The sequence below is a fragment of the Gorilla gorilla genome, chromosome 3 (genome assembly GCF_029281585.2).
Source record: "Gorilla gorilla gorilla isolate KB3781 chromosome 3, NHGRI_mGorGor1-v2.1_pri, whole genome shotgun sequence".
Classification (NCBI taxonomy): domain Eukaryota; kingdom Metazoa; phylum Chordata; class Mammalia; order Primates; family Hominidae; genus Gorilla; species Gorilla gorilla.
The window spans coordinates 71024604-71168782 of record NC_073227.2 but is presented as its reverse complement, the minus strand read 5'-3'; the positions used below and the strand labels follow the sequence as shown (position 1 = coordinate 71168782).

At 39.7% G+C, this 144179-nt stretch overlaps 1 non-coding gene across 1 annotated transcript; it reads left to right on the top strand.

Moving 5' to 3' along the window:
* The first annotated feature begins 122201 nt into the window (after window positions 1-122201).
* LOC115934390 (U6 spliceosomal RNA) lies at window positions 122202-122310 on the top strand. Its single transcript, XR_004070202.1, has one exon. It is a non-coding gene; the product is annotated as a U6 spliceosomal RNA (small nuclear RNA).
* Window positions 122311-144179: the final 21869 nt, after the last annotated feature.

Genomic DNA, 144179 nt, shown 5'->3' with positions numbered 1-144179 from the left:
TTGGCTCAGGCTAATCAGAAACTATCTTTAGAGAGGAGGTATCTTCCAAGGTCACATGTTTTAATATAATTAGCGTGAGATCAAATGGATGATAAGGAGTTGGCATCCAAAATCTCCACCACACTACTGGCCTTGTGACCAAAAAAATCCAAATTCCAAAACACTTGGTCCGAACACTTTCAGATAAGGGATACTCAGCCCTTAGTAACTCAGGAAATAACCCATGATAATAATATTACTATACTACTACTTACCAATAACAATGACAACATAAACAGAAGAAGTCTTAAATCAGAGGATAACAGTAATAGTAATAGCCTAGTTTTTGTTTCTAGGCCCAGGATTATGGTTTAAAATGGACATAAGTAGTACCATTAAGTGGTTTTATTTCATAGAATCTCTAAATGCAGTTGAATCACAGGGATGACAGAAGCCTTAGAGACCACTTCCCCAACTCCCCACGAAACATTCATATGTCCTGACAGCAGTAACAAGCTCTTCTCCAAACTCTGCTTGAATATCTCCACAGAAGAGAAGCTCACCACTCCCACAGGTGATTTTTTTTCTTCTGAGTTCTGATGGTTCTAATTCTCTTCCTTACATTACATATTACTTTCTTTCATTATAACTTTTTCCCATTTATTCATTTTTTTAAAAGTTGTTCATGACTAATCAAACACGGCAGTTTGTAAAGCATTACAAAGGTTTATAAAGTAAAAATTAAGGTTCCCCCACTACGTCCCACCAGATTCTATTCCCCAGAGGTGATCAGATTCTTTATACAATTCATTTTTTGTTTTTTTGTTTTTTGTTTTTTGTTTTTTTGAGACAGAGTCTCGCGCTTTCGCCCAGGCTGGAGTGCAGTGGTGTAATCTCGGCTCACTGCAACCTCCACCTCCTGGGTTCAAGTGAGCATGTCCGGCTAATTTTTGTATTTTTAGTAGAGATGGAGTTTCACCATGTTGGCCAGGCTGGTCTCGAGCTCCTGACCTCAAGTGATCCACCCACTTCAGCCTCTCAAAGTGCTGAGATTACAGACATGAGCCACCGCGCCCAGCCAGATACTTTATATACTTCTGACAACAGGGCTTGTTTCCTTTAGTATTGCATGGTAGACATAGTTCCATATCCTAGATTGATAGCTCTGAACGGACAGGCTACAATTCATCTAACACATTCCCCATAAGTAGGTCTCCAACTGGCCCCAATTTGGCCTTCTAGTGTCACTTGGAAGAGTCTTAGTTTTTAAAACATGTAAAGTTAGCTATCATGTCGTCACTGAACTTTCTCCAGGCCAAACATCCTGCGTTCCTAACATCATTTCTCATATGATGTGGTTCTAGATTCCTCCATATATGCTGCACCTTTTCTGGGTCCCCAGACCCCAACAGCAGGCTCCAAGGCAGCAGCTTTGGCCATTGCAGAATGAGAGAGGCCGTGCCTCAGTTTCTGCCGGAGGACCTAAGGGACTGCTCATTTGCCAGGCAGCTGGGTTCCCTCATCATTTGCAGTTGGGTGACCAAATCATTTCTTTTCTAAACCTCAACACTTTTGAGAGTGGGAGGTGTACAAGTTGGGTGGGACATGGAGAACCCAGGACCTTCCAGGGTGAAATAGCCATTTTTCATGCAAAAGTTGAAGTCAGTTAAAACTTGAAGGAGTTTCTTTTTGACACCAACTGCTTTTAAACTAAGCTCTCAGGTTAGTTTAGCAGCATACTCAATAGAGGCAAAAATGGCCTAATTTGAAGGCAGATTTGGTTTTTGAAAACAGTCAATCTTTATCACATAGAGGAAACATGAGAGACCAACTGCTCTAGCTTCCTTTACGGTGAAGAACAAGACCCAGAGAGGTAAAGGGTCATGGTTTAAGGTAATTCCATTGATTAGTGACATCTTTATTTAAGAGGGGAAAAAACGTATTGAAGATGTAGAACCAAAATTCAAACCAGCACCTATGATGTGCCTGTCACAATGCTAGGGTTTTTAAACATATTTTTATTAAATCAGTATTAATTGAGCACTTACTATATGCAAGCCACTGTGTAATATGCTTGGGAGGAAATCCCTGTCCTCAAACAGTTCACCAATTTATTCACTCATGTAACCTATCAATAAACCAGCAGGGTCAATATTCACATTTCATTTTGGGATATATGTGAATGGATAGGAGGAAGGCACATGCATAAGAAGAAATGGAGACTCAGAAAAATAAACTTATTTGCCGAAAGTCACAAAACAAGTAAGTGGGAGAGCAGAATTCTGACTCCCTGCCTTACACCAGAAATCGCGCCACAGTCTGCTCCATGCTAGCATCGAGTTTGGCCTTGGGAAACCTGGTGGAGCCTCAGGATTGCACCTTGATCGGTGCATGGGGTCTGTGAGTCACAGCAGAGGGGGTGGTGACCTCTACAAACTCTTGCTACCAATGACTACACCCCTTACAGAGGGATTGTCTACTAGTGAGAAAAACCATAGTCTACTTTAGATTCCTGATGTTATTGTAAGTAGGGAAGACCATTACACACTGTACAAAGACATATTTAACATAACAACAGCCAGCATTTGTAAAGGATCTTTGAAGATTTCTAAGTGTTTTCACATGCCTCATCGCGTTGAATCTTTACTACCCTAACAGATGGGCAGCCATCATTTTCCCCTACAAACCAGCCAGCGAGGCTGGAGGGTAAGGCAACCTGCCCAAAATTCCAGAAGTCGTGGACAAGAGCCAGTATACCAACCCAGACCTTTTTCTCTATTGTAATTAATTAACTATCTCCAGCTATTTCATTAGCAACACAGTATGGAAGGTCCTTATAGAGGGACAGCATGGAATACCCTCATGTTATTGGTTGATTGTGGTTTATGGAAGTAATGCTATTCCTTCTTAAGATGCCTTCAGGATCGTTTCAACTGTAAGGGCATATTCAATCCTCCCATCCCAGGCTGAGTCGTCATCAGAGCGAACAAGCAGCCTGGCTCAAGTTTCCTTCCTTGGTGTTTTCTTATCTGTCTCCCACCAATGGCTTAGCCTGTATGGGTGAGTGGGGTCAGGAAGTGGCATACAGTCTCTGTTTTTATTCTCTGTTTGGAAATTTTCTAATTATAGGTCACACCAAGAGTTTCCATTCCTCCCCCAACAACCCCCCATGACACTTCACCTTGTTTATGTAACTTAATAAGCAAAGACCCAAGGCTTTTTTTTTTTAAGACTTAAACCATGAAGCTTTTAATGAGGAATCAAACTCATTCCCTTATCTTTCTGGCTAGTAAATAGCTGCCTGTTATCTGCTTAGTGTGTAGCTGAACTTACCATCTCCTTTCTGGTCAGGGGTTTTATAGTCTGATTACGCCTTAGGCTTCCTGTGCAAGCCATCAGAAGAAGGACCATTCACACACACACACTACAAAAAAAGGAGATTTAAGGTAAAGTCCTTTAAAACTCCAGCCTTCATAGAATAAAGAGATGATATATCACAGAATCAAGAAACAAGAGTCACAGATTCAAGATAGATCTATCATGGCATCTGACATAATGAAGTTGCCTATTTAGGGTGTAAATGAGAGCGAGATTTTAGTCAATTGTCATGCTTTGGAGACTGCAAGCTAAGGGCCAACACTTAAATAATTTTATTCCAAGTCTATCAAGATTTTTTCCCTAACTTAACTGACTAAAAAAATTATTAAAGTTATGTCACCTTAGCCTAGGATCCTTTGGAAATACATTCAGTAACAGTAACTTTTAGACAAAATTTGACCAGTAGCCATAAACCAAATCCATAGAACAAAATGAAAAATATCCTACCTTTAAGAGGCAAAAACACATTCTTAAGCCAAATGTTATTAAAGCAAAAAACAACTATGTAGGAAATATTCTGTGCTTTTCCCTACCAGCAGTGTTCAAGCAGAAATCACTTCTGCAGAACTACTGAACAATGAAGGCTGGAAAGGAAATATAAAAGAAGTGGTATTTTGGTAAAAAGATCCTGACCCTGAGGATTTGTACTAGTATTAAGTGTTATAAAATTAACCTTTCAACTATCCTCTGGGGTCTGAAGAACACAGCTAAATGAAGGAAAACTAATTCATGAAACAGGCTGCCAAGGAGGATCAAGGAAGGGGCTTGCTATTCAGGAAGCTCAAGAAACAGCACCCAAGCAGGGATGCAGGGCCCAGAAAGAAAAGATTTAACTGATTCCAGAAAAGTCATTGAGCTTTGCTAAAGAAGGAGTCGTGGCAGCCTCACTACCAAACATTTGTACCTACCTCCTCCTCCATGTGGTGAGGAGGATTTGAGGCCTGGCACAAAAGCAAGGCCATCACCACCACCATTATTGCTATTATCAGGGAATCCCCAAGCAATGTCCATTCAAGAGATGTTTGAAGCCTTACGCAGATATTTTCCAGCCTTTGAGTTTTTTGACCCCTTTTTTCTTTAACCTTTGTTCCATTTTGATACATGGAAAAATCTTACTCCACTGTCTCAGCTAGATTTCAGTAGGTTTTTCTGTGTGGGAATGTCTGTACATATCTCTGAGCAGTCTATCTTCTGTGTAGGTGCACCAGCAGGAAGAATTTGTTGATCTTTACTATTGTAAAATAAATATATATTTTTATTATTCAGTATAATACAGAATATTTTATGTATATAATATTATGTTGCTTTATATTTCATTGCTTAATATATTATTGTATTGAGTACATTATTTCCCAAGCATACACAACTTTCTCCTCTCCCCAAAATCCTTTACCACGCCCTTTATAAAAATCACTACTTTAGGACTTAGCCTAGGAGAATTATCTCATTTGTGATGTACATTGCAGGGTGATTTTCTAAAGGAAGCAGGACTTTGTGAGCTTGCTGAATTCCTGTGAAAAGAAGTAAAATAGGAACATAAGGCTAATGTAGAGAAAAGTTGGAGGAAGGGCTAATGAGATTAATTAGATAGACAGATAGATAGATAGATTTATTTTAAACATAAATAAACATCACGCTCTTTAGTCCCTCAATACATAAAAGTGGTCACTGGAGCCACCAGAGCTACAATGAATGAATCCAATACACTTTAATGTAATCGCCATGTCCACCTCACAGTGCTTTTAGACAAATTAGCAAAGGGCACCCCTTCCTCAAGGCACCTTACTTTCATCTTCTGGAAATCTTTCTAATATACTGATATTTTTTAAGAACAAGAAACTCCCATCTGCTTTAAAACTTGCATGTAAATTTGTACAAATCTATAATATTTATGATGCGAATCATACTCTGTAGAAAGTCCTCTGTTCAGTCTACAACTTGCTCAGGGACACCCAGCTCCCCTGACATCGCTTGTGTAATGCCCTTCACCACAACCATGAGGAGCTGTGTTTGTTTTATGCAAGGCTTCATCTAACTCAGTTCCTGGTACACAGTATGTTCTCCAGATAGCAATTGAATGATGGAATGAATGTGTGAAGAAAAAAATGAATGAATGAATGGCCCCTCTTTAACACAAAAATCTATTGCAAAAGTGAAAAATCAGTACAACTAATGTTTACTGAGCACCTACTATGCATCAGGCCCTGTGCTAAGCATATATGTGCATTCTCATTAAAATCCTGTGAGGTACAGATTTTTACTCTTCACAGAAGTTAAGTAACTTGCTACAGTCATTCAGCTGGTGACTCACAAACCACGGGACCAGATAATCACATTCCTAACCACTACGCTGGCAAGTCGGCCTGTATCCTGTCGTGCTCCAAGGGGGAGCTACACCTTTTGGAAACACAGAGTTCCCTTGTGTGGCCAGGCCAAGGAAAAGAAGGCATCCGAGACCCCATGGCCATGATGATTTCCTTTTCTGTCTGTAAAAACAAAGTTACTCTCTTCATGCAACTTAACCAGTAATGAGGTCAGATCACACAATATTCCTAGTCCTGGCCTGCATACCCAGCACTCACCTTTGAAATCAGTTAGCAGCGAATCATTAAGCTACAGAATAAGAGCCCTCGCATCACCTGTGGGTGCAACACCTGGGCTAATAGCACCCTCTGAAATGTCCTGGCCACTAGATGGCACTGAAGCTCAAATGTCACAGAACTATACGACACACGTCCCGCCATGTTTTAGGTAAGACAATAGCAACAATAACCAGAACAGCAACATTATTAAATACTTATGATAAGCTAGGTACTCTTCCAAGGTCTCTATTTGCATTATCACATTGAATCCTCACAACTCTATGGGGTGAATTCATTATTATCGCCATTTTGCAGACAGACAGATTTAGAAAGTCAAGTATCTTGGCCAAGGTCACACCGCTAGTAAGAGGCAGAGCAGAGATTTTAGCTCAGGCAACCTGACTCCAAAGCTCAACATTCCTAACACTCCACTGCCATTTCCTGCTACACTATCATTGTCCTTTCACTTAGCTGCTGAGCACATGTTCAGTATCCACCACAGATTATTTTTGAAACTCCTTTTGGAAAATCCTCTCTCATGAGGGAAAAAGAAAACCTGCATTCAGGCCACATAAGCACATCAGGCACAAGCCAAGATTCAGATGTACCGGAGCTATTTGCTCAAGGGCGCAACCTCAAAAGAATATCATCCTGGTGGTGAAGAAATGGGTCACAGCCTGTGGTGCAGCAAAGCAAAGTCAGCTGGATCCAGCTGCAAGGTCTCACATGTTAGAAAGAGCCCCTAGGAAGACGGCCAAGGGCAAGCCCTGGCTCCTCCTTACTCTTCATGATATCTAGAGCACGACACTTAAGCATCTGGAGCCTCTGGTATTGTATCTGTTAAAAGGGGGGAAAATGCATGCCTTGTCTTCTCTACTGGGTAAAAATAAAATGTATAAAGTGTTCACTGTGGTCATTTCAGAGTTAAGTATAATATCATTAAAAGCCTTCATTCCCCCTTTTCACCTAGGCAACATCCTTTGCCTTCTTGCCCCATAATTCCTTTTATAACCCAAGTCTGTTTCCAGAGAACTGTTCTCAAAGCATAGATCTTACCAGATCTGCTCCCCCCAGCCCTGCCAATGACTCTATCTTCAATTCCAAACATAGCAGCTAAGGCCTTCCATCACCCACTTGCAACCTGCCTCTTCTTCCTCAACTCTCCCAACTTCGCCCTTCCCTCACCTTATGCACAACTGGACCAGATGCTTTGCTGTTCCCAAACATTCTTATTTCTCTGCCTCTGCATCTCTGCTCAGATATTCCTTCCACCTGTCCATGGTTTGTGCTGCCCAACGTCAGAGCTATTGGGCTTTTAATTAGAGCTTATGCTCGTCCTTTAAGGAATGACTCCCCTGGCATTGCATTGGCCAAGAGATGGGTATATGACCCAGGTAAGACCTCTCAGTCTCTCTTCCCTTGAAATTTGTACCTTAAGAGAAGTGACCCAACCCAAAAGCACTGGAGTTGACTCATCCTTATAGGCCATACTCTGAAAAAAAAATTGCCATCAATCCCTAGTACATCAATCTATAACATGTTTCCTTAAAGGTACAGCTTTTTACTTCAATTCAGGAGCTATCTCCACAATCCCCAACAGATTCCCCCTGGTGGTGGTGGTGTTTTTTTAATTTTTTTTTCTCTTCAATTAGCCAGAGTTCATATCTGCTTCTTGCAGCCACTAAATAATCCTTCAAGGTTCAGTTCAAATGGCAATTCCTTCATAAAGCCTCATTTAGGCACATTTTATAGCAGTTATTTGTATACACTTCTGTTTTCCCTCTGCATTATTAGCTCCTTAAAGAAAGGGATCAGGACTTGTTCATCTTCATACCCCAAATGCCCCCAGTAGACCAGAAACGTGGTCATTTTTTGGTAAATATTTATTGACTTGAATGGCAAGCCAGTTAAGAAGGAGAATTTAAAGTACTTTGTAGGATTCAGTGGTATTTTAATTCTGTGTTTTGTAGTGTTCATGCATGCTGTTATCTAATAAAATTTGTTTTTCTAGAGAAATCATCTATCCAAATTCTACAACCATTATCACATTTTCAAGACAGCCTGAGGCTTACAGTGAATTTGAGAGTTCTCCTCAGATCCAGAGTCTTCTAACTTTTGCCCTGCTTCCCCTCTCTGCTGAAATGTCAGGGCTCTGGCAGCTGCCACTATCAGATCCCAAACAAGCGTGTGAATAACAATGGGAAGTGTGACAATTCCCTAGGTTGTTTTTTTTTCTTTAAGCCTTCACAGGAAGAGCTTGACTATGGCGAATTCTATGTTTAGACTGTAGTCTTTTGTATTTAGTTTAGCAAACTGCATTTCAAGGCCCCTAGGATGCAAGTTATACTCATTATAATGCACGAATAATTTCCCCTTCAACATGATTTTCACATCAGAATGATAAAGGACAACCAAAAGATGAGAATGAACTGTTGCAGTATGAAACTGACCCACAGCTTACATAAAACTGTAAATGAGCACAATTGAATTGTTTATTGAAGCATATTTATAAATACTATCAAACCAAACATGATTCCTGTTATCTCTAATGAAAAAATTATACTTTTCCTTTTTCCTGACAAGGAATGAGGGGAAGGGATAGGGAGAAGGGAAGCTGACAGCAAGGTTTCTTACCCCACTGCTCCCTCTCCGTCTAATTAAGAAGTCTGCTGATTGGGGCAGTCCCCACGGCAGCAGCCACCTAGCAGAAGTGCAGGGAAAGCCTTAGATCTGCTTACTGTCCACTATATTAGGCACCCCTGCTTTACATTCTATGAGTTGTCCACTCCCAATAATTACTTCTTTCTGAACACCCATCTTGACAAGAATGAAAAGCCATCACAAAAGGCTATTTTCCAAAAGAAAAAGTTCAAGTATCTTCTCTTTTCACATCCATACTTCCAAACATTGTCCTTTAACACAGCAAATGATAAGGTTAAACTTGGCCTATGCTCCAAGTATAAAAGCCAAGGACATTACCTACCCATAAAAATAAAATGAACTGTCTGGGAAAATGAAGTAGACGTACTTTTCCCTATTCCTCCCACTAGCTACAACTAAAAACCCCAGACATTATGCATAAAGCAAATATAAAAAGACTGAAAGGTGGAGAGAAGAAGGCAGACTGGCTGGGGATCTTAGGACCCAAGGAAAGACATGGTGATAAGTTGCCTTATGGATCCCAGACAAGAAGCTAAAGAGTTCAGCAATCCAGAAATGCAAATGAGTTCTGACTTTTTAAAATGCCTCAACAAAAGCCTGTTCTCACTAACCAAAAGACCAGGAAAGGGACAACCTAGCAAAACAGAAAACCTTTAGACAATAACCATTCTACTTCAACCAAACACCACAAACAAAACCTTACTCCCACACATACCAGCAAAGGCTGAGAGGGGAGCCTAGACTTCACCCTCAAGAGGCTATAACACAGTGGCTGCTATGGTTTGAATATTTGTGTCCCCTCCAAAATTCATATTGAAACAATCCCCATGGCAAAGTATTAAAAGATGGGACTTTTGAAAGGTAATTAAGCCCTAAGGGCTCTACTTTTTTTATCCCTTATAAAAGGGCCAGAGAGAGGTAGGTAGGCCCTTTTTGCTCTTCCATCTTTCTGCCATGTGAGGACACAGCATTTGTCCCTTCCATAGATGCAGCAATAAGATGCCATCTTGGAAGCACAGACGGACCTCTCTCTCGTGAGACATCAAACCTGCCAGCACCTTGATCTTGGACTTTCAGCCTCCAGAACTGTGAAAAATAAATTTCTGTTCTCTACAAATTAGCCTGTTTGTGTTATTTTGTTATAGCTGCACAAGTGGACTAAGACATTGGCCCAATACCCACCAGGGTAGTATCACAAAAAGCCAATCAGGAAGCCAGATTTCTATCCCTGCTGACTGACAGCAAGCCTCTGCCCCAACAGGGTCAGTGGAGGCCATGTGGGAGCTTGGATTTCCACCTCAATCCAACAGTAATGAGAAAACCCGCTTCCTCTTTGCTGTGTGGTATCAGAGAATGCCGAAAAAGGGGTCAAGACTTCAACCATCACCAAACAGCAATAAGCCAGTTGCACTGCATTGTCAGTGGAGACCATGTACAAAGGCAAGATTTCTACCCCTACTACTCAGCAGTAATGAGGAGTCTCCACCTCAGGTGTCAAAAGAGGCCAAGTGGGAAACTTAGATTTGTACCTTCACCTGACAGTAACAAAGCAGCTCCTCTCCTTCCCCTGCTGGACTTGTACCAGAAAAATCCAGGTAAAGCAGAAAACTTAAATAAGATCCAGAGTCTCATAACACAATATAAAAATATCTAAGTAACCCATGCCAATGCACATTATAATTAAACTTCTAAAAACTAAAGACAAAGAAAAAACATGAAAGCAGTCAGAGAAAAACCATACCCATAGTGAAAAAAAAATTAGATTGACAGTAAATTTCTCATCAGAAACTATAGAGGCCAAAAGTAATTGGCACAATATTTTTCATGTGCTGAAAGAAAAGAACAGTCGACTCAGAATTGTATACTCAGAAAAAATATCTTAGGGAATGAAAAAGAAATGAAGACATTCTCAGAGTCTCAAATGAAAGAAACCAAGAGAATTTGTCACCAGCAGGCCCATTCTAAAAGATTAGCTAAAGGAAGTTCTTCTAAATAGAAAGGAAACAATGAAAAAAGAAACTTTGGAGCATCAGACAGGAATAAAGAACATGATAAGGGAAAACATGGGTAAATACAGTGGGTCTTTCTTCCTCTCTTGAGTTCTCTAAATTATGCTTGTTAAATTAGCTCAAGATGGATTAAAGACTTAAAAGTAAAACCCCAAACCATAAAAGCCCTGGAGGACAACTTAGGCAATACCTAAGTTTTCATAGGCATGGGCAGAAATTTCATGGACATAGGCATGGGCAAAGATTTCATGATGAAGAAGCCAAAAGCAATTTCAACAAAAACAAAAATTGACAAATGGGATCTAATTACACTAAAGAGCTTCTGCAGAGCAAAAAACAAACAAACAAATTATCAAAAGCTAAACAGACAACCTACATAATGGGAGAAAATATCTGCAAACTATGCATCTAACAAATGTCTAATATTCCATATCTACAAGGAACTTAAACAAATTTACAAGCAGAAAACAAACAACCCTATTAAAGTGGGCAAGGGACATGAACAAACACTTTTCAAAAGAGGACATAAATGCAGCCAACAAGCATATGGAAAAAAACTCAACATCATTGATCATTAGAAAAATTCAAATCAAAACCACAATGAGATACCATCTCATACCAGTCAGAATGGCTTTTACTAAAAAGTCAAAAAATAACAGATGCTGGTGAGTTTACAGAGAAAAAGAGCACTTACACACTATTAGTGGGTGTATAAATTAGTTCAACCATTGTGGAAAACAGTGTAGCAATTCCTCAAAGACCTAAAAACAGCACTACCATTCTACTCAGCAATCCCACTACTGGGTATATACCCAACAGAATATAAGTCATCCTATCATAAAGACAAATCCATGTGTATGTTCATTGCAGCACTGTTCACAATAACAAAGACATGGAATCAACTGTAATGCCCATCAATGGTAGACTGAATAAAGAAAATGTAGTATATATGCACCATGGAACACTATGCAGCCATAAAAAATAATGAGATAATGTCCTTTGCAGGAACATGGATGGAGCTGGAGGCCATTTTTCTTAGCAAACTAACACAGAAACAGAAAACCAAATACCTCATGTTTTCACTTATAAGTGGGGGCTAAATAATGAGAACACATGGACACATAGAGGACAACAACAGACACTGGGGCCTACCAGAGGGTGGAAAGTGGAAGGAAGGAGAAGATCAGGAAAAATAACTAATGAGTACTAGACCTAATACCTGGGTGATGAAATAATCTGTACAACAACCCCCCATGACATGAGTATACCTGTATAACAAATCTGCACATGTACCCCTGAACTTAAAATAAAAGTTAAAAAGGAATTTAAGGAATAAATTAGCTGGTTCTATTGTCAATAAAAAAATTTTTCATAAATAAATTATGTTTGTTGAAGCAAAAAATTATAAAACTACCTGATATTGTTCTCAATGTATATAGAGAAAATATTTAAGACAATAATATTATAAATAGGGGAGGATAAAAGCAGATAATATTTCTGTACTAGAATTGATAAAATGATAATACCAGTAAACCTTGGTAAGTCTTGTATAAATAATGTAATACCTAGAGAAACCACTTAAAGAAAAAAGAATGAAAAGGAACAAACAAAGCCTCCAAGAAATATGGGACTACGTGAAAAGACCAAAGCTACAACTAACTGGTGTACCTGAAAGTGACAGGGAGAATGGAACCAAGTTGGAAAACACACTTCAGGATATTATCCAGGAGAACTTCCCCAACTGAGCAAGACATGCCAACATTCAAATTCAGGAAATACAGAGAACACCACTAAGATACTCCTCAAGAAGAGCAACCCCAAGACACATAATTGTCAGATTCTCCAAGGTTGAAACAAAGGAAACAATGTTAAGGGCAGCCAGAGAGAAAGGTCAGGTTACCTAAAAGGGAAGCCCATCAGACTAACAGTAGAGATCTCTGCAGAAACCCTACAAGCCAGAAGAGAGTGGGGGCCAGTATTCCACATTCTTAAAGAAAATAATTTTCAACCCAGAATTTCATATCCACCCAAACCAAGCTTCACAAGCAAAGGAAAAATAAAATCCTTTCCAGACAAGCAAATGCTAAGGGATTTTTCACCACTAGGCCTGCCTTACAGGAGCTCCTGAAGGAAGCACTAAATATGGAAAGGAAAAACTGGTACCAGCCACTGCAAAAACACACCAAAATATAAAGACCAATGACACTATGAAGAAACTGCAACAACTAATGTGCAAAATAACCAGCTAGCGTCAAGACGTCAGGATCAAATTCACACATACCAATATTAACCTTAAATGTAAAAGGGATACATGCCCCAATTAAAAGATACAGACTGGCAAATTGGATAAAGAGTCAAGACTCATTGGTGTGTTGTATTCAGGAGGCCCATCTCACTTGCAAAGACACACATAGGCTCAAAATAAAGGAATGGAAGAATATTTACCAAGCAAATGGAAAGCAAAAAAAAGCAGGGGTTGCAATCCACATCTGTGATAAAACAGACTTTAAACCAACAAAGATCAAAAAAGACAAAGAAGGGCATTACATAATGGTAAAGGGATCAATGCAATAAGAAGAGCTAACTATCCTAAATATATATGCAACCAATAAGGAGCACTCAGAGACTACAAAGAGACTTAGACTCCCACACAATAATAGTGGGAGACCTTAACACTCCACTGACAATATTAGACAGATGAATGAGACAGAAAATTAACAAGGATATTCAGGACTTGAACTCAGCTCTGGACCAAGTGGACCTAATAAACATCTACAAAACTCTCCACCCCAAATCAACAGAATCACATTCTTCTCAGCACCAAATAGCACGTATTCTAAAATCAGCCACATAATTAGAAGTAAAACACTCCTCAGCAAATGCAAAAGAATGGAAATAATAACAGTCTCTCAGACCACAGTGCAATCAAATTAGAACTCAGGATTAAGAAACTCATTCAAATGCACACAACTACATGGAAATTGAACAACCTGCTCCTGAATGACTACTGGGTAAATAACAAAATTAAGACAGAAATAAAGAAGTTCTTTGAAAGCAATGAGAACAAACAGACAACATACCAGAATCTCGGGGACACAGCTAAAGTGGGGCATGAGGGAAATTTATAGCACTAAATGCCCACAACAGACAAATGGAAAGATCTCAAATTGATACCCTAACCTCACAATTAAAAGAACTAGATAAGCAAGAGCAAATAAATTCAAAAGCTAGCAGAAAACAAGAAATAACTAAGATCAGAGCAGAACTAAAGGGGATATAGACACAAAAAACCCTTCAAAAAAATCAATGAGCTCTCCCTCTCCCTCTCCCTCTCCCCACGGTCTCCCTCTCCCTCTCTTTCCACAGTCTCCCTCTCCCTCTCTTTCCACGGTCTCCCTCTCCCTCTCTTTCCATGGTCTCCCTCTCCCTCTCTTTCCATGGTCTCCCTCTGATGCCAAGCCAAAGCTGGACTGTGCTGCTGCCATCTCGGCTCACTGCAACCTCCCTGCCTGATTCTCCTGCCTCAGCCTGCCCAGTGCCTGCGATTACAGGCACGCACCACCACGCCTGACTGGCTTTCGTATTTTTTTGGTGGAGACGGGGTTTCGCTGTGTTGGCTGGGCTGGTCTCCAGCTCCTAACCGCGAGCGATCCGCCAGCCTCGGCCTCCCGAGGTGCCGGGATTGCAGATGGAGTCTCGTTAACTCAGTGCTCAATGGTGCCCAGGCTGGAGTGCAGTGGCGAGATCTTGGCTCGCTACAACCTCCACCTCCCAGCCGCCTGCCTTGGCCCCCCAAAGTGCCGAGATTGCAGCCACTGCCCGACCGCCACCCCGTCTGGGAAGTGAGGAGTCTCTGCCTGGCCGCCCATCGTCTGGGATGTGAGGAGCCCCTCTGCCTGGCTGCCCAGTCTGGAAAGTGAGGAGCATCTCTGCCCGGCTGCCATCCCACCTAGGAAGTGAGGAGCGCCTCTTCCCGGCCGCCATCCCATCTAGGAAGTGAGGAGCATCTCTGCCCAGCCGCCCATCGTCTGAGATGTGGGGAGCGCCTCTGCCCCGCTGCCCCGTCTGGGATGTGAGGAGCACCTCTACCCGGCCGCAACCCCGTCTGGGAGCTGAGGAGCGTCTCTGTCTGGCCACCCCATCTGAGAAGTGAGGAGACCGTCCGCCTGGCAACCGCCCCATCTGAGAAGTGAGGAGCCCCTCCGCCCGGCAGCCACCCCGTCTGGGAAGTGAGGAGCGTCTCCGCCCAGCAGCCCCCCCGTCCGGGAGGGAGGTGGGGGTCAGCCCCCGCCCGGCCAGCCGCCCCATCCGGGAGGGACGTGGGGGGGTCAGCCCCCCGCCCGGCCGGCCGCCCAGTCTGGGAGGGAGGTGGTGGGGTCAACCCCCTGCCCGGCCAGCCACCCCGTCCGGGAGGTGAGGGGCGCCTCTGCCCGGCCGCCCCTACTGGGAAGTGAGGAGCGCCTCTGCCCAGCCACCACCCCATCTGGGAGGTGTACCCAACAGCTCATTGAGAACAGGCCATGATGACAATGGCGGTTTTGTGGAATAGAAAAGGGGGAAAGGTGGGGAAAACATTGAGAAATCGGATGGTTGCTGTGTCTGTGTAGAAAGAAGTAGACATTGGAGACTTTTCATTTTGTTCTGTACTAAGAAAAATTCTTCTGCCTTGGGATCCTGTTGATCTATGACCTTACCCCCAACCCTGTGCTCTCTGAAACATGTGCTGTGTCCACTCAGGGTTAAATGGATTAAGGGTGGTGTAAGATGTGCTTTGTTAAACAGAGGCTTGAAGGCAGCATGCTCATTAAGAGTCATCACCACTCCCTAATCTCAAGTACTCAGGGACAAACACTGCGGAAGGCCACAGGGTCCTCTGCCTAGGAAAACCAGAGACCTTTGCTCACTTGTTTATCTGCTGACCTTCCCTCCACTATTGTCCTGTGACCCTGCCAAATCCCCCTCTGCGAGAAACACCCAAGAATGATCAATAAAAAAATAAAATAAATTAAAAAAAAAATCAATGAATCCAGGAGCTGGTTTTTTGAAAAGATTAACAAAATAGATAGACTGCTAGCCAGACTAATAAAGAAGACAAGAGAGAAGAATCAAGTAGACATAATAAAAAATGATGAAGGGGATATTACCACCAATCCCACAGAAGTACAAACTACCATCAGAGAATAGTATAAACATCTCTATGCAAATAAACTAAAAAATCTAGAAGAAATGGATAAATTCCTGGACACATGCACCCTCCCAAGACTAAACCAGGAATAAGTGGAATCCCTGAATAGACCAATAACAAGTTCTGAAATTGAGGCAGTAATTAACAGCATACCAATCAAAAAAAGTCCACGACCAGACGGATTCACAGCCGAATTCTACCAGAGGTACAAAGAGGAGCTGGTACCATTCCTTCTGAAACTATTCCAAACAATAGAAAAAGAGAGACTCCTCCCTAACTCATTTTATGAGGCCAGCATCATCCTGATACAAAAACCTGGCAGAGACACACACACAAAAAAATTTCGGGCCAATATCCCTGATGAACTTTAATGTGAAAATCCTCAATAAAATACTGGCAAGCAGCACATCAAAAAGCTTATCCACCACGATCAAGTTGGCTTCATCCCTGGGATGCAAGGCTGGTTCAACATATGCAAATCAATAAATGTAATCCACCACATAAACTGAACCAGTGACAAAAACCACGATTATCTCAATAGATGCAGAAAAGGCCTTTGATAAATTCTAACACCTCTTCATGCTAAAAACCTCAATAAACTAGGTATTGATGGAAGATATCTCAAAATACTAAGAGCTATCCATGACAAACCCATAGCCAATATCACACTGAATGGGCAAAAGCTGGAAGTATTCCCTTTGAAAACCAGCACAGGACAAGGATACCCTCTCTCACCACTCCTATTCAACATAGTACTGGAAGTTCTGGCCAGGGCAATCAGGCAAGGGAAAGAAACAAAGGGTATTCAAATAGGAATAGAGGAAGTCAAATTGTCTCTGTTTGCAAATGACATGAATGTATATTTAGAAAGCCCCATCACCTCAGCCCCAAAACTCCTTAAGCTGGTAAGCAACTTCAGCAAAGTCTCAAGATTTTGCACAAAATCAATGTGCAAAAATCAAAAGCATTTCTATACACAAATAATAGACAAGCAGAGAGCCAAATCATGAGTGAACTCCCATTCACAATTGCTAAAAAGAGAATAGAATACCTAGGAATACAACTTACGAGGGACGTGAAGGACCTCTTCAAGGAGAACTACAAACCACTGCTCGAGGAAATAAGAGAGGACAAAAACAAATGGAAAAACATTCCGTGCTCCTGGATAGGAAGAATCAATATCATGAAAATGGACATATTGCCCAAAGTAATTTATAGATTCAATGCTATTCCCATCAAGCTACCACTGACTTCACAGAATTAGAAAAAAAACTACTTTGAATTTCATATGGAACAAAAAAGACCCTGTATAACCAAGACAATCCTAGGCAAAAAGAACAAAGGTGGAGGCATCATGCTACCTGACTTCAAACTATACTGCAAGGCTACAGTAACCAAAACAGCATGGTACTGGTACCAAAACAGATATACAGACCAATGGAACAGAACATAGACCACAAAAATAACACCACACATCTACAAACATCTGATTTTTGACAAACCTGACAAAAACAAGCAATGGGGAAAGGATTCCCTATTCAATAAATGGTGCTGCGAAAACTAGCTAGCCATATGTGGAAAACAGAAACTGGACCACTTCCTTACACCTTATACAAAAATTAACTCAAGATGGATTAAAGACTTAAATGTAAAACCCAAAACCATAAAAACTCTAGAAGAAAACCTAGGCAACACCATTCAGAACATAGGCATGGGCAAAGATTTCATGACTAAAACACCGAAAGCAATGGCAGCAAAAGCCAAAATTGACAAATGGGATCTAATGAAACTAAAGAGCTTCTATATACTAAAAGAAACTATCATCAGAGTGAAAAGGCAACCTACAGAATGGGAGAAAATTTTTGCAATCTACCCATCTGACAAAGGTCAAATATCCAGAATCCACAAAGAATTTAAACGAATTTACAAGAAAAAGCAAACAACCCCATCAAAAAGTGGGCAAAGGATATGAACAAACACTTCTCAAAGAAGACATTTATGTGGCCAACAAACATGAAAAAAAGCTCATCATCACTGGTCATTAGAGAAATGCAAATCAAAACCACAATGAGATACCATCTCACGCCAGTTAGAATGGTGATTTTTTTATGTTATTATCATACTTTCAGTTTTACGGTACATGTACACAATGTGCAGGTTTGTTACATAGGTATACATGTGCCATGTTGGTTTTCTGCACCCATCAACTTGTCATTTACATTAGGTATTTCTCCTAATGCTATCCCTCCCCCAGGCCCCCACCCCCCGACAGGCCCCAGTGTGTGATGTTCCCTGCCATGTGTCCACGTGTTTCTCATTGTTCAACTCCCACCTGTGAGTGAGAACATGCAATGTTTGGTTTTCTGTCCTTGTGATATTTTGCTGAGAATGATGGTTTCCAGCTTCATCCATGTCCCTGCAAAGGACATGAACTCATCCTTTTTTATGGCTGCATAGTATTCCATGGTGTATATGTGCCACATTTTCTTAATCCAGTCTATCATTGATGGACATTTAGGTTGGTTCCAAGTCTTTGCTATTGTGAATAGTGCCACAATAAACATACATGTGCATGTGTCTTTATAGTAGTATGATTTATAATCCTTTTGGTATATACCCAGTAATGAGATGGCTGGGTCAAATGGTATTACTGGTTCTAGATCCTTGAGGAATCACCGCACTGTCTTCCACAATGGTTCAATGTGGAAGAGAGTGTGGCAATTTCTCAAGGATCTAGAACTGGAAATACCATTTGACTCAGCAATCTCATTACTGGGTATATACCCAAAGGATTATGAATCATTCTACTATAAAGACACATGCACATGTATGTTTATTGTGGCACTATTCACAATAGCAAACACTTGGAACCAACCCAAAAGCCCATCAATGATAGACAAGATAAAGAAAATGTGGCACAAAATGGGATAGCATGCAGCCATAAAAGGAATGAGTTCATGTCCTTTGCAGGGACACGGATGAAGCTGGAAGCCATCATTCTCAGCAAACTAACACAGGAACAGAAAATCAAACATTGCATGTTCTCACCCATCAGTGTGAATTTAACAACAAGAACACATGGACTCAGGGAGGGGAATACCATATACCGAGGCCTGTCGGGGGTGGGGGCAAGGGGAGGGAGAGCATTAGGACAAATACCTAATGCCTGCGAGGCTTAAAACCTAGATGATGGGTTGACAGGTGCAGCAAAGCACCATGGCACATGTATACCTATGTAACAAACCTGCACCTTCTGCACATGTATTCCAGAACTTAAAGTAAAACAAACAAACAAAGCTATAGGAACAGACATACTCTAAAACATCATAGATAAATGAAAATGGAACTCGAAAACCTTTAAGTAACCCTTAAGAACATGAGAAAAAAAATACAGAGGAACAAAAAATATTTTTAAAAACACAGAAACAAAAACTAAAATGGAAGACTGAGCCGTGTCAGATCAATAGTTACATTAAATGTAAATGATCTGAATACACCAATTAAAAGTGATAGCAGAATGGATTAATAAACATGTTTCAACTATATGTTGTTGACCAGAAATTCACTTCAAATATAATGATATAGGCAGGTTAAAAGTAGAAAGATGGAAAAAGTTATATTATGAATGGTGACTAAAGGAAATCAGGAGTGTCTATATTAATATCAGATAAAATAGATTTCAGAACATAAGCAGACAAGGACATTATATAATGATAAAAGGGTCAATTCACCAAGAAGATATAGCAATTGTAAATGTGTTTGAACAAAGCAATAAAGTTGCAAAATATATGAAGCAAAACCTAATAGAAATGAAAACAGCAACTGACAAATTCACAATTACAGTTTGAGAATTCAACACTCTCTCAACAACTAATACAACAACTGCACAGCAAATCATCAAGAATATAGAAGAAATCAACACCATCAGCCAACAAGATGTACTCAACATTTATAGAACACTCTAACAGTAGCAGGATGCATATTCTTCACAAATGTCCGCAAAACATCACTAAGATAGGCCATATATTTGACCATTTTTTTAAAATGCAACAAATTAAAAGAAATGAAATCATATAGTATATGTTATCTTACCACAATAGAATCAAACTGGAAGCCAATAACATAAAGATAACAGGAAAACCTCCAAACACTTGGAAACTTAGCACCATACATCTAAATAGTCCATGGGTCAAAGAGGTAGTCTCAGAGGAAATCAAAACTGAACTGAATGGAAATGAAAACACAGCATATCAAAATTTGTGAGACAAAAACTAAAGCAGTGCTAAGAGGGAAATATATAGCACTAAACGCACATATTAGAATAAAGAAAATGTCTCACGTCAATATACTAAGCTTCTACCTTTAAAAAACTAGAAATAGTAGAGCAAAAATAAATCCAAAGCAAGAAGGAAAAATATAATAAAGATAAGATTAGAAATCAAGGAAATTGAATATAGAAAAATTATAAAGAAAATCAGCAAAACAAAGAGCTGGTGCTTTGAAAAGATCAATAAAATTAACAAACTTCTAGCAAGACTGACAAACAAAAAAGATGGAGGACACAAATTGCCAATATAAGTATTAGAAATGATAAAGGAATACTATCACTACAGACCCTGCAGATGTTAAAGAAATAATAAAAGAATACTACTAAAAACGCTACACATGTTTAATAACTTAAACAAAATGTATCAATTCCTTGTAAAACACAAACTATCACAATTCACCCAATATGAAAGAGATAATTTGAATAGCCATATAATTATTTAAGAAAATTGAGTTCACAAATCCTAGAAATCCCAACACTCCCACCTCTCCAGGCACAGATGGTTTCACTGGAGAATTCTACAAGACATTTAAAGAATTAAGAGCAATTCCACACAATCTCTTCCAGCAAAATAAAAGAAGGGAATATTTTCTAATTCATTTTATAAAGCTCTGATACCTGACATCAAAATGAGAAAAAGACAGTACATTAAAAGAAAACCATAGGCCAGCAGCTTTCATGGATAAATGTAAAAATTCTCAACAAAATATTAGCAAATAGAATTCAGAAATATATTTAAAAATTTGTACATCATGACCAAGTGAGGTTTATTCCAATGATATAATCTGGTTCAATATTTGAAAATTCATCAGTGTAATCTACCATATTACAAGCTAAGGAAAAAAGGTTACATGATCATATCAATCAACAGAGAAAAAGCATTTGACAAAATTCAACACATTTGTGTTAAACACTTTCCGAAAAAAATAAGCATAGAGAGAGACTTTCTCAGCTTGATAACAAAACTTATGCACAAAACTTATGTGATGAAAACTACACAATACTGATGAAAGAAATCAAGGAAAATGTAAATAAAAGGATAGAAATAACATGCTCATGGATCAGAAGACTGAATATGGTAAAAATGCCAATTTTCCCAAATTGACATAATGGCTTAAAGAAATTCCTAGCAAAACCCCACAAGATTGTTTTGTAGATACAAGACTATTTTAAAATTTATATCGAGAGACAAAAAGAATTAGAATAACCAGGCCGGGCGCAGTGGCTCACGCCTATAATCCCAGCACTTTGGGACGCCGAGGCGGGCGGATCACGAGGTCAGGAGATCGAGACCATCCTGGCTAACACAGTGAAACCCCGTCTCTACTAAAAAATACAAAAAATTAGCCGGGCGTGGTGGCGGGCGCCTGTAGTCCCAGCTACGCGGGAGGCTGAGGCAGGAGAATGGCGTGAACCCGGGAGGCGGAGTTTGCAGTGAGCCGAGATCGCGCCACTGCACTCCAGCCTGGGCGACAGAGCGAGACTCTGTCTCAAAAAAAAAAAAAAAAAGAGAATAACGAAAATAATTTTTCAAAAGAAGAATAAAGTAGAAGGCTCAGTCTACCCAATTTCAAGGCATTATATAGCTACAATAATAAAGATTGAGAGGTATTGGATAGGGATAGACACATAAATCAAGGGAACAGAACAGCAAACCCAGAAACAGACCCACAAATATGTCCAATTTGTTTTTGACAAAAGTGCAAAACAATTCAATGAAGGATAGACAGCCTTTTCAAGAAATAATGTTTGATAAATTGGATATACAGAGACAAAAAAAAAAAGAAGAAAATCCTTCACTGAAGTCTAATAGGTTACATAAAAATTAACTCAAAATGGATCACAGACTTACACATAAAATATAACACTATAAAACTTAAAAAAAAAAAAGTTAGGGGGAATCTTTGGGATCTACAGTTACTCCAAGACGGGCTTGGGCCATAATACCTAAAGATTCAATCCAGAATGCCATGATCCTGAATGTTGAAATCTCTGAAGCTTAAAATTTATAAAGTCTGAAATCCCCAAAATCACAATTCTGAAAGATCAAAATTTTAAAAATATAATTCTGGAAAAAATAATTTTTTAAAATTCTTTAAAAGATATTTATTTACACTTTTAAAAGGGGATTTGTTTGAGAAATATTTAAAAACACAACAGAACACTTCATAGGCCACTTTACACAAGAAAAAAGGCAATAATGCATTTTTTGCAAACATATACACTCAGAATACTAAAAAGACAGTTGCACATGTATAACAGTTATGAGCAGATAGACCATATTCATAAAGGAATCACTTATATAACTGTGGTCATGTGAAATACTGTGACAGACAAAAAAACAGAAGAAAGGTCTCTCCCAGCTCTCAGAGAGAGATCAATTCACCTTCTGTATTTGTTATCTTCAGCCCCCTTGCTGATTGAGTAGTGCTTGCCGAGATGGAGGGCAGATCTTCCTCACCTAGTCCACTGAGATTCACACTAATCTCTTCTGGAAACACACCCAAAATTTGCTTTACCAAGTGTATAGGTGACTCTTAGTCCAGTTAAGTTGGCAACTAAAATTAAGGCCATAAATTCACCCTTTGTCAGTTTGGCACTAACTGCATCTCCTTAAACCATAACTTCCAAATAAAGACAATAACAAAGTAATCGTTCTGCATAACATAATGCAACTAAAATGATACAACTATCCTGCAGACAATCTAAAATGCACTAACTGCGATTTTCACAATTTAAAATTTTAGGGATTTTAGACGTTAGAGGTTTCAACTTTTGGAATTTTGATCTTTAAAGATTTCAACTTTCAGGATTATGGCATTCAAGACTGAGTTTTTTGGGATTACAATCGGCATCTCTCAAAGAGTTCTTAGACTTAACACAAAAAGCATGAGCCATGAAAGAAAAAAGTGATAAATCAGACTTTATAAAAATTAAAAACTTTTGCTCTATGAAAAGATCCTGTTAAGAGGATGAAAAGAGTAGCTACAGACCAGGAAAAAATGTTTGCAAACCACAAATTCATTAAAAAAAAAAAAAAAAAAAACTGGAATCTAGACTATATAAAGAACCCTCTAAACTCAACAGTAAACAAAAAAATTTTTAATCCACTATTCAAGAGACACTTCGCTGAAAAATATACATAGATGGCACTAAATACATGAAAAGATGTTCACCATAGAAAATTATGCTGAGTGGAAAAAGCCAATTCCAAAATGTTACATACTATATAGTTCCATTTATATAACATTCTTGAAATGACAAAATTTTAGAAATGTAGAACAGATTAGTGACTGCCAAGAGTTAACGAGGAAATGGAGGCAGGAGGGAATCAGTTGTAGCTCTACAAAGGCAACATGAGGAATCCTTGTGGTGATGGAAATCTTCTATATCTCGACTATTATGTCAATATCCTGATAATAATATTGAGCTATGGTTTTGCAAGATATTACCATTGGGAGAAACTGGGTAAAGCATACACAGAATCATTAATAATATTGTTACTATTATTATTATTATTTTGAGACAGAGTCTCACTCTGTCTCCCAGGCTGGAGTGCAGTCACATGATCTTGGCTCAATGCAACCTCTGCCTTCCAGGTTCAAACAATTCTCCTGCCTCAGCCTCCCGAGTAGCTGGGACTACAGGCACCCGCCACCCCACTGGGCTAATTTTTGTATTTTTAGTAGAGACAGGGTTTCACCATATTGGCCAGGCTAGTCTCGAACTCCTGACCTTGTGATCTGCCTGCCTGGGCCTCCCAAAGTGCTGGGATTACAGGCATGAGCCACCACGCCTGGCCCAGAATCATTCTATATTATTTCTTACAACTGTATGTGAATCTACAAGATCACAATTTCAAGATCTCGAAATAAGAAGTTCAGTTAAAAATGTTTTTAAGTAAATAAATAAAATAAAGAGAATTGAAGAAAAACAAAAGAAGCTATCACAGATTAAATGTAGTTCCTGCTAACTATACTATATGGTTCCTACTCTATTTTCAAACTACTTAAACTTTTTTCTTTAGGATAACACTACAAAGCACAGTAAAAGGAAGATTTTTGAAGAGAGTTTCAGACTAATTGGTTAATTGTAACATGAAGAAGGTTGAAAGTTATAGTAGGATAGGATATAGACAAAGGTGAGAAAAAATGTTCCACAAAGTCAGTGGAAGCGGGGACATCTCACTTAGCCAGTTACATTTGGCCAGTGAGCCTACAAGGCCTGTGAGGGATAGTTATCACAGACAAAAGAACAGAAAACAAATATTTTCAATTAAGAGATTAAAATGGAGATAGAACAGAGAAGCCAAATTTCAGATTGGCATTTTCAATTAAGAGATTAAAATGGAGATAGAACGAGAAACCAAATTTCAGATTGGCATTTGATTTTCAAAGTCTTTTCTATTCTTGGCCTTTACACTTTGTTGAGGATTATGATTTTGTGATTTGAACATCCCAGTTAATTCTCAAGATTATGGCAGACAAAAGTAACTGGCTCCAACTTCAGAAAACTTGTTGCTTTCAAATAAATATTTAAAAATTTTTACAGTCAGCCTGGGAGAAAAAAATACTTTTGGTCTATGAGATGCTGTGATACTGTGTGTCAACTTGATTGGAATGAAGTATGCAAAGTACTGATCCTGGATGTGTCTGTGAGGGTGTTGCCAAAGGAGATCAACATTTGAGTCAGTGGGCTGGGAAAGGCGGACCCACCTTAAATCTGGGTGGGCACCATCTAGTCAGCTGCCAGTGCAGCTAGAATATAAAGCAGACAGAAAAATGTGAAAAGACTAGACTGGCCTACCTCCCAGCCTACATCTTTCTGTCATGCTGGATGCTTCCTGCCTTTGAACATCGGACTCCAAGTTCTTCAGTTTTGGGACTGGGACTGGCTCTCCTTGCTCCTCAGCTTGCAGATGGCCTATTGTGGGACCTTGTGATCGTGTGCGTTAATACTTAATAAACTCCCCTTTATATATAGATCTATTCTATTAGTTCTGTCCCTCTAGAGAACCCTAACTAATACAGTCTGTTTTATAAAAACATCACCAACTCTTTCCCAGTAATCCCATTTCAAATGTGATACATCTGGAAAAGTTTAGCTTAAACAGTTTATTAATCATTCATCACAAAGCAAGGTGACTAATTTATTCATTTGTGAGTTTTGGTAGTTTAACATGATTTCTCTTAGGCCATTGGTCCAGTATTCATTCACATCACAATTCATGTAGTGGGATTTTCTCTGGGAATCCAAACAAAAGCTGTTAACAACAGCATCTACAAATTGCTTCCAACAAACTTCATGAAAAATTATTAATAAAAGAAAAGCAAATATTTTCCTTAAAAGTAATAAAAATGTTCCCTGTCATAAATAGTACAATTAAGAACTCAGCCATAGTAGGAAGACAAGATAAATGGAAAAAGAAAAAGAATATTCAGTGATGTTATTTTCGGTTTATAGAGATGAGACAGCCTAGCATACAACAGTTTAATTTCTAACCTTAATGTAAGCTCTGAATAAAGCAAATAATTTTAATCAATCTTTGTTTGCTTTAAGCTTCATCAGAATTGTATTTCTGTTTCATTTTATGATGTTCAACTACTTCAATTTTTCTATTTCAAATGAATTTAAAAATAAATACCTGAGTCTTAGTCTTAAAATAATTGTTCTATAAATGCAATCTATGATATTTTATGTGTTTTTAATACTTTACTTCATTTGTCATATATGTGAATAAGGTTAGATTTCTTACATGAATAAAGCATTCAATATCAATGAGGAGAAATTTCTCTTCATGTGGTAGTACCAGATAAACCTGAAAGATTCTGTTGGCCTGATTCATGGTCATTGATTATTAGTAACAGATACTAGAGAACCCAGAGTTCCATGTCCCTTCACACATTTTAAAATAAATAGAGACTAATGAACAGGTGAAGAAAATGGAATCCACTTGGTCTTCTGCAGTGCATGGCTATTGTATGAAAAAAAAAAGTCAGCCATGATTCAGGTAATTTTTTAAATGTCATTTTCTCAGTTAGTGTTATTTGGGACTGTATGTAACAAAAAATCTAGTGAAAACTTATAAAAAAGTACAAATCTTCTTGTCTCCCACATAAAAAAAGGACAAAGGTAAGCAGTTTAAAGCTGGTGTGGAAGTACCACAGATATCAGAGATCCTGCTTTCTTAGAACTTTCTGCTCCACTGTCCTTTGCACATGACTTTCACGGCTGTATTAATCAGAGATCTCCAGAGAAACTGAACCAATAAGATGTGTATCACACACAGTGGGCAAGGAGCATGGGGGAGAGGACAGCCTGATTTATTTTGAGAAATTGGATCTGATGATTCCAAAAGATGGTAAGTCCAAAATCTGCGGGTAGGCCAGTGGGCTGGAGACCCAGGGAAGAGCTGACATTGCAGCTCAAGTGCAAAGGCAGACTGCTGGCAGAATTCTCTCTTCCTCAAGGGACATGAGTCTTTTTTTCTCACAAGACTTTCAACTGATTTGATGAGGCCAAATCACAACCAAAGCAGACTGTAGAGGGTAATCTGCTTTACTCAAAGTCTACTGATTAAAATGTTAATCTCAGATTTAAAAAATACCTTCACAGTAACATCTATACTAGTGTTTAACCAAATATCTGGGTAATGTGACTTAGCCAAGTTGACACATAGAATTGACTATCACAATGGCCTAATACACCAATATAGCTGCTGAAACTCAGCCATCATGCCTATTTCAAGAAGCAAGAAGAAGGTAGTGGGCAAAGATAAAGGGTGTACGACAGTGTCTATTTCTCTCCTGAAGAATTTTCCTGAAAATCCTAATTGACAACTTCTGCTTACATCTCAGTGGACACCTCTTATTGTCAAATAGCCTGAACATTGTAATATTTAGTTAGATAAACTAACTGTCTGCCAAAGTAACTAATTCTGATAAACCAAGCCCCAGAGAAAATCTTTATATTTATCCTGCTTGGGGTCCATAGCACTTTTTGTATATGTGGCTTCATATATTTTCATCAGTTTCAGAATTCCTGGTCATTATTTAAATGTTGCATTGCCTTATTCTTTCTTTCCTCTCCTTATCTAATCACACACATTAGATCTTTTCATTATGTCCCTGTGTCTCTTATATTCTCTTTTATATTTTCCATAATTTCCTCTCAATGCTTCAGTTTGGATATTTTCTTTTGATCTATATTCCAGTTTCTTAATCTTATTTTTGGCTCTGTCTAATGTGCTCTTAAATCATCTATGGAGTTCTTCATTTCAATAATGTAATATTTGGTTGTAAAACTACTATTTAGCTTTCTTTCATAGTGTTCAGTTCTCTGCTCAAATTCTCCACCTTGCCATCTAATCTCTTGAACATATTGTTTTAAAGCCTGTGTCTGCTACCTCAAATACCAGAATATTTTGTTAGTCTGTATCTATTTGTTTTTTCTTGATTTTTGATCACTGGTTTTGTTTGCTGGCATGTCTGGTACATTTTTATTACATGCCATAAATTGAGGATAAAAAGCTATGGAAATAACTTGAGGCTCTGCATAGTGCTATAGTCTTTCTGAGATGATTGACTTTTGCTTCTGGCAAGTATTGAGTAAACAGATCACCTTAATCCAATCAAAGATGGAGCTGGCAGGAAAAAAAGACTTTTTTTTTGGTAAGGGCTGTCTACATGTGTTTCATCTTTGCTCCTAAAATGCAGTATTTTGCAGATCCCAAATGAAAGCCCAAGATGTTTTCCAGAGTCCCTCCTTTTGGTAGACCCTAAATTCCAATATGTTCCTTCAGCTATATAATATTAGTAAAAACTAAACTTAGATTTTAAGCCTGTCAGACACCCTTTTCTATTCAGCTTTTTTACATTTTATTCTCCATTTGTCAATCACCCAATGCCTCTAGAGAGAAAATGGAAACAAAGATTGGGTTCATTTTTGTGCTTCTGATTTCTCCAGGATTTCAGCCCCTCAACCACTCTCTGCTTTGATAACTCACAGATGCATTCAAAGACATATTTTTTAAGTTTAGCCATCATTTCTTGTTGTTGTCAGTTGAAGAATTAACACATGACTCAGCATAACCAGAAATATCTTGATTGATGATTTTTGAAGAATTGTCCTAGACTGAATTATAATCTCTCATAACCCTCACTTGTCAAATTGGCCTACTGATTGCCAGATCTTCACTTCATTGTGTGTTACTTGAATACCTGTCCCTGATGTTGTAAGGTGCTTAGGACATTCAGACTTTTTTTAAGTTAATACAGAACAAAAGGTGCTACCTATACACTGTTGTTACAGCACATTAACCCACCTAAATTCACTTGCAAGTAAATAATTTTATCTTGATTTTGAAATTTTATTTTGCTTTGTGTCTAAGAACTCCATTTTGCTCCAGAAACAGAAATACTTACATGTTAGCAATGTATGGAATATAAAACAGCTTGATACTTCCAAAATAACACTTGGATTGCTTTATTTATTTACGAGTTCCTCTCTTGTGTAAGGCATATGTGCTTCGGGTTGTAAGAGATACAAAGATTATATAAACATAGACTTCCAGATCTGAAAGAACCTTAGAGACAATCAAACTAGATTCACTCATTTTACAGAAGAATTATTTGCTCCAAAACAAGAATTTTGGCTTCTTAACTCCTATTCAATGCTCTTTTCATGATGAAGTGTTGGTTCCAAGAAAAAGACTCTTGATGGGCAGTTCCAAGATGGCCAAATAGGAACAGCTACAGTCTACAGCTCCCAGCATGAGCGATGCAGAAGACAGGTCATTTCTGCATTTCCAACTGAGGTACCAGGTTCATCTCACTGGGGCTTGTTATACAGTGGGTGCAGCCCACAGAGTGTGAGTGGAAGCAGGGCGGGGCATCGCCTCACCCAGGAAGTACAAGGGATTGGGGAATTCCCTTTCCTAGCCAAGGGAAGCCATGACAGACAGTACCTGGAAAATTTGGACAATCCCACCCTAATACTGCACTTTTACAATGGTCTTAGCAAATGGCACACCAGGGGATTATATCCTGTGCCTGGCTCAGAGGGTCGTAAGCCCACGGAGCCTTGCTCACTGCTTCTGAGATCGAACTGCAAGGTGGCAGCGAGGCTGGGGGAGGGGTGTCTGCCATTGCTGAGGCTTGAGTAGGTAAACAAAGCAGCCTGGAAGCTCGAACTGGGTAGAGCCCACCACACCTCAGGGAGGCCTTCCTGCCTCTGTAGACTCCACCTCTGGGAGCAGGGCATAGCTGAACAAAAGGCAGCAGAAACTTCTGCAGACTTAAATGTCCTTGTCTGACAGCTTTGAAGAGTGTAGTGGTTCTCTCAGCATGGAGTTTCAGATCTGAGAATGGACAGGCTGCCTCTTCAAGTGGGTCCCTGACCCCCGAGTAGTCTAGCTGGGAGACATCTCCCAGTAGGAGCCTACTGAAACCTCATACAACCAGGTGCCCCTCTGAGATGAAGCTTCCAGAGGAAGGATCAGGCAGCAACATTTGCTGTTCTGCAATATTTGCGGTTCTGCAGCCTCTGCTGGTGATATCCAGGCAAACAGCAAACACCAAAAGACATGCGGCTGAGGGTCCTGACTGTTAGAAGGAAAACTAACAAACAGAAAGGACATCCATACCAAAACCCCATCTGTAGGTCACCATCATCAAACACTAAAGGTAGATAAAACCACAAAGATGGGGAGAAACCAGAGCAGAAAAGCTGAAAATTCTAAAAATCAGAGTGCCTCTTCTCCTGCAAAGGAACAAAGCTCCTTGCCAGCAATGGAACAAAGCTGGATGGAGAATGACTTTGACGAGCTGACAAAAGTAGGCTTCAGATGATCAGTAATAAGAAACTTCTCCAAGCTAAAGGAGAATGTTTGAACCCATCACAAAGAAGCTAAAAACCTTGAAAAAAGACTAGATGAATGGCTAACTAGAATAAACAGCACAGAGAAGACCTTAAATCACCTGATGGAGCTGAAAACCATGGCACAAGAACTACGTGATGCATGCACAAACTTCAGTAGCCGATTCGATCAACTGGAAGAAAGGGTATCAGTGACTGAAGATCAAATGAATGAAATGAAGCTAGAAAAGAAGTTTAGAGAAAAAAGAGTAAAAAGAAATGAACAAAGTCTCCAAGAAATGTGGGACTATGTGAAAAGACCACATCTATGTCTGATTGGTGTACCTGAAAGTGACAGGGAGAATGGAACCAAGTTAGAAAAGACTCTTCAGGATATTATCCAGGAGAACTTCCCCAACCTAGCAAGGCGGGCCAACATTCAAATTCAGGAAATACAGAGAACGCCACAAAGATACTCCTCAAAAGAGCAACTCCAAGACACATGATTGTCAGATTTGCCAGAGAGAAAAATCAGGTTACCCACAAAGGGAAGCCTATCAGACTAACAGTGGATCTCTTGGCAGAAACTCTACAAGTCAGAAGAGAGTGGGGCCAATATTCAACATACTTAAAGGAAAGAACTTTCAATCCAGTATTGCATATTGAGCCAAACTAAGCTTTATAAGTGAAGGAGAAATAAAATCCTTTACAGACAAGCAAATGCTGAGAGATTTTGTCACCACCAGGCCTGCCTTACAAGAGCTCCTGAAAGAAGCACTAAACATGGAAAGGAACAACCAGTACCAGCTACTGCAAAAACATGCCAAATTGTGAAGACCTTGATGCTAGGAAGAAACTGCATCAACTACGGAGCAAAATAACGAGCTAACATCATAAAGACATGATCAAATTCATACACAACAAATTAACCTTAAATGTAAATGGACTAAATGCTCCATTTAAAAGACACAGACTGGGCCAGGCGCGGTGGCTCATGCCTGTAATCCCAGCACTCTGAGAGGCCGAGATGGGTGGATCACGAGGTCAGGAGATTGAGACCATCCTGGTTAACATGGTGAAACCCCATCTCTACTAAAAAATACAAAAAATTATCTGGGCATGGTCGTGGGTGCCTATAGTCCCAGCTACTTGGGAGGCTGGGGCAGGAGAATGGCATGACCCCGGGAGGTGGAGCTTGCAGTGAGCCGAGATCACACCTCCGCACTCCAGCCTGGGCAACGGAGCGAGAATCTGTCTCAAAAAAAAAAAAAAAAAAAAGACACAGACTGGCAAATTGGATGAAGAGTCAAGACCCATCAGTGTGCTGTGTTCAGGAAACCCATCTCATGTGCAGAGACACACATAGGCTCAAAATAAAGGGATGGAGGAAGATCTACCAAGCAAATGGAAAACAACAAAATGCAGGGGTTGCAATTCTAGTCTCTGATAAAACAGACTGTAAACCAACAAAGATCAGAAGAGACAAAAAAGGCCATTACATAATGGTAAAGGGATCAATTCAACAAGAAGAGCTAACTATTCTAAATATATATGCACCCACTACAGGAGCACCCAGATTCATAAAGCAAGTCCTTAGAGACCTAAAAACAGACGTAGACTCCCACTCAATAATAATGGGAGACTTTAACACCCCACTGTCAATATTAAACAGATCAACAAGACAGAAGGTTAACAAGGATATCCAGGACACTATATCCAGGGCACTAAATGCCCACAAGAGAAAGCAGGAAAGATCTAAAATTGACACCCTAACATCACAATTAAAGGAACTAGAGAAGCAAGGGCAAACACATTCAAAAGCTAGCAGAAGGCAAGAAATAACTAAGATCAGAGCAGAGCTGAAGGAGATAGAGACACAAAAAACCCTTCAAAAAATTAATGAATCCAGGAGCAGGTTTTTTGAAAAGAGCAACAAAATTGATAGACCGCTAGCAAGATTAATAAAGAAGAAAAGAGAGAAGAATCAAATAGACGCAATAAAAAATGATAAAGGGGATATCACCACTGATCCCACAGAAATACAAACTACCATCAGAGAATATTATAAACACCTCTATGCAAATAAACTAGAAAATCTAGAAGAAATGGATAAATTCCTTGACACATACACACTCCCAAGACTAAACCAGGAAGAAGTTGAATCTCTGAATAGACCAATAACAGGCTCTGAAATTGAGGCAATAATTAAGAGTCTACCAACCATAAAAAGTCCAGGACTAGATGGAGTCACAGCCGAATTCTACCAGAGGTACAAGGAGGAGCTGGTACCATTCCTTCCGAAACTATTCCAATCAATAGAAAAAGAGAGACTCCTCCTTAACTCATTTTATGAGGCCAGGATCATCCTGATAGCAAAGCCTGGCAGAGACACAACAAAAAAAGAGAATTTTAGACCAATATCCCTGATGAACATCGATGTGAAAATCCTCAATAAAATAGGGCAAACCGAATCCAGTAGCACATCAAAAAGCTTATCCACCATGATCTGGTCGGCTTCATTCCTGGGATGCAAGGTTGGCTCAATATATGCAAATCAATAAATGTAATCCATCCTATAAACAGAACCAAAGACAAAAACCACATGATTATCTCAATAGATGTAGAAAAGGCCTCTGACAAAATTCAACAGCCCTTCCTGCTAAAAACTCTCAATAAACTAGGTATTGAAGGGAGATATCTCAAAATAATAAGAGCTATTTAAGACAAACCCACAGCCAATATCATACTGAATGGGCAAAATCTGGAAGCATTCCCTTTGAAAACTGGCACAAGAGAAGGATGCCCTCTCTCACCACTCCTATTAAACATAGTGTTGGAAGTTCTGGCTAGGGCAATCAGGCAAAGGAAAAAAATAAAGGGTATTCAATTAGGAAAAGAGGAAGTCAAATTGTCCCTGTTTGCAGATGACATGATTGTATATTTAGAAAACACCATTGTCTCAGCCCAAAATCTCCTTAAGCTGATAAGCAACTTCAGCAAAGTCTCAGGATACAAAATCAATGTGCAAAAATCATAAGCATTCCTATAAACCAATAACAGACAAATAGAGAGCCAAATCATGAGTGAACTCCCATTCACAATTGCTTCAAAGAGAATAAAATACCTAGGAATCCAACTTACAAGGGATGTGAAGGACCTCTTCAAGGAGAACTACAAACCACTGCTCAACGAAATAAAAGAGGACACAAACTAATGGAAGAACATTCCATGCTCTTGGATACGAAGAATCAATATCATGAAAATGGCCATACTGCCCAAGGTAATTTACAGATTCAATGCCATCCCCATTGAGCTACCAATGACTTTCTTCACAGAATTGGAAAAACCTACTTTAAATTTCATATGGAACCAAAAAAAGCCTGCAATTGCCAAGACAATCCTAAGCCAAAAGAACAAAGCTGGAAGCATCACGCTACCTGACTTCAAACTATACTACAAGGATACAGTAAACAAAACAGCATGGTACTGGTACCAAAACAGAGATATAGACCAATGGAACAGAACAGAGCCCTCAGAAATAATACCACACATCTACAACCATCTGATCTTTGACAAACCTGACAAAAACAAGAAATGGGGAAAGAATTCCCTATTTAATAAATGGTGCTGGGAAAACTGGCTAGCCATATGTAGAAAGCTGAAACCGGATCCCTTCCTTACACCTTATACAAAAATTAATTCAAGATAGATTAAAGACTTAAATGTCAGACTTAAATCCATAAAAACCCTAGAAGAAAACCTAGGCAATACCATTCAGGACATAGGCATGGGCAGGAACTTCATGAGTAAAACACCAAAAACTATGGCAACAAAAGCCAAAATAGACAAATGGGATCTAATTAAACTAAAGAGCTTCTGCACAGCAAAGGAAACTACCACCAGAGTGAACAGGCAACCTACAGAATGGGAGAAAACTTTCACAATCTACCCATCTGACAAAGGGCTAATATCCAGAATCTACAAAGAACTTAAACAAATTTACAAGAAAAAATCAAACAACCCCATCAAAAAGCGGGCAAAGGATATGAACAGATACTTCTCAAAAGAAGACATTTATGCAGCCAACAGACCCATGAAAAAATGCTCATCATCACTGGTCATCAGAGAAATGCAAATCAAAACCACAATGAGATACCATCTCACACCAGTTAGAATGGCGATCATTAAAAAGTCAGGAAACAACAGGTGCCAGAGAGGATGTGGAGAAATAGGAACACTTTTACACTGTTGGTGGGACTGTAAACCAGTTCAACCATTGTGGCAGACAGTGTGGCAATTCCTCAAGGATCTAGAACTAGAAATACCATTTGACCCAGCCATCCCATTACTGGGTATATACCCAAAGGATTATAAATCATGCTACTATAAAGATACATGCACATGTATGTTTATTGTGGCACTATTCGCAACAGCAAAGACTTGGAACCAACCCAAATGTCCATGAATTATAGACTGGATTAAGAAAATGTGGCATATATACACCAGAGAATACCATGCAGCCATAAAAAGGGATGAGTTCATGTCCTTTGTCGGGACATGGATGAAGCTGGAAACCATCATTCTGAGCAAACTATCGCAAGGACAGAAAACCAAACACCACATGTTCTCACTCATAGGTGGGAATTGAACAATGAGAACACTTGGACACAGGGTGGGGAACATCACACACAGGGGCCTATCATAGAGTGTGGGGAGATAGGAGGGATAGCATTAGGATATATACTTAATGTAAATGACGAGTTAATGGGTGCAGCACACCAACATGACACATGTATACAAATGTAACAAACCTGAATGTTGTGCACATGTACCCTAGAACTTAAAGTATAATAAAAAAATAAAAATAAAAAAATTTTTAAAAACAACTTAAAAAAAAAAGGAGATCTTTATCTTTTCTCTCTGCTGTCTTCCACTATGGACCCAAAGTTTTGAACAACTTTATTAAATAAAATGTACTTGTGAAATGATAGTTTATGTGATCCTAACATAAGAAAAGTATATTTTTTCTACCACCCTTTTAAAAATAATTAACATAACTCAAAAGAAGACACATTACTATTTTCAAGAAACTAGTAGTATTAGAAATTATCCCTCCTAACCAGAAGTTTACAATCTCTTTGTAGAAAAACATAAATGAATGATCATACTCTAAGGTAGTATATATTAGGTATATGATATATGATACACATAAACCACATGTAGTTTTTTGACATATTCATGTATATGATATATATTATTAAGTTTGTCCTGTATATCTGCCTCCCCTGATGAATTAGAAGCTCTTCATGAGCAAAAATTATAGCTTTTCATCATTAGTCTCAGCTTGGGGTTTTCAATATTAACAAACCATTAAATGAATGAGATTCTTTGAATCTACATAACTGGTCAAGATAATAAATGCATTAGGAATTCCCAGAGGATAGGCAGTTTGGGACTGAGATCACTGTGTAAACATGAAGATGCAGGTTGAAGTAGACTTTTATTAAAATTTGAGCTAAAGTGGATAAGGTTCAGATAGACTACAGTATGGGGTGGACACTGTATTAGTTTCCTGTGGTTGCTCTAACAAACTACCACACATTTATCAGCTTAAAAAAAAAACAGAAATTTATTATCTTATAGCTCTGGAGGTCAGAAACTGAAATCAATCTCATGGTGCTAAAATCAATGTGTTGGTAGAACTGTGCTCTTTTTGGAGGCTCCCAGGGAGAATTCATTTCTTTATCTTTTCCATCTTCTCAAGACTGCCTGAATTTCTTGGTTTACGAGCCCTTCCTTCATCTTCAAAGTGCATCGCTCCAACCTCTGCTACTGTCATCACATCTCCTTTTCCTGCCTTTGAGCCACAGATTTCTCTCTCATAAGGACTCTTGTGATTATACTGGGCCTATCCATATAATCCAGAGTAATCTCCCCATCTCAAGATCCTTCACTTAATCACATCTGCAAAGTCCCTTTTCCCATGTTAGATAACATATACACATGTTCTGGGGATTGAGATGTGGGCAAATCGGGAGGGCCATTATTCTGCTTACCACAAATATTTCAAGCAAAGGCCTCATGCAGTGATCCTTAAAGTATGGTCCCTGGACCAGCTGAATCTGCATCCCTTGGTCATTCCTTAGAAATGGAAATTCTCAGACCTCATCCCAGATCTACTGAATCAGAAGCTGTGGTGAGGCCCAGCAATCTGCAGTGTAACAAGCCCTCCACGTGATTCTGATACACACTAAAGTTTGAGAATCACTGCCCCACAGTTTGGAAAAATGGCAGAGCAAGGTCAGAGGTCTGTGAGTCTATGGATTTCACAGGGACAGAGAGTTTCAAAGAGCATCAGAACACAGAACACAGAAAACACACAGAGTCAGAGCATAGAGAGTCTGGAATCTCAGGTTAAGTGTCACGTAAGAGTTAAATGTCTGGCTCCAAATGTGAATTTGGTAATCTTCTTACACATTTCACAAAATCAATGCTTAACTGAAAATCCTCACTGATTTTATGAGGCATAAAATTAATCTGTTCAAATTCACAAATTTAACAGATTGACCTAGAAAAATAATTTCTCTTGCTTTTAAAACTGTAAATCAAAAATTTATTATAAGAATTTCCAGATTAAAGACATGATCTTTTACATACTCAAAATATTCATTAATATTTTAATTTCTAAAAGTCTTCCTCAAAATAGCTACAGCAATAGCTGTAATTCATCAGCAATTTTACTATTTTCATTTTTTCCTCTAACAAGCAGCACAGCAAGGAATTCTTAACTAAGTGTTATCTCTAGAAGGCGAGGCATTATGAAGAAAAGAATTGCAGGTGACTTCCCATGAGGGTTGATTTAGAGCAGAGGACAATTGCCTTTCCAAGGCAGAAAAGTGGGGTCATTTAGAATTGTGCTCTCCTAGAGGCAAACAGGAAACAGGAAGCTCTCTGTCAGCCATTCTTACCCTGCCCCCGGGGCAGGAAAGGCAGGAGGATGAGCCATATCAGTTACTTTGACCCAGCCTAGGAAATAAGATGGCTTATTCAGCCTGTAGACCTGGGCTGATGGGGAGGGCACAGACGGCATCCACAACCCCACAACCCACCGTAACTCTCCCTGACAACCAGATAACATCCAGTCAGCTTAACACTGAACACTGAGGAAATGAAAAGGAATGTATACCCAAAACACATTAATTAAGTTTTAAACAAAAGGGAGATAACAGTTTTGTCAGGAAGCAGTAAACAAGCAGAGGACAAGCTACCTTCCACCTCTAAGAGGCTTTTATTGGGCCCAAAACTCCTCTGGATGAACATCACCCTAAGTTACCATAGCACTCAACTACAATAACTCAAAATGGGCATAAACAGTCAGATGAATTAGAGCAACCCCCAGCAAATTTAAGCAGATGATAAGAGCTAACCTATGCCCCTATACATACCATTGTACTTAGCCTCCTGAATTTGATAGAAGACTGTAATCACAGCTCAGAAATTCACGTTAGCATTTCTTCACAAAATTAACAATACTCCAGAATAAATCTGAGTTTGTGAAAGAAGATTCAAGTGCAGAATGTGCCAAAATATATAAATGTATAAATATCATCACAATTAAACATTTTGAAACTTCTCTTCGGGGCACTGAAAAGGATCTACATAGGATCTACATCAAACAGACATAGTATAAGGGCTTTATGCTATAAGACCGTATTTGTAGAACAAAATGAACCAGAATTGAAGTCATGTATGAAGTGCTGTTAGTTAATGTAAATGCTAGTTCTGACTGCTGCCAGGTCAAGCCAACTGATCATGTGATTTAAGAAGGCTCCAAATGTGTTCTTCCTTCAACCTTCTCTATTAGCAACATCAGCAACCCAGTCACACAAAGAACACATAGAGCCATTGTCTTTTTCCTCAGCGTTTCCCTCTACCCCAACCTCCACACACACACATTTTCAATCACTTGAGACTCTTACTCATTCTACCTCTGAAAAGCCCTTACTTCTGTCTCTCTCCATTCCCACTGTCCTACTTTTGGCCGCAAACAACTCTTTAGACTACAAACACTGCCTCTTGACTCATGTCCAAATCCTCCAAATCTTGACCAGATGGCTCAAACCCCTTCAGCACACTAGGTCAGATGTCCCTCGTGTATGTATCTCATTCTCCCAGAAAAAATCTATGGTTACCTCACCAGAGTTACCATATCACTATTTTATTTTATCTTATTTTATTTTACTTATTTTTTTTTAGAGATGGGGTCTTGCTATATTGCCCAGTCTGTAGTACAGTGGCTATTCACATGCTCAATCTCACTACTGATGAGCACAAGAGTTTTGACCTGCTCCATTTCTGACCTGGGCCGGTTCACCTCTCCTTAGGCAACTTGGTGATCCCCCGCTCCCCAGAGGTCACCATATCAATGCCAAACTTAGTGTGGACACCCAATCAGCATAGTGCACTGCATCCCAGAACTCCTCGACTCAAGCCATCCTCCCACCTCAGCCTCCCAAGTAGCTGGGATTATAGACACCCACGGCACTGAGCTAGTTTATTTCATTTTTAATGTAATCATTGTATACAATTATTTTATGAAAATATGGCTTACATATTGCAAAAGGTACAAATTTTAAGTGTACAGCTTAATTTTCACATGTGCACACCTGTAACCACCACCCAAATCAAGATATCAAACACTCCCAGCATCTCACCAGACTTGTAATCAATACTTGGGCACCTAAAGGTAACCACTATTATAGCTTCCATCATGATAGATTAATTTGCCTGTTTTTAAGCTTCATATAGATTGAATTGTACAGTATGTGCTCTTTTGTGTAGTATTCCATTTTATGAATATGCCACAATTTATTTCTCTATTCTCCTGTGAATAGACATTTGGATTGTTCCCATTTGAAGATTATTATGAATAAAGCTGCTATGCACATTCTTGTAAATATCTTTTTTGTGAACATGTGCACTCAGTTCTGTTGGGGATATGTCCAGAACTGCTGGGTCGCAGGATAGATGTATGTTTTATGTTAGCATGTACTGCTAAACATTTTTCCAAAGTGGTTTTACCACTTTCTAAATATCTGAATTATTTTAATAGTATGCTTTTCTTTTTTTTGATATGATATCTCATTCTTTCGCCTAGGCTGGAGTACAGTGGCACCATCATAGCTCACTGCAGCTGCAAACTACTGGGCTCAAGCAATCCTCCTGCCTCAGCTTTCTGATTAGCTGGGACTACAGGCGCATGCAGCCATGCCTGGCGTTTTTTTTTTGGGGGGGGGAAACATGGAGTTCTCACTATGATTCCCAGGCTGGTCTTGAAGTCCTGGTGTCAAGCAGTTCTCCCACCTTGGCCTCCCAAAGTGCTGGAATTACAAGCATGAACCACCGCACGCAGTCAGTTATGCTATTTTATTGTGCATTTTTGTATGTGCCCATTCCACAACCACGCTTGGGCTCCTGAAACACAGGTCCCTATGTTGTCTTACCCCACACACCCAGTATATAGATTATAATTACAATTAAATATTGATATTACATACAAGTAAAAGAGTAAATGCATTCATAGAGCATGGTGGGACAGGGGCTTAGGAATGTGGTGTTTACTCAAAGGAAAATCTATCACCTCTCTTCTGGACCAAGTCCAGGCATGACACATGCCTACCCCAGCCCTGCCTACACTTCAGTAGTCATCCAAAGTGTGGTGGAATATTCACATCAGCTGCCTACATTCCCCAGTCCCCACTGAGTTGCTCAAAAGCCCAATTAGGTCTATCTGCCCAGTGTTCCTGGGTTTTAAACTTGCTAATATGTATTTAGTCAATCATTAAACTGCTGGAAAATATAATAAGCCAGAAAACCTTCAAAGCTCCACACTTTTTTTTTCCTGTAATCTTGTGCAGATTCATTTGAAATGCACTAAGGAAACTGCACTCGTTAACTATCCCATTCAGCCTTCTAAGGTGGAATCAATTAGTGACAGTCATCCACTCAACCCGGAGATACAAACTGTCTCCCAGAGAAACACCCCAAAGATGCGTGTCCCTTGATCTGTTTGCGCAGATGGTGGGGATTAGTTACACAAATACAGGGAGAGAAGATAGGATTACGGAGGAAGTCCTCCAAAGTCCTCCAGCTCTCCCTGAAAGTGAATTTCTTGTCCTTCCTGTTTTTGCTTCTGAGTATTAAATTTTTCACTGCTCTTATATTTCTGCAAGTGCCACAGCATGAACTACTTTCTACTCCTTTTGCAGGGACTATTTTCTGCTTTTAATGTCGATTTTAATAAAACATAGGCTCCAGACAGTTTCAGCAAGTACATCCAACAGAAGCCCTCTGCAACCCTGAAACCATAACCCTCCCTAGGGTGGAAGTAAAATAAAACTCCCAGAGATAAAGTTTTATAAAAACTGTGTGAAAAGGAAAATATATATTGCTACTATTTTCTTTTACCCAAGAGGTAAAATTAAATTAAAATGTCCTTTTGGTTTTAAATAAGGGTTTCCTTTTAATTGAGAAAAGCTCCATCTGTCCAAGTGACTTGCTATTGCTACCCTCCTCAACGAGAGAGGTCTTATGGGGAAAATTCTAATCTGGCAGCAGGCAGTCATTCTGTGAAATAGAGGCACCTCATCCTTCCGTTTTAAGAGATGCTTCTGAAATGAGTCCAACAAATAAGTGTTTCTGAACAACTTAAGGCTTTTCGCCAGCCTGTACCTCCGGTCTCCCTCCTCAAAATCAGGTAGTGAAATTACTGCTATTGGAATTCATTGAAACCTGGCAAATATTGCTACTCATCTGGGCCAGGGTCAAGTTACCATTGGCAGGGCAGGATGCATAGCGTAATAATCTGGCTGCTTCATTAGGAAAACCTCCGGCAGTTTAAATGTTTATTTGTCCTGTGACGTTTTCACAGGTTTTACAAATGTCCTCCTCAATCTCCCCTGCCAAGTCACTATGCCTCTCACCCCTCAGGATTGCCAGTAGAGATGGCATGTAATCTCCAACTGAAATACTCCTTTTTATGTAAATATCAAGAAATGGTGGCAAAGGAAATATAGATATTTGTAGAGATGATACATTATCATTTAAAACAGTATATGCAATTCACAGCTGTCTAAATGTTTGCTACAGCTTATGGTTCAAGGAAACTTGCCCTCCTGAACTTCTCTTGTCTTAGACCGTGCATCCTCCACCTCTTCCTTTTGATGCTACCTGTATCTTTTCCTCTTCCTCCTTCCCCTCAACACACACTCAACCCTTTCCTGACAATGGAATGCTAGTCCCAGGGTGCCACGACACCACATCTGACTGATGTTGCTGAACTGAACAACCTCAGGATATGTACCACCATGGCTCCATTTGCTCAAACTAACCCAACACTAAGCTTGTGAGTACGAGGCTGTACCAAGTGCATAGCACCTTTGCAGTTCTTTACATCTTCCTTCCAGGCCCATGGTATGCGGGGATAGCAGAGTTCACACTGTCATCAGCCATGGAACAATTACAATTCAACTGGGCACCACATTTTTAAAAATAAATTTGACATAGGAAGGTTAAAGTAACAATAACAACATTAATAATAAGGCTAATAATGATAATTATAATAAATTATACACAATCCTACCCTGCTAATAGTAACTTTATTTTGCACATTTAATTTTACATAATTGTATACATAGCATACACATGTTAATTTTACATTCTGCCTTTTTCACTTAACACTATCTTAAACATTTTTCCATGTTTCCAGTCTGAATATGTCATTTTTATGATTGCCAAATATTTTTACCTAAATTTGTCAACTGCATATCTTATCAATTCTCAGACTACACTACTAAGTTGCATAACTTAAGATATACAATTATTAAACCAGTATAAATGTGAAAACAGTTTCAGCCCCAGCAAAGGTGTACTGTTAAACCCTGTGAGCCCACACTTTTTAAAAAAGTGAAGAAATTAAGGCTTAAAGGCCTACAGTGTCAGCTGCAATAAGTGGATGGATTCAAATAGCCGGGCTACTTCTAGAATAGTACCCAGCCAGCGTGTATATTTAAGCCTGTGTTCTCTATATAATCCACTACACATGGGATGACATTGAAATTAAAGTGGTTGCAGATCTAGAACATGGTGGTAGAGTGCTTAGCATCCAAGCTACAATGGTAGCAGCAGGGTTGTGGTTGTATTGGACATAGATGAAGATGCACTGAAAATATTTAATAGGAATGTGGAAGAGTTTGACTTAGCAAATGTTGTCATGGTTTACTGTGATATGTGCTCATAATTTAAGAGAATGTCCAAGTCATTAGATACAGTAATCATGAATCCTCACTTTGGGACCAAAAATAATAAAGTTATATTCAAAGATATAACTTCTCTGAAGACTGCTTCAGAAATGGCAAGGACAGTCATACATATTTTGCACAAATCCTCAACTACAAAACATGCTCAAAAGAAAGTTGCAGAATAGAAAATCGAGATAAATATTATTACAGAGTTGAGATATGACCTGCCAGCATCATGAAATTGTCATAAAAAGAGATCAGTGGATGTTGAAGTGAACTAATTCAGTTTTCTTTTCCTCCAAAGACAAAAGCAGCTTAAAACATAATTTAAATGAATTTTTAAAATTATTTATTTTAAAAGCTGTGAAAACAATAAAAGTAAATATGTCAAAATATTAACAAGTGGTTGCTCTGGAAGATGGAACACTGAGTGATATTCTTTTTTCTGTTTTTGTACTTCCTAATTTTTCTATAATGAGCATGTATCTTTTTATTTTAAAACTTTATTTAATAATAAGAATAATAGCTCCATTTATCAACTATTTACTGTGTAGCAGAAAGTCTTCTAAGTCCATTATATAACTGCCAGCCATTTAGTCTGTATAACAGCCCTTAAAAGTAGATACTATTACTGTCTCCATTTTACAGATGAGGAAACTGAGGCATGGAGCAATTAAGGTACTTGCACAAGGTTTTAGAATTAGTAAGTGGAATAGAAAAATTTTTAACTTAGGCACTCCAGCTCCAGATTCTCTACACTCTTACCCTATTGGCTTAAAAAGATACAAGCTACATTTAAGCTATAACCATTTTTAAATAGTCCACTGCCTGGCTTCACAGTGCAATGGATGCCATTATGTTTTTGGTAATCTGAAACTGCTACGTGGCCCAGTGTAGCACCATCACTATCATTCATCACCACCATCACCATTATTCATCACCACCATCACCATCACCATCAATCCTAACACCACCATCATTTAAAAACTTCCATTAAGTTTTTAGTGTGGCCGGGCGTGGTGGCTCACTCCTGTAATCCCAGCACTCTTGGAGGCCGAGGCGGGCGGATCACCTGAGGTCAGGAGTTGGATATCAGCCTGGTGAAACCTCATCTCTACTAAAAAAAAATACAAAAATTAGTCGGGCATGGTGGCCCACACCTATAATCCCAGCTACTCGGGAGGCTGAGGCAGGAGAATCACTTGAACCCAGGAGGTGGAGGTTGCAGTGAGCCGAGATCGTGTCACTGCACTCCAGCCTGGGCGACAGAGGGAGACTCCACCACAAAAAAAAAAAAAAAAAAACTTTTTATTGTGTACAGAACACTGTACCAGGCACTTGAAGAGATACAAAGTATGTACAACACATCCTCTTTACTCTTGAGAATACCAGAGCTAGTCTGAGAACACCTTCAAAAGGAAAAGGCTGTAAGCATCCATGGGAATTGAGAATTTACATAACTATCTAGAAAGTATGGGCAAAAAAGAAAACTACTTCTAGCTGAACTACAAAGAAAATGGAAGGTAATGCATAATGGAGAGCTTTGATTTATGTAGGATAATAGCTTCAGATTCCCTTTCCACCCTAAATATGTAGACATAAAGTTTTACAGAGGAAAAAAAGTGAATATTGAAGTCAGCTGTATATTCTATGCTGTTTTCTTTATGATATTTTCAGCATGGGTCACATAATCCCCTAGTTCTTATGTCAAATTTAATATAACTATTCTCATATGTAATATATAATTGTGCTCAATGACTTTAGTGAAATAAGATTCTGATGTTTTATCTTTCAAAATATTCTGAACTATATTAGCAAAAGGAAGTTTCTAGTTCTAATCAGCAGATACTAATTGCAAATAAATGAAGCAGGTGGCAAGTCTAAAAATCAAGTAATGACTGACAATTTATTCATATGAATGTCCTTTGCTCTTATAACCTTTTTTCATCTTTGAAATGTATCTAATTTACTTGGTATAATATACTAAAATACACATATATATTTGAAGTTTATATACACATATATAAAAATCTACAACTTTGTTACTGAGAATATTTTGAAAGATTTCATATATGTAAATTTACCTTAAAATGTATACTAAAACCAAATTAATAAAATGAGGCTTCATAGATATCCTTAGGAAAGTTTTAGCAGATAATAAAAATCATCTGTAGGCCGGACACGGAGACTCACACTTATAATCCCAGCATTTTGGGAGGCCGAGGCAGACGGATCACTTGAGGCCAGGAGTTCGAGACCAGCCTGACCAACATGGCAAGACCCCGTCTTTACTAAACATTAGCTGGGCATGGTTGTGCACGCCTGTAATCCCAACTACTTGGAGGCTGAGGCACGAGAATCTCTTGAACCCGGTAGGTAGAGGTTGCAGTGAGCCGAGATCAAGCCACTGCACTCCAGCCTGGGCAACAGAGCGAGACTCTGTCTCGAAAAAAAAAAAGAGTCATCTGTAGAGAGTATATAAATTATATATAAGGTGTTTTTCTGAAACACTTGGAGGCACTCAATTATGATTTGTGCTCCCAAGCACTTTAAATATCTTCACAACATCTTTTTTAGACTATTAAATTATTTGGTAGTCTTTTTTTCATAGATAATCAAAAGTAAAATTCTGGGAATGTGAAACTCACAGTGTCCAAATCAGTGAAAATGACTTGAGATTAAAGTAAAATCCCAATTATATAAGGCTTTTCCATCATTTACAGCTATGACTTTGTAGATATTCTTGACCTTGGTTCTAGTGAATCCTCCCTAAGGGGGGGCCCTTCTTTGGAGCTGATATATTTTCCTTTTATATTGAGTCAGTATTTGAGTCAAAAACTAGCATTGTAGTTTTTGCTGTGACTGTAATTATCACAAATCCATATAGCCAGCTTCTCATTTATTTGACTGATAAATCTTACCAAAATATTGTTTTTTTGTTTTTTTATTATTTAAATATAGTGATGCCTTTAAGAAGTTTTCCTTATGTCAAAAACTGAAAACATTTTCACATATTCACTTATTTGTATAATAACCTAAGCTGCTTTTGTCTGAGGAGTATGATTTCTCCTGGAAAATAAAAACAAGAGCCTATGGGGTTTACAATGACCTCTCAGATACAGTCTATACTCCTTCATTTAGTATTCAAGTCTTTCCATAAGCTGATCTTCATTCTGCCTTCCTAATCTTACCTTCCACTCCTTCTCAAAACTATTCTCTTCAGTACTTAAGCTCAAGCCCATATTCCAGGGTCCTCATCTGTAAAATGGGTTAATAATCTTTATTTCTACTGTTGGTAAATTAAGCATGAACATGCCTAGCACAGAGGCTAGCACACAGTAGTTGTTCAAAAATGGGAGAAGGAATAAAAGTCATGAGAAGCTGGGCTTGAATCTGAGAAAACTGCTCATGGGAACATCATCACCCTCTCTGAACCTGTTTCCTCATCTGTAAAATTGTGTTGTGCTACCAGGCACAGTGTTCAACATAGAGTACCTAGCACAGATCCTGGCACAAAGAAGCTCAAAGTAGATACATGGTATGAATGAAAAAATGAATGCTATTATTTTCCATGTAAAGAAAAACAAATAGATGAGAGGTTCCCAGAGATTCACTGTAAATCCCACTGAGATCAGTTCACCACTCCAAACCAGAGAACATGTGCTCTTGAAGGGCAGAAATGAAACACCTTCATTGGAATTGCCTTCCAACATTTATTCCAGAGCTCGGTTTTTTTGCTCAGAATAGCAGATCTGAAATCTGGCCACCTGTGAGTACTGGGTGTGAGCACAGTGGAAAAAATGGACAGGGAGGTACCGTGGCAAAAGCTAGCCTGGCCAATTATCCTGTAACAATAATCAAACACAGATTAATCCATTTATAAAGTTGACTACGGCAATTTTTATCTCCAGCAGACACAGGGATGGACCTTTCTTCACTAGATCACCTCTCCAGGAAGAATGGGAGATGACAAGGCTAAATAAAATAAAAGATACCACCACGTTTCTGAAATTAATATGAAACATTGCATTCACCTGTCATTTAGAATTGGAAAACTAACAATTTATATGATAAACAGAACGGTGTTAACATGGAAACGTCAGTTCCCTATTTGAATCAAAACAGACAGACATTTAGTAACAGGAAGCGGAGGAAAGGATAAACCAGAAGTCAGCTGTGGAAGGTAAAAAGGGAAGAGAAACCATCAACAGGGAAGAGAAAAAAGACCAAAGGAAACAGAAAAAAAGGCCGGGCGCAGTGGCTCACGCCAGTAATCCCAGCACTTTGGGAGGCCAAGGCGGGTGGATCACGAGGTTAGGAGATCGAGACCATCCTGGCTAACAAGGTGAAACCCCGTCTCTACTGAAAAAAAAAATACACAAATTAGCTGGGCGTGGTGGCAGACGCCTGTAGTCCCAGCTACTCGGGAGGCTGAGGCAGGAGAATGGCATGAACCCGGGAGGCGGAGCTTGTAGTGAGCCAAGATTGCACCACTGCACTCCAGCCTGGGCAACAGAGCAAGACTCTGTCTTTAAAAAAAAAAAAAAAAAAAAAAAAAAAAGGAATAGTGCCATGGGACATCAAAAGAAATAATAAACTCATTTGAGAATGTTGTGATGCTAAAGAATCTGATCCACTAAGAGAGAAAATAAACCTAATTTATTGAGTCCCAGGGGCTCTGGGCTGGGCACATTCACATTTGTAGTTATTACCCCCATATTTCAGATGAGAAAAATAAACTTTACAGAGTGATCATAACAAAAGTTCAGCCAAGTCTCTGACAGCAAAATAGAAAAATAATAATACAAATAAAATAACTCACTACCATTATTTCATTTCACATCCTCCCTCCATGATTTTTATTTCATCAGCAGTAGGACAATGAGAAGGTTTCTAATCAAATACAGATGTGGACGTAAATACCTCTGCTCTCCCATTTATAGGAAAAAGCCAAGATAACTTCTTGCTCATCTTTTTACTCTAGAACAGTGGCTTGCACATAATAGATACACCACAAAAAAATAGTTGAATTTAATTGAATAAGATACACATTACTAAAGAATGGTCATATTCAATTTTATATGACAACAAAGACTTAAATCCTTGGATATGACCACTGTGAACTTCCAAACCAGTCCTCTGAAAATATTCAACCTCCTCTCCTGCCTTTGGCTTCCTGCCTTGAGTTTTTGAAGCCATCAGGGTTAATAAAGCTAACATAATTCTTCTTATTTAAAAGAAAAAAAAAAGGATTGAGGAAAACAACTCTCCTGGAGGATTTTCTTATCAAACCCCCTTATCATGTGTAGGGCGTGGTATACTTGGTTGTTTTCTTATGAGACTATGTCTGGTTCTTCAAACTTAACTGGGGCTTGTGAGGTCTTTTTTCTTCCACATAGGCCTCGCAAACTCTAGCTGTGCCATAAATGCCTCGTTGATACTAACAGTCTAACAGAGTTTAGAAATGCCCTTCTTATGTCTGCTTTTTAAAAACTAAATTGCTGCCCTCATTCTTTAAGTATTTCTGGAAATCATCCGTTTCTAAATTAAAGGAAAGGGGAGGCGGGTGAGAGTGGGGTGAGGGATGAAAAATTATTTAATGGGTATTATGTGCATTATTCAGGTGATGTTACACTAAAAGCCCAGACTGAACCACTAAGCAATATATCCATGTAACCAAACTGCACTTGTGCCCCTTAAATTTATACAAATAAAAAAAAGAAAGAATCAAGTTGATTAGGTTGTTAGAATCGTTTTTTTTTTCTCTTCTATAACATGCATGTTTCTTATGCTTGCTCCTATCTATACAGACAGTGAATCTTCATGGCCACATGTTTTAAAGAGTAGAGAAGGGCTTACCCTGCAATTGGACTCTCCCTAAATTTAGCAGAAAAAAAATTATAAGTGGCTCAGGATTTGATAAAATAGTCTTGAGTCTCCTTTTCCTTATCTCTTGTTTGGATAAGCTTCTTACTGGGTTTGTCTGCCCACAAATTCACCCATTCTTTACAGTGAAGCCAGAATGATGTTTGTAAAACATAATTCATTCAGGAGACTGCCCTCCTCAGAAAACTTCAATGGCTCTCCCTTGTGTCGAGAATTATGTTTCAATGCCCTTGGAATTAAACGCCTTCCAAAGTCCAACACCAGCCTACCTTTCCTATCTCAGCACCTTAAATCTATGTATATGCCCCATGTTCCAACCTCAACTGACCATAGCAGAAGATGCCATGCATTTTCAAGCCTCCGTATTATGTTCATTCTATTTCTGAAATCTAGATGTCCCTTCTCCCCATTCTTCAACTATCAAAATACAACTCATCTTCTAAGACCCGAATTAAGTTCTACCTCATTATGAAACCATCTCAGAGGTTCTCCAGGTAGAATTGATTATTCCCTTTCTGGGTTCCCATGTACTATATATTGCTAATAAATACCTATTTTCTATGTATTTCTATAATGCTTGGTTGTTTCAATGTATGTTTTTGCTACTGGCCCAGAAGCTTCTTGAAAGTGAGGATCAGAAACGTACTATTTATATTTGTTTTCTTCACAGTAGTGAGCCCAGGATCTTGCACTGAATGGGAGATCAATAAATAATGGATGAATGAATGAATGGCATAAAGTAGGCAATGAACCATCAGCAGCTTCTTAAATGGAGTGAAACACTTAGAAGTTTAAGAATTGGAAAACTTATCTCAGCCCCTTCAAAGCCAAGAGAGCAAATAGATGAGCTTAGGTGACAATAGACATTTTAAGGGAAAAGCTTCTCCTGGTAAAGATAATGGCTCATCCTTATGACCGGGCCCCTCAAATATTTTTTCCTCTTTTTTTAAAGTTTAATTTTATTTTTAATTTACCAATAATAATTGTATCTATTTCTGGGGTAAAATGTGATGTTTTCATACATGTGTACATTAAGGAATGATCAAATCAGGCTAAATAACATAGCCATCAACCTCAAATATTTATCATTTCTTTATGGTTAGAATATTTAAAATCCATTCTTTTACACACAATACACAATACAGTATTGTTAACTATAGTCACCATGCTGTGTAATAGATCACTAAAACCTATGCGTCCTGTCTAACTGAAACTTGGTACCCTTTGACCAACATCTCTCATTTCCCTGTCCATGCCACCTGTCACCCCCACCCCCAGCCTCTGGTAACCACCATTCTAATCTCTACTTCTGTAAGTTCAACTTTCTTGGATTCCACATATAAGTGAGATCATGCAGTATTTGTTTCTCTGTGCCTGGCTTATTTCACTCAGCATAACGTCCATCCGTGTTGTTGCTAATGGCAGAATTTCCTACATTTTAAAGGCTGGATAGTATCCCACATTGTATATAAACCACATTTTTAAAATCTATTCATCTGTTGATGGGTACTTTGGTTGTTTCCATATCTTGGCTACTGTGAACAATGCTGCAATGAACACAGGAGTACAGACATCTGTTCAAAATACTGATTTCAATTCCTTTGGAAATATATTCAGAAGTGGAATTGCTAGGTCATATGATAGTTCTGTTTTTAGTTTCTTGAAGACGCTCCACACTGTTTTACAAAATAACTATACTGCTTTACAATACCACCAACAGTGTATAAAGGTTCCCTTTCTCCACTTCCTTGCCAACATTTGTTAGCTTTCATCCTTTTTATAATAGCCAATCTAACATGTATGAGGTGATATCTCATTGTGGTTTTAATTTGCATTTTTCCAGTGACTGGAGATATTTAGCATTTTTTCATATATTTGATGCCCATTTGTGTGTATGTACGCCTCCTTTTGAGAAATGTCTACTCAGGTCCTTTGCTCTTTTCTTTTTGTTTTTCTTTTTTTTCTTTTTTCTTTTTTTTTTTTTTTTGTGATATGGGGTCTTGCTCTGTCACCCAGGCTGGAGTGCAGTGGTGTAATCATAGCTCACTGTAGCCTCAAACTCCTAGGCTAAAGCCATCCTCCTGCCACAGCCTCCCAAGTAGCTGGGACTACAGGCATGTGCCACGACTTCTGGCTAATTTTTGTGTTTTTTGGTAGTGACAAGGTCTCATTATGTTGACCAGCTGGTCTCGAACCCCTGGCCTCAAGCAATCCTCCCACCTCAGCCTCCCAAAGTGCTGGGATTACAGACATGAACCACCTTGCCTGGACTTTTGCCCATTTTTTTAATAGGGTTTTTTTTCCTTGCTATTAATTAGTTTGAGTTCCTTATATATTTTGAATATTAGCCCCTTATACAACATGCAATTTGTAAATATTTTCCCCAAATCTGTGGGTTGTCTCTTCACTATGTTAATTGCTTGCTTTGCTGTGCAGAGGCTTTTTAGTTTGATGCAATCCCATTTGTCTATTTTTTGCTTTGATTTTCTATGTTTTGGGGGTCATATCCAAGAAATCTCTGCCCATACCAATGTCATGGAGCTTTTCTCCTATGTTTTCTTCTAGTACTTTTACAGTTTCAGGTCTTACATTTAAGTATTTGATCCATTTTGAGTTGATTCTTGTATAAGGGATGAAACAAGGGTCCATTTTTATTCTTTTGCACGTGAATATCCAATTTTCCCCATACCATTTATTGGAGAGACCGTCCTTTCCCCATTGTGCATTCTTAGCGTCTTTGTCATAAATCAATTGACCATAGGTGTGAGGGTTGATTTCTGTGAACTCTATCCCATTTCATTTGTTGGTGTGTCTGTTTTTATACCAGTACCATGCTGTTTTGATTACTATGGCTTTCTAACATATTTTAAAATCCAGTAGTGTGATGTCTCCAGGTTTGTTCTTTTTGCTCAAGGTTGCTTTGGATATTTGAGGTCTTTTATGGTTCCATACAAATTTTAAGATAGTTTTTTCTATTTCTATAAATAATGACATTGGAATTTTGGGAGGGAAGGTATTTAATCTGCAGATTACTTTGAATAGTATGGATATTTTAACAATATTAATTTTTTAAGCCATGAAGATTGTGTCATTTATTTGTGTCATCTTCAATTTCTTTCATCAATGCTTTGTAGTTTTCACTATAAAGATTTGTCACCTCCTGTTTAAATTTACTCAAGTATTTTATTTTACTTTTATGCTATTGTAAATGGGAATGCTATCTTAATTTCTTTTTTTTTATTATACTTTAAGTTCTGGGGTACATGTGCACAACGTGCAGGTTTGTTACATATGTATACATGTGCCATGTTGGTGTGCTGCACCCATTAACTCATTATTTACATTAGGTATATGTCCTAATGCTATCCCTCCCACCTCCCCGCACCCCACGACAGGCCCCAGTGTCTGGTGTTCCCCACCCTGTGTCCAAGTGTTCTCATTGTTCAATTCCCACCTATGAGTGAGCACGTACAGTCTTTGGTTTTCTGTCCTTCTAATAGTTTGCTCAGAATGATGGTTTCCAGCTTCATCCATGTCCCTATAAAGGACATGAACTCATCCTTTTTTATGGTTGCATAGTATTCCATGGTGTATATGTGCCACATTTTCTTTTTTTTTTTTTGGCAATACAAATTCAGCAACATAAATCATATTTTATTTTTTCAAATAAGTAGTTTTCTCTGAAGTTTCATAATAATTCAGGTAATAGTTATTTTGTGTTTGGTTGGTTTTATTTTTGTTTTCCTCCCTCCAAGCCCAGAAAATCCACCAATTGGAAGGGGAGGACTCTTTTCTTCCCATCCCACTCATGAGAACAGTGAAGGTAATGTCCGCAGGACATGTTCCTTACAGTCCCACCTCGTTGGACCCCACTCAGTAATTTGGAGTCTTGTGATCGTGATCTGGGAGAGAGGACAACAGCTTTGCAGGTGAAGGCACAGGGAAGAGTTGTCTCCTTGGAGTCCATGATGGGAGCCTGCTGCTTGCTGGGAATCTCAGCTGGTGAAAAGGATGCAGGGCAGGTAGTGGTTAAGCATGGTCATTTGAGCATCAAGGTGAAAAGCTGCTTCTAAATTATAGCGACCAGATCCACACAGCGATCTCTCCAACATGGGTGGAAAAGGATGTTCTTGGCCACATTGATCACACCTATCTCCAGAAATCCAGGCACCAGGAATTAAGCCAAACACCAGATGAGGGCTCCCCATGTGCTGTTGAGAGCTGCAGCCTTCCTGCAGGAGCACCAGTAGACCCAAAAGGCCAGAAAACATCTTCCTGCAGTCCAAGCTACTTGACAGGCTGAGATAGGACAACAGCTTGAGCCCAGGAGTTGGAGGCTGCAGAGGGCCATGATTGCACCACTGCACTCTACCCTGGTGATAGAGCGGTACTCTCTCTCTCCTGTTGTGTCCACACAGAAGCCCAGGGAGTGATCTGAGGAAAGCTGGTCAGCTGATAGCTACTGGCTGGGCCCTGTAAAGGAAGTTTAATCCTCTGGACTCTACCCAGGAGTCACTCGATTGACCAGGAAGGCACTTCCCTCCCTGGCCGATCTGATAGGAACAGGGTGAGGTCTCCTGCTGCCTCCATCTCAGGCCATGAGGAATCCTTACTATGAATGATGACCAGGCTGAGCACATGCTGGGCCCATCCTCAACACATCACCTTTGTTGTAACATTCCAAGAACTCTGAGAGGAAATTGTTCCTTAACAATTTCCATGTTAAGGAAGCCATTTTACTGGAGAGAATCTTGGGGCCCAATAAAGGAGTACAACTGACTCTGGGTGACCCAGCCTGAAAGTTTGACAGCCCAGTGCAAATGTCAGTAGGTCCCACCCCACAGTGTACTCATTAAGAACAGCTTCCTTGCCAACCCTAACCCTTTCCTCTAATCAGAAATACTTCAGCCACTGCCCAAGGTCCTGTGACTGCTCAGCCTGGTCCATCAAACTATAAGAAAGGAGCCTCAAGACCTGGGAGCCTAGCAACTTCTTCTTATCCCAAAGGTGAAGTTTCTCTACTGTCTTCCCAGTTCCTGTAATCATTCCTGAGGACGAGGTTGATCTGCCTCACATGAGTATGTAGGCACCACTAAATCACATCACATGTTGTCACCTGGCTTCCAGACACCTAGGTGTTCAAATGACAAGTCTCAGCACATGGAGCCTGAGACAGCATTGTGAAGTGGAGGTGCCGCTGGGGCAGGCCCACCAAGCCAGAAGAAGAGCCTGGTGGCCCTAAGGGTCTGGTCCCCCTTGTAAGAAAGGCAAAGCTGAGGAATCACAGCCAGAGCTAACGACCTGCGGCTTTCACAGCCGAGCCTCATCCAGCCCTATTCAGGACCCTGAAAACCGAGCATCCAGGGCACCAGACCTGCATGGGATCAGAGTTCTCTGGGCCCTCTAGAGTCATCACTACACACGCTTCTCCCTCTAGTGAATCCTAAAAGTTCATTTTCTTAATCCAGTCTATCATTGATGGACACTTGGCTTGGTTCCAAGTCTTTGCTATTGTGAATAGTGCTGCAATAGACATACATATGCATGTGTCTTTATAGCAGCATGATTTATAATCCTTTCGGTATGTACCCAGTAATAGGATGGCTGGGTCAAATGGTATTTCTAGTTCTAGATCCTTGAGGAATCACCACACTGTCTTCCACAATGGTTGAACTAGTTTACAGTCCCACCAACAGTGAAAAGTGTTCCTATTTCTCCACATCTTCTCCAGCACCTGTTGTTTCCTCACTTTTTAATGATCACCGTTCTAACTGGTGTGAGATGGTATCTCATAGTGGTTTTGATTTGCATTTCTCTGATGACCAGTGATGATGAGCATTTTTTCATGGGTCTGTTGGCTGCATAAATGTCTTCTTTTGAGAGGTGTCTGTTCATATCCTTTGCCCACTTTTTGATAAGGTTGTTTGATTTTTTCTTGTAAATTTGTTTAAGTTCTTTGCAGATTCTGGATATTAGCCCTTCGTCAGACGGGTAGATTGTGAAAGTTTTCTCCCATTCTGTAGGTTGCCTGTTCACTCTGATGGTAGTTTCTTTTGCTGTGCAGAAGCTCTTTAGTTTAATTAGATCCCGTTTGTCAATTTTGGCTTTTGTTGCCATTGCTTTTGGTGTTTTAGACAAGAAGTCCGTGCCCATGCCTATGTCCTAAATGGTATTGCCTAGGTTTTCTTCTAGGGTTTTTATGGTTTTAGGTGTAACATTTAAGTCTTTAATCCATCTTGAATTAATTTCTGTATAAGGTGTAAGGAAGGGATCCACTTTCAGCTTTCTACATATGGCTAGCCAGTTTTCCCAGCACCATTTATTAAATAGGGAATCCTTTCCCCATTTCTTGTTTTTGTCAGGTTTGTCAAAGATCAGATAGTTGTAGATATCTGGCATTATTTCTGCAGGTTCTGTTCTGTTCCATTGGTCTATATCTCTGTTTTGGTACCAGTACCATGCTGTTTTGGTTACTGTATCCTGGTAGTATAGTTTGAAGTCAGGTAGCGTGATGCCTCCAGCTTTGTTCTTTTGGCTTAGGATTGTCTTGGCAATGTGGGCTCTTTTTTGGTTCCATATGAAATTTAAAGTAGGTTTTTCCAATTCTGTGAAGAAAGTCATTGGTAGCTTGATGGGGATGGCATTGAATCTATAAATTACCTTGGGTAGTATGGCCATTTTCACAATATTGATTCCTCCTACCCATGAGCATGGAATGTTCTTCCTTTAGTTTGTATCCTCTTTTATTTCATTGAGCAGTGGTTTGTAGTTCTCTTGGAAGAGGTCCTTCACATCCCTTGTAAGTTGGATTCCTAGGTATTTTATTCTCTTTGAAGCAATTGTGAATGGAGTTTACTCATGATTTGGCTCTCTATTTGTCTGTTATTGGTTTATAGGAATGCTTATGATTTTTGCAATTGATTTTGTATCCTGAGACTTTGCTGAAGTTGCTTATCAGCTTAAGGAGACTTTGGGCTGAGCCGATGGGGTTTTCTAAATATAACGTCATGTCATCTGCAAACAGGGACAATTTGACTTCCTCTTTCCCTAATTGAAAACCCTTTATTTCTTTCTCCTGCCTGAGTTCCCTGGCCAGAACTTCCAACACTATGTTGAATAGGTGTGGTGAGAGAGGGCATCCCTGTCTTGTGCCAGTTTTCAAAGGGAGTGCTTCCAGTTTTTGCCCATTCAATATGATATTTGCTGTCGGTGTGTCATAAATAGCTCTTATTATTTTGAGATATGTCCCATCAATACCTAATTTATTGAGAGTGTTTAGCATGAAGGGCTGCTGAATTTTGTAGAAGGCCTTTTCTGTATCTATTGAGATAATCATGTGGTTTTTGTCTTTGGTTCTATTTATAGGATGGATTACATTTAGTGATTTCTGTATGTTGAACCAGCCTTGCATCCCAGGGATGAAGCCAACTTGATCGTGGTGGCTTTTGATGTGCTGCTGGATTCAGTTTGCCAGTATTTTATTAAGGATTTTCACATCGATGTTCATCAGGGATATTGGTCTAAAATTCTCTTTTTTTGTTGTGTCTCTGCCAGGCTTTGGTATCAGGATGATGCTGACCTCATAAAACAAGTTAGGGAGGATTCCCTCTTTTTCTATTGATTGGAATAGTTTCAGAAGGAATGGTACCAGCTCCTCTTTGTACCTCTGGTGGAATTCGGCTGTGACTCCATCTGGTCCTGGACTTTTTTTGCTTGGTAGGCTCTTAATTATTGCCTCAATTTCAGAGCCCGTTATTGGCCTATTCGGGGATTCAACTTCTTCCTGGTTTAGTCTTGGGAGGGAGTATGTGTCCAGGAATTTATCCATTTCTTCCAGATTTTCTAGTTTATTTGCATAGAAGTGTTTATAGTATTCTCTGATGGTAGTTTGTATCTCTGTGGGATCAGTGGTGATATCCCCTTTATCATTTTTTATTGCATCTATTTGACCCTTCTTTCTTTTCTTCTTTATTAATCTTCTAGCAGTCTATCCATTTTGTTGCTCTTTTCAAAAAACCTGCTCCTGGATTCATTGATTTTTTGAAGGGTTTTTTGTGTCTCTATTTCCTTCAGTTCTGCTCTGATCTTAGTTATTTCTTGCCTTCTGCTAGCTTTTGAATGTGTTTGCTCTTGCTTCTCTAGTTCCTTTAATTGTGATGTTAGGGTGTCAATTTTAGATCCTTCCTGCTTTCTCTTGTGGGCATTTAGTGCTATGAATTTCCCTCTACACACTGCTTTGAATGTGTCCCAGGGATTCTGATATGTTGTGTCTTTGTTCTCATTGGTTTCAAAGAGCATCTTTATTTATGCCTTCATTTCGTTATCTACCCAGTAGTCATTCAGGAGCAGGTTGTTCAGTTTCCATGTAGTTGAGCAGTTTTGAGTGAGTTTCTTAATCCTGAGTTCTAATTTGATTACACTGTGGTCTGACAGACAGTTTGTTATAATTTCTGTTCTTTTACATTTGCTGAGGAGTGCTTTACTTCCAACTATGTGGTTGATTTTGGAATAAGTGTGGTGTGGTGCTGAGAAGAATGTATATTCTGTTGATTTGGGGTGGAGAGTTCTGTAGATGTCTATTAGGTCTGCTTGGTGCAGAGCTGAGTTCAATTCTTGGATATCCTTGTTAACTTTCTATCTAGTGGATCTGTCTAATGTTGAGAGTGGGGTGTTAAAGTCTCCCATTATTATTGAGTGGGAGTCTAAGTCTCTTTGTAGGTCTCTAAGGACTTGCTTTATGAATCTGGGTGCTCCTGTATTGGGTGCATATATATTTAGGATACTTAGCTCTTCTTGTTGAATTGATCCCTTTACCATTATGTAATGGCCTTCTTTGTCTCTTCTGATCTTTGTTGGTTTAAAGTCTGTTTTATCTGAGACTAGGATTGCAACCCTTGCTTTTTTTTTTTCCATTTGCTTGGTAGATCTTCCTCCATCACTTTATTTTGAGCCTATGTGTGTCTCTGCACATGAGATGGGTTTCCTGAATACAACACACTGATGGGTCTTAACTCTTTATCCAATTTTCCAGTCTGTGTCTTTTAATTGGAGAATTTAGCCCATTCATATTTAAGGTTAATATTGTTATGTGTGAATTTCATCCTGTCATTATGATGTTAGCTGGTTATTTTGCTCATTAGTTGATGCAGTATCTTCCTAGCCTCGATGGTCTTTACAGTTTGGCATGTTTTTGCAGTGGCTGGTACTGGTTGTTCCTTTCCATATTTAGTGCTGCCTTCAGGAACTCTTGTAAGGCAGACCTGGTGGTGACAAAATCTCTCAGCATTTGCTTGTCTGTAAAGGATTTTAGTTCTCCTTCACTTATGAAGCTTGCTTTGGCTGGATATAAAATTCTGGGTTGAAAGTTCTTTTCTTTAAGATTGTTGATGGGGGCATATCCAAGATGGCCAAACAGGAACAGCTCCAGTCTACAGCTCCCAGCGTGAGTGATGCAGAAGATGAATGATTTCTGCGTTTCCAACTGAGGTACCACTTTCGTCTCATTGGGGATTGTCAGACAGTGGGTGCAGTGCACCAAGTGTGAGCAGAAGCGGAGTGAGGCATCTTCTCACCCAGGAAGCACAAGGGGTTAGGGAATTACCTTTCCTAACCAAGGAAAGGGGTGACAGACAGCATCTGGAAAATCAGGTCACTCCCACCCTAATACGGTGCTTTTACAATGATCTTAGCAAATGTCACACCAGGAGGTTATGTCCTCCACCTGACTTGGAGGGTCCTACACCCATGGAGCCTCACTCATTGCTAGCACAGCAGTCTGAGATCAAACTGCAAGGTGGCAGCAAGGCTGGGGGAGGGGCCCCTGCCATTGCTGAGGCCTGAGTAGGTAAACAAAGCAGCCTCGAAGCTTGAACAGGGTGGAGCCCATGGCAGCTCAAGGAGGCCTGCCTGCCTCTGTAGACTCCAACTCTGGGGGCAGGGCATAGCCAAACAGAAGGTAGCAGAAACCTCTGTAGACTTAAATGTCCCTGTCTGACAGCTTTGAAGACAGTAGTGGTTCTCCCAGCACGCAGCTTGAGATCTGAGAATGGACAGACCGCCTCCTCAAGTAGGTCCCTGAACCCTGAGTATCCTAACTGGGAGGCACCCCCCAGTAGGGGCAGACTGACACCTCACACAGGCAGGTACTCCTCTGAGACAAAACTTCCAGAGGAACGGTCAGGCAGCAACATTTGCTGTTCACCAATATTCACTGTTCTGCAGGCTCCGCTGCTGATATCCAGGCAAACAGGGTCTGGAGTGGACTTCTGGCAAACTCCAACAGACCTGCAGCTGAGGGTCCTGACTGTTAGAAGGAAAGCTATCAAGCAGAAAGGACATCCACACTAAAACCCCATCTGTACGTCACCATCATCAAAGACCAAGCGTACATAAAACCACAAAGATGGGGAAAAAACAGAGCAGAAAAACTTAAAATTCTAAAAATCAGAGTGCCTCTCCTCCTCCAAAGGAATGCAGCTCCTCACCAGCAACTGAACAAAGCTGGACAGAGAATGATTTTGACGAGTTGAGAGAAGAAGGCTTCAGATGATCAAACTTCTGTGAGCTAAAGGAGGAAGTTCGAACCCATGGCAAATAAGTTTAAAACCTTGAAAAAAGATTAGACGAATGGCTAACTAGAATAACCAATACAGATAAGTCCTTAAATGACCTGATGGAGCTGAAAACCATGGCATGAGAACTACGTGATGAATGCACAAGCTTCAGTACTCGATTTGATCAACTGGAAGACAGATTATCAGTGATGGAAGATCAAATGAATGAAATGAAGTGAGAAGAGAAGTTTAGAGAAAAAAGAATAAAAAGAAATTAACAAAGCCTCCAAGAAATATGGGACTAGGTGAAAAGACCAAATCTACTTCTGATTGGTGTACCTGAAAGTGAGGGGGAGAATGGAACCAAGTTGGAAAACACTCTGCAGGATACTCTCCAGGACAACTTCCCCAATCTAGCAAGGCAGGCCAACATTCAAATTCAGGAAATACAGAGAACGCCACAAAGATACTCCTCGAGAAGTGCAACTCCAAGACACATAATTGTCAGATTCACCAAAGTTGAAATGAAAGAAAAAATGTTAAGGGCAACCAGAGAGAAAGGTAGGGTTACCCACAAAGGGAAGTCCATCAGACTAACAGCTGATCTCTCAGCAGAAACTACAAGCCAGAAGAGAGTGGGGGCCAATATTCAACGTTCTTAAAGAAAAGAATTTTCAACCCAGAACTTCATATCCAGCCAAACCAAGCTTCATACTAGAAGGAGAAATAAAATACTTTACAGACAAGCAAATGCTGAGAGATTTTGTCACCACCAGGCCTGCCCTAAAAGAGCTCCTGAAGGAAGCACTAAACATGGAAAGGAACAACCAGTACCAGCCATTGCAAAAACATGTGAAACTGTAAAGACCATCAAGGCTAGGAAGAAACTTCATCAACTAAGGAGCAAAATAACCAGCTAACATCATAATGACAGGATGAAATTCACACATAACAATATTAACCTTAAATGTAAATGGGTTAAATCCTCCAATTAAAAGACACAGACTGGCAAACTGGATAAAGAGCCAAGACCTATCAGTGTGCTGTATTCAGGAAACCCATTTCATGTGCAGAGACACACATAGGCTCAAAATAAAGTGATGGAGGAAGATCTACCAAGCAAATGGAAAAAAAAAAAAAGCAGGGATTGCAATCCTTCTGTCTGATAAAACAGACTTTAAACCAACAAAGATCAGAAGAGACAAAGAAGGCCATTACATAATGGTAAAGGGATCAATTCAACAAGAAGAGCTAAGTATCCTAAATATATATGCACCCAATACAGGAGCACCCAGATTCATAAAGCAAGTCCTTAGAGACCTACAAAGAGACTTAGACTTCCACACAATAATAATGGGAGACTTTAACACCCCACTCTCAACATTAGACAGATCAACGAGACAGAAAGTTAACAAGGATACCCAGGAATTGAACTCAGCTCTGCACCAAGCAGACCTAATAGACATCTACAGAACTCTCCACCCCAAATCAACAGAATATACATTCTTCTCAGCACCACACCACACTTATTCCAAAATCGACCACATAGTTGGATGTAAAGCACTCCTCAGCAAATGTAAAAGAACAGAAATTATAACAAACTGTCTGTCAGACCACAGTGCAATCAAACTAGAACTCAGGATTAAGAAACTCACTCAAAACTGCTCAACTACATGGAAACTGAACAACCTGCTTCTGAATGACTACTAGGTACATAACAAAATGAAGGAAGAAATAAAGATGCTCTTTGAAACCAACAAGAACAAAGATACAACATACCAGAATCTCTGGGACACATTCAAAGCAGTGTGTAGAGGGAAATTTATAGCACTAAATGCCCACAAGAGAAAGCAGGAAGGATCTAAAATTGACACCCTAACATCACAATTAAAAGAACTAGAGAAGCAAGAGCAATCACATTCAAAAGCTAACAGAAGTCAAGAAATAACTAAGATCAGAGCAGAACTGAAGGAAATAGAGACACAAAAAACCCTTCAAAAAATCAATGAATCCAGGAGCAGGCTTTTTGAAAAGATCAACAAAATTGATAGACTGCTAGCAAGGTTAATAAAGAAGAAAAGAGAGAAGAATCAAACAGATGCAATAAAAAATGATAAAGGGGATATCACCACTGATCCCACAGAAATACAAACTACCATTAGAGAATACTATAAACACCTCTATGCAAATAAACTAGAAAATCTAGAAGAAATGGATGAATTCCTCAACACATACACCCTCCCAAGACTAAACCAGGAAAAAGTTGAATCTCTGAATAGACCAATAACAGGCTCTGAAATGGAGGCAATAATTAATAGCTTACCAACCAAAAAAAGTCCAGGACCAGGCAGATTCACGGCTGAATTCTACCAGAGGTACAAGGAGGAGTTGGTATCATTCCTTCTGAAACTATTCCAACCAATAGAAAAAGAGGGAATCCTCCCTAACTTATTTTATGAGGCCAGCATCATCCTGATATCAAAGCCTGGCAGAGACACAACAAAAAAAGAGAATTTTAGACCAATATTCCTGATGAACATCAATGCAAAAATACTCAGTAAAATACTGGCAAACCAAATCCAGCAGCATGTAAAAAAGCTTATCCACCATGATCAAGTAGGCTTCATCCCTGGGATGCAAGGCTGGTTCAATATACACAAATCAATAAACATAAACCAGCATATAAACAGAACCCATAATAAAAACCACATGATTATCTCAATAGATGCAGAAAAGCCTTTGACAAAATTCAACAACGCTTCATGCTAAAAACTCTCAATAAATTAGGTATTGATGGGACGTATCTCCAAATAATAAGAGCTATCTATGACAGAACCACAGCCAATATCATATTGAATGGGCAAAAACTGGAAGCACTCTTTGAAAACTGGCACAAGACAGGGATGCCCTCTCTCACCACTCCTATTCAACATAGTGTTGGAAGTTCTGGCCACGGCAATCTTGCAGGAGAAAGAAATAAAGGGTATTCAATTAGGGAAAGAGGAAGTCAAATTGTCCCTGTTTGCAGATGACATGATTGTATATTTAGAAAACCCCATTGTCTTAGCCCAAAATCTCCTTAAGCTGATAAGCAACTTCAGCAAAGTCTCAGGATACAAAATCAATGTGCAAAAATCACAAGCATTCTTATACACCAATAACAAACAAACAGAGCCAAATCATGAGTGAACTCCCATTCACAATTGCTTCAAAGAGAATAAAATACCTAGGAATCCAACTTACAAGGGATGTGAAGGACCTTTTCAAGGAGAACTACAAACCACTGCTCAATGAAATAAAAGAGGATACAAACAAATGGAAGAACATTCCATGCTCATGGGTAGGAAGAATCAATATTGTGAAAATGGCCATACTACCCAAGGTAATTTATAGATTCAATGCCATCCCCATCAAGCTACCAATGACTTTCTTCACAGAATTGGAAAAACCTACTTTAAAGTTCATATGGAACCAAAAAAGATTCTGCATTGCCAAGTCAATCCTAAGCCAAAAGAACAAATGGAACAAAGCTTTGTTCCATTGCTGGCAAGGAGCTGTGTTCCTTTGGAGCAGAAGAAGTGCTCTGATTTTTAGAATTTTCAACTTTTCTGCTCTGGTTACTCCCTATCTTTGTGGTTTTATCTACCTTTAGTCTTTGATGATAGTGATGTACAGATGGGGTATTGGTGTGGGTGTCCTTTCTGTTTGTGAGTTTTCCTTCTAACAGTCAGGACCCTCAGCTGCAGGCCTGTTGGAGTTTGTTGGACGTCCACTCCAGACCCTGTTTGCCTGGGTATCACCAGCAGAAGCTGCAGAACTGCAAATATTGAGAACGGCAAATGTTGCTGTCTGATCCTTCCTCTGGAAGCTTTGTTCCAGCTGCGCAGCCAGCTGTATGAGGTGTCAGTCGGCCCCTACTGGGAGGTGCCTCCCAGTTAGGCTACTCAGGGGTCAGGGACCCACTTGAGGAGGGAGTCTGTCTGTTCTCAGATCTCAAACTCCACCCTGGGAGAGCCACTACTCTCTTCAAAACTGTCAGACAGTGACATTTAAGTCTGCAGAAGTTTCTGCTGCCTTTTGTTCAGCTATGCCCTGTCCCCAGAGGTGGAGTCTACAGAGGCAGGCAGGCCTCCTTGAGCTGCCATGGGCTCCACCCTGTTCAAGCTTCGAGGCTGCTTTGTTTACCTACTCAAGCCTCAGCAATGGCAGGGGCCCCTCCCCCAGCCTTGCTGCCACCTTGCAGTTTGATCTCAGACTGCTGTGCTAGCAGTGAGCAATGCTCCGTGGGCATGGGACCCTCTGAGCCACATGTGGGATATAATCTCCTGGTGTGCCATTTGCTAAGATGGTTGGAAAAGTGCAGTGTTAGGGTGGGAATTACCTGATTTTCCACGTGCCATCTGTCACGGCTTCCCTTGACTAGGAAAGGGAATTCCCCCACCCCTTGTGCTTCCTGGGTGAGGCAATGCCTCACCCTGCTTCAGCTCATGGTCTGTGGGCTGCACCCACTGTCCTGTACCCACTGTCTGACAAGCCCCAGTGAGATGAACCCGGTACCTCAGTTGGAAATGCAGAAATCACCCATCTTCTACGTTGCTCATGCTGGGAGCTGTAGCCTGGAGCTGTTCCTATTCAGCCATCTTGCAATCTCCCCAATTTCTTTTTTAGATAGTACGTCATTAGTACATAAAAATGCTACTGATTTTTATAAGTTGATTTTATATCCTGCAATTTTACTAAATTTATCTGTTCTAACAGTTTTTTTTGGTGAAGTTTATAGGGTCTTTCATTTATAAAATTAGGTCATCAGCAAAGAGAGATAATTTCACATTTTCCTTTCCTATTTGGATGCAGTTTATTTCTTTTTCTTACCTAATTCCCCTATCTAAGACTTTCACTCATATATTTAACAGAAGTAGTGACAGTGGGCATCAATATCTTGTTCCTTCCTGATATTAGAGGAAAACTCTTCAATTTTTCACCATTAAATATGATGGCAGCTGTGAGCTTGTTGTATACGGCTTTATTGTTTTAAGGAATATTCTTTCTATACCAAATTTGTTGAAAATTTTTATCATGAAAGGATGTTGAATTTTGTCAAATGCTTTTTCTGTGTCTATTGAGATGATCATACAGTTTTTGTCTTTCATTCTGTTAATAAGGTCAATCACATTTATTGATTTACATGTGTTGAACCATCCTTGCATCCCAAGGATAAATCCAACTTGATCATAGTGAATGATCCTTCTAAGGTACAATAGCATATGGCTTACTAGTATTTTGTTGAAGATTTTTGGATCTATGTTCATCAGTAATATTGGCCTGTAGTTTTCTTTTCTGGTAGTGTCTTTTTCTGGCTTTTATATCAAGGTAATACTAGCCTCATAAAATCAGTTTGGATGTATCCCTTCCTCCTCAATTTTTTGAAACAGTTTGAGAACTATTGGTATTAGTTCTTTTTTAAATGCTTGGTAGAGTTTAGCCATGAAACCATCTAGTCCTGGCCTTTTTCTTGATGGGAGACATATGATTCCTAATTCAATCTCCTTGATTGTTATCCATCTGTTCAGATTTCTGATTTCTTTGTGATTCAATCTTGGTAGGTTATATGTTTCAAGGAATTCATCCATTCCTTCTGGATTGTCAAATTTATTTGTGTTAATAGTAGTCTCTTATGATCCTTTGCATTTCTGTGGTATCAGTTGTAATGTCTCCTCTTTTATTTCTGATTTTGTTTATTTGAGTCTTTTCTCATTTTAAGTTTAGCCTAGCTAAGACTTTGTCTATTTTGTTTAGCTTTTCAAAATACCAGTCTTATCAAAAACCAATCTTTTTGAAAAACCAACTCAGTTTCATTGATCTTTTGTATTATTTTTCTAGTCTCTATTTCATTTGTTTCTGCTCACTTTGTTATTCCCTTTCTTCTGCTAACTTTGGGCTTAGTTTGTTCTTCTTTTATGAGTTCCTTAAGGTATAACGTTAGGGTGTTTATTCAAGATCTTTCTTTTTTCTTGATGGAAGTATTTAGTGCTGAGTTTTCCTCTCAGAACTGCTTTTGCCTGTATCCCATAGGTTTTGGTATATTGTTTCCATTTTTATTTAGCTCAGTATATTTTTTTAATTTCCCTTTTCATTTCTTCTTTGACCCAATAGTTGTTCAGAAGTATAATGTTTAATTTCCACTTTTTTTTATTTTTCTGATTCCTCCTATTATTGATTTCTAGTTTCATATTATTGTGGTTAGAAGAAGCATTTAATATGATTTCAACATTCTTAAATTTGTTAAGACTTTTTTGTGGCCTAACATAAGGTCTATCCTGGAGAATGTTCCAGATGCACTCGAGAAGAATGTGTATTCTATTGCTGTTGGATAAAATATTCCATATATGTCTGTTAAGTCCATTTAGTCTAAAATGTAGTTCAGGTCCAGTATTTCATCATTTCTGTCTTGATAATCTGTCTATAATTGAAAGTGGAGTATTAAATTCACTATTATTGTGTTGAAGTCTGTCTACTTTCAGATCTCTTAATGTTTGCTTTATATATTTAGGTGCTTAGATATGAATTGGCTCCTTTATGACAATATAATGACTTTCTTTGTCTCTTTTTGCTGTTTTTGACCAAAAGTTTATCTTGTCTGAAAGAAGTATAGCTATCACTGCTCTTTTTTGGTTTCCATTAGCATGGAATGTCTTTTTCCAACCCTTCACTTTCAAACTGTGAGTGTCCTCAAAAGTAAGGTGAGTTTCTTGTAGGCGGCATTTAGTTGAGTCTTGTTTTTAGTTTTTTTTTTAATCCATTCAGGTGCTTTATGCCCTTTGATTAGATAATCAAATCATTTATATTCAAAATGTATTACATTATATTCAAAGTAATTGTTGACAGGTAAGGATTTGCTAGTGCCACTTTGTTAATTTTTTTTCCTGGTTATTTTGTAGATACTTTGTTCTGTTCTTCCTCTCTTGCATTCTTCCTTTGTGGTTTCATGGTTTTCCATAATGGTATGCTTTGGATCTTATCTTTTTAGTGTTTGTGTATCTATTATAGGTGTTTGCTTTGTGGTTACCCTGGGGTTTTCATAAAACATCTTATACTTAAAAGAGGCTATTTTAAGTTGATAACAACTTATTTTTGATTGCATAAACAAACTCTACACTTTTACTCCCTCTCATCTTATACTTTATGTTTTTATATCACACTTTACATCTTTTTATAATTTGTAGTTTTAGTTGCTTTTAGTAGTTTTACCTTTTAACCTTTATGCTAAAGATGTAATTGATTTACTCACTGCCCTTATAGTATTGCAGTGTTTTGGATTTAACAACATTCTTACTTTTACCAGTGAGTTTTATACTTACATATGTTCATATGTTATTAATTAGTGTCCTTTTTCTTCAGCCTGAAGGACTCCCTTTGGTATTTCTTGTAAGGCAGGTCTAATGATGATAAACTCTTTCAGCTTTTGTCTCAGGTCTTTATCACTTCTTTTTTTGAAAGATGGGATTGCTGGGTATAGTATTCTTGGTTGACTATTTTCTTTTCTTTTCGAAAATATCTCAAACAATGGAATGAATATGTCATTCCATTCTTTTCTAGCCTGCAACATTACTGCTGAGAAAGCTGCTGATATTCTTATGAAAGTTCTCTTTTATGTGACAATTTGCTTTTCCCTTGCAGCTTTCAATATTCTTCCTCTCTTTAACTTTTGATATTTGTTATGATGTGTCTTGGTATGGGTCTTTTCGGACTCATCTTATTGTGTGTCCTTTGGGTTTTCTGGATTTGACTTTCTATTTCTTTATCTAAGCCTGTGAAGTTTTCTGATATTATTTCTTTAAACATGTTTTCTGATCTTTGCTCTCTCTTCCCCTTCTGGAACACCAACAATGTGCCAGTTGTTCTGCTTTATGGTGTCTTATAAGTATTTTAAGTTATCTTCACTTTTTGCATTCTTTGTTTCTTTTTGCTCCTCAGATTTGATGATCTCCAGTGACCTGTCTTCAAGTTCTCTGATCCTTTCTTCTGCTTGATCTAGTCTGCTGCTGAACTCCTCTATTGAATTTGCTTAGTTTAGTTATAGCATTATTCAGCTCTGTGATTCCTGTTTGGTACTCTTTTATACTTTTATCTCTTTGTTGAAGTTCTCAGTTTGTTCTCACATTGTTCTTTTGACCTCAGTACGCATGTTTATGACCACTATTTTGAATTCCCTGTCAGGTAAATCACATATCTCTAATTCACTCAGGTTGGTTTCTATAGATTTATATCTTGTCCTTTTATTTGGAATATATTTTCCTGCTTCTTCATTTTACTTGTCTCTGTGTTGGTTCTGTTCATTAAAGAAAACAACTGCCTCTTCCAGAATGGTCTTGTGAAGGAGAAGGATTTTACAAATTAAGTTAGAGATTTTAAGGTGCCTTTCAAATCTTTGCCCATACTACTGTCTCTGTTTTTGGTAGGCCCCTAGAGATTAGGATGTGCCATGTCCTGCAAGTACCCTATAATCATTAAAGTAGAAGCCAGATCCTCTAGATGTAATTGGGAAAGTTGAGGTTTGAATGCATGCTCCAGTTTCTTCTATCTCAATGTTGAAGTTGAGTATAGGTGTTTTTCTCCCACTTGCTCTGCAGTAAGTTTGAGAGTCTCTGTGGCAAATGCCTGTGCTTGCTTTCAGTCTGCACCCTCTGATACTGGAGAAATAGCTACTGGAAATCAGCCCATTATATGTCTATGTCTTTGTTTTCTGTGGCCTAGAAAGTTTCAGGAATGCAAAGTCTCATTGATTCCCAGAGCTAGATAATAAAGGATACAATCCCTTGGGTAAGAGATATAGAAGTTGTGACATTTAGTGCATGGACAAACTCCTTCCAGGAAGAATGGGTAATCCTGGATTTATCACTGAATTGAGCCAGAGGAAAGGCTAAGGATGTGTTAACTTTCTGCTCAGACTGCCTGAACACTACTGTTTTTCTGCCCAATTAGCTCCCTAACACAAGTTAGTTAGAGGCCAGATCATCAAGTAGCCACTAGAAGAATATGCAGCAAAGTCCTTCTGGAAAGAAAATAGAAGATGAACATTCCAGCCCCTTTTCTTCACTGTTCCCATGAAATGTAGCCCCAGAAATGTCTGTGAACCTGTTATAACTACCTGTTTCTTCTGTAATCTAAGAAGACTCACATATGCTTAGTCCTTTCTGCTCCAAGAGTTAGGAGGTTTGGGATGCAATCCCAAACTGGATGGGTGAACGCTGTAAAAGCTGGGATACTCAATGTATAGACAAACTCCTTCCAGGAGAAATTAGTAGACCTGGAGTTATTGCTGAAGTGAGTCACAGGAAAAGGTTCAAGAAGTGCTGAGCTGCTGCCCAGGCTGCCAGAGTGTTACTTCTTGACTGCCCCTTTTAAGTTCCAGTGCAAGTTAGTTAGAAACCGACTGTCTGTAGCCATTAAAAGAGTGTGCCATAAACTACTTCTGGGGAAACACAGAAAGCTTCATTTTTTAAGCACCTTCTTCACACCATTCCCAAAAGGTATAGCCCCTGAAAGTATTTGCATGCCCATTTAAAACCTCCTCTTCGTTTAGTAATCTAGGAAGAGTTACACATGTCCATTCCCCTTTGCTGTCGAAGCTAGAAGATTTAAGATGCAGTCTTTTGGGTGGAAGATGTAAAAGTTGGGGTGCTTAATATGTGAACAAACTCATTCCAGGAGGGCTTAATAGACCTGGAGTTATCATTGAGGTGAGTAAGGGAGGAGGTTTGGCAAGTACTGATCTGCTTCTCAAGCTGCTAGATTATAACCAACAGTTGTCTACCCCTTTAACTCCCTGGTGCAAGTTAGTTAGAATCCCAGCCGTCAAGTAGCCATTGGAAGACTGTGTCATAAACCCTTCATGGGAGAAACAGTAAGCTGTATTTTCAAGCCCTTTCTCTACTCCAGGGGCCTAAAGCCCATGGAAGTGCTTGTGCACCTATATAAAACTGCTGCTTTTTTCCTGTGGTCTAGAGAGACTTGTGGATGCCTCATCCCCTCTGCTCCCAGAACTGGTGAATTAAGAGCCGAACCATGGGGCACCTTAGAGCTAGAATGTTATACGTGAGGTCCAAACCCTTTTCTCCACAGGGAGAAGCTGGATATTGGGAATTCATTTTTCAATTGTATAGCAAGGTACCCGGGACAGAGTCCATGCCCAAATGTGCCTCAGCTTTTCCTATTCATTCTATACAGATGTTTTCTCAATTGCCTGGCGGGTAGAAGTCTCTCACCTGGCCTCTGACTTTCTCTCAGAACGAATTAATTCAGAAATAGATGCTCATTCTGAGAGGTGACAGCATGCTGGCAGCCCTCACAGCCCTTGCTCGCTCTTGGTGCTTCCTCAGCCTCAGCACCCACTCTGGCTGTGCTTGAGGAGCCCTTCAGCCCATGCTGCACTGTGGGAGCCCCTTCCTGGGATGGCAGAGACCAGAGCCAGCTCCCTCAGCTTGCAAGGAGGTGTGGAGGGACAGGCACGGGCAGGAACCAGGGCTGTGCCCCGCACTTGCTGCCCAGCACAAGTTCCGGGTGAGCATGGGCTCCGCAGGCCCTGCGCTCAGAGGGCAGTGAGGGGCTTAGCCCCCGGGGCCAGCAGCTGCGGAGGGTGCGCCGGGTCCCTCAGCAGTGCTGGCCCACCGGCACTGTGCTCAATTTCTCATGGGGCCTTAGCAGCCACCCTCCCCCTCACTCCCGCTGCCCCCCTGCCCCCGCCATGGGCTCCTGCACCACCGGAGCCTCCCCAACGAGCACCGCCCCCTGCTCCACAGCGCCCGGTCCCATCCACCACCCAGGGGCTGAGGCGTACCGGGGCAAGGCACAGGACTGGCAGGCAGCTCCACCTGCGACCCAGTGTGGGATCCACTGGATGAAGCCAGCTGGGCTCCTGAGTCTAGTGGGGACTTGGAGAAACTTTATGTCTAGCTAAGGGATGGTAAACACCAATCAGCACCCTGTGTCTAGCTCAGGGTTTGTGGATGCACCAATCGGTACTCTGTATCTAGCTAATCTGGTGGGGACTTGGAGAACCTTTATGTCTAGCTAAAGGATTGTGAATATACCAATCGGCACTCTGTATCTAGCTCAAGGTTTGTAAATGCACCAATCAGCACTCTGTGTCTAGCTCAGGGTTTGTAAATACACCAGTCAGCACTCTGTATCTAGCTAATCTAGTGGGGAGTGGAGAACTTTTGTGTCTAGCTCAGGGATTGTAAACACACCAATCAGCACCCTGTCAAAATGGACCAATCAGCTCTCTGTAAAACAGACCAATCGGCTCTCTGTAAAATGGACCAATCAGCAGGATGTGGGTGGGGCCAGATAAGAGGATAAAAGCAGCAGGCTGCCCAAGCCTGCAGTGGCAACCCGCTGGGGTCCCCTTCCACACTGTGGAAGCTTTGTTCTTTTGCTCTTTGCAATAAATCTTGGTGCTGCTCACTCTTTGGGTCCACACTGCCTTCATGAGCTGTAACACTCACTGCGAAGGTCTGCAGCTTCACTCCTGAAGCCAGTGGACCATGAACCCACCAGAAAGAAGAAACTCTGAACACATCCAGACATCAGAAGCAACAAACTCCGGACATGCCGCCTTTAAGAACTGTAATACTCACTGTGAGGGTCTGCGGCTTCATTCTTGAAGTCAGTGAGACCAAGAACACACCAAGTCCGGACACAATTCAATGGAGGAAGTCAAGAGCCTCCTCTTCTGACATGTGGCTGGCATCACTTTGAGCCCCTTAAATATTTACAGAAGTGAGGCTGCTATTCCCTCTGGTGAGTCCTGGCAAGCTGAGGAGCTTGGAGCTCAGCTTCAATTAAGCCTTCCCTCCCTAGAGCCAAACACAGCTAAAGCCATGAAGGAAGAGAAGCTTGTTTTCAATGTTGCACCATACCTTCCTGGTAAGAACCCTGGTGAGCCAAAAAAGGAAGTTTAGGGAAAGGTTGGAGAAATAGAATGCCTTTATCTTCCTTATTGTGTCAACATATTGTAACGCTTTTAATAGCATTAATTTTAGCAATTTTTAAATTGGCATGACACAAGAGAAGATTTCCAAGAGGACAATGCCAAGTATAATCGTGATCTTGTTACGATTGGGATGGCAAGGTATTCTAAACTGTATAGTGCCACGGATTAGAAGCTTAGCCTCCCTGTCCAGTTAACCTAAGCTGAGTGTAAAAGGGCAAGTGTAATTCCTGTTCTACGTTGTAGAATTTTGAGTATAAATAATTAAATTCACAATAAACACCCGTAAAACAGCCCAGGACTCCCTGATTATGTAGGGAGTGGCCACTTCTGCTTCCTCAAAATAGGCCTGGAAAATCAATCCTCTGGGGCAGCAGAAAGGAAGACCCTTAACATAACTAATGATCAAAGTATCTGGCTGCCTGTGTGGGGAAGCTCTCCAGGCTGTGTTTACCAATGACCTGCCTTTCTTCCTCCTAAACACAGAAGAAAAGGTGGAATCTTGAAGTGCATTTTAGAAAACCCCATGTAAATTTCAGGATTAAAATCAGGAACAATCAGGGCTATAGAAGCAATGGTTACAAAGTTAAGATGGATGCTAATATATAAGCACAGGAAATGTCAGAGACAAGATGCACAATGTGAGGAAAAGAAAAACAGGTATTTTAAATGTTAGTATTTTTTACTGAGTTTTCCCCAAACCTCTCAGAATTATAGTTACATATTTAGATGAGTGTTCTCCTTCTCATTAAGGAAGACAAGTCATTTATAAACATAACCATAGGAGACAACATGGGGAGAAGATAAGTTCTCTAAGATTTATATGCAATGCGTGTTTGATGCATCTAAGAGGGAGAGACTTTCCTGGCTGGGGGAGTGGGGACGACTTCATCGAGGGGAAGACATATGGACTGTGTCTTCAGGGGTTTTGACAAGCAGAGATGAGGATGAAGGGCATTCAAAGAGGAAGAGAGCAATATTAACAAAGGCGTAGAGGCAGTTCAGTTTGATTAATGGGTAAGATTCACGAATTATGAGAGTAATACAAAATTGGAATGAAAGAGTGAGCTGGGAACAAATTATGAAAGGCCTTGAACACAGTAACCAAGAAGCTCAGACTGTATTCAGTAAGCAATGTGGCATCATTGAAGGTTTACAGGTGGCAATGTGATCCACGCTATGATTTTTTTGATTGGTTGATTATTTTCCAGGTGAAAGGCCAAGAAATAGATTAGCTCAGAGAGGAGAGTAAGGAAGAAAGACCATTTGGGAAACTTTTGCAATAATCTGCTGAAAGGAGATAATGATTTAAACTAGTGAAATAGAGACTTCTAATGATGCTGCTACTGACATTGATGGTCCAGAATAAGCAAAAAGACCTTTAAAGCTGATTGAATGAAGCAGAACTGCCAGTATTAGCATCTCAAGCAGGTATGATAGTAAGACACAAAATGTTTTTGTAGTTCAGGGACCTAAAAGGCAAAGTATGCAATGCTTGGTTTTCTGAAAGACTGACAAAGCTATTAATGAAAGAGCCAAGTGCCTACTCACAACCAGAAAAAGTTACTCTGGAAGCCACAGGGCTGGGGCAGCATCTTCAAATATAAACAAATATAAACATCAAATGTACTTAGAAACAGATGATTAAATAAAGAACTGTTCTAGAGGCCAGGAGCAGCGGCTCATGCCTGTAATCCCAGCACTTTGGGAGTCCAAGGCAGACAGATCACTTGAGGTCAGGAGTTTGAGACCAGCCTGGACAACCATGAAACCCTGTCTCTACCAAAAATACAAAAATTAGCCAGGCGTGATGGTGGGTGCCTGTAATCCCAGCTACTTGGGAGGCTGAAGCAAGAGAATTGCTTGAACCCAGAGGCAGAGGTTGCCATGAGCCAGGATCACTCCACTACACTCCAGCTGGGGTGACAGAGGGAGACTCTGTCTAAAAAAAAAAAAAAAAAAAAACTTCTCTGGAATTCATAAAAGAAGAAATAACAATGACTCATATTACTTTTTTAAAATCTTCATTCTCACGAACAACAAAGAAAAACAAATGAAAATGTAAAAGTTTTTACCTATTAATTTTACGAAGATTTTTTAAACTTTTAATATTCAAGTTGGTGAGAAAACAAAGCCATCTGGCAATATGTATCAAAATTCTTAAAACTGTTTATACTCTTTGGCCCAATAATCCCACTTCTAGAAAATTATTCTAAGGAAATAATCACTAATATTTGTAAACACTGATTTTGTTTATATCATTGAAAATTAGAGGTAACCCAAATAGTCTGTAATTGGGGATTTCTTGAAAAATTTTTGGTTCCTCCACTATGAAACAGTAGGTAGCCATTTAAAAGTATTAATTTTACAACTGATGTATAATGAAACAATTTTGAAATCACTGCAAACATAAAGTAGTGATTTCAAAATTGGTTTATTATTTATTAAGTAAAATATTAGTGATCAAAAGAATATATAAGATACAATCTCATTTTAAAACATATATGTGATATGTGAAAACTATACCATTCACTAAAGTTAACCATGCTTATCTCTGAAGGGTAAGGTAATAAGTGATAGTTATTTTTTTCTTGTTTATCTTTTTTTGTAAAGTTTATATAGCAAACATTTACTACCATATAAGAAAAATGGATATCCTTAAAACAGCTGGTCAATGGGCCTCATTAGTATAATTATTGTAATAAACATTTCTTGAGCACATACTGTGGGCCAGGCACTGATCTAGGTGCTGTGACAGCAGGCACTATTCCTCCTCTCATAAGACTTACCATTCAGAAGATTTACTTCTCTTGTTCAGTCACTTAAAATGGGAAATATACGTGCCTTTGTATCTGGACTCCTTTCATTGCAAATGACAACATCCAATTCAAAACAGCTTCTGCAAAAAAATAGAAAACAGAATATTTGGGAATTCATGAAACTGAAGTCCATGAGTAACTGACTTCACACATGGCTAGATCATTTGGAATCTTCAGAACTTGGCATCTCACAAAATTTCACCCTACTTGTCTTTGTGTTTGCTCCATTTTCAGGATCTCCTGATAATGTCAAGACGACTGTCAACAGCTCCAGACTTATATGCAATGTCCTCAACAGACAGCAAAAATACAGATACTTTCTTCCCAATTGTTTAAAAAAAAATGCTCAGATGGTTCTAATGGGGTCATGTGCCTGTCCCTGAACCATTGTCCATGACCTGAGAAATGTGATGCACTAATCAGTGAGTCTGAGTTCATATAGCCTACCTTAAATATGAACTGAGGTTGGAGGAGAGACTTTCCCCAAAGAAAATCATGAGGCAGGGACTGGATGCTGAGACTGCAAAATAAGAGATGTCCACTATGGTCTTATAGCAGAAGCATGGAGCAAGATGAGCAAGTTGGAGTCCGGGCTTGAAGTATAAAACTTAATTCAAAAAACCAAGTTGCATTTTCACAATATATTTAATATAAGTAGGTGACTTGAGTGTCACCAGGCAAATTTGCTTTTAGATTCACGTCAACCTAATTGCAGAAAATACACTTACTTACATTTAAGAATTATGCTTATTTACATGTACGTTTTGACATATAAATTCTAGTCTCACACATATTACAGACGAAAAGAGAATTATCCATGTTAGAAATCTGCTCCTTTGGCAGGTGATGTGAACGGGGCCCAAACAGCACACATGGTAGACCCAGTGTCTTATACCACTTATCAGCAGGCCAGGGCTAGAGCCCTGACTCATCTCAACTCCCAGTGATGCTGCTGCACCTTAAAGACTCTCTACCCCGTATAACTCCAGCCAACAATAAACTCTTCAGACTTTGAAGATTTCACTGTTTAAATGAAGCACACTTAAAACTTTAATAGATCAGCTCATAAACACCTCGTTTTTGCTCTGGCGAACGATTAAACAGTGGCTATCTGTAGGAATAGCTAGCTAATTAGCAACATATGTCCCCCATTTATCCCCAAGGCTTATTTTAAGTAAGTTCTTCCTTATTAATTATTTTTCATAAGTATTTTAATATTTCAAAGCTCACACTTAAGACTAAGAAACCAAGCTTGCCAAATGTACTCATGGTAGAACATCTCTGTCATTCTGAACCTAGTTCCACCCTCTGCTAACCACATTGCTCCATAACTGAGCCTTTTGATATTTTTTTTCCCAACCCTGCACACACACATACACACACACACTCACTCACACTCTCACAGACTCAGGTTTATCACAGGCCTACTCCTACTGATTACTTGGAGCAATGTGTTGAGAACTGTGAAGCTGGATTCAATGGGAAAGGAGCTATGATCAGTTAATGATGCCTGCCATGAGCACAGGAGGGGAACTTCGTATCATGTTCTCCTAGATTTCCAGTCCCATCCAGTATTTAATCATAATCTTAGACTTAAGAGACTCCAGGAGGTCCATCCAAGGGGACTCAGTGTCCAGTCTCTCCTCCCAGACAAGCAGGAGGCTGGGCCACTGGACACAGGTTACCCCAAGCCCAACTGGAATCTCCAGGGCCTGGGTAAGGAATAGGGAAAAGGCAGGGAAGGATTGGCCACGAGCTGCAGAACATATTATTAAAAGCCCAAGATGGAGCGAGGCAACACAGGCAACCCAGTTATCACCCCAAAGGGAATAAGTAAAGAGGGAAAATCCAGATTCAAGGAAACAGGAAGGAACCAGGGAAACCAGACCAAAACAATAGGGTTCAAAGTAAAGAATGGGAGGCAGAACCTGGAGGAAGTCCCTGAGCCGTGAGCCGTAGAATCATAGACGCAGCTGCGTATAGGGTCTTTGACCAAGTGCACAGGTGGAAAGGAAGCTAATTTTTAAGGGCAGTGACTTTGACTGCCCTCGGCATCAAATCAGACTTACTGTTGGGCCAAATACTAGATCTTGACCTTATTTCCAAAATGCAGCCCCTCTGTGTAACCAAGTCCTGGAATCCAGCATTAATCGTGTTCCCAGCATCTGATTCCCTATCTCACCTTGCTTTTGCCAACTCCTCACCCTTCACCACCCCAGGAGCAGGAATTCTACACCTGAAGCCCAGCTCTGCAGCTGGAACCTGCTAGCTTCTAACTGTTAACTACACACCTTTGGTGTTAACAGCACACCTGGCTTCATTCATTTTTCCTACAAATTATTGACATACTGTGTTGAGTATTAGGAATACATTAGTAAGTGTTCTCGCCACTGTGGAGCTTTCAGGCTATTGGGATAATAGACATTAATCAAAGAACCATACAAATAAATGTGAAATTATAACTGTGAAAACATTATGAAAGGAAAGTGTATGATGCCTTTAACGGAGGCATCTACCTTAGTCAGAGAGGTCATGGAAGCCTCCCCTGAGGAAATAAGACTGAACTGAAGGAAGGTCAAGAATTCACTCATTCACTCAATTGTTCATTTATTCATTCATTCAACAGATACTAATTGAGCACCTGCTATGTTCCAGACACTGCTCTAGGTGCTAGGGATACGGCAATGGATGAAATAAGACCTCAGGCCTCGTGGAGCTTATAGTCTGAATACAGGGTGAGAAAAACAAATATATAAGTAATTAGTCAAAATAATCATGATCACAAGTCAGGTTCGGATTGTGCTGTAGTGAAAATAAAACGAGGTGATGTAGACAGATTCTGGGGAGGTCAGGGGAGACCTCTATGCAGGCAGAGTGACAAGAAGGCAGAGCTGGTCGCTGGTCTCCAGAAGATTTGGGGAAAGAAAATTTTAATGCACAGGAAGCAACAGATATAGAGGCCCTGAGGCAGGAATGAGCTTAGCATCTTTCAGGGATGCTAAAAAGGCCATTGGGAATGGAGCCCAGAGACAAAGCCATCATCAGCAAATAAATAATTGGCTTTAAACATGAAAGTGTCTTCAGAAAGCTAGCTTAAAAATGTGCAATTTTTCTTCCTGATTCAACTAGAACTGCGACGTAAATATGACGCATATTGCTACATGTTTGCGTGGGCACAAATCTTATTGGCAGTTCTGGTAAATAAACGTAGGACCAGTTGGGGTCTCCCTGACGCCTCTCACCACTGTGAACACAGTCTCTGATAACATTGTTTTGTCACTCTTCACTCCCACCAGCAATGAAGACAGATAAATGGCTTCCTGACAAATGGCCCCACTTTCCAAGGTCTGGGGCTCTGAAGGAAGGAGACGTGAGCCTTGAAGCACTTCTGGAGTGAACTCCTTGGAGGGTTTGTGTCCGTGAGCTCTCTGGGGCTGCTGCATAAGGAGCCACTGCATTATTTCTTCTGAAAAATTAGATTTTGCTTGCAACCCATTAAAATTTCCAAAGCTTCATGAAATGGATTCCAGACTATGTATCATTGTAATTTGCAACAGACAATGCCTGATCATAGAAATAATAGAGATTTAAAGTGAAATATGTTTTGCCTATGTCTAGCCACAATGCCCTAGAAAAGGTTGAAATATGTCCTTTCTGATGTATTCTCACCCAGGTAAAATTCCTTCCCAGAGATAACCACTGAATAGTGTCCCCCTAAAATTCACATCCATTTGGAATCTCACAATGTGACTTGATTTGGAAATAGAGTCTTTGCAGATGTAAGTAGTTAAGATGAGGTCATACTGGATTAGGGTGGGCCCTAAATCCAGGGACTGATATCTTTATGGGGAAAAGGAGAAGGAGATTCAGACACAGATGCACAAACAGGGAGGAGCCATGTGGAGATGGAGGCGGCTACTGGAGTACTGCAGCTGTGAGCCAAGAACTCCAAGGATTGATGGCAACCATCAGAAGCTAGGAAGAGTCTACAGCCGGACCACACTGAACGTGCCTCATCTCAAAAGAAGCTAGGAAGAGGCAAGAAAGGATTCTTGCCTAGGGCCTTCAGAGGGAGCACGGCCCAGCCAGTACCTTGATTTCAGACTTCCAGCCTCCAGAACACATTTCTATTGTTTTAAGCCCCCCAGTTTGTGGTAATTTGTTACTGGAGCCCTGGGAAACTAATACAACAGCCATGAGTACCTATGACCTGGCACACAAGGAGAGAGGGAACCAGCCCAGGAAACTGCCAGATGATGAGAATCAATGTTACCTACTCTAGCAAAACAGAAATGAAGCAGTTGTTTGATGAATTTGACTACTGATAATTTGGGGAAAGGAACTTGAATTGCACAATGGTTAAAAGTTGGGGCTTTGCAGCAATCCCATTACTGGGTATATGCCCAAAGGAAAATAGATTATACCAAAAAGACACATACCCTCATATGTTCATCACCAAGCTGCCCATCAATGTTGGATTGGATAAAGAAAATGTAATACATCAACACTGTGGAATACTACATAGCCCTAAAAAAAACAATGAAATCATGTCCTTCACAGCAGCATGAATGGAGCTGGAGGCCATAATTCTAAGCAAATTAATGCAGGAACAGAAAACCAAATACCACCTGTTCTCATTTATAAGTAGGAGCTAAACACTGAACACGTGGATATAAACATGGGAACAACAGACACTGCAGACTACCAGAAGTGGGAAGGAGCAGGAGACACAGGTTGAAAGACTATCTATTGGGTACTGTGCTCCTTACCTGGATGCAATATACCTATGCAACAAACCTGCACATGTACATCCTGTATCTAAAATGAAAGTTGAATTAAACAAAACAAGTACACATCCATGTGCTGGGAGGCTGACACACCCCAGCTCCATGAGGACAGAAGTTCCTGTCTCCAGACACTTCCAGACCTCACTCTATGTACCTCTTCATCTGGCTGTTCATCTGTATTCTTTCTCACAAACCAGTAAACACTAAAAAAAAAAAAAAAAAAAAAAATGTGGGTTTTGGAATCAGAAAATCTGGGCTGACTCCCAAGCCTGTCATTTACCTTGTACAAGTTACTAGATCTCTCTAAGCCTCTGCTTTTCATGAATAAAAGGAGGACTTACCTCATAAGGCGGCTGTGAGAGGTAAGAGGGAAACCCCTAAAGAGCTGAGTGCCTGCCCCATAGTTAAGCCCCAGTAAAGGGAAGCTGCTATTACCATTATTGCTATTACCATTATTACCATTACCATTATTATCACTCTTCCATCCTCAGAAAGGCTTCCTCTCCCCAGAAAAGGAATGACTGATTTTATTCAAATGTGCTTTTAGAATCTATTCATCATTGGCTTTTGTTCCACTACCACTTAGCAGGACCAGTCTGTAAGCTAAAAGCATTAAATGTTCAATTCTGAATAATAGATAATCTTGCTATGTTCATAGTGAGTCCATATCCAAGAAAACATATTTTTGAACAATTTCTTGCCTATCCCAACATATAAATTCTTTTCCAAAAAATAAATTTTAAAGACCATAGTATTTTTTCAAAACAAAATGTATTGAGAGCCCACCCTCTGCCAGGTCCTTCCCAAATGTTATTTCATCTACGCCTTGCAACTCTGCAAATAAGACTACAGTAATCCTGTTTTACAGATGAGGAGGCTGAGGCTCAGAGCAGCTTCTGACTGAGGACTCTGGACTGACTCCAACTTAAAGCAGGAGATAAAAGCAGCACTGGGGAAAGGAATTAGGGAGGCAGGAATGTTGCTGCAAATGTTCGCTTCCCAAAAGGCAGAGTGAAATACTCACTCAGAGCCATAACTGGGCATCAGGGGGCCTGTCTGAGTTCTAGTCCGGGCTCCACTATCACCCAACTGGGCAAAGCACTGTCAGTCTCTGGGCCTCAGTTTCCCTAGCTGTGAAGCAAGGGATGTGGACTAAAGGATTCCTCACAACACTCTCATCTCCAAAATTGTATGAATATGTGGTGTCCTTCCTTTTAGTTTTTTTAGGCAATTTAATGTGAAAAAAAATTAAAGATGCTGAAGTTGATGTTTTCCAAATTCACAATATTTACAACACAGTATTGTAGTTTTCATAATTACAACACAGTATTGTCATTTTAGTTTTCATAAAACTGATCCTACTCCTTTATTTCTGTAGTTAGCTCATAGCAAAACAACATGGCAGCATTTTTCACTAAAACCATGTATTTTTTTCTTCTTACGCAGGAAAGTCTGAGTAATACCAAAAATAAAAATAATAATGCTTCACATTTAAACAGTATCTTTGATCTGAGGCCTTCCTGTACAGTATTTTTATAAGCCATGCATGTTATTATTTTTCAGTCACGTTAAAGCACTAGGATGTCTAGACCACTGATATTATGGGAGCTCTTCAAAGTAACACATGACATGTAATAATAAACTCAGCTTTTTGCTTCATTGTACCTTACATCCAGGAAGGGCTGAACTTTTTAGTCTTAAGTAATGTTTCATCACCCTGTGCATTTTATAGATACGAAAACAGAATCGAAGCAGATTCTAAAGAAAAATCCATTTTGGCTTAATGTGATGTTTATTAGAAATAGTAGCTCATGCCTGTAATACCAACACTTTGGGAGGCTGAGGCAGGTGGATCATGAGGTCAGGAGTTCAAGACCACCCTGGCCAAGATGGTGAAACCCCATCTCTACTAAAAATACAAAAATTAGCTGGGCATGGTGGCAGGCGCCTGTAATCCCAGCTACTTGGGAGGCTGAGGCAGAGAATTGCTTGAACCCAGGAGGCGGAGGTTACAGTGAGCTGAGATCGCACCACTGCACTCCAGCCTGGGCAACAGGCGAGACTCTGTCTCAAAAAAGGAAAAAAGAAAGAAATAGTAGCAAGCATTTATTAGGTATTTGTAGCTCAGTTTTACAGATGAGGAACTAAGGCACAGAGAAGGGGTAATCTGGTACAAGAAGTGGCTGATGATCACTCACAAAGCTGGGATCAACTCCAGAAGCCTAGCTCTAGCGTCCACAGTCATCACCACCACCTTGATGTGGGGAAACTGAGGCTGAGAATAGTGTAGTAACTTGAACATTTGCAAATAATCTGCATACACTCACTACCTTATGGTGAAATTCCATCAGCTTGCCCCCTTCAAGAAGAAATTATCATACTGTCGAAAGGCTCCACCGACTTGCATTGTTCTTCCCCCTTAGCAAGTACCATGCTGAAGACTTCACCAGACCGCATTCATCTCTGATGGTAACTGCTTCAGCTGTCACATACTTGATCCTCACATCTTATTAAAATATACAGCAAGAAAGAGCAAAGTTTATGCTAGTCTTTATTTCTGAGCAGATTGAGTTTCACATCAAATATTTCATCTCCTTCCAATATATAAGCCAACCTCTTCCAAAAATCCATTACTGTTTTCATTGTATATTCACGCATTGTAAGAAATATAAAAATAAAAAAAAACCTGAAAAAGCCCTAAATATTGGATCAAATTCATTTCGTGCTATTTTTTATTCCTTGAAATCACTCTAGGTCACCTTGGCTAAAATTGCTATCACCTGTGAAACATTTTAAATCCCTTGACTCAGAAGTGCAGTGGTCAAACTTGATTTTTACTGAGTTATTTTAGCAGACATTGCCTTATTTCTGTGATGTCGACTCTAGTTCAGGGGAAACAGAACTCATTTCTTTCCCAGAGGAAGATGGAATAAACTTTGAAGCTGCTGCAACTGCCACTAAGGAGTTGTGATAACGGCTGCTCTTTAATTAATAAGCTCTAGACCATTTAATTTTTAAAAAATTATTTGATCATGTATGTCTTTATTCTGTACCTGTTCCACAAAAGATTCAAACCTCATACTTTTTTAAAGATACGTTGCTTAAGAATTTTTGTCTTCTGTGCAGCAGATTTATTCATGGCTAATGCCCTTCTCGTATTTCTGACTTTCCTCTGTTCTCATGTCAGGTAAGGTCTTAGATCTGGAGACAAGAATGTTCCTCCCAACAGAACCCCTCTCCAACCCACTCCCACCAATTTCCTAGGGACCTCTTTAAAGGAGCCCAGAAATTTAGAACTACCAGGCATAAGCACAAAAAACAAAAAGTGCATTATTTCGTGTGTGGAAATTGGTTTTATCTCCCATTCATTGGCTTCTGTTATTAAGGAACCCATGACCCCCATCTTCTCCCCATCTGCTAAAAAGGGCTGACCTCAGTTTGAGGCATTCAAAGTTATCAAGGGGAGCAAGTGAGGGGGATGGGCTGAGGGGGTGAGCATGCAAGCCTGGCAATGTCGTAAGCATTCTTTCTAAAGGAAACCACGCTAAAAGGCTGATAAACCCCAATCTCTTTTCACAGCTGGCCTTCGGCGCCCCTTAATGTAACTCCCTCATTTGTTCATCAGCACTTTATGAGAAAATAAACAAAAACATGGTCTGTTTCCTCATTGTCAGCACATCAGACACTTCCTGCTCAGAGAGGCCACCATCCCACCCTAAGAGTCAGAAGCCCACTCCCTATTTTGCCTCAGCTTTTTAACAGCCATTCTCTAAGCTGCATTCCAAGGGCCTCATCAAATCCAAAGCCCCCTGTGGGTGGATGTCATAGACTCTAGTGCTCTGCAAGGCACAAGGCTCACTTTAGGCCGGCTGCTGTTGAAGAATAAGTAGATGAGCTACACCGAAATCCTGAAAGTTGCTTCCCTTTTCTCCATTATCGGTTTACTTTAATAAATAAAATGAAATAAGCTGAGGAAAAGGAGAAACATTTAAAATTAACTTTTCACCAAATCACTAGTTCTATCTATAGGGTATGCAAATTCTGTAATTTTTGTAACATTCTCAAATCAATCCAATCATTCCAGGTTTTTCACTAAATCTTTAAAAAGAAGAAGAAAGAAATAGTGAGGGCAAATGTGAGAACTGAAGGGTTATGACCCCCATTTCTGGTTTTTGTTTCTAGAGAGAGGGTCTCACTCTGTCACCCTGGTTGGAGTACAGTGGTGCAATCATAGTTCACCATAACCTCAAACTCCTGGGCTCAAGCAATGCTTCCTCCTCAGCCTGCCAAGTAAGTGGAACTATAGGTGCATGCCACCACACGGCTAATTTTAAATTTAAAAAAAAAATAAAAATGTAGAGAGAGTCTCCCTATGTTGCCCAGGTTGGTCTCAAACTCCTGCTCCCAATGCACTGGATCACAGGTGCAAGCCACCAGGCCTGGCCCATGACCATCATGTTTAAAATTCTCAATTGGCTCAATCATGCCCTGAGACAGGCTAGCATGGATATCTCCCTTCTTGAAAAGATTTGAAAGTTTAAACAGAGAAGGCATGGATGCAGAGTCTGGCTGGGGGATGCAGCCAAGACTCTGGATGAATGTTGTAATGTTTCAGTGGCTCAGAGGTATGGTGGACACCCATGATGCCAACTTCTAGGAGTCTGGCTTTTGAAATACACAAGTGGTATGGAGCTGCAGTTAAGAGTACAGGCTCTGGTGCCTGACTTCTTGGGTTCACAGCATGACTCTGCTACATGCTATCTCTGAGAACTTCGACAGTTACTTAAACTCTGTAAGCCTCAGTGTCTGCCTCACAGGACAATTATGATGACTGAGTGAGGTGGTATGTGCAAAGAGCAGAGGCCTGTGAGGTTGTGCTCAAAAAAAAGTTAACTGTTAAATATCAGATGACATGAATGAATTCCAATACTTTTTACACAATACAGATTATGGGCATGATCCTAAGGGTTGTTTTTAAAAAAATACATACATAAAAGAAAGAGAGAGAATACAGTCATACAGTGAAACTTTAACATAGTTGCTAAGGAGTAGAATTCAGTATAAGTTGCATCTGTCTTAGAACTTATGTAATGGAAGATTTATTATCACAAAACAAAGAGTCCTCATTTAGATATAAAGGAAACTCCTGCCATGAGCCTGAGGCTCTAGCATACTTTGGAACCAAGATCCTAGGGAAATGGTGAACATTACCACTGACTGTGTGATTTGTGATCTTGGCCAAGTCATTTAACCTCCCAGTGTTCTCATGAGAACAAAAACAAAAACAAAAAAAAAAAAAAAAGGAATTCGACTGAAAGGCATCAAAAATCTCTTAAAAGTCCCATTTTACCCTAACATTCTATGATTTTACATAATGCTGTGAACTGTTTGAAGTTGAGTCAAACCAGATAATGAGAGTAATAGCCCCCACATCTAGGATAGACAATTTAACACTGTGTCATTTAGACTTCAGCAAATAAACTATTGTTGAAAGTATTTTACTCATGTCTCCCCAGCTACACACAAAAAAAAGCTTTTTGAAGACAGGGCCCATGTGTCATACTTATTCCCCATTGTCCTAAGCATAGCATTTAACACAGAGTAGCCACCAGTAATGTGTGAGGTAGAACCTAGTTCCGTAAACCTTATACGTCCAACTATATCATGACTTTATAATTGTTCGAGGTACTTATTGATCAGTCATAGCAAGCTAACCCAAAACAGACCAGCCAGGCATGTGACTCAATAAAGCATATTTCTAGCCTTTCATTTATTCACAAATATTTCTTGAATAACTACGATGTGCTGGTTGTCAGGGATGCTCTGTGCCACCATCACAACTGAAGGTCCTCATGCACACAGATGGGTACCAATGGAGCATAACTAGAAACTGACTTGGCTCATCAACCCTTTTTCTCCCAAACCATGCTTCCCCTCACCAATGAAGGGACTCTGCAGCTCATCCCTGGAGTTTTACTGGTATTTTATCTTATTAGCAGGTGTGACGTTACTATATTTAAAAAACAACAACAATGTGCATGCATGCATAGGGCTTCCTACAGATCTAAAACCTAGAGTGTTTATGAAATAATACTTCAGCCTTTCTTAAAACAGAAATATTACACTGTAGGCTGGTGACTGCTATTCCTAGAAGCCTTCTGAGCTTAACATTTCCTGCTGCTCTGTTTCTGGTCTTAAGTACATCAGCAAAATACTCTGTGGTCTGTAGATTATCTGTAAACCAACTGACAGGTATCCAATGCAGACCATGTGCAGACGTTTCTTTCCCCTCTGTCACTGCCCTCAGATGATGCTGTGAAAAGTAAAAGTTCATCAGATGCTGACGGGGTTCGTGATAGAGCTGCACTGTGAATTCCTAAGGCTGAGGGCTGTTTGTGATTTATCACTGCTCCTGCTTATCTGCCATGGAGTGACTTTCCTCCACTTAAATAGCAGCCTGCTTCCCTCCTGTGGCTCCATCTCGGTTGCCAAGGTTCTCTAAATGCTAATCAGGAGATAGAGGACATTCTGTGATCTTGTAAAGTGCTCACCCAGCAATTTGGTAAAAACAGAGTGCAAACATCATGCCTGGGTACCTGTCTTTGTTGGTCAAGGTTCAGTTCAGAAATGACCACTTCCGAGGCTGTGTCTGCCATTGCAAAGAGAAATTAAATATTCAAACACTTTTCTAGAAATCTCAGATGTATTTAAAATAATAATAATAAGGCTAATACACCATAAAAAAGGATGAGTTCATGTCCTTTGCAGGGACATGGATGAAGCTGGAAACCATCATTCTCAGCAAACTAACACAAAAACAGAAAACCAAACACCGCATGTTCTCATTCATAAGTGGGAGTTGAACAATGAGAACACATGGACACAGGGAGGGGAACGTCACATACCAGGGCCTGTCGGGGTGTGGGAGGCAAGGGATAGCATTAAGAGAAATACCTAATGTAGATGAGGAGTTGATGGGTGCAGCAAACCACCATGGCACGTGTATACCTATGTAACAAACCTGCACGTTCTGCACATGTATCCCAGAACTTAAAGTATAATTAAAAACAGAAAAAAATAAGGCTAATATGCTTACACCAATGGCTATTTGTGGCACACACAAAAAAAGCGGAGACAATTAAGATTATAAAGCTCACAGACCTAAGGATAATATGCAGAGACAGAACCTGGTTCTATGGAAAATATTTGAGATAGAAATATATAAAAGTTTCCAAGCAACGTGAATAATGGTATCTGGGTTCTTGTTTAGCAAATAAGACAATCACCAATACTATGTTTGACAGTCTTTTTAGCAAGTTGCTGTAATTTAGTGTGTAGAAGAATCAATTTGTATTTCAGATGTCATTGCTTCATTCAGTAAGTATTTGTTGCAGGCCTTCTTAGCATCACTACAAATACAATGAGTGAATAAGATAAAGTCATACCCCCTCCCTACATGTTACTTTTTTCAAGTTGTCAGTGAAGAGATCCAGTATCCACCTCTTTTAAAGGCTCTGAATCATCAGTAGTATTTATAAGAAGTATAAAAGATAATCCACCAACAGATCTTTTCACTTGAAGGCTAGTAAAGAGTTCTATCTGATGACTTTTTAAAAGAATCACCTGCTAATTTTAAACGTATTCAGTGTGTCACAGAATCTCAGAGCTGGAAGCATCCTCAAGGGGTCACCACATGAAGTAAAATTTGGAAAACATCCATATATACATAAATCAACTGAGACAGAACAATTAATGTTCAGCATTAGTCAAGTAGGGACTCACGAGGGACTTGAAACTGTGCAGGAATCAAGATGAGATGGTTCCCTGAAGGAAACAACAAAGATAAGACATTGAGCCAGGATTACAGAATCAAAGTTAACCTCAAAACCTTCAGAGAAATCTATCCTCTCGGAAGTGGTGGTAATTTCAATTCAGCACAGCTTATTTTGAATTTTTATTCATTAATGTCAGGCCTGGTTTTAATATTAATTGCTCCGGGTCAAGTTCAGATGCAAAAAGCACAAGCGTGCAAGTAGATACAACCTGATGTGTTTATCTTTTCAGTGCACACTTTCTGCTGCAGGCGTGTGCCAGATGTAGCAGCAGCTGTAGGAAGTTGTTTATCTACCCTCTTAACCTTTGTAAAGTGTTAAGAGATGGCAAAAATCATGTTTTTAAATCATAGGCATCACCATCCAACTAGTATCTTCTTAGTATTAGTCAAAACACATCAATAAAGGCATAAGAAGATCAAGAAGATTTGATTGTGCCCCAATGATATCTGTTAAAACATACTTCTGCCATGATTTACATGCCCCAATAGCTCTCTGCTTATTTCCAAATGCACTTCACCCATTCAACATTCAGAAAATATTTCTTGAACTCCCACTGTGCGCAGGCCACAGTTGAAAGGTACTGGTTAGGTAACTCTAATACCTGTAACATTTGTGTCTTGCCTAACGTTTTACAAATGTCAGTTGTTCTTTGTAAATTTATCCTTTAAAATTTTCAAAATATATTAATAGTCCCAGAATGAGAGATAGTTGAAAATCTTTAGGCATTCTTGTTAAGAAAACATTCTTTGGGGGGCTCATAGCCAAATATCAAAATTTCAGCATCATGTGACATTTTTCTTGCAGAGAAGAGAGCTTCAGCCAAGCTTCAGAGCCATGCAGCTTCTGTACTGATGGGCTTCCCACTCACACCTGCAGGGATTATGCTAAATGCAAGTGGGATTGATCTATCAACCTAATCACTCATGAGAAATAATAACAATGTCATTAACTAAGTTTCCAAAACAACCCAGTTCCTGCTTGAAAGTCAATCCTTCAGAAGCTTGCTAAGCCTTACTTTTGTTATGACATTTGGATGAAGTCACAAAGGTTCCTTTGGCCTTTCTCTGTCAACGTCAATGTCCTCTAGGGAAACCAGTGTGACGATATCAAAAGACAAAGAGAAACAAGTCAGGGTCTCCAAAGAGAAAGATGCAAACAATAATTATTTTTAAGAAATCCAGTTAGTTTCTCATTTTAGTTCAGAAATAATTAGAAAATATATTTCTTTTCCCAAAAGCCCCACTTGCAATCAAAATCAAAGTGTATTCTCATACATCTTTGCTGTGTTTCCTGATTTGCCAGACTTCTAACGTAATAAAATATTTGTAAACTTGGACATTCACAGTAAGCTATATTTAGACATATTTACTATGTGTATATAATTCAATTATAGAGGAATAGATGGATTTTTTGGAGCTCTAAAAGAACTAACAAAAAATTATTTCTCTTTGAGATGTATGTTTCTTCATTATGTATGTTTGTGCAAATGTGTGTTTGCACGTGTGCGTGTGTATTTGCTGGGAATACCAGGATAGACACATGTGGCCCTTGCCTTCAAGGAGCTCTTAATCTAGTAGTTGCATTGTTAGCTCATGACGTTAGAGTTTGACATGATTTTCTCTGGAAATCTTTGTTTGTATAATAAAAGTCCATTCATGCATTGGGAAGGGAGATGGTATAAGATTTAAAATGTTCAGCTTCCACAGCTAGCTTTCCTATTTTCCAGTCAGTGTGTAACCTGAAGTTACCCTTTAAACTCTCTGGGCCTGGGTTTTTCACTATCACATCAGCTTGCCCTAGGGAACCGACCTGAGAAACCTTTCAAAATAACAGTGACCAAGCATTCAGTTTTGCAATAACAAAACCAAGGGATTTTCCAGCCATGAAAGTTGCATATACACAGAAACTGAGGAATTGACTGCAGTAGGACAAAAGAAACATAAAAATATTCTGAAAATATTTGCAGATTCTAAAGAACAAGACAATCATTCAAACATCCAATAAATATGTCCTAGATATCTACTTGGTGCTAGCAGTTATGACAGGAAGTTGCTTCCAAATGTCCTCCTCACTCACTTCAGGGCCATGGCGAATGATGAGGACTGAGGCTTGGTTTTGATCATAGAAAAATAGCCCAAATCTTTCCTAAGACATTCTTGTTAGAGTTCCTGTGAGAGTATGTTGATGGGGAAAGGGTTGAGTGTTGCTGAAGGCAAAAATATGTATATTATTAGAATGATATATGGACTATTTATATGGTGTGACATACATAAATATAGCATAATTTTAGGGAAAAAAAACCCATATCCCAGACAAGGTGACATGTAAAATTAAGCATTATAGTAATGATTATTATTGCAGTAATAATAAAGATTTTCTTTTAAACAAACATCTGTGTTTGTATATATGAATTTTCTTTTTTCTCATTATTTTTTTCTTTTTTTAGAAACAGGTTCTGACTGTCACCCACGGCTGGAGTGCAGTGGCTCAATCACAGCTCACTGCAGCCTTGAACTCCTGCATTCAAGCAATCCTCTTGCCTCAGCCTCCCAAGCAGCTGGGACCACAGGTAAGTGCCACCACATCTGACTAATTTTTTTATGTGTTGCAGAGACGAAGTCTTGCTGTGTTGCCCAGACTGGTTTTGAACTCCTGGGCTCAAGCAATCTGCCCACGTAGGCCTCCCAAAGTGCTGGGATTACAGGCATAAGTTACCACACCTAGCCTGTATAAGTGAATTTTCTAATTACAAGTATTCACCTTGGGAAGGTACACACTTATTCCATTGATGCATTCTTTGTTCCGTTTTGCAAAGTCTCTTTTAATATCAGCCACAGAGCTAGTCACAAAGCAAAAGAGTAAATCTCTTCACTTATTGTGACTTTTTAAAACTAGCCAAAAGGATAGTATTTGGTTATTGAATCACGTCACTGAAGTAACTTTGTTCCAAAGACTTTGGGGCTGTTTGTAAAAGTCAAGTTCACTATCAAAGTTGAAAAGGTACCACCTTTGAGAATCTTTAAAAGCATGTGTCACTAAAAACCATTGCAAAGGAATTATTTCAAAAACTTTTCCAAATACTAGCATCACTGAATTTAGTGTAACATTCCCAAAGGTAAAATCTTCAAAAAGCTGTCCACACTCTTCTAGATGTGTAAGCACTAGCTGTTTATGGTTCAACCTTAGAGCTAAGTTGTACCTATGAAGTTGTACTATTGGAAATTTCAACGTGAAGGAATTGTATAATGATAAACTTAGAAGATCTCAATCACATTGTTCATGATAGGGAAAAAATGTCTACAGGAATCTGAGTAAATAGATGATAGTATTAATTTAAATATTGGATGGAATACTGTGCAGCTGTCCATAATGGTACAAGCAGGGGCAGGAAATATATGGACAATTTTCAGGCAGTGAAACTCCTAAAATTCCTATGGAACATTATGTATGCACATTCATTTTTCTAAGGAGAGAGACCGTAACTTTGATACAATGTGTCATAACCCAAAGAGAGTTAAGAAGCTGTGTACCAGAATAATATTTAATGCAATGGAAAAATGTTCAAGTTATATTTCTGAGTGAAAAAGGCAAAATATAAAAGAGCAGGGACAGTATGCTGTACTTAAAGTATTTTTATGCATGCTTAGTAAATAACACTGGAAAAATATACACCAAAATAGCAGGAATAATCTCTGAGTAGCAGGATTCCAAGTAATTTTTTTTATTGTCTAATTTTGTTTTGCTGCTGGCTTTTTGATATTTTCTCATTTTTTATAGTGTTACGTATTGCTTTTACAAAAAAGAAAAAAATAAAAATTTAAGAAGCAAATGGAATACTGGAGAAGGATCTGTTAATGTGTTATCAGCACAGTTCAGGGTACACAAGTCCTGATTTTAGTCAACTGGTCCCTGTTTGTATGTATGTATGTATGTATGTATGTATGTATGTATGTATGTATGTATTTGAGACAAGGTCTGGCTCTATTGCCCAGGCTGTAGTGGGATTGAGTGATCCTGGCTCACTGCAACCTCTGCCTCCCAGGCTCAAGCCATCCTCCCACCTCAGCCTTCTGAGTAGCTAGAACTACAGGCACACACCACCACACCTGGCTACTTTTTGTATTTTTTGTACAGATGGGGTTTCTTCATGTTGCACAGGCTGGTCTCAAACTTGGGAGCTCAAGTGCTCCACCCACCTCAGCCTCCCAAAGTGCTGGGATTACAGATGTGACTCACCACGCCTGGCCCCTGTTTGTTTTTAATGTAGTAGCTGTAACAGTAATAGTAATTATAATGGTAATGATAATAAACCACTTTACAACAGCCTACGTGAGTGTTTTCCTTATTAATTTATTGAGCCTGATATATGTCTCATTATAAATCAATTAACTGGAATTTTGATTTATATATTAGTTTAGTGTGAATTTAGTTGACATGAATCAATCTCCATTGGTCAGTTCATTCATGGATGGGAAGAAAATCAAGTTTCTAAACTTGAAAAAAATCCCATATAGTTGTATCTGGGGTTCTTTTATCATGATCCCTCAAGTTTGACAAAGATCTGTGATACCTACACAAAACAATCAAAGTTTCATTACCCACAATGTTAGGTTTGTGAATAGATTATCTCCATTTTTAAAGTGTTTTTCTTTCTATAACCTTTTCTGAAGATGTTGGTATTGATTATCATCTATCTGCTAGCAAATGTTGGCAGCTGCAAAATGAATCATAAAATAGCAACTAAATATGAATCAACAATACTTAGTCCAATAGTTTGTTGTTTTCTTATAGATAATTTGAGCTGTGTTTTGGCTTGTGCATCACTTAGCAGGTGCTGAGGCAGAATTAGAAATATGATAGATTGGGGAAAATGCTTATGAAGGACAAAGGAGAAAGGGAGCAGGAGCTAACATAGAGAGCCTTCAACCCGCGTTTCTGGTCTGACACCTGTGAAAGGAAACAGGGAAGGACAAAGACAGAAGCAAGAGCCTCAGACTGCAGTGAGCTGTGTAGAAGTCTTAGCCAGGCTAATGGGAAGCCTCAGAGTAAAGACGGCCCATTGAGAAGTTTCACATTGGACAGAAGTGGCCCAGCTGTAGCACTTTGTCATGCCCAGTCACTGACTGGGAGCAGTCTGGGGAAAAGGCCTGAGTGTGAATGCCAAGACAGAACTCCAAAGGTGCAACACCTGGTGGGTAACAGGCAACTTACTCCCTTCTATAATGCACAGCTTCTCTTGAAGGGAGATCTGAGCAGCATATCCGCATCATTGCCACAGGTTGATTTTTAAATTTCATACATGGAGATTTATTTTTTGCTACTAACATTGCTCTTGGTCATACGTTGGAATTAAATATACCATTCTTTCCCCATGTTCCAGAAAGAGCATAGTATTCCCAATTGCAATCTACAAAGAAGACCATGATTTCCAGGTATGTTACCACTTTAACAATTCTGAGATTCCTTTCTGATTTAGAGTCAGAAGATTTGGATTCAAATCGTAGCTTTGTCACTTTCCACCTACATCGTCTGGAGCAAGATACCTGACCTCATTAAATCTCAGTTTCTTTATCTGTAAAGCAGGAATATCCATGCCTTACCCCTAGAGGATTGTTTTGAAGATTACATCAAATAACATATGAGAAAATCCCTGGCACATAGAAAATACTCAATAAATATTTGTTTTTAAAATGGAAAATCACAATCCTAACAGGTACTGCCCATCTAGCTTGTCAACATTACTTTACTCTACCTGGGCAAGTTATGTAACCTCTTATAAGCCTCAGTTTTCTCATCTATAAAACAGAGTAATCTTATCCCCCATGGCACTGAGTTATTAAAACAATTGGATGAAATTATGCAATCAGAGCATTCATCCCAGTACCCGACACAAAATAAGTCCTTGGCAAATGTTATCAATCAGGATCCCTTGCTTTATGAACACTAGTTCATTTTAATGTTGATATTCATGGAAACTACATTTATTGCACATTATATTACAATCTTAATCTCATAGGAACTGATAATATTTCAATTGCTATTGTGTCCAACTTGAAATCTCGTTTGTAGTAAGTGTGCATCCTCTACTTACCAAGGATGATCACATCCCAGTACCGTCCGATAACAACTAGACTTAGATTCACAAGCACTTTATATTATTGATCATCAGTTTCCACATTTATTCCTCTGAAAGAAATACATCCTTGGATTTTTCTGTACATATTTTGACATTTGTTACTGATGAATTATTTTTATCATCATTAAAAATAATAATAACAATGATATATTTTTTACCTGAAAGCCTCCATTTCTTTTAGGTATTTTTCTTCATTTTAGAGCTTCAGGTAGACATTTTAAATGTGAAATGGATTTATTTTTTCCTTCGGTTCATCCTCTAATTTTACTCCTGCCTGTTTATGTCTTAAAACTTGATAGAGTTAGGCCGGGCACAGTGGCTCATGCCTGTAATCCCAGCACTTTGGGAGGCCGAGATGGGCAGATCACCTGAGGTCGGGAGTTCGAGACCAGTCTGACCAACATGGAGAAACCCCATCTCTACTAAATATACAAAATTAGCCAGGCGTGGTGGCACATGCCTGTAATTCCAGCTACTGAGGAGACTGAGGCAAGAGAATCACTTGAACCCAGGAGGTGGAGGTTGTGGTTAGCCGAGATCGCCCATTGCACTCCAGCCTGGGCAACAAGAGTGAAACACTGTCTCAAAAGAAAAAAAAAAAAAAAAACTTCATAGAGTTAAGAATTGGGGAATATTGGTGGGCTGTGGGGGAGAAATGGTTTAAGATAAAGAAAAACTGTTGAAATACACAGAAAATAGGGAGCCAGTATATTATATAATAACTTGAAAGTGGGATGGAAATAGAGCAGGAGATAGCAGTGGAAGCTTCCAAAGGCAAAACTACAGATTTTCACCTTGCCACTGAGTATAGAAATATGAAAGGCAGTCATAGAAAAGCCAAGCTTTTATTCCATACATTTCACGGATTAACAGTTCCAGACTTCACAAGGGTAGACCAAATTTGGCTAGTCTCTGGACTTGAGGTGGGAAACCTTCCTTTCAAACTTGAAAAAGCAAAGGAAAATCTCATTATGTTCAGTCTTTAAGCCCTGGGGTAAAATTGTCACTCAAATGATGCTTGTTTCTCTAAGAAAATCAATTTGATGAGAAGTGTACTAAGACCACGAGCTCATTTCTTCTAGAGCCAGTAAGTAGTCATCCTCAGAGTGAAATAATTTTTTACACTAATCAATAAGGCTTAATTACAGCAACATAAACATGTCTTTTATTAAATTAGTTATTAATCCAAGAATCTACTACTCCGAATCTATACCTGCAAAAATTGTATTCGAATATCTAATTTTCTACCATCACAGATCACCAAGAATTCAAAAATATTGATCCCCCTTGACAAAGACGCAACTGAATCATATTAATACCAAGCAGAGGCCAGGCGTGGGTGGTTTATGCCTATAATCCCAACAATTTTGGAGGCTGAGGCAGGAGGATCACTTGAGCCCAGGAGTTCAAGTCCAATCTGGGCAACACAGTGAGGTCTCATCTCTACAAAAAAATTTGTTTTAATTAGCTAGGCATGGTGGCATGTGCCTGTAGTCCTAGCTGATCAGGAGGCTGAGGTGAGAGTATTGCTAGAGCCTGGGAGTTTAAGGCTGCAGTGAACTATGATCCCCCCACTACACTCTAGCCTGGGCGACAAAAAGAAATCCCGTCTCGAAAAAATAAATAAATAAATACCAAGCATAAATAATTTTTCACAACTAAGAGTCAGGACTCAGCTTTCATTTCAGGCCACAATCCCTGAAATTCAGTTTACCTGGCCCTTTCTCACAGATAGAAAGGCAACTCACAAGATAAGAAGAGTGGACTTGGTCTCCCCAAAGTAGAAAGGAAAGGAGATGTCAAAACCACAGAGGTCGATACAATTTTCAAAAATGCAGACAAACAAAACTCTTAGTAGAAGTCCACTTCATAGGCAGAAGAAGCCACAAATGGTTTGAGCAACTAGCAGATGTATATCATTCTTTCATTCCATTATGAAGCATTTGTGTGGGCCTACTGTATGCCAAGCTCATCTGGGCTGAGCAGGTGTAATCATACTCCAGGTTCAGGCAACCCAAAAAAACCCACCCTACAAGCAACCAGTGTGGTGTGAATTTCAGGTTTGATTCATAATAACTCAGTCCCCTGTATGAAAATGGGATTCTTCTGCTGTAAAGTCACTCAGAAAATAAATCATCTTCCCCTAATGTCTCAGACACTAAAATTTACTTCGTTATTTCTCTGATGTGTCTAAAAATCATAACAATTATGCTCATTGACACAGAGAGTTAGAAAGATGGTTACCAGAGGCTGGGAAGGGTAGTGAGTACAAAAAAAATGGAAAGAATGAATAAGACCTACTATTCAATAGCACAACAGGGTGATTATAGTCAATAATAATTCAATTTTACATTTTAAAATAACTAAAAGAGTTTAATTGGATTGTTTGTAACACAAAAGATAAGTGCATGAGGGCATAGATGCCCCACTCTTCATGATGTGACGATTACACATTGCATGCCTCTGTCAAAACATCTTGGGTACTCCATAAATATATACAACTACCATGTACCCACAAAAAATCAAAATTAAAAATTAAAAAAGGGGATTTCCATGGTTTAACTTTCTTTCTAGTACAAATCAAAGACCTAAACCAGGTATGTTTGTATCAAGTCCAAAAAGAAAAAAAGCAAAATAAAATGTAGCAAAATTTCTCCCTTTCCACCTCACCCACGCATATTGGTTCCTCGTGTGCATAAAACTTCCAAACATACGTCCTTAACATCTCTTCTAAAACATGTCCCGGCTAAAAAGAAAGAGAGCAAATATTGAGAAAGGGGTTAGATGTGCAGTACACTCATCAGAGGGCTAAGGTTTTAATGCAATTTTGTTATTGAGGTTTGGAATCTAAAATATGAGCACAGGGGGAGGAGATAGGATTCAGGGTGGTCTTGGGATAACCTATGTCCTAGTTCACTCTGTCCAGCGTTAACATAATCACAGGAGTCGTAAAGCCATAGAAAAATGTTTGCTATTCTGAAAAGCTTCATTCATTCTGGCATTTCAGCAAACCCCGGTATATGTTTGGTTCCCTGTTATGAGAAACAGTATAATGCTCTGAGCCACAACAAGTCATTAAGAAACATTAAGAGGACAATTTAAATGTCAGTTTTCATTTCATCCCAATGACCCTTGTTCTTCTCATCTTTATTAAGACATCAATTTCCCACTCAGTTCCCTCTACCCTTCAAGTAAGGAAAAGCAATTCCCTGGAGAAGACTAAAGGAAAAGAAAAACTGATAGGGCATTTGAAGAAGAGATAAAAATGGATGAATAGAAGGTTCATAGTCCCTTAGCCCAAAAAAAACAACCAGGTCTACTTAGAAAATCTGCCCTAAAGAGGAAACCTGTAGCACAATAGAACAAGGCAGTTTTGTCCTGGAAGGTTAGGATTGGTGGAAAGGAGACTAAAACAAAAATAAAGAAAAATATGAATAAATTATTGTGTTTTAAGAGAAACTTTGCTTGGTTCCATAAAACCACTACTTTCAATAATTATTATCATAGTTGACATTTAATCAGTGCTTAGTAAATGCCAGACACCATACTAAGCCCACAGATCATCATATTTAATTCTCACAAAAATCCTATGAGGAATGAACTATTATTATCCCTGTCTTACAGGTGAGGACACTGAGATACACTGAGGTGGAGGAATTTTCACAGGGTCAACAAACTAGTAAGTTATAGACTCTAATTCCAAAGCCCTACTCTTCAACTCTAGCCTAGAAGTTTGGCTTCTTGTCCCAGAGGAATTTTTCTTGTTATCTGTTGTTGGTAACAAACCACCCCACAACTCTGTGGCTTAAAGCTGTCATTTGCTCTTCCCTCTCGTGGTTCTGTGGGTTGAGTGAGCTCAGTGAGGCAGTTCTTGGAGTCTCTCATGTGGCTAAAGTCAGATGATGGCTGGGCCAAACCTTTTCCAGGGTTTGACTGGGCTGGGCTGGGTGTCCAAGATGGTGCACTCACACAGCTGCCAGACAATGTGAATTAGGCTCCTCAGAGTATGGCATCTGGGTTCTGAAAAGAAGTGTGCTGAGGAAGAAGTACCCTGAGAGCGAGTATTCCATGAAACCCAAGCAGAAACTGCAAGGCTTCTTATCTAGCCTTGGGGGTGAACCCCCCATTTATATGGAGGCTACCCCTTCCCCAGAGAAAGTTCTGGAGGCATGGATCACTGGTGGGAACAAAGGAAAACACAGCTCCCCTCTCTAAGGAAGCCCTCAGTATTAGAGACATACAGAGGTAGGTGAACAACATCTCTAGAATTCCCACCACATCAACTGTACAGAGACTCCCATACAGCAGCAGAAAGATCCAGGTAACATCAGACCCAACCCAAAAGACAACCAGGGATCCCTTCCCACAGCTGACTCAGACCAGAAATCTAAGGAGATCTTTCTCCTGCATCTTTTCTCCTGGCTCCAGCCCAGAAAGGTTCTAGTAGTTCCCAATCAGGGCAGCACAGCCCCCTTAAGAGGTGTTTGGGATAGTTGGGGAAAAGGGTGCTTGTCATAAAGACTGGAGGGGGCTGGGCACGGTGGCTCACATCTGTAATCCCAACACTTTGGGAGGCCAAGGCAGGCAAATCACCTAAGGTCAGGAGTTCGAGACCAGCCTGGCCAACATGGCGAAACCGGGTCTCTACTCAAAATACAAAAATTAGCCAGGTGTGGTGGCGGGCACCTATAGTCCCAGCTGTTTGGGAGGCTGAGACAGGAGAATTGCTTGAACCTGGGAGGCAGAGGTTGCAGTGAGCCGAGATTGTGTCACTGCACGCCAGTCTAGGCAGCAGAACAAGACTCCATCTCAAAAAAAAAAAAAGCAAGGCAGAGGTTGCAGTGAGCCGAGATTGTGTCACTGCACACCAGTCTAGGCAGCTGAACAAGACTCCATCTCAAAAAAAAAAAAAAAAAAAAAAAAAACAAGACCGAGGGTACTTAGGAATTTGTGTTGGGGGAGGAGGGGGACAATATTAAATATTCTGAAATGTGCAGATCAGTTCCACCCTAAGCTTTGACCCAACCAAAATGAAAACAGTACACCCACACTCCACCAAAAAAAACCGCTGGTAGACCCAGGAGAGGGAGGAGGTGTATATCTCAGGGCAGACTATTTCTCCTCCATCCTCCCATCCCCACCCACACCCAACTCCTGCCTGTCACCACCCTCTCGATTCCAAGGCGCTAGATTGGAGGAAGAGTGAAAAGGCTCCCACCTTAGATCTCCCAGGCCTCAAGTCAAACCTGCAGGAAGATGGACGAGATTAGACTTCAATTGCATCTGAGATTGATGCTTTAAACCAAAATGGACTGAAATGTTTATAACTGAAAGAGAGCAGAAAGTTAGGGAATCTGCCAAAGGTGCTAAAAGGCGGGAAACGGGCATTCAACTGAACATCATAGAAATCAATAATTGGAAAAAATACCAACATTTCATGTTTATCCCCCACTTAGTTAAAACTCCTCAGTTCACTCTGCCATAAAGGGGAGCAGGGTCATGGTTTTCAAACATGCCAAGGAAGGAAGGTCACTGAGAATATTTCTGTCTGCCTTACTGACCACTGTAGATAAGCAGCCACTGCTCGACCCGCTTGGAAACATTACATCCTGTTTCCACCAAGGGTCCTGGGTGGAGCTCCAGAGCCTGCCGTCTAGGGCTGTGGCAGTTGGATGGGAAGCTCATTGGAAGCCTAGCAGGGGTGCTGGACCCTAGGCACAGCTGCTGCATCCCTGCTAAAGAACAATGGGTAAGTCATCACCGTGAGATGGGTTTTCCTCTCTCCCTGCTGTGGACAGGTGCTTGATAGCAGAGCCCACTGCCAAGTGACCCCAATTTTCCCCCAGAGGGGAAAAATGCCCAGGTCAGAGCAAGCTAGACTGGGATAAGCAGGCCTAGAGAGCATGTGCCTCTGACACAAATCAGAATTTACACTGAGCTTACATCCATCCAGCTCAGGGCTGCCTTGGCTCATGCAAAATGCATGATGAGTCTAACCCCATCTTTCCTTAGTATTTTTCCAGTCTCCCTTTCTTCCAATCCTTTTATCCACATTCAGAAAAACAAATCATTGGGAAGTGATTATTAACACCACATTAACCCACGTTAACCACATTAACACCACATCAAAAATATCCCACTTAATAAAAAATACCAATTGATATAGATTTTGGAGGACAATTTGACAATATCTATTAAAATTTTAAATGTGCTTTTACTCTGACCCAGCAATTCTCCCAAACCCAGATATTTCCAGCAGCTTTATTCATAATTGCCAAAACGCAGAAGCAGCCAAGATGCCCTTCAGTAGATGAGTGAATACATAAACTTTGGTACATCTAGACAATGAGATAGTATTCAGTGTTAAAAAGAAATGAGCTATCAAGCCATAAAAAGTCATGGAGGAGCTTTAAATGCTTATTACAGTCCTAAGTGAAGGAAGCCCATATAATATCAACTACAAGACATTCTGGAAAAGACAAAACTATGGAGACAGTCATTGACAGAGCGTGGGGACAGAGAAGGGAGAAGTAGGCAGAGCACAGAGGATTTTTAGGGCAGTGAAAATACTCTGTATGATACTAAAAGGGCAGGTACATGTCATTACACATTTGTCTAAACCCATAGAATGCACAGCATCAAGGGTGAATCCTAATGTAAACTGTGAACTTTGGATGGTTATGATGTGCCAGTGTAGGTTAACCTATTGTAAAAAATGCACCACTCTGATGGGCATGTTGATTATGAGGGAGGCTATGCATGTTCAAGGGCAAGGAACATATGGGACATCTCTGTACCTCCCACTTAATTGTGCTATGAGCCTAAAGCTGCTCTAAAAGAGAGTAAAAAAAAAACTAACCAAAAAATACCAATTAGTTACAGATTTTTTGGAGGACAATTTGACAATACATATTAAAATTATTTGAAGTGCTTACCCTCTGACCCAGCAATTCTTCTAGGTATTTATCATGTAATTCACAGCAGTATTCCCAGTGCCTAGAGCCCTAGATCAGTGGTACATAGCAGGTGCTTAATAAAAATGTGTGATGAATATGCAATTTTAAAAGATAAATTGGCAAGAAGACCAACACATTAAGTTATGATTTTATTTAGGTTTATTTAAAATGCACAATTTTTTTTTTGAGACAGGGTCTCACTCTGTTACCAGGCTGCTACTGCAGGCTCGATATCCTAGGCTCGGGTGATCCTCCCACTTCGGTCCCCTAAGGAGCTGGGACTACAGGTGCACACCACAATACCTGACTAATTTTTTGTACTTTTTGTAGAGACAAGATTTCACCATGTAGCCCAAGCTGGTCTTGAACTCCTGGACTCAAGCAATCCACCCACCTTAGCCTCCCAAAGTGCTGGAATCACAGACATGAGACACCACACCCAGCTGCACAGATTTTTTTTTCTGCTGTTTAAAAAGAACTGGTAAGTTTTTCCAGTTCACAGGTCATGCTTGGAGGTATAGAAGTTGGCACACTATCTGTACAAGGTAGCATGCTTCTTCTCCCCCTTCACATTCTTCAAATTCCCACTTTTGTTTTCTGCCCATTTTAATGTTTACAATATATGTCCTCCCAACTGTATGTAATACAGAAAGATAAATAATGTTTTTCTGTATGTTTGTATTTTACATCAGTGATTTGCATATAACTGCTTGCATTCAATTTATTGCTGTTTTCACTATGTTAAGATCAATCTGTGTTAACTTGTGGGCACATTTATTAGGTTGGTGCAAAGTAATTGCAGTTTTTGCCATTAAATTGTTTTTGCCTTAAAAGTAATGCCAAAAACTGCAATTACTTTTGCACCAATCTAATAATTCATTGAATTGTGACAGCTATATGGAACTCCATATTAGATATCCACCATTGTTTACTTATCTATCCTCTTGGTGATTAACAAGTTCCTTCCAACTCTCTGCCACCACAAATGATACACCAAAAAATACTCTCCTATGTGATATGTTATAATCCTATTCTAGAGTGTCTCTGGGGCCAATGGCTAGGAAAGAGATCGTGGGTCAGATGGAATGTGCATTATTTCCCATTTCACTAAGAAATGCAGGATTGCTCACCAGAATGGCTGCACCAGCTCACACTCGCACCAGCAGCGGATGAAGGTTTCACATTCCCCAAGAAAAATTCTAAACAGGACAAAGCACAGCAGGTCTATTACCTCCTGTGATCTCTCCATAATTCTATTAATGCAAACTAAGGAGGCCTTCCCTTCTTAGCAGCACCAGCTGCCTGATGGCTCACTGAACTTGTGGCCAGCTAAATCCCCTGGCTTTTTTCACATGAACGGTTGCTTATACCTGTGGAATTAATTGGCGTGGGGTGGGGGGCCGTTTAGACAGTTTAGAATGCAAAATGAAATCAAAATCTGTGGTTCAACCTACGCTTCAAATGCTCTCACCCAATTTAATTAATTTAACTCATGATTTTTCTCCCTTCTTGCTCCCATTCAGCTGCTATATGATTGATCAGACTTCAGAACTAGGTAGATCTGAGTTCAACTCCCACCTCTGCCTCTTACTAATTCTGTGACCTTGGAAAAATTATTTATTCACTCTAAATTTTTGTTGTTTTGATTTCCTTGGAAATAATAACATTGACTTCATAGTAACGTGAAGTAAGTGTAATGAAGATTACTTGAGATGCATGTTATAAAATACCTGACATATAGCAGCCCCTTAGCATGCTCGTTCCCTTCTCCTGACTGATTTCCTTTCCTGCCTAGACCTCAAAAGGAAAAAAAACACCCAATTTATTCCAGATAAGTCTAGACCCCTGATTCCCACAATAAAATCTACCTGTCTCCTTTCATATTCTGAACTTTCTGCTCTCTGGCACAAAACATATTAACTGATCTAAGATAATGCAGTGAGAAGTCACAGTGGATCAAGGTATTCCTCTTCCAGGTGACATTTGGAACTTTACAGAAGTTTCCCAGACTCTCAGTGCCTTAATGCTTGTGGGATCAAAGGTTTGACATTGGCACAATGTGGCTGTGATATGCATCAGTAGGAGTGGCAGAGATGCGGGCATCAGACTGAGGAGCCACCCTAGTCCAACGGGACCATAGTGTTGAAAAGCTTTGCGGGGTGTGGGGGGACCCAGAGGCTTTAGCACCTGACATTGCTGCACACAGCTGCAGCCACATGTTTGCAATCACACACAAGGTCCCCCTGCACATTATCAGAAATCACTGAGGCGAAGATTGAGGTGTGCAGCAAATCGTTTTTTATCCCCTTCTTCCCACTCTCATCAGCCCACCTGATTTTAGCTCTGCTATGGTGGGCAGTTCTGCTTCTGAGTGCAGTGCCAGATTCCCAAACTCAAGCTTCTACCAAAGACTCTCCAGCTTTTCTGCTCAGGGACTGTCTCCAAAATCAGGGAAAGCCACTGAGATGGCATATAGCCACACCCTGGAAAAGAAAGAGAATTAATACCCCCAGAGGCTACCATCAACCAACAGAGTACAAGAGTCCATAGATAAGTGCCCCAGCTTTCTGTCATTGGAAGAATAATTCTGAGATGCCTTTTCCAACATTCTTCAAAATATCCCCAGTGGGACGGAGCCCCATTTTTTCACTGAAACAACCAGCTCAATAAAGCAACTTTATTGGATTTTTCTCCCTTCCCTGTCTCATCCTCCCTACTCTCTCGCTGCTTCCTGGGATGGTCTCCCCAAAACTACCTGCACCCTTGTCTGTATCCTAGATTGTCTCTGGAGATACTGATGGTGGCGGGGGGGGGGGGTGCTCCTGTTAATATAACACTGCTTTATCTTCAGACAGATATGGCCTGAGAGATGTAGAAACTTCTTGAATGTTACTAGGGACACTTGGTTATTTTCTAACTCCCTTTCTACTGCCAATAGAATAAATTGTTCTTTCTTCTGTGATATTTAGTGTCTTATATGAGCTTTTATTACATCACTTCTAACATTGCAACATAATTATTTGTTAAACATGTCTCCCTCTAGATTTTGAAAATCTGTGTCTGATTCAATTTTGTATCTTTTCTGCCAATACTTCAATAAGTATTGGTGAATTAATAAATTCCCAAAGGGAGTGAAGGAGTTTCCAGTTCAATCTGATAGGCTGAGAATATTTATTTCCTCTCCCTCCTGGGCTCTATTAAAATGATAGGGGGAGAAAAGCATTCAAATGATGTAAACTCACAATAACTAAAGAACGCTTCTGGGATCATGAGTACTCAAGAGAGTTCAGCAAATTCATGGAAGATGAAAAATACATGAAAGTCTGGTAATGGGTAAATGAGAAAAAAGCTTACAATGTACACTTCTCCAGGGATGGGATCCGTCTATCTAGAGGAATTCCAATGAGACTCTGAAATCAAAGACGGCAGGTGTCAGGGAGATGGAAGTGAGAAGTGTCAGTGAAAGTGGGCTATAACCAAAGATCTAGATACAGAACAAGTACATCCCGCTCTTCTCCTACCCCTTCGCAAAAAAACTGCCTATAGAGTAGGCATTTAATCCAGGAAAAACTCAGAAGGTTCTTGTTCAAGGAAATTGAACATCATGTCAGAAAAGTAAGGTGACTGAGACAAGTATTAGTGCTCCAGAAAAAAGTCTTCCCAAATCTAGCATCTACCCTCCTCTCCTGTGTTGGCTTAGCTCCCTAGGGACTCACACTAAAGCAAAGTCTGCCTGTCAAGAAGCCATACTAATATAAAAGGAGCTCCTAAACAACCCTTCTGTCCACATGTGTGAGAAAACCTGCAACATGAAAGTGAAATATTAAGACAGAGAGCTAGAGAGTGAGAAAGAGAAAAAAAGAAGAGAAAGAGGAGGGAGGAGCAGAAGGAGGAAGAGGAGGGGAAGAGGAAAAGACCCTTTTTAAAATGTTGACAGATTATAGAGTTGAGAAGATTGTCTTTAAACAAAAACAAGTTGCTGGTTTAATAAAAAAAAAAAGGAAAAAAAACATATAATCAGGGAAGCAGTAGAATCCAAAGCTAAAAATATAATTGTCATTATAAAAAGTTTAATGGAAGAGTTGGGAGGTGAAGTTGAAGAAAACTCTCAAAAGGTATACAAATATACATATGCATGTGGACACACACACACACTCATACGAAGATAGGAAATATGAAGACGATCAAGCCGATATATTCTAATACAAACTAATACAAGCTTCAGGGACAAAAACAGAGAATACAAATGGGAGATAATCATTAAATAACTAATTGAAGAGAACCACCTGTAAGTCAAGAAAGATGCGAGTCTTCAGAATGAAAGGACTAGCATGTTCTAAGTAGGATAAATTTAAAAAGACTGCCAACTAGATGTATGCACATAAAATCTTAAAACAATAAAGATAAAAAATATTTAAAAAGGAAAAAGCAGGTCATCTATAAAGGAATGAGAATCAAATCAGCATCAGATTTCTCATCAGCAGCACTGGATATTAGAAAACAATACAACAAAGCCTTCAAATTTCTTTTTTGTTGTTCTTACCTAGAAACTTATTAAACTTATTCGGGGTTAATTTAGTTTAACAATCATTCGATTTGTCAACCTTAGGAGTTAAATGATTAAAAATATTAGTAAACAAAAAAATCCAACGCGATGATAAGGTAGCAAATGTAAATTATCTAAAAGTCAGTACATGTGGATTCTTTTAACCAGCTTTATTAAGGTATAATTGACAAATAAGAATTGTATATATTTAAGGTGTATAACATGATGTTTAATATTCATATACATTGTGAAATGACCACAATGAAGCTGACTAACATATCCATCACCACACAGTCACCATTTTGATTTTTTGTGGTGAGAACGTTTTACTGTTTAAATGCTAAGATCTATTCTCTTAGCAAATTTCAAGTATACAATACAATATTATTAGCTATAATACCATGCTGTACATTAGATCTCCAGAATGTATTTACTCTGAATAACTGAAACGATGTGCCCTTTAAAGAATGTCTCCCACTTTCTCCACCCTAAGCCCCTAGTAACCATCATTCTATGCTCTGCTTTTATGAGTTCAAATTTTTTAGACTCCGTATATGAGATCATGCAGTATTTGTCATTCTGTATCTGGCTTGTATCACTTAACAACATCCTTCAGGTTTATTCGTGTTGTCACAAATGGCAAGATTGTCTTCTTTTTAAGACTGAATAATATTTTATATATACAAAAATTATATGTAATATATAATTATATAAATATATGTTAAATATATTATATAAATATTGAATTATATGTAATTATATAAATATTGAATTACATATAATTACATAAATATTGAATTATATATAAGTATACATTTATATAATTATATAAATATATAAATATATTATAATTATATATAATTAAATATATTATGTTATATTTTTATGGAAATGAAATCAGTTTCTTGATGAGATATCTGCATTATCATATTCATTGAAGCATTGGTCAATATCGCCAACATATGGAAACAACCTGTCTCTTGATGAACGAAGAAAACATTATATATAGTAGATTATATGTATTTATATATTTACACAATAAATATATAATAATTATATATTTATATAATTATATATAATCATAATATATTTATATTATGTAATTAATAAGTATATTAATTAATATACTTATAATTAGTTATATTAATTTATACTTATATAAATTAATTTCTATAAATATATTAAATATATTATGTGAATTAATATGTAATTATATATTATGTTATATCTAATATATAAATATATAATCTATATATAATTATGTAATCTATTCTATATATAATGTTTTCTTTATCCATTCATCCATCAACAGCCACTTACGTTGTTTCCATATCTTGGCTCCATTGAATAATGTTGCAACGAACATGAGAATGCAGATATCTCATTAAGAAACTGATTTCATTTCCTTTGGATATATATCCAGAAGTGGGATTACTAGATCACATGGTCGTTTTATTTCTAAATTTTTAAAGAACTTCCGTATTGCTTTCCATAATAGTTGTAACGATTTATATTCCCACCAAGAGTATACAAGGGTTCTCCTCTTATCTACATCCTCGCCAATCTTTTGTCTTTTTTGTAATAGTCATTCTAACAGTTGTGAAGTGATATCTCATTTAGTTTTGATGTGCATTTCTCTGATGATTAATGATGTTGAGCACCGATTCATATACCTGTTGGCTATTTGTGTGTCTTCTGAGAAACGTCTATTCAGATCCTTTGCCCATTTTTCAATTGGGTCATTTGGATTTTGCTATTGAATTGCTTGAGTTTCTTATATACTTTGAATACTAACCCCTTATCAGATGAATATCCAAATCCATAGGTTGTCTCTTCACTCTATTGATACTTTTCTTCACTATATAGAAGCTTTTTAGTTTGATGCAATTAAGTTGATGGCTGATGTGATATCTCGATTCTTGTCTTCTTAGTTTAAACATATTTAAACAAGAGACATACAGCAAAGGAGAAGCAGCACAGAGTAATCGTATTGCAAAGGAAAAATAATATTTTGAAAGTTAGGTGCAGAATAGGCAGTACACCCTGAGAGAGAGAGAATTTCAGGGTGGACTGCTTGTAAGAATGATATAGCAAAGACTGGCTCTAAGGAGACTCCCTTTATGGGGGTCTTACATGATTATTTATAAGGAGGTGGAAAGAGGTTACTAGTAAGCATGTTCTGGGTGGTCCTCTGGGTGCACATGTGCAGTAGCTGTACATACTTGTTCATACATCACATGTCTTATTAGCATCTTAAATCTCCACCCAGGGGTGTGTTTTTTACTATTATAATGAGCAAAGGGTAAGTTTGAGGACAGGTAAAATCAAAATGCACCATGCTCTCTAGAGGGGAAAGTCCCTACTGAAGATAGCTTTGCCCGAATGAACTCAATTGCAATGTGAATGCTGATGCTGAGGCTTATTGTGTTGACTTATGGTGTTGACTGCAGGGTCACCAAGAACTTGGTCACTTCCTTGACTACCAATTCCGCCTCAATTCCACTTGTTTATTTTTACTTTTATTGCCTGTGCATTTGGGTTCATAGCAAAAAAAAAAAAAAAAAATCATTGCCCAAAGCAATGTCATGGGGCCTTTTCTCGGTTTTCTTCTAATAGGTTTACCATTTCAGGTCTTATGTTCAAGTCTTTAATCCATTTTGAGTTGATTTTTGTATACCGTGTGAGATAAGGGTCTAAATTCATTCTTCTGCTGATCTCTTCAATAAATGGTGCATTTTGCAGCACCATTTATTGAAGAGATCAGCAAAGCCATGCAGAGGGTGGAGGTGGCTGCCTGAGGCCTTGGGGGCCCAAACCCACCACAGTGTGTCCAGGAGGTGCCATACGGAGTCAAAAGAGATTATTCTCTAGCTTTAAAATGTAATGTCTGCCCTGCTAGGTTTCAGACTTGCCTGGAGTCCGTTACTCCTTTCTTTTGCCTATTTCTCCCTTTTAGAATGGGAATGTCTGTTTTATGCCTGCACCATTACTGTGTCTTAGAAGTAGATAAGCTGTTTTGATTTCACAGGCTCACAGGTGAGACTCTGGACTTGGGACTTCAGATTTGATGCTGCACTGAGTTAAGACTTTGGAGCTGTGAGGTTGGAATAAATGTATTCATTGAGGCACTGCCCTCATGAATGGATTAATCCATTTGTGGATTAATGGATTATCATGGGAGTGGGACTGGTGGGTTTATAAGAAGAGGAAGAGAGACCTGAGCTAGCCCACTCAGCTCCTCACCATGTGATACCCTGAGCCACCTCAACACTCAAGACTCCCCACTAGCAAGAAGACCCTCACTAGATGCAGCCCCTCAGCCTTGGACTTCTCAGCCTCCATAACTATAAGAAATAAATTTCTTTATAAATTACTCAGTTGCAGGTATTCTGATATAAGCAATAGAAAACAAACTAGGACAGATTATGTTATCTGCAAACAAAAACAATTTCACTTCTTCCTTTCCAATTTGGATGACTTTTATTTATTTTCTTGCCTAATTGCTCTGACTAGGATTTTCAGCACTATGTTAAATAGAAGTGATGTGAGTGGGCACCCTTGTCTTGTTCCTGATCTTAGAGGAAAAGCTTTCAGCTTTTCACAGTTGAGTATGACGTTAGCTGCAGGTTTGTCTTATATGGCCTTTATTATGTTGAGGTAAATTCCTTCTATACCTAATTTGTTAAGAGTTTTCATCATGAAAGTATGTTGAATCTTGTCGAATATTTTTTCTAGAGAAATGATTTTGTGATTTTCATTATTCCATTGATGTGGTGTATTGCATTTATTGATTTGAGTATGTTGAATCATCCTTGCATCCCAGGGATAAATTCCACTTGATCATGATGTATGATCCTCTTAATGTGCTGCTGAATTCAGCTTGCAAGTATTTCGTTGAGGACTTCTGCATCTAAGTTCATCAGGGACATTGACCTGAAATTTTTTCTTGTGTTTCCTTGTCTGGTTTCGGTATCAGGATAATTCTGGCCTTGTAAAATCAGTTTGGAAGTGTTCTCTCCTTTTCAGTTTTTTGGAAAGGTTTGAGAAGGATTGGTATTAATTCCCTTTTTAAATGTTTGGTAGAATTTACCAGGGTAATCATCTAATCTTGGGCTTTTCTTTGTTGGGAGGTTTTTGACTACTGATTCAATCTCTTTACTCATTATTGGTCTGTTCAGATTTTCCATTTCTTCATAATTCAGTCTTAGTAGATCATATGTGTTGCAGGAAGTCAGGGACCCCAAACGGAGGGACCAGCTGAAGCTTTCATGCGAGTCCGTGTGAAGAGACCACCAAACAGGCTTTGTGTGAGCAGTAAAGCTTCTAATCACCTGGGTGCAGGCGGGCTGAGTCCTAAAAGAGAGTCAGTGAAGGGAGATAAGGGTGGGGCCATTTTATAGGATTTGGGTAGGTAAAGGAAAATTACAGTCAAAGGGGGTTTGTTCTCTGGCGGGCAGGAGTGGGGGTCGCAAGGTGCTCAGTGGGGGTGCTTTTTGAGCCAGGATGAGCCAGGAAAAGGACTTTCACAAGGTAATGTCATCGGTTCAGGCAAGGACCGACCATTTACACTTCTTTTGTGGTGGAATGTCATCAGTTAAGGTGGGGCAGGGCATATTCACTTCTTTTGTGATTCGTCAGTTACTTCAGGCCATCTGGGCATATATGTGCAAGTCACAGGGGATGCGATGGCTTGGCTTGGGCTCAGAGGCCTGACAGAAGCCATGACAGAAGAACGTGGACTGTGAATATTTTATGGACATGTATTAGTTCCCCAAATTTATACTTTTGTAATTTCTTATGCCTGTGTTTACTGCAATCTCTAAACATAAATTGTAAAGATTTCATGGACACTTATCACTTCCCCAATCAATACCCTTGTGATTTCCTATGCCTGTTTTCAATCTCTTAATCCTGTCAGCCGAGGAGGATGTAAGTCACCTCAGGACTATGTGATAATTGCATTAACTGCACAAATTGTACAGCATGTGTGTTTGTGCAATATGAAATCTGAGCACCTTGAAAAAAGAACAGGATAACAGCAATTGTTCAGGGAATAAGAAAGATAACCTTAAACTCTGACCGCCGGTGAGCCGGGCAGAACAGAGCCATATTTCTCTTCTTTCAAAAGCAAATGGGAGAAATATCGCTGAATTCTTCTTCTCAGCATGGAACGTCCCTGAGAAAGAGAATGCGCACCTAGGGGTAGGTCTCTGAACTGGCCCCCCAGGGGCATACCTGTCTCTTATGGTCGAGATTGCAGAGATGAGATAGACTCCAGTCTCCCATAGCGCTCCCAGGCTTATTAGGAAGAGGAAATTCCCTCCTAATAAATTTTGGTCAGACCAGTTGATCTCAAATCCTTGTCTCCTGATAAGATGATATCAATGACAATGGTGCCCGAAACTTCATTAGCAATTTTAATTTTGCTTCAGTCCTGTGGTCCTGTGATCTCGCCCTGCCTCCACTTGCCTTGTGATATTCTATTACCCTGTTAAGTACTTGATGTCTGTCACCCACACCTATTTGCCCACTCCCTCCCCTTTTGAAAATCCCAAATAAAAACTTGCTGGTTTTTGTGGCTTGTGGGGCATCACGGATCCTACCAACGTGTGATATCTCCCCCAGATGCCCAGCTTTAAAATTTCTCTCTTTTGTACTCTGTCCCTTTATTTCTCAAGCCAGCCGATGCTTAGGGAAACTAGAAAAGAACCTACGTGATTTTCAGGGCAGGTTCCCCGATACGTTGTTTCTAGGATTTTTATTTTACTTATTTCTTCTAGGTTATCCTATTAATTGGGATGTAATTGTTTATAGTAGTCTCTTATGCTCTTTTCTATTTCTGTGTTATCCATTATAATGTCTCCTGTTTCATTCATTGTTTTATTTATTTGAATCTTCTCTCTCTTTTATTTGGTTGGCCTAAATAAAGATTTGTCAATTTTGTTTATCTTTTCAAAAAACCAACTCTGTTTCATTGATGTTTTCTGTTGTTTTCCTAGTCTGTATTTCATTTTTTTCTTCTCTAATCATTATTATTTCCTTCTTTCTGCTAACCTTTTTTTTTAAAAAAAAAAAAGACGGAGTCTCGCTCTGTCACCCAGGCTGGAGTGCAGTGCACGATCTCAGCTCACTGAAACCTCCACCTCCCAGGTTGAAGCGATTCTCCTGCCTCAGCCTCCTGAGTAGCTGGGATTACATGTGCCACCACACCAGGCTAATTTTTGTGTTTTTAGCAGAGATGGGGTTTCACCATGTTGGCCGGGCTGCTCTTGAACTCCTGGCCTCAAGTGATCTGCCTGCCTCCAGCCTCCCAAAGTGCTGGGATTACAGACATGAGCCACCACGCCCAGCCTTTTCTGCTAACTTTGGACTTAGTTTGTTCTTATTTTTCTAGTTCCTCGAGGTGTAAAGTTAGGTGGTTTATTTAAGATTTCTTCATTTTTAATGTAGACTTTTGTCACGATAAGCTTCCTCTTAGAACTGCTTTTGCTGTATCTCATATGTTTTGGTATATTCCATTTTTAACTCAAGGTATTTTTTGATTTCTCTTTTGATTTCTTCCTTGATCCATTGGTTGTTCAGGAATGTGTTATTTAATGGACACATATTCATGAATTTTCTAATTTTCCTTTTGTTATTGATGTCTAGTTTTATACCATTGTGATTAGAAAATATGCTTGATATAATTCCAATCTTCTCAAATGCATTTAGACTTGTTTTGTGGTCAAACATATGATCTGTCCTGAAGAAAATTGTGTGTGCGCTTAACAAGAATGAGAATTTTGCTGCTGTTGGATGGAATGTTCAGTATATGTCTGTTAGGGCCATTTGGTCTATAGTATGATTTAAGTCCACTGTTTTCTCATTGATTTTCTGTCTAGATTATCTATTAATTGTTGAAATGGGGGTACTGAAGTTCCCTATTATTACTCTCTATTTCTCCCTTCAAATCTGTTAACATGTGCTTTATATGTTTATGTGCTCCAGTGTTGGGTGATATATTTTATAATTGCTACATCCTCTTAATGAATTTATCCCTTTGACATTATATAATGACCTCCTTTGCATCTTGTGTCAGTTTTTGATTTAAAGTCTATTTTGTCTAATGTAAGTATGGTCATTCATGCTTTCTGTTGGTTATCATTTGCATGGAATGTCTTTTCCATCCCTTCATTTTAATCCTATCTGTATCCTTAAAGCTAAAATGTATCTCTTGTAGACAGCATTTTGTTCAATCTTGTTTTTTATCCATTCAGCCACTCCAGCTCTTTTATTAGAGAATAATTCATCTACATTTCAAATAATTATTGATAGGTAAGGACTTACTATTACCATTTTGGTCATTGTTTTATGACTTTTGTTGTTCCTTTTTTCCTCTCTTGCTGTCTTGCTTTATGGTTTGCTTGTTTCTTTTTGTGGTAGTATCCTTTGATTCCTTTCTTGTTATCTTTTGTGTCTCTACTAGAGGTTTTTCCTTTATGGTTACCATAAGGCTTGCATAAGACACCATATAATTATAATGATCTACTCTAAGTTAATAACAATTTCAATTGCACAGAAAACTATACACTGTTACTTCTACATACACGCATTTTATGTTATTGACGTCACAATTTACATCTTCTATTGTGCATCCATTAACAAATTATTTTAGCTATAGTTATTTTTAATACTTTTGTCAATTTTTGTTCTAGAATTAAAAGTTATTTACACACCACCATTATAGTATTTTAGTATTCTGAAGTTTACTATATGCCTACCTTTACCAGTGAGTTTTATGCTTTAATATATTTTCATATTACTAATTAGCATTCTTTCGTTTCAACTTAAAGAACTTCCTTTATCATTCCTCATAAGGCAGGTCTAGTAGTGATGAATTCCCTCAGCTTCTGTTTGTCTGGGAAAATAGCTCTCCTTTATTTCTGAAGGACAGCTGTGCCAGGTATAGTGTTCTTGGTTGGCAATTTTTTTCTTTCAGCACTTTGAATATATCATCCCACTCTTACTTGGCCTGCAAGGTTTCTGCCAATAAATTTGCTTATAGCCTTATGGAGGGAGGTTTACTCATATGTTACAAGTTGTTTTTTCTCTTTCTGCTTTCAAGATTATCTTTTTGTCTTTAACTTTTGACAACTTTATTATAATATGTCTTGGTGTAATCTTCTTTGGGTTGATTCTACTGGGGACACTGGAGCTTCATGAACCTGGGTGTTCATATCGCTCCTAAATTTGGAAAGTTTTAGCCTTCATTTCTTTAAATAAGCCTTCTGCCCTCTTTCCTGCTTCTTTTTTCTGGGACTTCCTAATTGTATATATTGGTTCACTTGATGGTATCCCATAAATTTGCAGAATTTCTTCGCTCTTTTTCATTTCTTTTTTTCCCCACTTCTGACTGGATAATTTCAAATGACCTACCTTGAAGTTTACAAATTCTTTCTTCTGTTTGATCAAGTCTGCTGTTGAAGCTCTCTATTGCTCTTTTCATTTCACTCATTGTATTTTTCAGCTCCAGAATTTAATTTTTTTTTTTACATTTCTCTTTGCTCATCTTCTAGCTTTGTTCATGTATTGTTTTCCTGAATTTACTAAGTTTTCTGTTTTATCTTGTAGTTTGCTGAGCTTCCTTAAAACAAGTATTTTGAATTCTTCATCAGGTTATGTCTAGATCTCCATTTATTTGGGGTTGGTTACTGAAAAATTACTGTGCTGTTTGGTGATGTCGTGCTTCCTTGATTTTTTGTTTTTGTGTTTCTTGAAGTCTTACATTGCTCTCTTTACATGTGAAGAAGCAGTGACATCCTTCAGTCTTTGCTGGCTGACTTCAGGATAGAAGGACCTGCACCAGTCAGCCCAGCTAGGAATTCTGGGGTCACTCAGACCTTTTTTATGGATGTACCTGCTTCACTTCTCTTGCCCCTATTTAGTTGGTGGGGTGGGGGGTGGGTCTTAGAATTGTATGTCTTCTTTTGGTCCCACAAAGGCAAGCCAGGTGCAGTGAGCCTCCCATTTATTTTCCCTGGGGCAGTTCCCTGAAGTGTTTAAGATCAAACACCTTTACACTTTCTGCCAATCCTGCAGAGTTGATCTGGCTGTCTGTATGTGTTTGTGCATAATTTGCAGAGACTCACATGCACCATCTGTAAGGGCATGCATGAGATGCCAGCTACAGGAGTGGGGGGCTTGGAGTGCTGGGGATGCATGTTGGCCAGTTAGGGGAGCTGCAGGTGATGTGTTCTACGAGGTTTGTGGGCAGTCCTCTTAGTGAAGTTCTTGAGGCAGTTAGTAGAAACCATGGCTCTTTGTTGAATTCCACTCCCCACTTGCTGTGAGCCCCCACCTTTTTCCTCTGCTCCTTGCTATCCCATGATTATTCAGCTATGCTGATATTCCCAGTGATCTGAGTGGAACAAGACAGAAGTGTGGCCCTGAGCATCAGCCTGAATGGCTGGGGAAGCCAGTTCTCACTATGCTGTCACATTCCCCTGTTGGAGAAATTGCAGGCTGAAGGAGTTTCTCTTGGCACCAAGGTGTGCCACATTGGATAGATGATGTGGGTAAAGTGTTCAAAACTGTTTTTCTTAGCCTCTTCAATACATCTATTCTTGATTTTTTGTTTGTTTGTTCCAATAGGCACAGGGATTTCTCCACTGGACTCCTCTACTGGACTCTTGAGTACTCTCATCCATGGGTGATTGTCAGAATAGGTGTTTCTATGGGGAGCATGACGGCTGAAAACTCCTATTCCTATCTTACTTGTATTACCTCAAAGCCTTCCAATTTTAGAGAAAAAAAATTTTCAACCTAGAATTTTATACCTAGTCAAATAATCAATCAGAAAAGAAAAAATAAAAGCCTTATTTGATCATCCAAAAATATATCAAGGAAAAGAGTCACTTTTTCTTAAGAAGTTACAGGAAGACATCCTCCAGCCCAAAAAAGGAATAAAAAAGAAACGAAGGTTTAAATTGGTTTTTGAAATTGAATATAGAGATACAACTGTATCTGGAGGAGAATAAGGATGGATGAGGTAAGAGTATGAGTGAGCTAAATTATCAACAGAAAATGTCTAAATTGGATAAATTAAGAACTAATTCTGTAAATACATTTTCTAGATTTATGGATAGATATCCCAAAAGAACACAAGGAAACTGTTGAAACTGATTGCTTCTGGAGAATGAATGTGGAGTAGAGATCAGTGGAGCTAGGGACCATGACTTTTTATTACAAGCTCCTTGTTCTACTTTGTTTTTAAGCACATATATCAATTACTTTCATTTAATTATTTTTGTTTTAAATACTTTTAAAGATTTAACAATACCTCAAATTATGAACGTCATTTATCAATGTGCAGACACATGATTGAAGTACAAGTTAATAAGTCATTAATATAATTAGAATGTCTCAGTTTTTTTAACTCTAAAATGAAGATATTAATGCCTACATCATGGGAAAGTTATGATAATGTATGAATAGAAATTAGCATAATGCCTGACACATCATCAGGTCTCCAAGAATGATAGTTATTGTTACTGGAAGACAGAAGATATGCTTGGTGATTCAGAGCCTAGCTCTGCCACTTACTACAAGCTGTGCAAGTTTGAATAAATCTTATTTTCCTCACCTGTAACTTGAGAATAATAGTAGCCTTGCCTTTAAATAAGTTAAAGCATATAAAATGCTTATCACATCTCCTGTACTTAGTAAATACTTAATAAATGGTAGATATTATTATTAAATAAATTTTAATTGTAATTGTTTTATTTTGATAGTTTTCCTGATTAGATATGTCTTAAGTGACAGGGCACATACAGATTCATTCAGATCCACCAGAAAGGAACTCCTGTCTAGATTTTCTTTACACCCTACTCTACTTTTTAGTGTGGCTAAAAGTGTGGCTCCTGAGCATCATCCTGTATGGTTGGGGAAACTTTTAATATTCTATTTATGAGTGTTTCTAATCCCAAATTTAACAATGAACCAAAGAGAAAACCAAGTAAATTCTTTCCTGAGTACCCCTGTGGGCCCCAGAGGTGAAGAGGAGGAGGAAGGAAGAAAAAAAAGAATCTATATTGCAACGTCTGTTATCAAGGATAGAAAAGCGGAATTGTAATAGGTAAAAAGTGCTTTTTTTTAAGTGCATTAGTGTTTAGTGGGAAATACTGCTCAAATACATGTTATACAAAGTTATTTCATAAATAATACCAGAGAATGTATTATTAATAGAGTCCAAGATAACTTGCAAAAAAATCAGTGGACATTTTTCCTTATCTTCAGAGCAGGGTTTTTCCTGAGTGATCCAAAACGAGAAACATTTATCCTCTGTGAGAGAAGCATGCATAGGATTATTAACCAAAGGCAAGAGAAAAAGGGCACAGACATTGTATGTGTGTTCTGTGCCAGACACATATAGTTAACTCTTTGAGTGCTCACAAAAAAAACCCTTGATGGGTGTATGTTTGACCAATGAGGTAAATAAGGCTCAGAGACATCAAGTAACTTGTCCAAATGTATGCGGCTGGTAAAGGGTAGGGCAGAGATTTGAACCCATGACTCCAAAGTCTGTACTCTTTCCATCAGACCTCCCTGGATGTCAGCCAGTCCACCACTGCCTGCTAGAGTGCCCTGGTTGGGGAATCTGGAGACGAAGGTTTAATTCCTGGTTTGACCACTGAATAATTTAGGCCAATTTACCCTTTTAAGGGTTTTACTGACTCTACTCAAAATATAAGAAAGAATAAATTCATGTTTATAATGTACTATGTAAAGCCTAAATATACTTTTCTTTTTAAAATATTCTTATACACGAATAAAAATTATACTCTCAAAAAGGAGTTTAGGAGCCCAAATTAAGGTCAGATTTCAATGTCTCCATTTCTTAACTAACCAGACACCAAATAATGTCTTTCCAAACAGCATAGATAATATTTTCTTGGAGCCTAGAAAATAAATGTCAATACTTGTGGTAGTTTCTGAAAATTTAAAAGTGCTAGCCCCAGTAAATATATACTGGGGAAGAAGGCAATATAACCCAGGCCAATAAATATTCATCAAAAATGCTCACAGAGAAAATATGTGGGAATATGAATGTTTTGATTCAGAAGAAGAAAGTAACTTGATGCTAAGATCGAGCTGGGATAAGACTTTAGCTTAGGCCTTGCCTGGCTGGTGCTGCTCACTATTACCTGAGAAGTCTGGGTCAGGCACAAAACTCATATACTTCTAGTGGGATGGAAATGCACTCCACATATCTAAAACAGCCTTCTTTTTACTACCATAATAAATTGGAGGCCAGACATGGTGGCCCAGCCCTGTAATCCTAGCACTGTGGGATGCCAAGGCAGAAGGATTGCTTGAGGCCCAGAGTTCAAGACCCAGCCTAGGTAACATAGTAAGATAGATCTCTAAAAAAAAAACTTTTAAAAAAGAATTAGCCAGCCACAGTGGTGTGCACCTGTGGTCCCAGCTGTTTGGGAGGCTGAGGTGGGAAGATCACTCGAGCCCAGGAGTTTACCGCTTCAGTGAGCCATGATTGCACCACTATACCCCAGCCTGGGCAACAAAGTGAGAACCTGTCTCTAAAAATAAGTAGATAAATAAAAATAGGTCTGGGCAAAGATTTCTTGAGTAATACCCCACAAACACAAGCAACCAAAGTAAATATGGACAAATGGGATCACACCAAGTTAAAAAGCTTCTGCATAACAAAGGAAACAACGAAGTAAAAAGACAACCCACAGAACTAGAGAAAATATTTGTGAACTACCCATCTGACAAGTGTAACCACAATATATGGAGTTCAAACAACTCTACAGGAAAAAAACAAATCATCTGATTTTAAAATGGGCAAAAGATTTGAATAGACATTTCTCAAAAGAAGGCATACAAATGGTAAACAGACACATGAAAAGGTACTCAACATCATTGATCATCAGAGAAATGCAAATCAAAACTACAATAAAATATTATCTCATCCCAGTTAAAATGGCTTTTATCCAAAAGACAGGCAATAACAAATGCTGGCAAGGATGTGGAGAAAAAGGAACCCTCATACACTGTTGGTGGGAATGTAAATTAGTACAATCACCATGAAGAACAGTTTGGAGGTCCCTCAAAAAAGCTAAAAATAGAGCTACCATATTATCCAGCAATCCTACTCATAGGTATACACCCAAAAGAAAGGAAATCAGTGTATCAAAGAGATAGCCACACTTCCATGATTATTGCAGTGAGCCAGGGTCTCACTCTGTCACCCAGGCTGGAGTGCAGTGGCATGATCTCGGCTCACTGAAACCTCCCCTTCCCGGGTTTAAGCCATTCTCCTGCCTCAGCCTCCCGAGTAGCTGGGATTACAGGCGCGCCACCACCATGCCTGGCAAATTTTTGTATTTTTGATAGAGACCAGGTTTTGCCATGTTGGCCAGGCTGGTCTCGAACTCCTGACCTAGGTGATCCACCTGCCTCGGCCTCCCAAAGTACTGGGATTACATGCGTGAGCCACTGCACCCGGCCTAGATATATTGTTCTAAAGATGATCAGTGTTGATAATCCAGGCCTAAAATTTTCCAAATTCATCAAGGAATGATTCACACTTCAATGCCTGCTTCCACAAAGGCTACTGCAGTGGGAGCTCAGCACTTGCCACCTACGAGGCTCATTGAAGTCCCTATTTCTGAGCCCTAGTGTGATGATTAATTAATTTTATGGATCAACTTGACCAAGCCACAGTATCTACATATTTGGTCAAACATTATTCTAGATGTTTCTCTGAAGCTATTTTTTAGATGAGGTTAACATTTAAATTAGTAGACTTTGAGTAAAGCAGACTGTTCTCCATAATGCAGTGGGCTTCATCCACTCAGCTGAAGACATTAATAGAAAAGACTGCCCTCGCTGGGAGAAGGTGGATTTCGGACCAAAGTTCAATTCTTCCCTACATCTCCAGCCTGCCAGCCCACCCCTGCAGATTTTAGACTTGCCGGCTTCCACAGTCACATAAGTCAATTCCTTAAAATAATGTCTCTCTGTCCTTGTGTTTCTCTCTCTCTCTTTCTCAAGATATAGATCTAGATTAGATACAGATATAGATTAGATATATAGATACACGCATTTACAACAGGATGAATATACATATACATACATATACATCCTGTTGATTCTGTTTCTCTGAAGGACCATGACTAATAGACCTAGTTAGAATTACAGAACTGACATTGACACCAAAGGACCTAAAAGAGCATCTGCAAAGCTGCATGCAGGCTGTCTTTCTAGGCCTGCGAAATTTAACCACAGGCATTTCACAGGTATCTGCAATACAACAGGTACCAAACCAAGAGACAAAAATTCAAATTCTGCCTGTGCCACTTGTTAGCTGTGTGACTTCAGGAGGTTATCTTACCTGCCTGTGCCTTGGTGTCCTCATCTGTCAAAGAATAATGGTATCCGCCACATAAGGTTATCATATGGATGAAGTAAGTTACTACACGGAAGGTATTTAGAGGTATGCCTGCCACCAAGTAAGGCTTCATTAGAGGTTGTCATAATCCTCTCAAACACCATCTGCTTCTGCTTTCCCTTGTACTCCTGTAGGAATGTTCCAACCATATAGATATAATACCCAAAACCTCATTTTATCTTCATCTTCTTCCTTCCCCTCACCAACCCCCTTACACTCACAACCTATGGATTCATTGATTCTACATTCCCAATGTCTTCTTTATTTGTGCTTTATTTACCCAGTCTTCTATACTTCCCGACCACTTATTCTGGGCCTGACACTGGGTTTGGAAGTATTGTGGATACAAAAATAAGTAAATACTGGAAAGTGGAGGGGACTTTGCGGTCCTATTGCCTTGGCTTTGGTCATCTTCAATGCTATCCCTTGGATTATTGATGGAGCTTTTTAAGCAATTTTCCAACTCTCCCCTTCAATCCATCCTTCATAGTGATGCTTCCCCAAACTCAGGTCAAATTGCTTCTCTTGGCCTCTAGAATAAAGTCCACGACTGTCCCCAAACAATCTTTATTTTCTTGTCTCCCAGTGTTATTCTCCACAGCGGGCCTCTGACCACTCCCCAGGAACACTGTGCTCCTCTGTGCCCCGTGACTGTGCTCCTGCAGCTGGTGCATTCCTCTGATCACCTGCCCGATGTCTTCCTTGACCTTCCCAGTCAGGAGTAACTGTTTTTCTCTCTCATAGTTCTTGTCCTTCCATTTGACATCCCAGCTGTCATTGTTTATGTAGCTGAACCCTGGCTTGAGCCCAGGCTGCCTTCACTCCAGGATCCAGGCAGGACCTGGCCAAGTCTGGAGGGCTCCCGGGGTGGGTCTGCCAAGGTTCTACTTACATGAGGGTCTGAGAAGCCTCTTGGGAAATGAACTCATCCTGAGGGAAGAGAGGGCCAAGTCACACTAACACGTTCCAAGGAAAGTCAGCCAGTGTCAGAAGAAGGGATAATTTCTAGCACGGCATGGTGTCTGCCACTCAGCTTGTCCTTGGCCACGTTCACAGGGATGCATGCCTGAGTCATGGAGTCATCCATTTGCATTTAGCAAAATATTTATTGAGTGGCTGATATGGACCAGGCTCTGCACTGGACATAGGCAGCAACAGATGACATAAGAGAGACCCAGTCCCTGACCTCAGGGAGCTTAACTTAAAGTCTAGTGGAAGTTCCAAAAAAAAAAGAGGAGTTGCAATATAAAAAGTGAATGAATTTTGTTTTTATTTGTCTACTTTTTTTTTTTTTACAATTTTAAGTTTTACAATTTATAATTTGAAGCGTTCCTATAAAGCAGGGAAAACACGAAGTACCTCTGCTTTGTAATCAATGTGTGAGAGTATAACAGGGTTAGGGATAATGGATGCTTTTTCCTCTTGTGAAAGTGGAGGAAAGCTGTGGGAATAAATGGCTCAAATGAGCAGTGAGCTGGACCATACGAGAAAGAGCCGGAGACGGCAGCATTTTCCAGGGTCAGAACATCCAGATGACCAGCAACCTACCACTGCACAGGGGCAGACACTATGGGGCTGGCAAAGCACTACTGGGAAGAGATGTGCCTAGAAGCCCCGCAATTCTGTGTGTGTCACAATCCTGTTTCTGCCTCCAGAGAATCTTTAGAAAACCAACGTTTTTTTCATTTCTCATCACAAATTTGTCAGCTCTATGAGGACGGACACTGTGTCTCATTGTTTGGAGAATCAACCAGGAAAAAGCCAAAAGTAGGCATGAAACAAAGTTTTAGTGAACTAAAATGAATATAAAGAACTTTTCCTTTAAGTAAAATAGACAATGTATACAAGTGAATAGAGGAAGAAATGTAAAGATTGCCTATAGTTGAGTGTGTTTTTTTCTCCCTTATTATAAAGCAAATTTGGCATTCATTCTTCATTCCACTTTGGAGGCTTAAGTTACAATTAGAGCAGAGTTGGCAGGGCACAATAGCTCACTCCTGTAATCCCAGCACTTTGGGAGGCCAAGAAGGGAGGATCACTTGAGCCCAGGAGTTCAAGACCAGCCTGGGCAATATAGTGTGACCTTGTCTCTACAAAAACCTTAAAAAATTAGCCAAAAGTAGTGGCATAAAAAAGTGGTCTCAGCTACTAGGGAGGCTGAGGTGGGAAGATCATTTGAGCCCGGGAGGCAGAGGTTGCAGTGAACCAAAATCGTGCCACTGCACTCTAGCCTGGTTAACACAGTGAGACCCTCTCTCAAAAATAGTAATAATAACAATAATAGAGCAGAGTTAATTTGTTGCAGGCCATTTTATATAAAAATAATACATTCTAGGCCAGGCGCAGTGGCTCACACCTGTAATCCCAGCATTTTGGGAGGCCGAGGCAGGAAGATCACCTGAGGTCAGGAGTTCGAGACCAGCCTAGCCAACATGGTGAAACCCTGTCTCTACTAAAAATACAAAAATTAGCCAGGCATGGTGGCAGGTGCCTGTAATCCCAGCTACTTGGAAGGCTGAGGCAGGAGAATTGCTTGAACCCGGGAGGCGGAGGTTGCAATGAGCCAAGATCGTGCCATTGCACTACAGCCTGGGCGACAAGAGTAAAACTCTAGTCTCAAAAAAAATAAAAATAATACATCCTCATGCTGAAAAAAATAACACCTGGTGAAGGATGGAGAGGGGAAAGTAAAAGTGAATATCACACAAACACATGGTGGAATGTTCCATGGCAGGATGGAAGTAAATTACATCATTTGGAAGTTTCAAAATAATCTTTCTTTTCCTACTTCACTATACTTCAAGCAGCATATAATAATTTCCCATAGCCTGGAAGAGAGATGGAAATAAGAACAGAGCAATAAGGTGACATTCTCACGGTCATACAAGCCAGTAGTCTTCCATAATCCAGACTCATGTACGAGTCAGCCGGATTTCCAGACAAAACGATTTGATCACTGGTCCATCAACCAGAGCCTTGGCCCCTCTGAAGTTGCTCATCACGATCACCACCTTAGCACACTAGAATTTGTAAGTGAGAAGGAAGGTAGTAGCAATAGCCAGTCAACAGGGACTACAAGTTCATTTCACATTTGTTTTCTGAGAAAGCAACAAAAGAAAAATTTCAATTATGAAGATAGAGGATGTTGGTTTTTATTCATTGTCTGCTTGTACAGTCACAGAGAAACAGGGCGCTGTGGGGAAAGGAAACAGAAGTGCTAAACCTGCTTCACTGCTTAGTAGCTGGATGACCTACAGCCAATCATTTTGCTTTCTGAGCTGCAGTTTTCAGCCAAAAAATAAATAATAATGATAATTCCTACCCCGCCTGGCTCACAAAACTGTTTCTGTTTTTGAAAATTCTAAACAGTGATAGACATGGATGGTATGAAGCCTACATGACTCTGCAGTATTTTACCAAAGGGTCTCAGACATTTTCTCACTGTAGTTCTCCCGACAGCCTCCCGAACATGCCGCAACCTAAACTTAACCCCCACTGCTTCATACTGTCACATCATCCTTCCTCCAGCAGGATTCTCTTATGACTGGGAAAACTGCTGAATACCCACAGATCACTCAGCACAAGGTCGAGGGCTGACTGTCAGCAAGAAGGAAAGGCAGACTGAAGAAATGAAGACCACATGAAAGGAAAGCACTTTGCTTTCATGGCTCTGCCTATAAAGTCCACATGAAGGTCAGTATGACATAAAAAAGCTCTGGCTGCTAGAGCAAGGATGGTGGAAGATGCAGAATATTTGCTAGTGTAACACACAGAGGAGAAGTGGTCCCAAGAAAAATCCAGGTGAGTGTAATGTCCTGGAGCTAGGCCACAAGCGTCCCTAGATGTGACCTCGAGCAAATCGGTCTTTCTATGCCTCAATTTCCTCATCTGCAAAGAGAAGTTTATAATAACGGCACCTACTCCATAGGCTGTTGTGAGGATTCCATGAATAAACATGGATAGAGTGCTCACTTTGGCAGCACATATACTAAAATTGGAATGATAAGAGAAGATGATTAGCATGGCCCCTGCTGAAGGATGACACACAAGTTCATGAAGCATTACATATTTTTTACCAAAAAAAAATGTTTAAATGAAAACAAAAATATTAAATATGGATGGAGTACTTCGCACAGGGATGGTGGTGGTTTTGATCATGTCTGCCAATGCTCCTGCATAAAGCTAAGAGACAGAATGGGACAGAGAAAAATATGCCCCAGGAAAAGGCAGAACTCTGCTTTCTGCAGAAGGCACAATAAAGGAAGTCAGGCTTCTTCAAGGTCAGGCAACACAGAGGTCTTACAATAGCAAATTAAAAACACCAAGAGTCCAGCTTATTGAAATAGGGTCATCCTTAGACTGTGAACTTTGTACAACTTCATTCAGATAGACTGAGAAGTCCTAGCAATTTCTATTAAAATTCTCATAAAGGAAAGAACCCATTCCAGTGCACACAAGGATGGGATTCAGAGGAGTGAGGCATTGACAAGAGGCTTTGAGACAATGCAATGCTAGGGCCAAAAAAGAAAATTTATCAGGGTAGATGGAGCCAGGGCAGAATGAATCCTTGTGGCCTCTCTCCACTGAAGGGCTTACTGATTTCACAGTGAGGAAAAACAAGTTAATAGTACACCAATGATCTTCACAGGCTTATATTACTACATTTGCCTAAGCTGACTGTCTAGTAAAGTACTCATAGCTCATTCTACACTGTGGGTTCATCAATGAATTCTTCTCTTTCTTTTTTTTTTTTTTTTTGAGACAGAGTCTCACTCTGTCACCCAGGCTGGAGTTCAGTGGTGCAGTCTCGGCTCACTGCAACCTCTGCCCCCCAGGCTCAAGTGATTCTCATGCCTCAGCCTCCAGAAGTAGCTGGGATTACAGGCATGTGCCACCACACCCAGCTAATTTTTGTATTTGTAGTAGAGACGGGATTTCACCATGTTGGCCAGGCTGGTCTCAAATTCCTGGCCTCAAGTGATGCTTTTGCCTCGGTCTCCCAAAGTGCTGAGATTACAGGCCTGAGCCACCGCATCTGGCCTGAATTCTTTTCATTCATTAATTCATTCATCAGATATTTATGGATTGCTACAGAACACCATGTCCTGTGCTCAGGAATGAGAGTCCAGTGCTCACAACTTAGTGGGGGAGATAGAATGTAAGCAACTGTTACACTGCAGACTCAAGTTCGACAGAAGTGATAAGTTCCCAAGGATCCCAAGGATAGAGGACCACTGGATTGGCTAGAGGGATAGATTGTAAAGGGCCTTAAAGCCTTGTTAAGAAGTTTGGATTTTATTTTGAAGGCAATGGAAGGCCATAGAAAGATATACTGACTTAAATGCTCTACTGGTATTGTTATAAATGATCGCTCTGGGTGAACCCTGAAAATCTCATCCTGACACTGGCACCCAGAATGAACTGAATTAAAATCTCCACTTGGAAAATCATTAACATCCAAAGATGATTCCTTTTGAGGACGGCTCTAAGTTACACTGTCCTCACCCAAAAGCTGTACAGAGGTAGCCAACAGCCTCTCTGCAGTTCAGGAAAGAAATAAAACAGTGACCCAGAAATCCTCAATCTTAAAAATATATATATTGGAATCATATTTAGGCAAGCAATGTTTTCATTCACTGTAAGATGTCTAAGATTATTCAAGATCAGAGGTGCCCAAGGCCAGTCAACTACTAAAATTTTAATGGCAAAAGGAAGGAATTTGAGTCATTTTGTGGTAAAAAATAAAAATACAGCATGCTGGATAGAGGCCAGCCCCTCATTGTAACAATCAGGGCACTGCTTTTCCTACATTTGAGGAATAGTGTCAAAATTCATGCCGGGATGTTTATTTTATTTTCTAAAACTGTTTTTAGAATGCTTTCTCTGTGTTAGCCATAAAGTCTCTACAAGGACACAGTTTAGCGGCAGCAACCCGGTTGGAAGAGATTTGTCATGAAGCTGCCTTTGGATAGCTAGTAGCCTGTATTCAGATTATATGTGTATTTGTAGTGGTGTGGAGATTATAGAGAGGAAACTAAAATACTCCTATAATGCTTGTGACATGCCACCTCTACCCCAACAAGAAATGTGATACATTTCACTCAGGGTAATAAACCTACGAGGGTGATAAAGATTACTGATGGGAGCCTTGAAGAAGTTACAGAAGATGGATCTTTGTCCCTCTAGAACCTTTAGGATTAAGGGTTCCCTTGTAACAGGGAGGGGTGAAATATGTCAGAGGTGTTTGAACCAGAGTGACTATAGGACTGGGTAAAATAAGGCTGAGCCCTACTGGGCTGCATTCCCAGAAAGTTTAGGCATTCTAAGTCACAGGATGAGATAGGAGGTCACTAAAACCTTGCTGATAAAACAGGTTGCAGTAAAGAAGTTGCCTAAAATCCACCAAAACCAAGATGGTGACAAAAATGGCCTCTGGTCATCCTCACTGCTCATTATACACTAGACACTCTCAATAGTGCCATGACAGCTTACAAATGCCGTGACAATGTCACGAAGTTACCCTATATGGTCTAAAAAGTGGAGGAACCCTCAGTTCTTGGAATTGCCCACCCCTTCCCAGGAAAACTCACGAACAATCCACACCTTGTTTAGTATATAATCAAGAAATAACTGGCTTCCAAGATGGCCAAATAGGAGCAGCTCCAGTGTGCAGCTCCCAGTAAGATCCACAGAAGACGGATGATTTCTGCATTTCCAACTGAGGTAACTGGTTCATCTCACTGGGATTAGTTGGACAGTGGGTGCAGCCCACAGAGGGTGAGCCGAAGCAGGGCAGGGCATCACCTCACCCGGGAAGTGCAAGGGTCAGGGGATTTCCCTTTCCTAGCCAAGGGAAGCCGTGACAGACTGTACCTGGAGAAACAGTACACTTCTGACCAAATACTGTGCTTTCCCTGCAGTCTTAGCAACCAGAAGATCAGGAGATACCTTCCCGTGCCTGGTTCAATGGGTCCCACATCCACGGAGCCTTGCTCACTGCTAGCACGGCAGTCTGAGATCAACCTACGACACTGCAGATTGGCAGGGGAAGGGGCGTCCACCATTGCTGAGGCTTGAGTAACTCACAGTGTAAACAAAGAGGCGGGAAGCGTGAACTGGGCGGGGCCCACCACAGCTCAGCAAGGCCTACCACCTCTATAGATTCCGCCTCTGGGGGCAGGGCATAGTAGAATAAAAAGCAGAATAAAAAGCTTCTGCAGACTTAAATGTCCATGTCTGACGCATCTGAAGAGAGCAGTGGTTCTCTCAGCAGGGCATTCGAGCTCCAAGAACAGACAGACTGCCTCCTCAAGCAAGTCCCTGACCCCCATGTAGCCTGACTGGGAAACACCTCCCAGTAGGGGCCAACAGACTCCTCAAACAGGTGGGTGCCCCTCTGGGACAAAGCCTCCAGAGGAAGGATCAGGCAGCAATATTTGCTGTTCTGCAGCCTCCGCTGGTGATACCCAGGGAAACAGGGTCTGGAGTGGACCTCCAGCAAACTCCAACAGACCTGCAGCTCAGGGGTTTGACTGTTAGAAGGAAAACTAACAAACAGAAAGGAATAGCATCAACATCAACAGAAAGGACATCCACACCAAAACCCCATCTGTAGGTGACCAACATCAAAGACCAAAGGTAGATAAAACCACAAAGATGGGGAGAAACCAGAGCAGAAAAGCTGAAAATTCCAAAAAACAGATCTCCTCCAAAGGATCACAGCTCCTCACCAGCAACTGGATGGAGAATGAGTTTGACAAGTTGACAGAAGTAGGCTTCAGAAGCTCAGTAATAACAAACTTCTCCAAGCTAAAGGATCATGTTCTAACCCATCGCGAGGAAGCTAAAAACCTTGAAAAAAGGTTAGACGAATAGCTAACTGAATAAACAATGTACAGAAGACATTAAATGACCTGATGGAGCTGAAAACCATGGCATGAGAACTACGTGATGCACGCACAAGCTTCAATAGCCGATTTGATCAAGTGGAATAAAGGATATCAGTGATTGAAGATCAAATTAACGAAATAAAGCGAGAAGACAAGATTAGAGAAAAAAGAGTAAAAAGAAATGAACAAAGCCTCCAAGAAATATGGGACTATGTGAAAAGACCAAATATGCGTTTGATTGGTGTACCTGAAAGTGACTGGGAGAATGGAACCAAGTTAGAAAACACTCTTCAGGGTATTATCCAGGAAAACTTCCCTAACCTAGCAAGGCAGGCCAACATTCAAATTCAGGAATTACAGAGAACACCACAGAGACACTCCTCGAGAAGAGCAACCCCAACACACATAACTGTCAGATTCACTAAGGTTGAAAGGCAGGAAAAAATGTTAAGGGCAGCCAGAGAGGGAGGTCAGGTTAACCACAGAGGCAAGCCCATCAGACTAACAGTGGATCTCATGGCAGAAACCCTACAAGCCAGAAGAGAGTGGGGGCCAACATTGAACATTCTTGAAGAAAAGAATTTTCAACCCCAAATCTCATATCCAGCCAAATTAAACTTCATAAGTGAAGGACAAATAAAATCCTTTACAGACAAGCAAATGCTGAGAGACTTTGTCACCACCATGCCTGCCCTACAAGAGCTCCTGAAGGAAGCGCTAAACATGGAAAGGAACAACTGTACCAGCCACTGCAAAAACATGCCAAATTGTAAAGACCATCAACACTATGAAGAAACTGCATCGATTAATGGGCAAAATAACCAGCTAACATCAAAATGACAAGATCAAATTCAAACATAACAATATTATCCTTAAACATAAAAGGGCTAAATGCTCCAGTTAAAAGACACAGACTGGAAAATTGGATAAAGAGTCAAGACCCATTGGTGTGCTGTATTCAGGAGACCCATTTAATGTGCAAAGACGCACATAGGCTCAAAATAAAGGGATGAAGGAAGAGCTACCAAGCAAATGGAAAGCAAAAAAAAAGCAAGGATTGCAATCCTAGTCTCTGATCAAACAGACTTTAAACCAACAAAGATAAGAAGAGACAAAGAAGGCCAGGCCACTACCTAATGGTAAAGGGATCAATTCAACAAGAAGAGCTAACTATCCTAAATATATATGCACCCAATACAGGACCACCCAGATTCATAAAGCAAGGCCTTAGAAACCTACAAGAGACTTAGACTCCCACACAATAATAATGGCAGACTTTAATACCCCACTGTCAATATTAGACAGATCAACAAGACAGAAGGTTAACAAGGATATCCAGGACTTGAACTCAGCTCTGTACCAAGCAGACCTAATAGACATCTACAGAACTATCCACCTCAAATCAACAGAATATACACTCTTCTCAGCACCACATCACACTTATTCTAGAACTGACCACATACTTGGTAGTAAAACACTCCTCAGCAAATGGAAAAGAACAGAAATAACAACAAACTCTCTCAGACCACAGTGCAATCAAATTAGAACTCAGGATTAATAAACTCACTCAAAACTGCACAACTACATGGAAACTGAACGACCACTCCTGAATGACTGACTACTGGGTAAATAATGAAATGAAGGCAGAAATAAAGATGTTCTTTGAAACCAATGAGAACAAAGACACAATGTACCAGAATCTCTGGGACACATTTAAAGCAGTGTATAGAGGGAAATTTATAGCACAAAATAGCCACAAGAGAAAGCAGGAAAGGTCTAAAATTGACACCCTAACATCACAATTAAAAGAACTAAAGAAGCAAGAGCAAACACATTCAAAAGCTAGCAAAAAGCAAGAAATAAATAAGATCAGAGAAGAATTGAAGGAGATAGAGACACAAAAATCCCTTCAAAAAATCAGTGAATCCAGGAGCTGGTTTTTTGAAAAGATCAACAAAATTAATAAACCGCTAGCAAGACTAATAAAGAAGAAAGGAGAGAAGAATCAAATAGACGCAATAAAAAATGATAAAGGGGATATCACCACCAATACCACAGAAATACAAACTCCCATCAGAGAATACTATAAACACCTCTACACAAATAAACTAGAAAATCTAGAAGAAATGGATAAATTCTGGACACATACACCCTCCCAAGACTAAATCAGGAAGAAGCTGAATCTCTGAATAGATCAATAACAGGTTCTGAAATTGAGTCAATAATGAATAGCCTACCACCCAAAAAAAGTCCAGGACGAGATGGGTTCACAACCAAATTCTACCAGAAGTACAAAGAGGAGCTGGTACCATTCCTTCTGAAACTATTTCAATCAATAGAAAAAGAGGGAATCCTCCCTAACTCATTTTATGAGGCCAACATCATCCTGATACCAAAGCCTGATAGAGACACAACAAAAAAAGAGAATTTTAGACCAATATCCCTGATGAACATCGATGCAAAAATCCTCAATAAAATACTGGCAAACCGAATCCAGCAGCACATCAAAAAGCTTATCCACCACAATCAGCTCGGCTTCATCCGTGGGATGCAAAGCTGGTTCAATGTATGCAAATCAATAAACATAATCCATCACATAAACCGAACCAATGACAAAAACCGCATGATTATCTCAATAGATGCAGAAAAGGCCTTTGACAAAATTCAATAGCCCTTCATGCAAAGAACTGTCAATAAACTAGGTATTGATGGGACATATCTCAAAATAATGACAGCTATTTATGACAAACCCACAGCCAATATCATACCGAATGAACAAAAACTGGAAGCATTCCCTTTGAAAACTGGCACAAGACAAGGATGCCCTCTCTCACCACTTCTATTCAACATAGTGTTGGAAGTTCTGGCTAGGGCAATCAAGCAAGAGAAAGAAATAAAGGGTATTCAATTAGGAAAAGAGGAAGTCAAATTGTCCCTGTTTGCAGATACATGGTTGTATATTTAGAAAACCCCATCGGCTCAGCCCAAAATCTCCTTAAGCTGAGGATCAACTTCAGCAAAGTCTCAGGATACAAAATCAATGTGCAAAAATCACAAGCATTCCTATACACCAATAATAGAAAAACAGAGAGACAAATCATGAGTGAACTCCCATTAGCAATTACTACAAAGAGAATAAAATATCTAGGAATCCAACTTACAAGGGATGTGAAGGACCTCTTCAAGGAGAACTACAAACCACTGCTCAATGAAATAAAAGAGGACACAAACAAATGGAAGAACATTCCATCCTCATGGATAGGAAGAATCAATATCATGAAAATGGCCACACTGCCCAAGGTAATTTATAGATTCAATGCTATCCCCATCAAGCTACCAATGACTTTCTTCACAGAATTGGAAAAAACTACTTTAAAGTTCATATGGAACCAAAAAAGAGCCTGCAATTGCCAAGACAATCCTAAGCCTAAAGAACAAAGCTGGAGGCATCATGCTACCTAACTTTAAGCTATACTACAAGGCTACAGTAACCAAAACAGCATGGTACTGGTACCAAAACAGGTATATAGACCAATGGAACATAACAGAGCCCTCAGAAATAACACTACACATCTACAACCATCTGATCTTTGACAAACCTGAGAAAAACAAGCAATGGGGAAAGGATTCCCTATTTAATAAAAGGTGCTGGGAAAACTGGCTAGCCATATGTAGAAAGCTGAAACTGGATCCCTTCCTTACACCATATACAAAAATTAACTCAAGATGGATTAAAGACTTAAATGTAAGACCTAACACCATAAAAACCCTAGAAGAAAACCTAGGCAATACCATTCAGGACATAGGCATGGGCAAAGACTTCATGACTAAAGCACCAAGAGCAATGGCAACAAAAGCCAAAATAGACAAATGGGATCTAATTAAACTAAAGAGCTTCTGCACAGCAAAAGAAACTACCATCAGAGTGAAGAGGCAGCCTACAGAATGGGAGAAAATCTTTGCAATCTACCCATCTGACAAAGGGCTAATATCCAGAATCTACAAAGAACTTAAATAAATTTACAAGAAAAAAAACAACCCCATCAAAAAGTGGGCAAAGGATATGAACAGATACTTCTCAAAAGAAGACATTTATGCAGCCAACAGACATATGAAAAAATGCTCATCATCACTGGTCATCAGAGAAATGCAAATCAAAACCACAATGAGATACCATCTCACACCAGTTAGAATGGCAATCATTAAAAAGTCAGGAAACAACAGATGCTGGAGAGGATGTGGAGAAATACACTGTTGGTGGAAGTGTTAATTAGTTCAACCACTGTGGAAGACAGTGTGGTGATTCCTCAAGGATCTAGAACTAGAAATACCATTTGACCCAGCGATTCCATTACTGGGTATATACCCAAAGTATTATAAATCTTTCTACGATAAAGACACATGCACACGTATGTTTATTACAGCACTATTCAAAATAGCAAAGACTTGGAACCAACCCAAATGTCCATCAATGATAAACTGAATTAAGAAAACCTGGCACATATACACCATGGAATACTATGCAGCCATAAAAAAGGGTGAGTTCATATCCTTTGCAAGGACATGGATGAAGCTGGAAACCATCATTCTAAGCAAACTATCACAAGGACAGAAAACCAAACACCGCATGTTCTCACTCATAGGTGGGAGTTGAACAACAAGAACACATGGACACAGGGCAGGGATCATCACACACCAGCGCCTGTTGGGACGTGAGGGGCTGGGGGAGGGATAGCATTCAAGGAAATACCTAATGTAATTGACAAGTTGATGGGTGCAGCAAACTAACATGGCACATGTATACCTATGTAAAAAACCTGCATGTTGTGTACATGTACCCTAGAACTTAAAGTATAATGAAAAAGAAAAGAGATTGTTCACACCTCATTCAACAATAATTTTTCTGACTAACAACCATTTTTCTCACTATGTCTCAGCAACAAGTCCTATGGCTTTCCTTTAGTAATTTTTGTTTGTTATATGTTTTTTAATAAAATTTTATGTTTCCAAAAAAAAAAAAGTAACTATAAGTATACACAGTTGAGCAGCCCATGTCACTGCTCTACCTATGGAGTAGCCATTCTTTATTCCTTTGCTTTCTTAATAAACTTGCTTTCACTTAAAATATGTGCATATATATATATATAACTGAAGGGGAAATTAAGGCCTAGGTACTGAAAGGAAATGTAACTATACTTAAGTCATTTTGCCCATTGATACCTTCTTCTAATTCTCTGGGGGTAATTTCTGCAACTTGGAATGAAATGAAAGAATAAATGCCATGGCAATGTCAGGAAGTTAACCCATCATACCCGTTACCTATAGGTATGACATATTATTTGAACCAAATATGAGGTATAATTTCAGGAGCACTGAGAGACCTCACTTCATCTGTCTCCACCCTCCAAGTCCTGCCAGGGTGCTAAAAATTGCCACATTTTTTCACTCTTTTGAGATAAGTCTTTAAACTACTATGAAATGCATATTTCATCTGGGAGGGGCAGCACTCTGAGTCATTAATAATAACAATTACTCGAATGACTTCATCGAGTTATCTGGCCTGTTTCTGGGCAGTCTCCAGGGTAGTAGTGAGGGTGCTTTTGATCCTGGAGAAAAAGCCAGAGGACGTCTGAAAGACAGACTCTGGGTGTGGACCCAGGAAGACAGTGAAAGGATCTTGCTACTTCCCCATTTTTCTAAGACTGGCCTGGTCTCATTGTTTGAGAGGTGTAGGATGAGATCATGAGAATTATTCTGGCTACAGCTAATTGCTTTATTGTAAACTTCAGGCTGTATGAAGAGGCTGGATTAAGTGTTGTGGTTACACACTCACCAACTAGGTGAATTCGTATGTCTTACTTAAATTCTTGGATCCTCAGTTTCCCACCTGTTATGTAAGAATAAAAACACATGCTTCACTTAACTCAGAGAGCTCCTGTGAAAATTGGGTAAATTAATGAATGTGAAAGTATATTGCAAATAAAAGAGGGTTATGCAAAGGACCATGCTTGACCCAGCACTACTCCTTGGTATTTACTCAAAGGAGTTGAAAGCTTATTTCGACCCAAAAACCTGCACATGCACATTTGTAGCAGCTTTATCCATAATTGCCAACATGTGGAAACAACTAAGATGTCCTTCAATAGAAGAATGCATAAACAAACTGTGATACATCCATACAGTGGAATATTTCTCCGCGATAAAAAGAAATGATCTCTCAAGCCATAAAAAGACACGAAGGAAACTTAAATGCATATTACTGAGTGAAAGAAGCCAATCTGAAAAGGCTACATACTGTATTATTCCAACTATATGTCATTCTGGTAAAGGCAAAAACTTGGGAGAGAGCAAAAAGACCATTGGTTGCCGAGGGCTTGAGGGGATGGAATAACTAGGTAGAGAACAAAGGATTTTTAGGGCAGTCAAACTTTTTTTTTTTTTTTTTTGAGACAGAGTCTCACTCTGTCTCCCAGGCTGGAGTGCAATGGCACGATCTCAACTCACTGCCATCTCCGCCTCCTGGGTTCAAGCCACTCTCCTAACTCAGCCTCTTGAGTAGCTGGGATTACAGGCACATGCCACCACACCCAGCTAATTTTTGTATTTTTAGTAGAGATGGGGTTTTGCCATGTTGGCCAGGCTGGCCTCAAACTCCTGACCTCATGTGACCCACCCCCCTTGGCCTCCCAAAGTGCTGGGATTGCAGGCATGGTCCACCATGCCCAGCCAGTTAAACTATTCTGTATGAAGTATAAGGGTGGATACATGCTGTTACCCATTTTTCAAAACCCATAGAATGTACAACATATACAGTGAAGCCTCGTGTGGACTTCAATTAGTAATAATATGTCAAAGAACCATGTTATTCCTGATTTAAACCCTCCAGTGGCACCCTCTTGCCCACCAAATAAAGTCCACACTCTGCCCAGTGGCATCCAAAGCTCTCATCACCTGGTCTCTTGCTCTATCCATCCTGGATTACTAGAAGCTCCCTAAGCAGACTGTCGTGTTCATCTGTCGTTCTTGCCTGCCCAACATCTGCTTTTCCTTCTTCTGCAGATATCACCCATTTCCCTTCAGGAAACAGCAGCCAATGCACCTTCAGTTTCTGTGGCTTGCTTAGGGCTGCCTGGCCATACTCACTTTCAGGACTGGGCATAGGATTCAAGTCAGTTCAATCAGAGATAACTAGAAGCTTTAACCTGAACCATTAGAAGAAAATAAACTATCATTCTGCTGGGGCATCTCAGAGCCTGCATTTAATATTGAGTGTTTGTGGCCATCCCCGCTACCTCCTGGGAAGAACATGCCTAAATGAAGTCAACAGAGTAGAAAGTAGTGTTAAGAGAAGGCAAGAAATTTGGGCCAAACAACATCCATGGAATGCTTGAATCCAGCTGAATCTGTATTTCCCACCCTCTCTGATTTTTGAGTTATAGGATCCAATAAATTCACTCTTTATGCTTAAGCCAAGTTAAATTGGTCTTCTATTATCTTCTAACTGTCACACACAGGGAGGATGCTTTTCTATGCTTCATTCTGTTTCTTCTCCTCACTATGCGCTAGCAGTGTGACAAGCACGTTCTCACTCTTCAAGATCCAGTTTTAGTACTAATACCACCTCTCTATGAAACCTTTCTACATCATTCTTCAATTTCATCCTACTTAGAAAAGGACCCACTTTCCCTGGAGCCCCCACAATACTCTGCACAGGCTTCCATCAGAGTATGAGCCATCCTAATTGTACTTCATTGTCTATGTGTCTGTCTCAGCCACCAGACTGTAAGCTCCTCGATAAGGGTGTAACTTAGCATCTCCAGCACTTTCCTAGTTTTTTGGGGCAGGGAAGACAGGGTCTCACTCTGTCACCCAGGCTGGAGTGCAAAGGCACAATCACGGCTCACTGTAGCCCTGACCTCCTAGGCTCAAGGGATCCTCCTGCCTCAGCCTCCTAAATAGTTGGGACTACAGGTGCATGCCACTGCCTCCAGCTAATTTTTCTCTTTTCTTGTAGAGAGAAAAGGGAGGACCTAGGTTGCTCTGGAGCTCCTGAGCTCAAGCAATGCTCCCTCAACAGCCTTCCAAAGTCCTGGAATTACAGATGTGAACCACTGTACCTGGCCCCAAATTCTTGTTGAATGAAAAAGACATCAAAACAGAAGGGCGTAGTGGGTAGAGGAATGATACCAACAAGTAGGCAAGAAAGCACAGGCGGAACTGGGGGCAAGTATCTAGTTTGGAACAGAACTGAGCCAAAGTAAGATGGAGGAAGGGTGATACCCAGGCAAATGCGATGCACACTCCAGACATGTGCACTGCTCTAGAAGCTGTCCTTTCTCTCTGTCACCTCTCCTTCATCCACCACCTTGGATCTTTGCAGGTTTACTTTTTGTATTAAAACCCCCATGTGGCAGAGACAGCTAGTCATGCTTCAGTATCTGTTCTCTTCTCCTATGGAACTAGAACCCCTGATAAAGCTACATTTCCCAGTCTCCCATGCAGCTTGGTGTGGCCATAGGACCATTTTGTAACCAATGTAATTTGAGCTGAAGTGGTGCTAATGTAGTTTGAATATATGTCCCCACCAAGTCTCATGCAGAACTGTAATCCGCAAGGTTGGAAGTGGAGCCTGGTGGGAGGTGTTTGGGTCATGGGGGTGGATCCCTCATGGCTTATTGCTGTCCTCGAGATAGTCAGTGAGTTCTCACAGATCTGGTTGTTTAAGCATGTGGCACCTTCCCCCACCACCCTCTCTCTCCCTTGCCCCCATCGTGTGAGATACCTGGTCCTTCTTCAACTTCCACCATGATTGTAAATTTCCTGAGGCCTCCCCCAAAGCAGATGCCAGCGCTAGGCTTCCTGTACAGACTGCAGAACCAAGAGCCAATTAAACCTCTTTTCTTATAAATTACCCAGTCTCAGGTATTTCTTTATAGTAAGGCAAGAACAGCTTAATACAGGTGCCTACAACTTCCTGAAGAGTAGACAATTGTCTTTTTTTTTTTTTTTTTTGAGATGGAGTCTTGTTCTGTCGCCCAGGCTGGAGTGCAGTGGCATCATCTTGGCTCACCGCCACCTCCGCCTCTGGGGTTGAAGCAATTCTCCTGCCTCAACCTCCTGAGTAGCTGGGATTACAGGTGCATGCTACCACGCCCAGATAATTTTTGTATTTTTAGTAGAGATGGGGTTTCGCCATGTTGGCCAGGCTGGTCTCGAACTCCTGACCTCAAGTGATCTGCCTGCCTCGGCCTCCCAAAGTGCTGGGATTACAGGCAGGAGCCACCGTGCCTGGCCTATAACTGTCTTCTTTCTCATTTTCCCCTTCCCACCAGCCAGATGGGTGAGCCATGCTGGACTATGTCGATGAGGACAAAATGAAAGGAGCCTGGTCCCTGAGGCCACCAAACAAGTGCTGGACTATTACACTGGAACAGTTACATGAGAAAAAAAGTAAACTAACTTATTGAAGCCACTATTATTTGGGGCTGTCTGTTTCACCTGGCAAATGCTTATCCTTCTATAACCAAGGTGCCCCTCTTCTGGGTCTCTCTTATGTTTTATTTTGTTTTTTCCTCCTGTTGCTTTCAGTTGAAACTATCAGAATTGGGAGTTTCCAGTAGCCAAAAGGAGTAGTTACAAGTAAAATTCACAGTGGTTTTCCATCTTCTAGTCTTTCAACTATCTTCAAGCAATCACATATATCCACAAAAATCCCCCATTGCTCTGCATAAACAGATTGGGTCCTAAAGCATATTTGCTTAAAATATATTAATGAGATTATCTAATCTGAGTTCTAACAAACCAACAAATCCAAAGTTGTGTATGACATCATTCATTTATAGTACAGTCATGTGTCGTTTAACAACGGGAATATTTTCTGAGAAATTCATCATTAGGCAGTTTCATCATTGTGCAAACATCATAGAGGGTACTTACACAAACTTAGATGGTATAGCCTACTACACAGCTAGCCTGTTTGGTATAGCCTAATGCTCCTGGGCTACAAACCTGTACAGCATGTTACTGTACTGAATACTGTAGGCGACTGTAACACAATGGCAAGTATTTATATATTTAAACATAGAAAAAATACAGTAGCCAGGCGCGATGGCTCACGCCTGTAATTCCAGCACTTTGGGAGGCCGAGGTGGGCAGATTGCCTAAATTCAGGAGTTTGAGACCAGCTTGGCTAGCATGGTGAAACCCCGTCTCTACTAAAAATACAAAAATTAGCCAGCCATGTGGCAGGCACCTGTAATCCCAGCTACTCGGGAGGCTAAGGCAGGAGAATCACTTGAACCTGGGAAGCAGAGGCTGCAGTGAACCGAGATCATGCCACTGCACTCCAGCCTGGGCGACAAGAGCAAGACTTCATCTCAAAAAAAACAAAAAAAAGAAAAAGTATGGTAAAAGTACAGTATAAAAGTTTTCTTTTTACTACATAAATTTTCTATAAGAGTACACTTACATAGGGCACTTACCATGAATGGAGCTTGCAAGAGGGGAAGCTGCTTTGGGCAACTCAGTGAGTGGCGACTGGATGTGAAGGCCTAGGACACTACTGTAGATTACCATAGACTTTTTATAACACTCTGCACTTAGGCTACACTAAATATTAAAAAAAAAAATTCCATCTTCAATAATAATAAATTAACCTTAACTTATTGTAACTTTTTTACTTTATAAACTTAAATTTTTTAACTTTTTGACTATTTTGTAATAACACTTAGCTTGAAAGATAAACTCATTATACAATGGAACAAAAATATTTTCTTCTTTTATATTATTATTCTATAAGCTTGTTTCTATTTTTACATTTTTTTTTTACTTTTAAATTTTTTTGTTGAAAACAAAGACACAAACAAACACACACATTAGCCAGGCCTACACACGGTTGGGATCATCACTATCACTGTCTTCCATTTCCACATCTTATCCCACTGGAAGTCTTTGAGGTAAATAACACACATGGAGCTGTAGTCATCTTCTATTATAACAATACCTTTTTCTGAGTATCTCCTGAAGGAGCTGCCTTAGGCTGTTTTACAGTTAATTTTTTTCTTAGAAGGAATATACTCTAAAATAAAAATATCCCTGGTAGTCTAGTGTTTAGGACTTTTTAAAAGGCCAGGCACAGTGGCTCACACTTTTAATCCCAACACTTTGGGAGCCTGAGGCAGAAGGATCACTTGATCCCAAGAGTTCAAGACCAGCTGGGCAACATAGCAAGACCTCCATCCCTACCAAAAAAAAAAAATAGCTGGCCATGGTAGCCCGCACCTGTGGTCCCATCTACTTGGGAGGCTGAGATAGGAGGATAGTTTGAGCCCAGGAAGTAGACGCTGCAGTGAGCTATGATTGTGCCACTGCACTCCAGCCTGGGTGACAGAGTGAGACCCTGTCTCAGAAAAAAAAGAAAAGAAAAATAAAATAACCATAAAAAGCATAGTAAATACATGAACCAGTAACATAGTCATTTATTATCATTATCAAGTATTATGTACTGTACATAATAGTATATGCTATGCTTCATATGGCTGGCAGCATAGTAGGTTTGTTTACACCAGCATCACCACAAACATAGGAGTAATGCATTATGCTATGACACTAAGAAGGCTATGAGGTCACTAGGTGATAGGAATTTTTCAGCTCCATTATAACTTTATTGGACCGCTGTCATATATGCAATCCCTCATTGACAAAAATGTGGTATGCAGCACATGACTGTAGTTAAAAATCGAAAACACTCAATATCTAACAACAGGAGAATTGTCCAGTAAATTTGAGTGTATCTGCTGTGTTTCATATAATGTAGCCATTGAAACTAATGCTAATAAAAAGTACAACATAACATGGGGAATTAGTATAGTGAAAAGAGAAAAAAGCAGGATACAAAATCGTAAACACAGTATCTCAAGGATGCAAACACAATTGGAAAGAGAACAATAGTCATGACCAAACACTATCATGTATTAAGCACTTACTGAATGTCAGGCATGCACTGTACGTTCATTTTCTCATTTAATCCACAAGAACCCTATGAAGTAAATACAATGATTATTTCAATGCTATTAATGAGAAGACAGACCCACAGATATTAAGCAGCATTCCCAAAATTTCATGGAACACTAACTCAGCTGTATCTGACACTCACTAGGCTATGCTGCCAGCCAACTTCTTCATGAGGTTTTTGAATGATTTTTGCAGAAACCACGTTCTATTTTTCTTTAGTTTCTAATTTTTCTAAAAGTAGCATGATTATCTTTCTAATTAAAAACATAAACACAAAATAAGTATTTTTTAAAAAAAGAAAGAACAAGTACCGCGCGCGCACACACACACACACACACACATACAAACACACGCACACAACATGTTTTGCTTTTTCCTAAGATGTTGTATCAGAGCAGCACCACAGAGCCTCAGAAAAGAGATGGTAGAAGTAAGCTGACAACTGAGTGGGATTAGAATTCTCACATTTCTTCGTTCACCTTTCAACAAAGTCCCACTGGAAACACTATGGGTCAGTAGCACTTAACCTTTGGTGGGGTCATGATTCCCTTGAGAATTAGTTGAAAACCATGGACCCTCTTCCCAGGACGATGCAAGAAGCATGTCATGGATCCACCCACCCACCCACCCACCCACACACACACACACACACACACACATTTTGCATACTATTTCAGAAGATTAAACAGATGCAATCACGCCTATCAATGTGTCCCAGGTAAAAGGCCCTGACATAAAATAATATAAGAAGTCAACTTTTGTCTGATTTACTGAAGCTTGACTAAAGCTCTGAAACTGCTGTCTACCTAATACATCATAGCTGGCAGCGTTGTTCGCTATGATGCCTTACCATCAGCAGGCATGTGCTCTGAGGTATTTCTTGGTGGAAAGATGGATTGCAGGAGATTTATCCACATTCTTGACTGATTCCTGATGGCCAACAGTGTCTGGGGATGGTCAGAGGGAAACTAATAGGCCTACATGAATATGAACTTAAGAGGAAAGTCATGAAAACAACTCAAGTGTAACTCCTAGGAGTGTATCCCTTTATGGTTTACAAAGCATTTTCATACCCTTGATCTCAGTTGACCCCTCACAACCCTATGAAGAGAGAGCATTGGCTCTATTTTACATGTAACCCAGGTCTGCACTCCCAGCTTCATCTACAAGAGCTGACTCTATTTTGGCCAACCCCCAAACTTGATGCAAATTCAACCCCTTCATTATTTTAATGAGAAATTAATTGGTTTAATTAAGCATATTGTAATTTTTCTAGATTTTATTAAATATTCACGGAAGCCCATGGAAGGGTCACCTCACATGGAACACAGCTTTACAAAATCTCAATTAAACCCTTCTCAAGTAAGTCTCTCCTCCTGCCCCACTCACCAGATACCCTCTTCCCACTGCAATCCTGCATTACATAGAGTTGCTTCCTTCTTCTGTATGAGCAGGAGCCTTATTAAAGCATCTTATCAACAAGGCTGATGTTGTGGACATTTGTGGGTTTGTTGTTTCAATTTGTTTTTGTTTCTTTATCTTGTCACCCGGCATCCACTTCCCTTTCTTGTAGTAACAACCCACACACCTCCCCCACTCCCAGTCCATGTGATTAGATGATGAAGAAGAGCTGATGTCACGATCATATGACTCAGGCCATGTCAATCACAACCTTAGATTCCCCCGGCTACTGGGATCAGTTTGGGAACAGGTGGGTGACTCCTGAGATGTAAGGAAGCCCCATGAAACTCTCACTGAGGCATCTGGGAGAGAAGATTTGCTTCAACCAGATTTGAAGCTGAGAGTATATAAAATCTAGAGCCGTTGCCACCACTGTACAATAAATGGAGACTGAACTCAAAGCCACACACCAGAAGATAGTTGAAAAATAATGTGAAACAAAGTGCTGATGACATAATTTGGGTCTGATCCAGCATGTCTCAAGCCAGCTGCAGTGAGCTGAATGGTGGCCACAAAGATAGGTCTACATCCTAATCCCTGGAACTTACAAATGTTACCTTAAATAGAAAAAGTGAATATTATACGGCAAAAGATGGGATTGAGTTGATGGTCTTGTGGGGAGGAGCTTATCCTGGATTATCCAAGCCCTAAATGCAATCCCATGCTTCCTTATAAGCCAGAGATTACACACAGACAGACAGAAAGGCAATGTGAAGATGGAGACAGAGTTTGGGACACAGCCACAAACACTCCAATTTTGGTTCCAATGAACTCAAAAGAATGTTGAGCAGAAGCTAAACAGGCAAATTCCTTCAGAGCCTCCAGAGGGAGCACTACCCTGCCAGTACCTTGACTTCAGACATCTGGCCTCCAGAACTGTGACAGCACACATTGCTATTGTTTTAAGCCACCAAGGTTTTGGTAATTTGTTACAGCAGCCCTAGCAAGCTAGTGCACCTGCTGTGTCCCTGGACTTTTCATTTACTGAACCAATTCCCCTTTTTTTGTAGGCCATTTTAAGTTGAGCTTTTTTTGGTTACTTGTTACAGAAAAACTTTTATTTTATTTTTAATTTATAAAAGAAAAGTTGAATAGCCTATAAAATATTAATCTCTGTGAAAGTAGTAAGACAAATGCATGAACATTACTTTAGAGCTTCTTTTCCATAGATGTTGACCTACTGGAACAAGAGCAAAACCTACATGAAATGAATGGTCGTAAGCTTCTCCCTAGGTTGGTGTCCAGTAATAATGCCTTTTAAGGCCATTGGAGACTTCTGTAAGACACATGCGTTTGTCACCACTAATGGCTCCACATCCACATTGTCTGTTTTTAGATGCCCCATTTGAATTAAGTCTGAATATGCCATGCATATAGCCCTAACAAATGTGTTTGCTTCCCCAAAGGTAGATATTAGAGAATGATATGGTTTGGCTGTGTCCCCAACCAAATCTCATCATAAATTGTAGCTCCCATAATTTTCACATGTTGTGGGAGGGACCCGGTGGGAGATAATTAAATCATGAGGGTGGTTTCCCCCAAACTGTTCTCATGGCAGTGAATAAGTCTCATGAGATCTGATGGTTTTATAAGGGGTTTCCGTTTTCACTTGGATCTCATTTTCTCTCTTGCCTGCCACCATGTAAGATGTGCCTTTTGCCTTCCACCATGATTGTGAGGCCTCCCTAGCCACATGGACTGTGAATTCATTAAACTCCTTTTCCTTTATAAATTATCCAGTCTCAGTTATGTATTTATCAGCAGCATGAAAATGAACTAATACAGAGAATGTGGAATTTGTTTTCATTGATTGTTAAAGTGCAACAAGTTCTCCGTCCATGTTTTTGCTGACTACTGACAGCACTTTAAGACTCCTCATGTGTGAAGTAAGAGTTTCACTGAGATAGTGCCTACATTTTCTATTCTGTTAAAAGACAGATCTGTTATTTCCAGGGTAGTATTGCTTTTCAGTATGACAGCAAAATACACCATCCCATCATGAGTTATTTTATTGCAGCCAACGTCAAGGTAGTGTAGGCTACTGTTCAGATGCAGGGCATCACAGCTCCTAAGGCAGGGGATTTCAGAAAGCACTTTCTATATAATAGCAGGAAACCGTCTGTTCTGAAGCAACCCATTTCAATCACTGCTTAATATTCAGAGTCAATTATATAAACTGTGGATTAGAAAAGGAAATAAGTAGTAGCCAACAAATAATTTTCATAATAGAACTGAAATGATTCCAAACATTTAATTCAACATGTCTCTTAATCAACTGTGAAAAATTATGCAGCCTTGTGCATTTATCTTCACCATGATAAACAAAATTCTTTTGCACTTATTGAAGAAAATCTTTCTCCAGGAATTTGGTGTGCAAAATGAACAGCCAATTGCCTCTCCCATTGGCTGCATTAGAGAGTGGGAAGCAAGAAGGTGTCTTTGTCTCCTCAGTTGGCACAACCTAGGAGCTTAGTAAATGCAGCTGAGACACTGGGCAGGCACAGGCTCGTGTTTAACTTGGAGCCACTGCTTCCCTACATTCAATCTGGTCCATGTTGCTAGACTTTTTCCCAGGCATCCAGGACACATCTATGTTTTTCAACACCAGCTGAGGAAGGGTCGCATATTCTTTCCAGTTGGGATTCCTGGGCCTCATGCAAATAAGGGGTTATCCCCTGAGAGTGCTTTAAGACAATTGTAAAGTTCTCCTATCCCTCTAGGGAAGTTTAAGAGGCTCGTCTACTCCTAGGACATGTGGCACCTCTGGGTCTGAAGTCCAGTTCAGCCAAGATAGTTTCACAGATTATTGAGCTTTTCAAAGCTTGTGTGAGAATCGGAATGAGCAAAGCACAAACACACTCATAAACAATCTAATAGGGGAAATAAGAAAATGACCTTCCTGAATGTTTAAAAAATGGTTATAGCAGGCACTTGTAAAATCTAGATAAAAGGTAGATATGCTTGTACCTGAAACTGTGTTTTCCTCAAAACATCTATTTTCATCTTAACAATGGTTAAGATGAGACAATGGTTGCCTGTACATGGAAGATAGCTTTCTACTTCTTCAACTTTTCAAGTTTTAAATAATGTACACTTAGTACTTTCATAATCACAAAACTTTTCTGTTTTGTTAAAATTCCACAGTGTACTTTGGGAGGCCGAGGAGGGTGGATCATGAGGTCAAGAGATTGAGACCATCCTGGCCAACACGGTGAAACCCCGTCTCTACTAAAAATACAAAAAATTAGCCGGGCGTGGTGGCAGGTGCCTGTAGTCCCAGCTACTCGGGAGGCTGAGGCAGGAGAATGGTGTGAACCCAGGAGGTGGAGCTTGCAGTGAGCCGAGACCGCACCACTGCACTCCAGCCTGGGCAATAGAGTGAGACTCCATCTCAAAAAAAAAAAAAAAAAAATTCCACAGTGTATGTCCTCAATTTAAACACAATTGGCATATTTGGCATAACATACAATATGTATAAATAGGAAAACAAGGGGAGAGCTGGCATGTGATCATTTTACAGCATTTCTAAACACATCCTAATATTCTAGAGCTGGATCATGGATAGGCAAGCTATCAGAAGTTGCAAAATAGGAGCTGAGCCCTGGGGGAGAGGTGTGCACATGTGGAGCTCCAGACCTCCCCACTGTTCCAGGCATCTTCTCCAGCCCACACCCAGGGGTGCTGGGATAGAACAGATCTGGGGATGGACTCCCCACTGCTTGATAAGGACATAAGAACTCCCTAATGAGGACATTTTTGCCTAAGAAGAAAAGCAGAATAAAGATGCAAATTAAACCAACAATGAAATTTGTTGTTGTTGTTCTTGTTGTTGTTTTGAGATGGAGTCTCACTCTGTAGCCCAGGCTGGAGTGCAGTGGCACGATCTTGGCTCACTGCCACCTCTGCCTCCCAGGTTCAAGCAGTTCTCCTGCCACAGCCTCCTGAGTAGCTGGAATTACAGGCGTGCACCATCACGCCCGGCTAATTTTTGTATTTTTGGTAGAGATGGGGTTTCACCATGTTGGCCAGGCTGGTCTCGAACTCCTGACTTCAAGTGATCGCTCTGCCTTGGCCTTCCAAAGTGCTGGGATTACAGGTGTGAGCCACTGCACCCGTCCATGAAATGTTATTTTTCTTCATTCCATTAGATTGACAAAATGTGTAATGTCGAAAAATATCAGGTGTTAGGGAGGACTTGAGGAAATGAGTTTTCTTGACAGTGTTGGCAGGAGTATATGTTGGTATAGCCACTTTGGAGGGCAATTTGGACTATACTATTAATCTATAAATTACACAAACATGACCCTCAACCATGTCAAGTGCAGGGTTGATTATTCTAAGAGTAATGCAAACCTTATTTTTTAATCTGTACTGTCACAAAAGCACAAAAATAAAGATCATGAAAATTATAATATATACAACTGACAATTTGCTGAAATTAGAAAACCCCAACAGATCATGGTAACTCCCTTTTGAGAACAGAGGTTAAGTGGTGGATGGGAGCCAACCAACCAATATTATAGCATCCACCTTAGAGAAACACCCACATATGTGTATAAGTTTTTAATCGGAGCACTGTT